Source organism: Camelus dromedarius, chromosome 9 (genome assembly GCF_036321535.1).
Source record: "Camelus dromedarius isolate mCamDro1 chromosome 9, mCamDro1.pat, whole genome shotgun sequence".
NCBI classification, from domain to species: domain Eukaryota; kingdom Metazoa; phylum Chordata; class Mammalia; order Artiodactyla; family Camelidae; genus Camelus; species Camelus dromedarius.
Window position 1 is genome coordinate 30,885,070 of NC_087444.1, and position 121,896 is coordinate 31,006,965.

At 40.6% G+C, this 121,896-nt stretch overlaps 4 protein-coding genes across 9 annotated transcripts; 3 read left to right on the forward strand and 1 right to left on the reverse strand.

The window, feature by feature from the left end:
* The first annotated feature begins 58,446 nt into the window (after window positions 1–58,446).
* On the forward strand, window positions 58,447–64,528 carry DUXB (double homeobox B). Its single transcript, XM_031459182.2, is given in 9 exon segments — window positions 58,447–58,471; window positions 59,182–59,214; window positions 59,217–59,335; window positions 62,411–62,513; window positions 62,872–62,988; window positions 62,991–63,022; window positions 63,946–64,036; window positions 64,187–64,490; window positions 64,492–64,528. Coding segments are annotated over 9 exon segments (861 nt in total).
* Window positions 64,529–75,859: 11,331 nt separating this feature from the next.
* TERF2IP (TERF2 interacting protein) lies at window positions 75,860–83,249 on the reverse strand. The gene is made up of 3 exons (XM_010974742.3): window positions 82,462–83,249; window positions 78,372–78,496; window positions 75,860–77,084 (listed from the first exon to the last, which is right to left on the reverse strand). Exons 1-3 carry the CDS (start codon window positions 83,135–83,137, stop codon window positions 76,689–76,691), a joined length of 1,197 nt encoding a protein of 398 aa, XP_010973044.1. The 5' UTR covers window positions 83,138–83,249; the 3' UTR covers window positions 75,860–76,688.
* A 21-nt stretch (window positions 83,250–83,270) lies between these two features.
* KARS1 (lysyl-tRNA synthetase 1) lies at window positions 83,271–96,930 on the forward strand. Of its 2 annotated transcripts, XM_010974611.3 has the most exons (15): window positions 83,323–83,426; window positions 85,706–85,885; window positions 87,737–87,896; window positions 88,844–89,009; window positions 90,281–90,374; window positions 90,727–90,913; window positions 90,999–91,124; window positions 92,277–92,396; window positions 93,441–93,603; window positions 93,711–93,884; window positions 94,040–94,125; window positions 94,444–94,529; window positions 95,197–95,323; window positions 95,963–96,106; window positions 96,650–96,930. In XM_010974611.3, the coding sequence occupies exons 2-15, from the start codon at window positions 85,740–85,742 to the stop codon at window positions 96,746–96,748; spliced, it is 1,878 nt and encodes a 625-aa protein (XP_010972913.1). In that variant the 5' UTR covers window positions 83,323–83,426; window positions 85,706–85,739; the 3' UTR covers window positions 96,749–96,930. The 2 variants fall into 2 exon arrangements, with proteins under 2 accessions (XP_010972979.1, XP_010972913.1); XM_010974677.3 differs by lacking the exon at window positions 85,706–85,885 and having other exon boundaries at window positions 83,271–83,426.
* Window positions 96,931–98,811: 1,881 nt separating this feature from the next.
* Window positions 98,812–120,053, forward strand: ADAT1 (adenosine deaminase tRNA specific 1). 5 transcript variants are annotated; one of them, XM_064488950.1, is made up of 10 exons: window positions 98,812–98,872; window positions 101,439–101,629; window positions 101,938–102,006; window positions 102,978–103,032; window positions 103,493–103,623; window positions 106,332–106,935; window positions 108,722–108,867; window positions 109,375–109,474; window positions 116,209–116,295; window positions 119,120–120,053. In XM_064488950.1, the coding sequence occupies exons 2-10, from the start codon at window positions 101,461–101,463 to the stop codon at window positions 119,250–119,252; spliced, it is 1,494 nt and encodes a 497-aa protein (XP_064345020.1). In that variant the 5' UTR covers window positions 98,812–98,872; window positions 101,439–101,460; the 3' UTR covers window positions 119,253–120,053. The 5 variants fall into 5 exon arrangements, with proteins under 5 accessions (XP_064345020.1, XP_031313903.1, XP_064345019.1 ...); XM_031458043.2 differs by lacking the exon at window positions 98,812–98,872 and having other exon boundaries at window positions 98,891–101,629; window positions 119,120–119,288; window positions 119,852–120,053; XM_064488949.1 differs by lacking the exon at window positions 98,812–98,872 and adding an exon at window positions 98,891–99,607 and having other exon boundaries at window positions 101,264–101,629.
* Window positions 120,054–121,896: the final 1,843 nt, after the last annotated feature.

Sequence of the window (121,896 nt, forward strand, 5' to 3'; positions counted from 1 at the left end):
CAAAGAACTTGGAAAGAGACATTTCTTATGTGGGGATTTACTTCTTTATGCTTACATCATTCTAACTGTCAGTAAAACCTGGTTTACTAATAATTGAAGAGGTCTGTCTACAATCCTGGGACTTGTCTTTTCCCAACAGTCTCATCATACATTCTCTTCAGACTAAGCAGATACATGCAGAGATCAAACACCAAATCCCTTGATCAAAATGGCTGTCATTCTGCTAGAATGACTTTCCCCTTCTCCCTACCAAAAGGCTGGTATGATTTTCCTGTCAAATATGTCAAGTAAGTCTTTAAAGGTGTCCATCAGTTGCCAACATGAGGTCTGCCAGACAAGAGTGCTGCCTTCAGGAAGGAAGCAGAAATTTTCAGAGTTACAATATAAAAGGCAGTGAGACTCTAAGCATCCAGGCAAGTAACACTCCCATCTGAAACACAAATCTGGATTTTCATAAGATGTGGAAATACAGGAAAACAGTTTCTAAAGGAGCCTTGTTACGGGAAGACAGTCCTTCACTTTCAAAACAAGACTAATGGCTCATTAAACTTAATGTTCTATATGGGATAGACAAATTTCCCTATGAATTTAAATGTTATCCCTTACAGATTTTCAGGGAACTGAGGTTTCCTACTAGAATAACCTATTGATATTCTTTCTGATAACCTACTGAAGTCAAAGCTATAAGAATCTCTATTTTTCTTGTCTCAACTGGATAGAAGACAAGGCTGTATTTAAGATGAGTCATTGAATATGGGAGTGATCTAGAGACTTCTCAACAGCTAGATGTCCCATATGACCATTTCTTAACAGGGAGCTACTTCAAGTAGTTGGCCTATACAAGTCTCATTTCAGCTCAGCGGCTGATCCATCAGATATATTTCTCACTGTGTACAAGGGCTTTCTATCTGACAGAATGAAGTTTGGCTTAGAAACCAGAGTTTAGGTTCCTGTGTTTTCTACCTTCCATAATATGCTCTCCTGAAGATCCTGTTATAAATAGACCAACTCTCCTTGCTGTCACCCTCTTACACTTCCCAGAAGAAACTAGAGGCATGTATCTGAGCTCTGTATCAACCCTACAAAAAGCTGAGAAAAAGAATGCAATGAATTTAATTTTAAAACAACATATAAATAATAAATTCAAAATGGTCTACAGTATGAGTAACAAGAATTGACAATGATAGAATATGTGGGAGAAATATTACTGGTTTCTTTTGAGATGATAATAGATCAATAGATCACTTGTACAGAAAAATGTTTAAGGATATTCGGTTGCTTAGGAATAAATTAAGATAGAATCATGCTTTATGAAAATAAAAATTCAGGTGATTACCTGAAAAGTATTACATATCTGAACAAGTAAAATGAAACTCTGTGTATTGAAGAATAATAATATAAATCACTTCATTCTGTTTATTTAATATTTACTCTTAATAGAATAAATATATTTAAAACAAACTAAATGCCTCATAACAGAGGAAGAAAGTGATTTTATATATATATATAAATGTATATATACACACACACATACACTTGTGTTTATATATACATACTAATTATATATACATACTATATATACATATATATTCCATGGATGTATATATAATCTATTCTAAATTAAACTATAATTGTAAAATACTACATTGGAAGATTTTTTCATGACATCACAAAACATGAATAAACTAAGTGAAAAAAGGGCACAAAATATTTTAAGTCATTCAATAGAATAAAAAGTATTAAAATTCAAATATATTATATATATGTATAATATTATAATATGTAGATGTATTGTGAAAACAAGATGTTTCAGCACACACTTCAAAGACTTTTTTGTAACTTGCATTCCTCATTATGGAAATAAAAAAATGCCCATTTTAACAAAAATAGAAGTTTTTAAAGTAAGTTTTATAAAGTAAATCACAGTGATTTATTGAAAAGAAAACAGTTACCACCCGAAGACCAGGAACACTGTTTGATACACAATCTTCCAATCTTGTTTTCAAAATGTATCCTAATGCGTTTTTTTTTTTTTTTCTGAAGGATTTGTTTATTCATTCTGGTTCAAATTCAGATAAATAATCATTTGCATGCTTAAAATATTCTCTCTCAATATTTCACTTTGTATTAGTTTTTTTTTAATATTTTGTATTTTGTTGTCTCCTCTTCAGCCCTCCACAAACTACTTCCTTCAAAAGAAGGAAGAAGAGGGGGAGGAGAAAGAGCAGACAGTGCTACAGAAGATCAGCTCTGAGACCGCTACGCTGGAGACCCTGTGGGTTATGAGAAATGGCTCACAGAGCCTCTGCAGTCAGAGAGGCCCGCGTGTCTATTTCCATGTTGCTCATTCAACAGGCCTGTTAGTTAGCAGTCAAGACGCATTATGTATACAATCACAAACACATCTGGGGACTATGAGGTTCTAGCAACCCCACACCTACAGTACGTAGGAAGGTTTTCCCACACTGGATTTTTTTTTTCCATGAAATGTGCATATTTATTTACATTTACGCTGCTGACTTGTTCCTGAATTCTATGTTTTGGTTCCCCCATAGAGGATATAAACATCATTTAACACATAGGAACATGAAGAAAAATGGTATAGCTAGTGTGCATGTTAGTAGCACAATGTCACACCACCACTCTGTTTAAAGTCAGCACTTGTTTTTCAATAACTGAGCATCCGTTTTTTTGTCATAGAAAAATGGAACCTCTTCTTGGATGCTTTTCAAGTCAGTCAATACCACACACACTGACTGAATAGCATCTATATATGTGCCAAGCTACTGTTGCTCGTACAGGCGCTTATGGTAAATTATTCTATCTCTGCAACATGTTATTTGGAGGAAAATTGGCACTATTTGCAAGGAACTTTGGGTTTAATTTGCATCTAAAAAATTTTAAATACCCGTAATTGTATACGGTCTGGAATATTACCCATGGTTAATTTGCATATTGTTCCTATTGTCCCTAAGATGTGAGGACATTTAACAATAACTACATTATGCCACATGACGTTGCACACCAAACTGAGAGCAAAGATCACTCATGGCTGATGAAACTTGGCACTGACGACTTTTGGGGTCATGATAAACCACCAAACAATTTAACACACTTTCATCTCATGCCCACTGATTTTCCTTTTGGAGCAGGCCCCCTGCCCAACCTTTTGCAGACTCATCCCAGGACTGTCTGGCTCAATTATCTTGGTCTTAGGTGGCTGTAAGTAGAATCATACTTCAGAGGTTCAAAGGGCCAATTCCATTTCAAATATAAAACATTTTGTGCACTCTGATCAAATTGACATTTTCTGCCTCCTTACGTGTCAGTAGCACAAAAGCTGAAGCTCCTTCCATCTTCAGATTCTGAACTTCATTCTTCTTTAATGTAATAGTCCTTTCACTAAGTCCTTTCTCAGGCTCATTGGCTGTCTCTATTGAAAATACTCTAACCTTGAATCCCTTTTTATTTTAATGAATAAAACAGTTATCCAAGCCCTAATGCTGAGAATTTTTTGTAGTTCTCCAGCACTTTCATACTGCAAGTCTGTGTCAATAGTAAAAAAGTGAACCAAGGCTCTGGAGGGAAAAATTTGTGCTTCAAAGGAAAAACTACACATTGTCTATAGCACATCTTCATGTTATCTCTATGATTCTATGGCAGCTGTTCTACATCTCTGTAAATTACAGATAACTGATAGCAATGAAAAATAATTCTTATCTCTAGAAATACAAATCTGCCCCATCCAAAGAGAATGAATTGACCTCCCTTGTCCACGCTGGTGAAACCAGGATTTTCTCTTGAACCCGTTAAACTTCTACTTGATTCCCTCATCCATTCACGAGTTAAATAAATTCTTTAATAATTATTCCTTTTACATATGCATGGAAGTCACGATTTTATCTTTTTAAATTATCATTTAACAGCAGCAAATGAGGAAAAATAAGCATAATGAGGTCATGGATCAGAGAATTTATAAAAATGAGATGGTGAAAGAGGCATACCCAGTAAGAGGGGATCAAGAGTCATATTTTCTCATGCTCTTCTCAGCATTAACACGCCATAATTCAGGAGGACTAAAAATAAAGAATTATCTAATGATTTTCCCTAAAAGCAATATCACATTTCCATTCATATTGGAGAATCTTAATGGAAATGATTAAAAGGTTGATGCTTAGTATTTGAAACCATTGTCAAAGCAAAAATTGCACCAAAGTTAAGCAGGTAAGGAAGACTTTATTCAAGGCTATTGAAATGGGGTAGAAAAGCAGTCTGAACTCAACTCCACTAGAACAATGGGCAGGAGAGTTTAAAAGCTGGGTTGGTGGATATCATAGATCACCTGTGCTTGCTAATTGGTTTTTACCCAAGGAAAAGGGAGGCAGAGAGAGACTCTACATACAGAGAGGAGAAGGCAATGTAAAGATAGAGCAGCAGGAGATTTGAAGGTCCTGGCCTCAAGGAGTAGAGTGATGCAGCCACAAGCCAAGGACTGCCCAGTATCCACTAGAAGCTGGAAGAGATAAGGAAATTATTCTCCCCTAGACCTCCAGGGTGAGAACAGCTCTGCTGACACCTTGATTTTGACCCAGTGATACTAGTTTCTGACTTCTGGCCTCCAGTACTACAGAGAATGAATTCCTGTTGTTTTAAGCCTCCAAGTTTGTGGTAACTTGTTATAGCAGCCATGGAAAACCAATACTGATTCTGGTACCAAGGAGTGAGGTACTGCTGTAACAGATACCTAAAAATGTGGAAGTGGCTCTGAAGTTGGTAATGGACAAAGGCTGGACGAATTCTGAGGCACATGATAGATAAAGCATAGATTGCTTTAAACAGACTATTGGTAGAAATAGGAACACTAAGGGCAATACTGGTGAGAGCTCAGAAAGAAGTGAGAAGCACAGCAGAGGAAGCCTGCACCATCTTGGAGAAGAATATGAATACTGTCACAAACAGAACAGTCGTAGAAATGTGAACATCGCAGATGCTGCTCAAGGGGCTCAGAAGGAAATGAGAAACATGCTATTGGAAAATGGAAGAAAGGCAATCCTTGTTATATAGTAGCAGAGAGCTTCACTGAATTGTGACCTACCTTCGTGTGGGAAACTGAATTTATAAGTGATGAATTCAGATATTTAGCTGAGGAGATTTCCACGCAAAGCATTGAAGATACAGCCTGGCTTCTTCTTGCTCCTTATACTAAAATGCTAGAGGAAAGAGACATATTAAGGAAAGAATCATGAAGCCAAAAGGAACCAGGACTTGATGATTTGGGAAATTCCCAGACTGTCCAAATTGCAAAATATGCTAAAATCAGGAGATTCACTGTTACAAAAGCATGTCCTAGAGAAAAGTCCAGAGGTATGACTGCAGAACCTTTTGTCGGTGCTGAAGAGATTAAGCATGAGTGAAGGGAGCACAGTTGGGGGACTGGACAATCTAGGTGAGAGACAACGGTGCATTGGTCCAGGAAGTAGATGTGGTGGTCCAGCACTACCGGTGATGAAAAGTGGCTGGATTCTGGATGTATGTCGAAGACAGTATTGATGATATTTTCTGACTGATTGTATATACCTTGTGAGAGAGAAAAGTTGAGGATTATTCCAAAGCATTGGGTCTGGGTAACAGAAAGGATAGAGTTGACATTTCCTGAGATACTGGAAAATAGCAGGAGCTCAGTTTTTAGCATAACAAATTGATATTTCCACTTAGAAAAGTAAGTGGAGATTCTGGAAAGGTAATTGAATACAGGAGTCCAGAGATCAGCAACTAGGTCCAGATTACAGCTATAAATTTGGGGTCATTGATATAGAGATAATATCTAAATCCCTGAGACTGGAGGAAGTCATCAGGAAGGGACTGTAGACACAAAATACAAGAGGTTCAAAACTGAGTCCAAACCAAAAGTAAAAGGTCAAGAAGAAGAGGAGGGAGCAGCAGAGGAGACAGAAGGAGGGTGGTAGGAGAAAAAAGCCAAGAAACTGGGGAGTTCTGCTAAGTCAAGGGAAGAAAGTGTTTCAAAGAAGGAATAATCAAAAGTGTCAAATACTGCTAAAAAGTTTAAAAAAAAAAAAAAGAATGAGAAGTATCCACAGGATTTACCAACCTGGAAGTCATTGGAGATGTTGACTAGAAACATTTTTTTATAATATTGGGGATAGAAGTGTGACATGATGATTTCAGTGGAGGATAAAAGAGAGAATTCAAAGACAGTATATATAGGAAATGAAATGAAATGGACTGGAAAGTCAATTAATTTTGCTTTTAAAACAAATCCACAAATGTGGCCAGAATAAGCTCGTTACTAACTTAAAAAAGTTTTGCTGAGAGGCACCAGATGGCTAGAGGTATGGAGGAAATGAGTAACCAACATGGATCATTCAATTAGAGAGTTTGCTAATTAAAGAAAGAGGTAGTAAGTGCATGGTAATTTCCAAGAGCTAAGGGGAAAGCAAATGTGATTGTTGTAATCTGTTAAATCTGTTAAATCTGTGAGGTAAAAACAAGAGAGAAAAGACTGAATGGGATTCTTAAAGAGTTGAAAGTGATGAGAACAAAAAAGGCAAAGGTAAAGGAACTGACTTTAGATTAAAAAAGTGGTGATTTCTTCCTCAGAAATATTAGGGACAGATGAGAAGATAACTGAACACCAGGCTTTCTCAGTCTCAGCACTGTTGACGTTTTTGACCTGGATAATTCTTTGTTGTGGGATGGCTGCTCTGTGTATTATTGGACATTTAGCATCTCTGATCTCTACCCAGTAGATACCAGTACTACTCTCCCGCTGTCAAGACAGCCCCCAAAGTCTCCAGACATTGCAAATGTCCCCTCAGGGCAAAATCACCTTGGTTGAGAACTGCTAATATAGAGACAAATGGAAGAGGAGAGAATTGCACTGTATGTACTCTGAGTACTATGAGAAATTGGAATGGTAATTGCAGACAAAGTATCAGAATGAGCTGGGTGGTTAAAAGAACTTCTGGAAAGAATCCTTAATAGCAATAGATACTATGGTGGCTTTGTTTTGTGTTAGCTTGGCTCACTGGAACTGTGTTTTCCAGAATGCCCTTCCCTGTATAGTCTAGATTCATGTGGGCCACCAGAGACATTTTCCATGAGACTTGGAAGGTGGAATGAAACAGCCACCATGTTTGTTTCACATTCAGAAGGCTAGTGCAGGGCACCAGGCAGGGCTGCAGCTCACACACATTGTCACTAATTTGCAGGCACATCATGGAGCGAAGAAACAACCAGGCCACAACTCCTCCAGATAGTGCTGGGTCTCCCCGTCCAGCTTCTCCCACTCCTGTACCAGGTGCCTCACTAGCTCCATGATGAAGGGTGCCACCTGCCCCAGCAAGTCATCCACCTCATTGAAGTTGGAGGCCTGGAAGCAGTGAGAGACCCATGTGGCTTCCATTTCTTTTCTGAGGGCTCCAGCCCACCCTTGCAGTTTCTAGTTTGTGCTTACTCTCCCCTACTCCTTGTCCATCTTTCTTCCTAACTGCCAGTCTTGCTGACTTCAAGCAGCAGCATCCAACACAGAAGCAATAACTGTATATAAACTCTTCAGTGCAACCTTTCAATTGTCTAAGGTCAAATCCCTACAACAAATCCCACATCCTATACCATTTATTTACTACTGCCTGTGTGTCAAGTATAACAACGCTGTAAATTATGTTTTGGTATCCTTATTTTATAGAGGAGGAAACTGAGAGTCAGGAAGACTAATTAACTCTATCAAGGTCCCACATTTAGTAAGTGACAGCCATGGAGTTTGAACAACTTCCACCTTCCTTTAAAATCCTCTCTCCTTCCACCATACCTGTCTACAATGCTGTTGGTTAGCAACTTTAAGAAATAAGGAGGGATTTTTTTTTAAATGAAGAAGAAATAAGGACAGCAGAATTCTTTAAAATCAATGACCTTGGCCTATTGGTAAATGATTCTATATTGTATTCTAATAATGGTGGGAAATGAATAAAATCCCTTTTCAAGATAGCACTTAATGATGTTTCAGAGGTAGGAGGCACAAAACTTACAGATAAAATTCACTTGCTCTTCACAGATATAAAATAAGAAGAGTTTCAGTTTTCCATTTTTTATTACTGCCTAATGCCTCTGGGACACTAACATTTGGTGGCAGCAGATGTCCTGGAAGTTTAGAAGGAACCTTAATCAATCCATCAACACTCAGTTTAATCAGGAGAAGGAGAGAGTGATCAGGGGCTTTATGACTACGACTTGTGCTGCAGCCAATGTCCTGGCTCTCCTTTCCTGCCTCTCACCTCCAAGGCAGAGCTCCTAAGCCTTCCCTGCACCAACCTACACTGACAGTAACAACAGCTGCCGTGTTCCCAATGCACGTGGACTTTGGCAATAGACCATCATAGAACAAGTCTTGCTTTTTACTTGCTGATATAGTTAAAAGCAGCAGCATAACCATGAAGGCATTGATGAAAGTGTATTAGGTTCTCTGGGTGAACAATCTTATGTGTACATATCTCTGCATCTGCTATAGCAGAAAAGTCCTGAGGTACAGGGGTCAAACCTACAAACTACTTTCCAAAAAGGCCAGAATGATAGAATATCAACATTGGAAGGGATTTTTTTTTTCAGGTCACCTGATCCATTCCCATTCCAAGCAGTTGAATCCATTCTAAAACTAACCAAGTAGTCTTCCATGCTCTTCTTTTCACTCTCCAAAATACCAGAGCATTAACCAACTCAAAAGGGAGCCTGTGTTATCCTCCTACAACTAAAAGCTAGGATGCACTTCTTGCTATGAGCTAGACTATGCCTGCCCGTGATAATGATCCGAGGGTGTTAGAAGAGTCATTTTGCTTCATTCAGAATATGTCTCCTCCACCCATCATGCGCCATATTTACTATTTAATGCATGTTCTATTGTTATAATAATGGCAATAATAATGAGATTGACATTAAAGCAGCTGCTTTCTAAACCAATCCGTTCTGTCAGTAAAGTTTTTGTTAGATTAATTATTGAAAGCACAAATGATTATTGCCTTTGTTATTTTTTTTTTTCATTTTATACCATAGTAGCACTATGGGCCCATGAACTAAAAAAAGATAATAACTATTTTAGTGGTCATTTTGAATAGCCTCTTTTCCATGATTTCCACAGAAAATTATTCACTTGAACAAAGTTTTATTCTTAAAGTTATAGTAAATGGTAGGTTATGTGTGTTTTTATCTTATAAAAATAAGCTTCATATTTAAGCCCACTTTAAGATCACAGCTCATTATCTGAAAACAGGATGAAATTTTGAAATAGACTATCTTCATCAAAACTGGGGAACAATTTCCGCAGAAATTGTCAATCGACTCTTGCGTATTATCTTCAGGTTTCTATCAGTGCAAGATGGATTTTGATACATGTTATACCCCTTTAAAGAGCTGGAGAAATCAAGTCACAAATAGCTCTTACTACATTTGAGATCTCACAGCCATCTGCCAAAAATAGAAGGGAGGGCTAGCAGTGGCCTATCTTCTGCTTTGTACCTGGAGCGCAGTCTCTCCAGGAATGCCTTATATTTCAGCTCATCAGAGTCTGTCTCCGCTAAGGAAAAAGAGATAGTGCAGATACTGACAATATAAATGACCTCAAGAGAAAAAAAAAAATTACAGACACAGCCAACATGTGTTAAAGCAAAGAGTTTATCAGGATTAAAAACTGACTCATCAGTTTAATTTCTCAGTAACGGCATTAGTATCTGTCCTCCAAATAAATCTACTTCTAGGATGACTGTGTTCCTATCAGTTGTGGGTAAAATATGTTCAGTAAGAAAACTGGGGGTGGGGGAGAAAATTGGGGAAGGATTATGTCTTTCAGATAAAAGAGTAGAAAAGTCCTAGAGGGAAAAGGCTAGAAATAATAGGAAACCAAATTTGATAATTCAACTTTATATGGCAGTACTCTGTGGGAAAAAATACAATTTAGTAGGATTCAATAAGTAGTTCTTTTAAATTAAATTATTTGTTAAAATTAAGCTGTGCTCTGGGTTTTTACATCAAAATGAATATACTGTGGTAATTGGGGATATGAGGAAAAATAAACTAACACTACTCGGAACATAGTTAATGTGCCTGAATTTATGCCAATACCTGTTTGTGAGAGAGAACAATATTCTAGTGGATGAAAGTTGCCAATTAAGTTTTAATAGGTTCATATACAATGATAGGAGAATTGTAATACTGATTTTCTTCTGAATACTCCAATTTGCACTGTTTTCCTCCAATAATTTCTGCTTCGATGACTGTATATTGATCTTCACTATGTATTATTTTTCCTTAAATTAAATACTCTATTTGTAAGTTGCAGGGGAGGGGGAGTACACACACAAAGACTAAGCCAAATTCTGGTGAAACCACCTGATCTTTCATCAGTATGTGATTTCATTTTGAAAATAATTCCTGTGACTTTTTTGCCTTGAACATTCAGGAACTGGCTCTCCGATGCATTTGTATTTATTCATCTTGCTTCCCTTCACATTTGATCTTTGTTTCTTGCCTTGAGTCATTTCACGGCTAATTAATTCCTCTACTTTCTAAGTGAGAAGAAGAAAGACAAAGTAACATACGCTATTATAGCAGTGTCAAAGGAGAACAAAACAGAAAGGGACTAAACTGTTGCTCCAAATGTCAGTGCCAGCCAACCCCAGGTCCATCTGCTTCCTTCAGCACTGCCTCTGGATATGAAAAACCCTTGACGTGCAGCTCTACCCGTGCCCAACTCAGAGATGGAGCCACTTCTGCCAAGCCTGGATATATATGTGGAAATAAACATAGGAGCACATGCCTGTGAGGTTGCCAATAGTCTTGCTTCCCCAGTACAAGAAAGCTTTGGACAGAGCCTGCTTACTGAGCATTCCCTCATTCCCTCCAAATCAAATTCTTCTAAAGAATACAGCTCTGCTTTCTTCTCCTGATTGGTAATCTGTCCTTCAAGGGTCTAGAGTCTTCCTCATCTTGCTCTCAAGAGGATAGATTTCCAACAACGCACCCAGCCAGCTCCCCCTCCCATCCCTGCCCGCTCCCTTCTCCCAAGGACTAGATTTGCACATGTAACATCAGGCACTGTTTCAGAGAAGACATACCACTGGGATATCTGTTTGCACCATCCACTTACTACAAGTATTCCCACCACCTAGAAATCCCGACAAGGCTGCCCTGAGGAATGCCATAGCTGGCTAGTATTACCAAACCAGGTTCATTTGCCTGGTATGCAGCAAGCCAAGTGCTGAGAAGCTGAGGTTTGCAGCAGAGAAAAGGTTTATTCACAAAGTGGCCAAGCAAGGAGAGGAAAACAAATCTCAAATCTGCCTCCCCAAAGGTGAAGGGCTCAGGATATTCATGGGATAAAGCTGAGGTGTAGGGAACGTGGGGAAAGGTGATTGGCGAGAAGAAAAAGATGAGTTCATCACTGTTCTGTGCAGGCAAAACTAAGCTACATGCTTCTTCATGGGGCCCAAGTTCAGAAAAATGAATGTTAGCAGGTACTAAGAGTGGAGTTTTTGGCCCTCTGACATCAAAAGGTCACAGATCAGACATCCAAGCATGCCCAATTAGAGGGTCAGTCGGCCCAACTAGTCTTAACCAGCTTGAGCTGAAACTGAACACAGCTGACTGTGTTCCTGAAAGTTCCTGGAAAAAAAAAAATTCGGACAAACATCTTATTGTTTAGGCTATGTGTCTCTTGGAGGACACACAAGTTTTTTGTAGCAACAATGAAAGTGAGCTTGATCAATGAAGCCAGGTTACAGGTTTAATGGCGTTAACCTATGATCATCCTCGGCTTCACTAAAATACTGTTCTCTTCAGCCTCTTCCTCATGGAAATGTTCTGGAGACGTGGCCACTTGCTTGATGGCAACTCAGCCTTCAGTTTATCCTACTGATCACCCCCTGCCCTTTCCCAGTTCTCTTCGCATCCCTCAGCAGCCAACATTCAAAGTCTTGGAATAGTTTATATATTTTAGGCTGATCTAATTTCATCTTTTTGTTGCTGTTTCTTATTCCAGATAATCAAAATTTGTCAGCAATTATAGCAGTAGCAGAGAATTGATGTTAGGTTCTTCAAAAGCAAGTTTCTTTGTAGCAAAGTTGATAAAATATGCAATAAAACTAGGTGCAAAATATTGATCCCACCTCTCTATGGGTCTATGAATGCTGTGATGAATATAAAGAAGGTCTGGAGGGATTCCAATTGAACAAATCAGCCATGCATTGCATGTTTTACTTGACCCTGTGATAATGAAACTGGGGATCCCCCCAAAATGCATAAGGTCACTCTGTCTTAATCATTGTTGCATTCCTGGTACCTATCACAGGACACTGCCATAATGGGTTTCTATAAACATAAGTTGAATAAAAAGTGAATGGATGAATACAGGATCTCATGCCTGAATTGAAATTATCAAAAATAACTGTATAAATATCAGTTACAGTAGAATAATGCAAAAAATAGTGAGGTACTGGCTATACAACTACTATAAAAGTTAAAAAAGAGAATAGAATGTAGTGAAGAAGTTAGAAAAGGTACATTGAGAATTTATAACTAATTCAGCCTTAAATTTGAGGCAATGTTTAGCATCAAGTAAACAGAATTTCCTGGCACGGGGAACAGAATACATGAATATTTTCGGGTGCATAAGTGCATGGACCAATGAGAAGAAATGCTCTGTTGGAGTGGAGGATGTGTGGGAAATACAGATAGATGGGTGGACTGAAGCCAGAGCATGGAGATCATTAAAACTCACTCTCAGGAGGACTTGGAAAAGCACCAGAAAAGTTTGAGTCTGGTCAAGCAAGGTGTTTTTTGTATGTCAAGACATTAACTTCCTCTCTATTTCACTGAGTCCATTTTTCCAGAAGATGCATATTTCTTTCTCATGCTCTGTGTTAGACATAAGACCCCAAAATAGGCAGGGAGATAAAGAGTTTAAGAGTTCATGGTAAACTGGGAATAGAGAGCCACAATCAAGTACAAGACACAGTAACTTGGGCAATGAGGTCAAATGCTGGTTTCCCAAACTATCACCAAAGCATCTATTGATAAAGCATGCACAGTTAATTGCTTACCATTGTAAGTGAGAACACTGGGTCAACAGAGTCTTCATAGTGTCCTAGAGAAAGGGGGACAAAGTTGAGATCTTTATTGAGATTTTGAAGTCTGGTTTAAGGCAAGTCTTTCAATGTGGAGGCTTGATTACAATTGGGTAGGAATCATGATGTAATAGTTTAGAATTAGTAATAGTTTAGGACACAGCAAAGCAAGACTTTTGAGGTGAGGGGTTCAAAATGTCTGGTGTAAGCTGTCCACAGATGCTTTCTGTTAATGAGTTGATGGAACTCTCTGGAAGTCCTTGGCATGAAAAATAAAGTTATTTACAACGTGTATATTCCTGGGAAAGAGTCTCACAAAATACTAGCTATGTCAAAGATGGTAGAATAATAAAGTCACGTTCATGTAGATGGTAAGCTGCATAGGTGGTCTCAACTCTGAATGTACACGCATGCAAAGAGCAAAGGAAGCAGAACCAAGGGAAGAGGGCTGAGATCTGCTGGGTTCATTCAAAAGAGTCTTCAAAGAAAGGTGGCCTCTGTGCTGTGAACTAAAAAATGAGCAGAGTTTGACCTATAAACAAAGGACAAAGGATTCAAGGAAAGGGCATCATGTTGTGTAAGAAAAGGAATGAAAGAATGTATCTGGCCTGAGGGACTGTCCCAAGTTTCCACAAGCAGAAGCCCTTCACTGTGGCTCTAACATGGAAATTGATGCTCTTCCACTTCGTTGATTTTAATGATTCAGAGTATATTGCTGGGAATGAATGTTTTGCATAAGTTAAGGATAATGTTTTTAATTATTCCTGAAACCACTTTTGCGTTTTAAGACAACCTTAAAAACAAATATGATTTGGGGATTCAAGCTTAAAATCATGGGGGATTTTTTAATATACTTTTTTAATGAACAAATTGTTACAACACATAGAAACTCACTCCCACCTAGAGAGAATAAAAGGGAAAAGAAGCATGGAGCTTCCCACAGGGTTCGTAGTTTCTCTGATGTAGTATAATAGCATTCAAATCCTCCAGGAAAAGAAAGGAAATATTCTGTACTACTCAAAACCAGAGTTGAGACCATTTAGCTCTCTCCTGCACATCAGGGAATTTTTGGTAAACTAACCTAGAAGTAAATCCAAAGGGATTATGATTGCTGTGCTTTATAATAAAAAGAGATGGCCTTAAGGAGATTTAATTAGAAAATAAATTTCAAAATCAAAAGCATGCTTCAATGCAAGAACACAGGGAAACCAATCATCATTTGATGCTCTTAGTAGCCTCACCTAGAAAGCTGCATCTTTATCCCTTGGTGCCTTTGTCCGGAATCTCCACCTGGCCGTTCCATGAGTTGGTCAGAACCAAGTCCCCTAGTCAGTGATGTGCACAGTTTAGAATCAACAAGCTTCAAGCCTGCTAACCCCACACCTGAGAGCCCAGACAGATTCAAAACAACCAGCTAATTAAACCTGGAGCACCAAGCTATCATCATCCGAGATTCATGGGCATCCAACAAGCAGAAGAACTAGCAACACGGCATTCGGCAACAGCTGTCACCTGCTATAATGTTCTTTAATTATCTTAAAATCTCTAAGAACTGACAAATGGGTGACAAAATGCAATTTTCTATGTCAGGAAGTGAGAGACAAGCCTGTGTTACTTTGATGAGAGGAAATACTGTAAAATCATCTCTCTCAGCTCTTCTTATTGGGGAGAGGGGTCTGTTGTCACTCAGTTCTGGCCTGTAAACACACTCATTACAGGACTCCTGGAGGGACATGCTTCCTACTTTATAACAATTGAATAGAAGAAGCAAGAATGGGCACTGGGCTATGCCAGGCTATCCCCCAACAGGCTCAGCACTTCTTTCAAATTCAGCTCCAGCCCCAGCGCTTATGGTGCTTATGCCTTGTGGAGATGCATTCCTGGGGTGGACCATTAGCAAAGTCAGCCCAGGTTCCCTGGAATCATGTCATGCCTCTTGCCACAGATTCCTCCAGGTGCCTGTCCAAATTGTGACCTAATCTCTCTAGGTTGCAGTGATGTTTATTATGAACTCCATGAGGATTTCCATTAGTCTCTAATTTCTGGTCATCACATTCTACTGAATGTGCATGACAGCATCATTTGTTCCTTTGGGTCAAGTTTGCTTCTATCATCTACACAGATTTGCCAGCCTTTATGGGTCAAAAATGTTCATGAGAACACAAAATAAATTACGGAAAGCACAGATTTGCCAGCCTTTATGGGTCAAAAATGTTCATGAAAACACAAAACAAATTGCAGAAAGAAGGTCACTGTGTAGTAAATAGCTCCTAACAACATCAACTAGAAAACCACATCATCTGTAGAGAGTGGCAGGGCACTCAAAAGCCAAGAGCATTGCACCACTCATAGTTCCAGAACATAAAATAGAGAAAAATATGGGCTAGCTCACATTGAGAGCATAAGACAGCCCTTAGAGCTTGAGGAAAACATACTAACAGTGTGCTACAACAAACTGTTATATACAATTAAAACTGACATCTGTATTGGGATTGTTTTTAGTATTTGAGAGACAAATAGCATAACTACAACATGCTAGTGTCTGTTACCAGGTGCTAACAATCTAAAAGGTCAACTAGTAATTCTCAAAACATGTATTACTTGTGACTTGTTCCTGAGATGTAAATATAAATATATTAATGCATGTAACAAGGATTGAAAGCTCTGGTTACATTTTTGAACCACCCAAACAAAATTTTTATATTACGATTTAAATTAGAGTGTCAATAGCTGATCACTGAACATTCCTGTCCACTAATTATAGTATAACCATTCAAATTTTGTATTTAATATTATTTTATGCAATTAGCATATTAATTTAAATATCTATTAATAGTTAACTTAGTCTGCTTTTATGATCTCTGAGATATAAGCTCTCTGGGGACAAAGACAAGATCTGTTAGGTGATTTTGCTCATGGTAGTTTGATAATGTTAATATCATCAACATTTGGTTACTGATAATTTTTAATAATAAAGATAAGTCAACTGTTTCCTCAAAGACCATGTTGTCAAATTCATTCATTTTTTTCTTCTCTATTTTCAAGCTTATTATCCACTCCATCAATGCATCTCACCTTATCACTTCATAGCCCAAAGGTCAAGGCACTTTAGTGCCCAGTACATGATTAGACCAATTAATTAAAAAGGCACCTGCAGTGGACATGCCACTAATCTAAAGAGGTAAGAGGAGATCATTATTGTCTCCAAGGGCATGAAGTTGATCCAGAAGGTACAGCCCCAGAATACTTCCCAAGCTACCACCAAAAAAACCTATATTCCCAATTTACCTATTTCATTTAAAGCAGAAAAAACCTCTGATGATAAACATACCCATTTTATATGTTTAATGTAATTGGACAATGTTAAAGCTAAAAATAAAATAAGAGTGAAAGTACAAGAACCCTGATTCCCAAAGAAACAAATTGCACCTTAGAAAACATGGACATTTAAATTACACATCACAGCCCCTTTGATTCCTTTCCAAATAAAATAAATAAGAGAAATGTGACAAGGGTCATACCTCCCTTCTCCCCATCTCTGCAAGGTAGGCCTTCAGTGGAACTTGGCCATAGACATGGAGCCCAGATAATCCTGATAATCTAACAAAACTGAAGAAAGATTAGATAATGTATTGTAGGTACAAAAAATGTTCTTTCACCATGTGTCAAGTAAGTCTCAATAGATTTAATTTTGTTTTCCATTGTAATTCATTCATATTTGTGGCATAACAATGTCCAAAATTGAGAAGACTTCACAATTTATCGAACACTTCCATAAACATTCTTTAGCACTGACAGCATTTGGACAGAGATCATGGGTTGACCAGCAGAGATTCATGTTCCTTGTTCATAGTGCAAAGTTGATGAGAAGAGGTGACCCAGCTAGGGACCAAGTGATGGAATGGGATTCAAAGTGATGTATCATTTTGGGGCTCAGATATTAAGTACTGGGTGCTAAATCCTCTCCTCTCTCACCCTTCACTACAGAGCCAACTAAATTCACAGGATCCAATAGAAGACACTAAGGAGGTCTTAAGAGATGGAAAGAGTCATAGCTTAGAGAAGATTCATATAGATCTGGAATGTGAGCAGGAAATTACTGAGATTTGAAGATTTTTTTATTTTGTTTTATTAGTTAGTGGAAACAGCACTGCCAAAAGAAATTACAATGCAGGTGCCAATCAGTGCCTAACTCATGTCAGGCATTCAGTAAATGCTGGATGGGTAGATGGACAGGTGGATGGAAAAATGGCAGCAGAATTATATTTTAACCTATTAAACCTGGAAATCATAAAGTCCTGGCACAAATACAACACTAGGTAATGATGTTAATTTCCAACATACGTGAATGAAGTCAACAATTATTTTCAAAGAAATATGTGTGACCTATAAAATAGTAACGTACTACTGACCAACTTTCTCATAGGAATATCAGAAAAATTGTAAATGGCACTAATTAGAGACTAAACAAATTAAATAATGTGATTGCCTCAAAATATTTGAAGACTAGTAACCACAACTTTCCCAACTAATTAAGAAAAATGGGGATCAGGGTACTTTTACATAGGTTTGAGAGCATTGGGTTTAGGAAAATATTAATTCAGATCCAGGCCATAGCACATACTAGCTGTGTGACTCCAAATGGGCTACATACCCTCACTAAGCTTCACCTCCCATACCTGTAAAATGGTAGTAAAATGTGACAATGGAAGTTGAAAGCTTTGCACAGTGCCTGGCACATAGAAGACACTCAATACACCCTAGGCTATTATTCTTGAGGGCGAATCTACACTCTATTATTGTCAATTAAAATGCATTCAAGTTACTCTGTCACAATGGCAAGTAATTTCACAGATATTAAGCCATACAGATCTTGAAAAGATTCCTCCAATTTTCAAGCATGGTTCAAAGACAGTCAATAACCATCTCTCATATTGTAGAACTGGAAGCTTTTCAAGGGTGGCTTTCAGTGGCTGCAGTATGATTTTATAATTGCTGAGCTGTGCTTTCTAAAATATAAATTTGACTTGTCAATTCAGTGGTTGCTAACCTTTGCTGGATATCAAGGTCCATACTCATGACATTCTCATTCTCACTCATTTGTTTCTTTTCTCTCCAAATTGTACTTCCCAGTGTTCTTACAACCATCTTCCAGACAAGCCATAATTTCTGCTGTTGTGCATTTTCTTGGACCCTCAGTTCTGTGAACCATCTTCCCTCCTATTCTTTAATCTCCTGGGCAAATATTAGATCCAAGATAAAGCCTCTTGCACACTTTATATCTTCAGCAAATGTCAAGGCTCTTAGCTCTCTCCACTTACTTCTACTGCAATGGATCTCTCCTCTCTTTGGATTCCTATAAGATACATAATCCATATATAATAGAGTATTTAATCATCTACTCTTGTAAATTGATACTTAATTATTTCAAGTTTTATTTTTTAATCCTTTTAAATATATAAGATTGTCCATTTCTTGGGGGCCTTAGTATCCTTATCTGTGAAATGAGGCCATTGTATTAAAGGTCTCTTGGTTTCTTCTTACTCTCAAATTCTTATTACCTTTCAAGTCATCTTGTCTGTGAACCCCAAACCACTGAGCACAAAGATGGGTACATTTCAGCTCAGTCCCTACATAACAAGTTAAGAGAAAATATAAGCCATCCTTACCACAATTCAATCAAGGTCAGGTCTAAAGTGAACCTTTTTTGTATACATAAACATATAAAATAACATTCTGAAGATTTTCTCCTTGCAGATTTAGAGCTAAGAAAAATCATGGGATTTTTTTTCCTTACTTTTGTGAAATTGAGAGGCAACAAAAGGCCAGGCAGCCTGGTGGAAACTTTCTTGTGCCTCCAGGAGGGAGGATTCTCTTTATTTTCAAAGGCTTCCTCAAATGCTCTGGGATTTCTCCTGCCCTCACTTACAAAAACTGACTCTAGGCAGAATTCCACATTTTTCTACTCTCCTCGTGCTCAAAACTGATTTACCATGAAACTAGTAAAACTTAGCTTTCAGGGTCCCTTTTTTGAGAGAACTCTAGCAATTCGTCCATGTGGTCCAGTGTTGTACAATTTGCAAAAGTAAGATATTATGAATACATAACTAAATGCCTGCTGTCTCTTTCCACTCTGATTTTTTCCCCTTTTACTTCCCTTTGCTGAAGTGGTAGTGGAGTGACCATGGGCACACGTGAAGTCCAGGTAAAAGGATGTAAGGTTGTGATAGTTGGGAACAGTAAGCCTTTGTTTAGTTAGATGTTTTCATGTGGTTTACCATGAATTTCATAAAGTTAAGCTATTGCTTGTCCAGTAAGAGACAAAGCTATTCCAACCTGTTTGTCTGATTCCAATGTTACCATATCACATTATCTACTCCCATCATATTCTTTGGGATCCATTAACAGACCTTTGATTCCTTAATTTTAGATATGTTGGGGGAGGGTTTAGCTCAGTGGTAGAGTACCTGCTTAGCATGCATAAGGCCCTGGGTTCAGTCCCCACTACCTCCATTAAAAAATAAACAAATAAACAAACTTAATTACTTCCCCCTTCAAAAAAAATAAAATAAAATATATTTTTAAAAAGATATGATGCTCCATGTTCAGCTACTTGGCAGCATCTGGCACTTCCTCCCACCTCTCAGCCAGGTGCCAACTCACTTCCCAGCCCTGACACCCACCACCCTCCTAAATGTACAAACAACTCTAACCACGGTGGGTTCTTTTTCTTTGATGGACTGTGGTTTTGTTCATGCTCTTCCCTCAGCTAAAATAGTCTTGACCAATCACATTTATGTAAATTCTTATTAATTTTTTCCTCAGTTGACATAACGTACTGACATCAATGAAGTTAATATACAACTCATGATATGCCACTATGACAAGGGCGTCAAAGAAAAGCCGGCTAATGATTGTTGTCAAGTAAATTTAAGAGTTGTCCACTGGAAAAAATCTAGAAACAAAGATTAACCTGGTAGCACTAAACACCCCAAGCACCCAGGTTTTACTCTCTAAATGTAAGTAAATGTTACTTCTTCTAATTTTAAATTAAAGCATCTTGGAAAAAATTACTAACTACAGGTAGTGATAGGAAATACATAAAACTAGATGATCTTTAGTCACACCTGCAAGCAAGAAAGATTTCTAATCCTGCAGTGATCCCCCCTTTATCCGAAGTTTCACTTTCTGTGGTTTCAGTTACCCCTATAGTCAACCACAATCCAAAACTATTGTATGGAAAATTTCAGAAATAAACAATTCACAAGTTTTAAATTTCACACTGTTCTGAGTAGCATGATGAAATCTCATGCCATCCCGCTCCATCACACCCAGAAGATGAATCATCCCCTTTGCCAGCATATACCCAACCGCCCAACACTCCCCCCAACCCCGGTTGTTCACTTAGTAGCCATCTGGGTTATCAGATTACCTGCCCAGCTTCCCAGTGCTTGTGTTCAAAGAATCCTTATTTTGCTTAATAATGGCCCCAAAGCACAACAGTAGTGGTGCTGGCAATTTGGATATGTCAAAGAGACGCTGTAAAGTGCTTCCTTTAAGTGAAGAGGTATCTCAACTAAATGAGGAAAGAAAAAAATCCTATGCTTAAGTTGCTAGGATCGTCGGCAAGAATGACTCTTACATCTGTGAAATTGTGAAGAAGGAAAAAGAAACTAGTACTAGTTTTGCTGTTGCACCTCAAACTACAAAAGTTATGGCCACAGTGCATAAGTGCTTAGTTAAGATGGGAAAGACATTAAATTTGTAGAATAAAATATTTTGAGATAGAGAAAAATCAAATTCATGTAACTTTTATTATATTACATTATTATAATTTTCTACCTTATTAGTTATTGTTAATCTCTTACTGTGCCTAATTTATCAACTAAACTTTATCTTAGGTATGTATGTATAGGAAGAAACATAGTGTGTGTGTGTGTGTGTGTGTGTGTGTGTGTGTGTGTGTGTTTGTGTGTGTATCAGTACTATCCACAGTTCAGTACTATCCACAGTTTCAGGTAACCACTGGGGGCCTTGGAATGTACTTCACATGGATAAGGAGGTACTACAGTATTGAGGTTATATCACAAGGACAGAAGAGCCTATTTGAAGAGGCTCCGTTGACCAAAGTATTGATAAGAATAAAAATACATCAAATAGGGGGGAGGGTATAGCTCAAATGGTAGAGCATATGCTTAGCATGCATGGGTCCTGGGTTCAATCCCCAGTACCTCCTCTAAAAAAACATTAATAATAAAACATAATTACCTCCCCCCTGACAAAAAAAAAAAAAAAAACCAACATCAAATATGTTAAACTGCAAAGAATAAAAACACACCAAAAATGTTAAAATCCCTGAGTTTGAGATGTTACTAAAACAGAAAAAAAAAAAGAAAAGCCTTCATTAGTCACCTATCGAAAATGCTAAAGAAACAATGCATTTTTTCTGAAAAGTGGTAAATAAAGCAACCAAATTAAATATTTAATCTGCTTTTCTTAACTGAGCTATACCACAGGTAACCAAATATTTTATTAGGAAAAATTTCTCTGTATGAAATCATTCCAAGTACTATGGGAAGAAGGAATGATTGAATAGCCACATTTGCAAACTCCTGATTAAGACAAAGAATGGTCATAAATGGCTTCCAGCAGTCACAAAGAAAGACAATCAAACATCTTGTACCTTATGATGAAAATACACAACACCATTTATGAAATACCTTTGCCAATAAAATTAAACCTACATCAGAGTAAGCTTTTGGATATAATTATCAATATTATGGAAAGAGGGTAGACAGAGGAATATACTGCACAATGTTATTAAAATGCAATTAGTAAAATCCAAACAACAATAAGGACAACAGATAAGTGTATGTTTTTATACCACTGTTTTTACATTTTTACAACCAACAAAAAATAAAGATAAATATAAAATCTAAAAAGGCAACATAACAATAAAGAAACTTGGTTTACTTCTGATACTATTACCCAACAAAGAGATTCCTCCTTGACAAGATTAGTCACCAAAAGCTATCTTTAAGAATGAACTGTAATGGTGCATTTATACTTAGTCACAGATTATAGGCTCTTTGACTTAGGGTCCTAGGAACAGAGAAATTCAAGAATGAAGTCTTACAGGCTACTGTCAATGGAAGACACATTAGTAGTAAGTGGAAAATGTCTTTAAATTTGTAACACTGAAAATATTATACATTGGGAAAAAATCCTACAAATTTGTAAAACCCTCATTTAAATTTGATATATATATATGCTTAAAATCAGGTTCAAATGTGTTTGTGCCAGCCCAGCTTCCTGCAGGTCCCTTTGGAGTGCAAGTCACTGCTGTGTCAAGGCAAATCACCTTCGTATGCAGCAAGGAAGACTCACCAAACAGCAGAGGCTACGATCTGAGTCCTAAGGAAGGAGGCCAGAAGTCACAGGCAAGATGTAGATAAGTGTTGTGCATGTTGGTTTATGTTAGGGTCTTCTAGTTTTTTATCCTATTAATTCTATTTTATTATTTAACTCTCTTTTGCATAACCAAAAAAGTCTCTGGCACCCTCTTTTGGACAATGTGATTATTTCAAAACTCAAATTTGTTTCAAGGAAAAGGTTTTCTAAGTATGTTATAGGTTGAAATCAGACACTTTTTTAAAATATTTTTTGTTTTTTTATAATTAATAGACATTACTTTTGGAGTGGTTTTAGATTTACAGAAAAACCAAGCAGATAATACAAAGTTCCCTATTACTCCCCTCCCTCACAGTTTCCCCTATTATTAACAACTTGCATTAGTACATTTGTTAAAGTTAATGAAACAGGGGAGGAGGGTATATCTCAAGTGGTAGAGTGCATGCTTAGCATGGGTTCAGTCCTCAGTACCTCCATAATTAATAAACAAATAAATAAATCTAATTACCTCCACCCAAAACAAAAACAAATAAGTAGAAACAAATCAAAAAAGTTAATGAAACAATATTAGTACATTATTATTAACAAAAATCCATAGTTTACAAGATTGTATATTTCTACGGATTTTGATAAACTTCATATATCCACCATCACAGTATCATAGAGAGTAGTTTCACTGCCTTAAAAATCCCTTGTGTTTCACCTCTTCATCCTTCCTCCCTTCCCCACTAACCCCTGTTACCACAGATCTTTTTTACTGTCTCTATAGTTTTTTATGTCTCTATAGTTTTCCAGAATGACATATAATGTATAATAAAATATGTATCATTTTCAGACTGCCTTCTGTCACTTAGCAACATGTATTTAAGAGTTTTCTGTATCTTTTTTGTGGTTTGATAGTTCATTTCTTCTTGTCACTGAATTGTATTCCATTGTATGGATGTACCAAAGTTTATCCATTCCCTATTGACGAACATCTTGATTGCTTCAAGTTTTGACAATTATGAATAAAACTGCCATAAACATTTCTGTGCAAGTTTTGTGTGTGTGCATTTGTGGAGTTTTCAACTCATTTGGGTAATGCAAGGGAGTTTGATTGCTGGATCATATGGTAAGAAAATGTTTAGCTTTGTAAGAAACTGCCAAATTGTCTTCCAAAGTGATTGTACCATTTTTTGCATTCGCATCAGCAATGAATGAGAGTTTCTGTCGTTCTGCAGTCTCACCAGCTTTTGTATTATGAGCTTTTTGGATTTCAACCATGCATATTTGGGACAAATTCTACTTAGTTGTGATGTATAATTTTTTATTCATTGTTGGATTCAATTTGCCAATATTTTGTTGAGGATTTTTGCAAGTATGTTCAGAAAAGATACTTGTTTCTGGCCTTCCTTTCTTATAATGTTTTTATGTGGTTTGAGCAGTTAGTGTAATGCTAGCTTCATCAGATATGTTAGAAAGTGTCCCTCTGCTTCCATTTTCTGGGAAAAGTTGCAGAGAATTGGCATCATTTCTTCCTTAAATGTTTGGTAAAATTCACCAGTAAAACCATCCAGAACTTTCATTTTTGGAATTTTATTTATTAGGGATTCAAAGTCTTTACTAGATATAGACCTATTCAGATTATCTATTTCTTTTTGTTTGAGTTTTGGTAGTTTCTGTCTAAATGGTTCATTTTATCTAAGTCATCAAATTTGCAGGCATGGAGTTGTATGTAATATTCCTTTATTATCTGTTTATTGTTCATCAGGTCAGTACTGATCAGTTCTATACATTTTTTACTTCATGTAGTTTGATGTTCTATTGTTAGGACCATGCAATATTAAGGATTGTATGACTTCTTGGAGAACTGACCCTGTTTTGACCCTCTCTTTACCACTGATAATTTTCCTTGTTCTGAAATCTGCTTTGCTTAAAATTAACAATTACTCAAGGTTTGATTGGTGTTAAGATGGCATAATTTTCTATATCTTTTTTTAAATTTTTTGTTTTGAGTTTTTTGTGGGGGGAGGTAATTAGGTTTGTTTTTTCTAAAACAGAGGTCCTGGAGATTGAACCCAGGGCCTCATGCATACTAAGCATGCACTCTACCACTGAGCTATACCCTCTCCCCTTATATCCCTTTACTCTTCATTTATCTGCATCTTTATATTTAAAAGGGCTTACTTAGAGATAATATGTAGATGGGTCTTGTTTCTTGACAATCACTATCTTTTAATTGATATATTTAGATCATTCACATTTAAAGTGATTATTGATATAAAATTAAAATTTACCATATTTCTATTTGTACTTTTTCTTGTTCCTTTGTTTTAATCTTCCCCTTTTTATCTGCCCCTCAGGTTTTAACTGAGAATTTTATATGATTCCATTTTCTCTGCCCTTCTAACATATCAATTACACTTCTTTTTAAAATTTTTTCTTGGTTGCTGTAAAATTTGCAACATTCATTTACAACTCATCCAAGTCCACTTTCAAATAACACTATGTGACTTCATGGATACTACAAGTATCTTGTAACAGAATATTATCAATTCCCCTCTCCCGTCTTTTATAACATTACTGTCACTCACTTCACTTATCCCCACCTATAATCACCCAATATGTTGCTATTACTTGAACAGATATTTATTGATTGTATAAATTAAGAATAACACGGAGAAAAAAATGTGACAATGAATATATATATGTTCATGTATAACTGAAAAACTGTGCTCTACACTGGAATTTGATACAACATTGTAAAATGATTATAAATCAACAAAAAATGTTAAAAAAAAATAAAGATGATAGAAGATAGCCTGATAGAGGAATGAAAAATTAAGTTGGAAACTGTATAATAAACATTTAAAAGCAAAAAAAAAAAAAGAATAACAAAAATTAAAGATCCTATTTCACCTTCATATATTCTCCAATCCTATTCTCTTCCTTACGTATATTTGAGTGTCTGACCTACATCATTTCCCTTTGCAGAACTTCTTTTTAACATTTATTTAAGGCAGGTCTACTGTCAACAATTTTTCTCAGCTTTCTTTGTCTGAGAAAGTCTTTATTTCTTTCTCACTTTTGAAGGATGATTTGTCTGGATACAGAATTCTACGTAGGTGGGTATTTTTTCTTTAAATGCTTCAAACATGTCACTACATTCTCTTCTTGTGTGCATGGTTTCTGACAAGGAGTCCAATGTAATTCTTACACAGTTTCATCTATAGATAATACAGATGAACCAACCTCCTGACTTCTTTCTCTTTGTCTTTGGTTTTCTGTAGCTTGAGTATGATATGCACAGATGTAAATTTTGGGGTGTTTATCTCACTTGATGTTATCTGAGCTTCTTAATTCTATCATTTGGTCCCTGTCATTAATTTGATATATTGTCAGCATATTATTACTTTAAATATTTCTTCTACTCCTTTCTCATTTTCTTTTCCATCTGTTACTCCAATTATGTATGTGCAACTGTCCCACAGTCCTTGGATATTCTGCTCCAATTTTTCAGTTTGGAAACAGTGAGTATGTTGTTTGCTAGTATCCTACTCATTTTTCATGAAGAAAAAAATGATTCATAGATTTCAAATTCATAGTCCTAATCCCCAGTATCTCAGAATGTGACTCTATTTGGTGATAGGGTCTTTAAAGAGGTAATTAAGTTAAAAAGAGGTCTTTATGGTGGTCCCTGATCCAATATGATAGGTGTCCTTATGATAAGAGAGAGTTAGAGAGGGAAAGCAACGTGAAGACACAGGAAGAAGATAGTCACGCACAAGCCAAGGAGAGAGGTCTCAGAAGAAACCAGTCCTGAAGACATCTTAATCTCAGAATTTTTGGTCTCCAGAATTGTTAGAAAATAAATGTCTAGTGCTTAAGCCACCCCAGTCTGTGCTACTTTGTGTGGCTGCCCTAGCAAACTAACATAAACACCAGTGTTAAGGTTTCAAGGTCTTTAAAAACAAGTGCTTTCGATGTACACGCAGATGACTATATTTCAGCCAAAACTTCTATTTTTAAAACCATTGTTTTCTCTTTGACTATGCAGAAGCCACTCAAGATTATCTGATGCAGTAATGAACAGGGAAAGTTAGACAGAAATGTATCCCCTATCATACAGGTTTCACACGGCTCAAACTGCTGGCTGCTTCTTGGCAAGTAGCAATCTTTATAATCCCCAAATAATACTAAGGTTAAAACCAAGCCCATGATAATAGCTTTGGGGCTGTGCATGGGCCTTATAGTATCTCATCATTTTCAAAGTCTCGCAGGGGCTATCCTGAATGCCCAAACAGAAAGAGAAATCATGTATAGAAGGCTGGGTAGTGAGACTCAGGAGAGTTGGAAAGAAAGATTTGACTATTTCTGTTAGAGCTCTAATTTGCAGCCTGAAGACTTCAATTCTTCTCCAGACTCAACTACCAACTAAAGGAAGAAGTCAGGCAATTCACTTCACTTTACAGGGGGTGCTCATGCGTTTTCTCATGTGTGAAACAAAAGGATCAATCCATTATCCATTCTCTAAGACTGTTAATGACTCCCAAAACTTATAAATCATAAAGAAGAAGAGGATGATATCCAGCGAGAAACTCTGTGCTGATGGACTTTAAAGAAACTTGAGTCAAACTGTCCAGGGCATCCATGTGACTGGAGAAGTCTGTATGAAAAAGCCAAAAGCAAAGCAGTCATCCCACTGTAATGTTAGTCATGCAACTGAGGTGATGTCAGTGGAAATGTAAGAATAAGAACCTGCAAAAATGTACCCCCTTGTAAAAGTAATGAAAAAAGCTGGCAAAAATTGTCAGAATCAACTTTTTCAGACCTACAGATAGTAACCAAATATCTGTAGTAACTCAAGGAGTGTTTAGTCAAGAATAATGGCTAAATAGTCACGAAAGCAGCAAACTTTGTGGTGTTTTAACTTACCCTAGTACTGTCATCCTCTGCCCATCTCACCAGTAGCCTGAGAAATCAACAATCTGCATTCCTACTGCCAGAGAAAGCAAAGGACACCATCAAGAAATACAACACACAGAATGGGAGAAACTGTCTACAAATCATATATCTAGTAAGGATATCGTATCCAGAATATATAAAGAACTCTCACAATTCATAATGAACAACAAATAACCAAAAAAAAAAAAACTGGAAAAGGTTCAAACAGACGTTTCTATAGGTAGATACCTAGGTAGGTAGATAGACAGACAGACAGCAGATAGACTGGGCAAATGAGCACCTGAGTGTTCAACATCATTCATTAGGGAAATGAAAATCAAAACCACAACGAGATACCACTTCACACCCACTAAAATGGCTATAATTGTGTTAAATGGAAAACAGAAAGTGTTGACAAGGATGTGGATAAATTGGAATTCTTATACATTGCTGATGGGGATGAAGACTTGCACAGCTGTTGCGGAAAACAGTTTGATTGTTTCTCGAAAAGTTACACGAAGTTACCATACGACCAGCAATTCCACTCCTAGGTATAGACTCAAGAGAAATGAAGACAAATGTTCACACAAAAACTTGTGCACAAATGTTCAAAGCAGCATTATTCATAATAGCCAAAAGGTGGGGAAAAAAACAAATGTTCATAAGCTTATGAATGGATAAATAAAATGTGGTATAGCTAGCTATACAGTGGAATATGATTCATTCGCAAAAAGGAATGAAGTACTGATAACTTGCTGCTGACTCTTGAAAAGTTTTTGCTAAGTGAAAGTAGTCAGACACAAAAGAGCACACATTATGTATCATTTTATGTGAAATGTCCAGAACAGGCAAATCCACAGAGACAGAAAGTACATTAGTAGCATCACCTTTTTTGGACTAATGAGACATTCTGGAATTAGTCATGATAGTTGCACAACTTTATGAATGTACTCAAAACCATTGAAATGTACACTTTAAAATGATTAATTTTATGGTATGATAATTACATATCAACAACAATGAAACAAGGCACACAATTACCCAGATATTGCTACTGATTCCAAAAGCTTGGCCTGAAGCACGGGGCAGACAAGCTACATCTATAAGAATGAACAAGCACTGAGGCTTCTCTGGTTTTGACACATATTCTCAATCTTTCAAAGTCCAAAAAGCATTTTCATTTTAAGCTTTTCATAATAAGCTGGTCCATTGTTGTCATTATTCCTTGCCTGACATGTGATTTTATTTTATTTCCACAACGTAGTAAATTTTGATAGATCACAGTAGTTTCAATCCATGAGGATCTTTCAACTGTAGGAGTGAATTAGAAAGATATTTTTATATTGCCTGTTCGAGATAACAGGTCTTAGCACCATGCTTCAGGCAAAATACATCAAAAGAATGAAGTGAAGGTTAAGTTTCCTTTTATATCACAATTTTTATAACATCACAAAAATTCTTGCTAAAAGCAGTCCAAATTATTCAACTGCAAGATATTCCATATTCACCTCATTCAGCCTGAGGGAAAGAACAAAGTCAGTAGCTGGAGACACTTCTAAGGTTGACGCACATTCATCTGTTCATTATGCCCTTCTAAGTCACCAACCCCGGAACACAACATCAACACACTCAGAGAGAAAATGCAAGTCAAAGCTTTCTGAAAAGCTTTCTATTATGTCGTATTTGCAAAGGTAATTCTCACATGGAAAGAAGCCATAAGAAATTCAAGTCATGAAATTTAAATGCCATGTCCAACAACTATTACCATTTTATCCTCCCCAAATCAGTCAATTAAATTTAACTGTCTCTCCAAATCAGTGTTAGATAGCACTTAATTCCAATTTGATAAAAAAAAATTTACTTGGTGTATATTCTTGTTTCTGTGAAAAAGTGCTCCTTGCTGTGATTATGAATCCTAGAGAGCTGAAAGATTCAAAGCTCTTTGTATCAAAAGCAGTTTATTATAGACCAAGTTTAAAGTGGCTCCATGAGGGTCTTTACCCAAAGGGATTTGTTTAGTGAACTCTCTAGAGATATCCATTATGAGATGATTTCAAATATAAAGGAATCCACTGACATTATCCTTGAGCAACTTTGTTAACAAGTTTATATTTAATCAGGTCCTTCTTGGCTTCTGTCTCTTTTGTGTAAGGCCTGATCTCTGACACACACAGAGCCGACTGGGGTTGTGCGGCCCTGTGATCATGCTTAATTAATGCTTTTAAAAAATCTTTATTGAGCTTTATTGAGATATAATTAACATACAAAAAAACTACTTACACTTAAGATATACACCTTGATAAGCTTGGACTTATGCCTGCACCTGATACCATCACAACCACTAAGGCACTAAACATATCCATCATCTCCAAAAATTTACTTGCATTCTTTTGTGAGGTTTTTTTTTTATTTGTTGGTTATTGGTTTTGAGGACTAGATGAGATCTGCCCTCTTTACATATTTTAAACTGCACAGTGAGGTATTGTTAGCCGTAGGTACTACATTGAATAAATGTTTCGTGATATTGATGATGACAATGGACATGACATCAGCTACTGTTACGCATGTTCATTCATTCACATAACCAATGATTTTGTATTGATCACTTAATTTGTGCCAGGTCCTATCTTGACACTGGTGACAGGACAATGAAGAAGAAAAACAGGGCCCCTGACCTCATGCATTTAGTGAGAGGAGAGAGAAAACACACATAGCTTGAGTGAATAAGATCATTTCAAACACTGTAAGTTCTGTGGAGAAAAGACAGTTGAATAATGAGATAGGAAGTGACGGGGCAGGACAGTTCACAAAGATTCACTGAGGTGTGCTCAGAGAGTGGTCAGCTCATCAGGCTGTCCTGCCCCTACAAAGACACTGGAGCTCCTACACAGACAACACTGTGGGAACATGAAATACTCCAGTGACAGATGTTTGAAAGTCAGGTAAGGAATCAGTGTACCAATATAAACACTCAACTCACATCAGGTATACACTGGGATCTGCCTCCAGAAGTCTCCCGTTGGACTTGGTGGGTGTACCTTTGCACACATGTAGCTCTATCCTGTTACAGCTTTCAAACGGTGTCCACCTAAAGACTGGCCACCATTGTGCTATTTCACACTGAAAAAAAGCACACTTTCGATTTTGTCTGGAAGACAGAATTCAAGAATTGTGAATCCTTAAGTATCCCACTGAACTGCTGATATCACCATCACACTCAGAAGTAAGAAATGGGATGCAATTTTCCAATCAACAAATTAACAAGGTCAAAATGCAATTTGGGAGGGGAAAAATTAGCAGCAAGTGGTCTAGGTATAAATTATTTATAACCATTACTTTAAAGACATCTATTTTAATACCCTACATGATATTAATTAAGAGATGAACCTTCTCTGAATTTATGTAATGTCTTTCATGTAGTCAATGCAGTTTATAAACAGTAACATAAATTCGTTCAAGAAAAGTTTCTGCAAAAATGAGGCAGAAGGTGTGATACTCATTGCTACACTTGGGAAACTTCGCATCTTGAGTGAAGAAGTCATATTCATTTGAAGGACTAGTGTCTGGGCGAAGAAATGGAGAGAAGGATGCCAACTCAAGTCTTCTGAGGCATCTTCTACAATCCAGTAGCAGATAACAGGTCAAATATTCCAGTTTACTTTTGTTCTTTGTCCTAGTCCATTAGAGCTGCTGTAACAAAAATACCACAGACTGAGGGGCTTATAACTAACATTTCTGTTAGTTAAATACATTTCTCACAGCCTTAGAGGCTGGGAGTTTAGGATCAGGGTCCCTAATGGTTGGGTTCTGGTGAAGGCCCTCTCCCAGATTGCAGACTGCCAACTTCTTGCTGTGTTCTTCCCAGTTAAGGTGTCTTGTCCTTTCTAAGGTTTTGGCCTCAGAATTAGTAGCAAAGTTTTCTTTCTGAGATAATTCCAATCCATCTTCACTTGTGATACCAGAACTTTTTATATTAATATTTTAATGTCTTTGCTTTGTTAATTTACAAAACGCTGAAATGAAATATTTATTTTTTGAACTGGACTGTAATTATTTATCATAGTCTTAATCTCTGCCCTAATTCTTTATCAGCAGACAAGAAGGTCATGCCTGGCGTCTGTGTGTCGGGCTCCTGCCTGCACCCTGTAGTCTCTTCATGTTGCAGTCTTAGCCATCCAACCTGGAAAGACTATGAAAGGGCACATGAATCCCAGGGTGCATAGAATGGTCCACGAGAGACATATACAATAGCATATCTCCATTAGCATTCGTTTTATATTAATAAATAAGAAAGAAATTAGACTTCTAATATTGACCTGAGAGAGTAATCTTAATTTATATATAAGATGGTCATGCTGCGTGTGCAGTATGCCAGGCGAGAGGAAACAGCGGAAGTTCACCAAGATGTTTGCATTTTTTGAAGTGAGCAAGAGAACGCCAAGACTAAAGTGTCTTTGATTCCACTTAAATTAGCTTCATTATGATGTAAAACAGTGATCTGATCAGGCATGACATAGAACCTGAAAAAAATTCTAAATTGCCAACACAATTTCGTTACTAGCACAAGTGTCACAAATTTGTGTATATTTTGTTACCTATGCAATATATTTGCATAGGACATACTACTAGTATAATTCATGAATAACTCAATGTAAATATTTTGGATGTTTACTAAACCAACATTTTATTATAAAGGCTGTTTGTTCAAGAGTTTGGAGACTCTAGTTATATCAATCACTTAATGAAAAAATGTTATTTAATCTCCACGGGCTACAAGGTATAGCCCAAATTTTTATTGTAGCAAATCTGGTTGCTTCACAAGGTGGCCCCAACCCCTTTCTTATCCTTACTTCTTGCCATTCTTCTCATGGACTCACTCAGTCTTCCCTGATCTTGTCATGATATTTTGAGTATTTATCTTCTTCTGTGTGGTATTTGCACTGTTGGGGATGGATGGACTGTTATTTGCCTCTTTCTCAAGAGATGTAAAGTTTCCACACGTCTTTTGAAACTTGGTGGATGGTCACCTACTCTGTGAAGCTCCCAGACTCCCCCCCGACAGGGTTACAAAGCACGTTGCCTTGTGCTGTCATTAGGGGTCCACATCTGTGTCCCCCAGACAAGGACAGGAGCTTCTCAGGCAGGGGATGTGTCTTATCATTCTTCTCTGTGAGGGTCTTATATACCAGACACGAATGAGTGTTAATCAAGGCCTTCATAAAGATATTTAAATCCATCTAAAGGTGGAAAATTACACTACCCAGTGAACAATTTCTACTACTGTGTCCTAGTAAGGAGAATCTATATATCGTATGCATTATTTTAATTATCTTTATAAATTTTGCACAGAAATTTAAAATCCCATAATAACAGATAAAGGAATAAGCTAGAGCTCAAAAAACAGACTGGTGTACCCAAACTAACACCAAACATATAATTTCATATATTTTTTTTAAAGAACCTAGGAATTCTTTGCACTGCAAGTTCTGAAAAGCATCTCCATTGTATAACATTGCCACCTAGTGGTAGACTTCAAATAGTAACTCAAAATAATCCTGTTTTCACTGTTTCAAAGATAAGTACGTAAATAAGACCTTAGCTCCTGGCTATGATGGAATAATAGGGAGCAAATTTTCCCTCCCACCAGGAAAAAAAAGAGAAACCAAATATATCACATATTGGTTTGCAAGACACTGAAAAACAGGCAATAGAGGACAGTGGTTCTGTGACACAGGAAACAGGAAAGTTCAGCCCTACAGTCTCCCCAGATCGCTACCTTGAAAGAGATCCCAGCCCCGGAGCAAGGAGAGGGGCCAGGGTAGCCTAGTGGACTCATTATTGATCATGTATCAATATTTGTTCATCAGTTGTAAGAAATATGCTGCTCTAATGCAAGATGTTAATTATAGAAGAAATTATATGTTATAAATTGTGTGTTTATAAGAACTCTTTGTGCTCAGTTTTCCTGTAAACATGAAACTGCTCCACAGAATGTGTGTGGGCAAAGCATGCAGAGCGCTGGGGGTGCCCTGCGCCAGCTGGGGGGTCCACGGAGGAGGTGTTCACAGTGGCTCGTGGGCAGGCTTCTTGATGGAGTCTGCAATGCAGTTAGGAGGATCTGCGTCCCTTGGTGTCCTCTCAGAGCCCTCTCCCAGTCTCTTCCCAGTCTCTTCCCACCCGCCGTCACTAGCTCACATTTAGCCCTCTGGAAGGGGGAGAGAGGAGCACCCCGCACAGCGGGGCCTGGGAAGCCCGTGCTCATCACATGCTGCCGCACTTCCTCTGGGAGATCACAGGCCCAGAAGCTCCCTGTTGGCTCTAAGCTGTGCTCCTTTGGGGGAGGAGTGATGCGGGCAAAGTCAAGCTAGTCCTCTTATCCACTCCAATGCGTCCAAACATTTTTTTTAATTCCAGCAATGTGCTGGAACTTCTCCGGAAACTCAGACTCTCACAAGGGCTCTCTTGTCAGTGTCTTCTAGAGGCTCCTAGAAGGCCAAAATAGGCTGAAGCTGGTTCACAGGCCACTGCAGAGTCACCAGCAGGACCGAGGTCTGTGTGCCTATTTACCCAATGCACAGGTGGGTGAGATTCCTCTTGGGTCCCTTGGTATATGGTGCTGGATCCCACAGATCCCACAAAGGCACTTTGTCTGTGGATGGAAGCCAAATTTTTGTTGCGGGGGTAGGGGGACAAAATGAGTGACATCTCACACTGCCATGATGCTGACATCCTGGAGATATTTTGATTGTCATGGTGGGGAAGGATGCTACTGGCACCTAGTGGATATAGATACTGCTAAACATCCTACTCTGTCTAGGACACCTCCCACAAAGAATGATGCTGTGCGAAATGCCAATAGAGCCAAGGTTGAAAAATGCTGATGAATAATATCCAGTTTTGAAAAGGAAGAACAAAGTGGAGAGCTTAAACCACCTGATTTCAAGGCTTAGTATAAAGCTACGGTGACCAAAACCATGCAGTTGTTGTACAGATAGACAAGTAGATCAATAGGACAGAATAGTGAGTGCAGAAATAGACTCATACATATAAATGATTTTCCACCAAGGCCCCAAGGCCATTTGATGGGAAAGAATAATCTTTCACCAAATGGAACTGAAACAAAATATATATGTAAACCTCTACCCTAAATCTCACACCATAAACAAAAATTAACTCAAGTTGCATCATAGACCAGTTTTAGGAGCTTAAGCTATAAAACTCCAAGAGAAAACATAATAGAAAACCTTAGTGATGCTGGAGCTTAAATATAACACAAAGAGCTCAAAGTTTTTTAGTGTAATAACTCAGACTTCGTCCACATATATTTTGCATTGCCAGAAAAAGTTGTTCAATAAAACATCGTAGGCATTGTCTGAACTCAGGATGCCCAGTAAGGGGTGAAGCCAGGGGCTGACAGGGATGTACCCACCAGCCCAGGACCCTGAAACTTCCACATACACAGATGGCACTAGGGCAACTTCACTTTGCCACCAGTGTCCCCAAGAGCAGCAGAGGGGTAGAGTCCACACTTCCACCTCCCAAGTTCATGTCCACTCTGCCAGGGCCTCTGTCTGCTTATCTTTGGAACAGGTAGGAGCCAAGCTAGTGTCCACAGCACTCGCGCTCATGGGGTGACGTTGGTGCAGCTGGGGCACTGGGTCACCCTTGGCTAGGCTATTGGGTGAAGGAGATCCAACATAACGTGGGTTTCCACCTCCCTTATCTGGAATCAGCTCAGTCCTGCCACACAACCAGATCAGGCTGCTGGTTTGAGTTCTGTGACCAGCCCTGGATCCAAACAAAGCCATGTCCCATGTAAAGACAAAGCATATTCCTGTGTGGGGATGACAAGTGTGGAGCCAGTGGGCACCAGAGGATGGCAAGAGAGCTTGACTCTGTGATCTGTGATCTTGAGACAGTTGTGCTCCCACCTCCCTTATTCCCACGTCAGCCTGAAGCCCATCCCCCAGGAGGGACAGGGTCTGCCAAAGTCAGAAACAGAAGAAGATGAAGAACGAAGTGTCAGGTTGACTGAAACACTGGACATGGGGATTCTCACTGTGGTGATTAAAAGATTCTAAAGCACACTAATGCTGGTTGCTGCACCACTTGGTAAATTTCCTTAAATCATTGACTCACACATTTGGGAGCGGCAAGTTGTTTACATGTAAAATGTACCTAAATAAAGCTGTTTGGAAAAAGAGCATTGGCCAGGATTTACTATATTTGTTCCTCTCCCTCACCTCAGCTGAAGTCTACCTGGCTGCCAGGCACTGGTGTGGTTCCAGGCACAATGCTCTCAGTGTTCTCTGAAGCCTGTTGTGACCAGAAGTGTTCTAGACACGAGGCAATGCCACAGTATTTGTGATGCTGTGTGCCCTGCTGGTCCCGGGGATGTGGAGCTAGTCAGTGGGGGGCTTCCAAGGGACCATACACCAGACCCAGCGCTTTGCTCTTTGCTGTATTTGATGGCAGTCATAATGGTCATAGTTAGAATTATCATTATCAAGGTCTGATCTCATTCAAATAAAGACAAACTGGACACTGAAGACTCTGCCCCTCTAGAGGAAAGACAACATATCTTTGAGAAGCTTTGCCTCGTTGAAAATGAATTTAGAGTTTGAGTCAACTTCAGTGAACCCCTTTAGGAGACCACGGTATCAGCAATAAGAAAATTGGAGGCTATGAATAAAGACCTAGAAACAACTAACCCTTTTCTTGGGTGTAAAGTGGACATTCCAAAAACTACCAAAAGACGACAAATCTCAAAATGTAAAACAAGTTGATCTAATGGCTGACATTACCAGAAAAATTCAGTCTTTGCAAGGTACAGCAGAGGACAAAAAATCACGTAGGTGCTTCTGTTACATCCTTCAAAATCCAACAGGAAAATGAAGAAGAAACTCAGGGATCTCTGTGGGATGCTTTGGATGAAAATTCTCATCTTCAAGGAAGCCTAACACTGTTTTAAACCAAGAAAAGCTGAATGAGTGAGCACATTTATTATACAGAAAAAAAAAAGATATACAAAAGTCTTTTTTTAAAAGCCGATCAAGTTTCTGGGTGCACATTGGGGAAGACAGGGGATCGGGCACCTACTCCTGGAGAAGACATGTGAATGGTGGGAGCCTGGAATTGGATGTAACAAGTTCACTAGAAAACAGAAACCACATGAATGATGAACCAAAGGCAGTTTTGAAGACTATGATTGATATGACTGAGTTAAATACTTATTTAAAACTTATTTTAAAACTCTTGAAGAAGAAAGAAACCAATTGCAGTCTAACTGAACGGAGGAATATGAAATAATTGATGCCCTTAAATTTCATACGAAATGTCTCCAAACTGGGAAAGTTTCACTGCAGTCAGAAAAACAGCACAATTAGAAAGGGACATGTCACAGCTCCGGTGGAAACTTAAAGTCCTCCTTGAACCACATCAGGAAAAAAATAATGTTCACCAGATTCTTGACATAGAGGGAATGTACCTGCAAAGAAAGGTACAGTAGAATCTTTCAAAAGCAGATGACAAGACCAGCCATGAATGTGAAGAGCTGGACATCTGCAAAATACAACCCAGAATTCTTTTAGGATAATTTGGAAGAATCACACGTTATTATCAAAGCCCATTTAGAGAAAAGTTCATGACAATGAGACACAAGCTCTGTTCACTGAATTCTGTACAGTGCCCCTCCATAGCTTAAGAAAAGAAAATGTATACCTGAGACAAATAAACTGAGGAAGAATGTAAGGTTTCAGAAAATATCCTTATGTCCCTGATGTTGCAAATAGGACACTGGGTAAAGGACAGAGAGGACCACCAGGCATCCTCTGGATGTCCAGGTCCTCAAGGAAGAAGAAGTCCCAGGCTGTGGCTGGTTGAGGAACCAGGGTCCCTCCAAGGACCAGGAGCCCAGGGAACAGATTCCTCCAGCAGGTCAGCTTCATCCTGACACAGCAGATCTTTCTCAAGATTGAGAGAGGTCTGCCCTGGTACAGAGAGCAGCTGGGGACTTACTTTTGATTCAATAAATCATGGGATGGGAATTCCACTGGCCCAGGCTCTGATCCTCCACCTTACACCTTGTAAAACTTAAGATATTCTAGAGAGGGTATGGGAGCAGCTCCAGAGAAAGGGACTTTCTGGTCTTCCCCCGTTCCAGAAATTCTGGAAGAAATTGCCTAGAAATCTTCATGGAGGCCCTGTACTTCCTCCCCATCTTCCATCGGCCACAAGAAATGTCTTTGCACCAAAGGCTGTTCACATAGCCTAAAAATGGAAGTCAGTCCCCTCCAAGTCCCCTCCACTTTCTACTGAGTCTGCAGCTACAGAACCAGAACCACAGCCAGATGCTCTTTTTGTCTGTATTAAAGTATTTTTTCTATTTTAGTTTTATTGCTATTAAGCAATTATATAATGTCTAAAATGAAAACCACATGGGATTATGCTTCGTGGATAATGTTCTAGACCTGTAGATTATTTCAATATGATGTTAAATTAATTGCTTCCATTTTATTCTGTTGGCAAGCAGCATAATTACAGTTTGTTGTTTTTAACAGGTCTTCTAAAATAATCCAGGAAACCAACTAATATTTTATTTTGACTTTCTTTTTAAAATAATTTGTTTTTTGTCCTCTGTTAGTTTATTGCCTTTATATAAAGTGACATACACATCTCCAAAGGAGACCTGATAGGATTACAATGATTAGGATTGTAGATTATTTTGGTCCTGATGTAAATGTGAATCAGATTTAACCCTGAAGCCACAGTTGCTTCAACCTCCACAACCTAAAGCCCTTGGGGTGGTGACTGGAGGCAACTTTAACCTTGACTCTGAAAGGTGCACCTGGGGCGGGAGGGGAGATGGGAGCCAGGGCTAATAGAGTTCACAGGTTAAACCCAGCCACTCTTCACCCAGGCCTGACCCAGACAAAATCATAAAGGTGACAAGGTTTTCTTCAGGCCCCCTGGTTCCCTCACCTGTCCCTGTCCTGGGTGCTGTACCACTCTGCCCATCACAAGCCTGGATCTGGGGTTGGAAAAGGACCTCCAAGGCCAGAATCAGCCTTCACCTCTCCCTCCCTGAACTGTCTCAACTTCACAACTGCGCAATCAATGGAACATTTTAAAATCCTAAATGAGACCATGAGGCCACACCGCTCAAAGCCCATCAATGCATCCAAATCACAATGAGACTCAAATATGTGCTCCTGTGACCCCCGAGGTGGTATGTGTCCTGGTCCAGGCCTATACATGCCCAAGCCCCTCCTATACAGCCACTGACCATCCTTCTGCTAAATCAGCATCTCACCTTCACTTGTGTTATTTCCTTTGCCAGGAATGCCTTTCCCCAGATCAGTGGAGGCCCGCTCCATTTACACCCCAACTCTGACCCTGTCTTCTTAACATGTACTTTCCTGACCACTATAGCTTCGTGATGGCACTTCCTCCAACTCTCTCTAATCCTTTGCCCTATTTATTGCCTCCTAGCATTCATCTTTTCTGAAATCATTTTATTTCCATGTTTATCCACATGTATTTTCTGCATCACACTCTGCACTATAAGGAACAAGAGGACAAAGAGATCATCTTATTCCCACTGAGCCCTCTCCTGTCTGGTACATGACACTCACTGGGGATTTGAGGAATTGAGCAAGAAATGAATAAGTGGATCCGGTGAGAAGACTCATGAAAAGACTCATGAAAACTCAGACCTGCCCAAACATCAGAGTAAGGACATTCTGGGCCTCCCAGGGTAGGACCCACACACCCATGGCCTCCTCGGAGCCTGACCTGGGACCTAGCTGCTCTCACTACCCAAATGTTCCCTGAGGAACCCAGGCTGTGTCCTGTTCAGGGCTCCTCTCTCATGCATGGGTTTCAAGCCGAAGACTGCACATTCATGAGGTTCATGTAGAGAGCAGGGGAAGCTCCAGGTTGTGTGGAAGGAGGAAGGCGGCATTAAGAAAGGCATGGGAGGGTGGCCACTGCCTCCTGTACCACAGTACTGAGCAGGAAAGAGTTCACATGCTTCTGTGGTAAAGGAGAAGTTGCTGGACCTCAGGAGCCCAGATTATGTCACTGGTTTGGAGAGCCCCTAGTGAAAAGGGACCTGCAAGCACTTATCACTCAGTGACTCCTGGGAGTCATGACTAGTATCTGCGAGGCCCAGAAGTCACTCAGCCCAGACCTGCATAGATGCTCCACGTTGTCTTCTACTTCATCACCTATAAGCCTCCCTGATGGCTCCCCTCTAGTGCAGGGGTTACATGCAGAGATGAGGAAAATGAGGTTCAAACAAGCTCCAATTTAGGAAACACTGAGAGGTGGTTGTCAACTCAGGCTCTGAAGCCAGACTGCCTGGGCACTGGGCTCACCTCGGCACCTTCTACACCGGGTGCCTGTGGGCACAATCACTTAAACCCACTCCCTCGAATCTCTCAACTGTAACATAGAGAGGTGCCGGTTAAATGAGATGAATTTATGCAAAACTCTTGGCACATGGTGAAACAAGTTCCTATTTTTATCGCCACACTCTAAGTTATTGATATAACTGGCACTGAATCTGGGACTTCCACCCCCAAATCCCATTCATTTCCCACTCTCTGAAAAGCTGTTTTGCCGGTTTAAGCTTTTACTGGCTGGCAGACAGCTTCAAAATGTTTAGGGTAAGAAGACCTCTCATGGAGGGAAACGGTCCTTTACTCAGGAGGAGGGGCCCCGGAGATCGTGAATAAGCGTGTGCTCGGGCCAGGTGTGCGCAGGTGGAAAGCAGGCCTTTCCAGAGGCGGATCCAAACATCAGTGGGCGCAGATGGAAATGGGTTCAGCCTTGACTGCGGATCACAAGAACAGTCTCTGGAGCCGAGGGAAACCAAGGGTAGAGGGGGTCATTTTGGGCTCACTGTGAGTGGGGAAGAAACAGTGGGAGTGTAATTAGCAAATGCAATCCTAATTAGAACCACAGTGGGGATTCTTTGTGGAACTTGGCAAAACATATTGGAAGAACTATGGGAATAAATGTGAGAGGGTAGTAAAGTAAGTAAAGGAAATACTGCAAATAAACTTGTGTGCTTCTCTGCAACAGGAACAGCTGAAACCCAGTGAGTGCCCCTCTGCCCTGCTCTGAGCACTCACATCCACTAATCCGTGTCACCATCTGGTGTCACTGTCATTTGGGTCTGAGCCTCTTTTCAAGTTCCGAGGGTGGCGATGTTTCTGCCTCACTCCTGGCCATTAGTGACCCACAGAGCTTTCCACAGACCACTAACTGCTCCATGCGGGAACTGGATAGAATTGTAATTCTTAGATAATGCTCCACAACTGTAGATTATTTCCACGTGACTCCTAGATGTGCTCCCATGTTGTTCTATTTGTAGGTGGTGTAATCACAGTATTTTGTGGCACCTAACAAGTCCACTAAAATAATCAGAAGCATAGAATTTTCTTTTTTCTAAAATGATTTAGATTTTTTTTTCTCTCCTGCTTTCATGGCTAGTATTTAATTAAGGGCAGTATTTTGGTTGGTTCTGTTTCACAAGGCCCCATAACGTGAACGTAAAGAGGGAATTTTACATGAGTGGATTCACAACGAGAAAGATTCAGAAGGCAAAGTTTATTCCAATGTAACAAGTGCTGAGTTGCTCTAGTTATGACATTAATATGTTTAATAAAATAGATTTTTGATTTAAGAAAAAGTAGGCAGTGAAATATTTTACATGGCCCAGCATCCCTTTCTTCAGCATTCATCTTGTACAGTTTTGTACTAGAGGCTCCAAAGAGACCTGCCCCCTGAGAGTTTTGCCACCTCCCCCCTTCATCCTCAGCATGGAACTCTGGGCCTGGACTAGCAGTTCAGAGGAGGCGTTCTCCTCCAGAGGCAGCCTGGTTTCTCACTCTTAGGAGGCAATGTTCTCCACCCACCCTCTGCCACCACCACCACCCTGATCGACATCTCCCAGAACCAGCCTTTTGAGGAACACGTTTCGGTTAAGTTTGGTGTAGAAGACATGGAGTCATCACAGTGAGGGACACTGAACTCAGATTTAACTCTATGACTCTAAGTTTTTTATCCTCCTCAAGCTAAACTCCCGGGGATGACGCTCAAGATATAACCTTAATCTTATCTCAGATAACAACAACAACAACAACAAAAACAACAAAAGACAGAACCTTAATCTTAACTCTGAAATGTGCCCCATGTGGGCCCCTACCCAGGTAGCACCTTTCAGCCAGGCCAGCCCATGGCAAGAATATGACTGTAATGAAGCTTTTTTTCAGGACCCAGATCCCCTTCTCTCTTCCTTGTCCTTCACCACCTGTCCTCATCAGAAGTGTGGACTTGGGGTTAGAAAGGATCTCAGAGGCCAAGCTGTCAACCCCTGCCCCTCCCGGGTTGCCACCTTCATCCTCTCAGCCACCCAGTGACAGAACTGACGTCCATGGACAGTTTAGAACTCTGCCTTCCATCAGGGAAGGGCTTCCTAATGTTCTGTTAATATATCAAGGTCAGTTTTTTTCTCAAAGCCTTGCACTGGCTATTTCCTCTGTCAAGAACGCCTTTCCCCAGACAGTTGGGTGGCTGCCTTCATCATTTAGAAACCAACTCTGCTCCTGTCTTCTCAAAGTGTCCTTCCCCAGCCACTGAAGGGCTAGTGACTGTGCTCACTGCCTCCCTCCCTACCCCTTCGCCCTATTTATGGCCTCATAGCACTCATCCTCTCTGAAATTACTGTATTTCCATGTTTGTTCCTTGTCTGCATTTTCCTCTGAACTGTAAAGATTATCAAGACAGATTATCTTATTCCCATTGAGCCCTCTCTCCTGTCTGGCACATGACAGACATTGATTAAGGACCTAGAGGACTGAGTAAGAAATGAACAAGTGGATTCAGTGGGAAGACCTGAGACCTCAGACCTGTCTACACATCAGAGGAAGGCCGTTCTGGGCCTCCCAGTGCAGGACACGCACACCTGTGGGTGCATCCTCAGAGCCTTCCCTGGGACCCTGTTGTTCCCCACTGCCCACGTGTTCCCTGAGGAACCCCAGCTTTGTCTTACAGACTTCCCCAACTTCATGCACGGGTGATGGGCCAGTCCCTTTGAGGACAACCCTTAACAGTGAGTCCTGTGACTGCACATTAACATAGGTCATGGAGATGGCTGGGGATCCCAAGGTTGTGGGAAAAGAGAAATGAGATGCTGAGGAAAGAAACATAGTAGAGTGACCACTGGACTCCTCAACCACAGCTGAGCAGCAAAGAGCTTGGGTGCTTTTGTGGTAAAGGAAAAACCACTGGACCCTGGGACCCAGAGGGTTTCACTGGCTTGGAAAGTCCCTAGTGAGAGGCAGGAAAGGGCCAGCGCCCACCAGGTCTTCCCCAGGTGTGGTAACTAATGTCTGTGAGCACACAGCTCACAAAGCACAGAGCGCCATATTGCCTCCACACCGTGTTGTTATTTATCCCTTTCAATCCCCTCACAGCCAGCTATCCTCGAGAAAAGGAACTGCAGACAGGGATGAAGAAACTGAGGTTCAGTCAAGCTCCAGGTCCTTCAATATTCACAGCTGGTTGACAGGTCAGGCTCTGAAGCCAGACTGTCTTGGGGGTCAGTCTCACCTCTGCACCTTCCAAGCTGGGTACTCAGGACATGTTATTTCAACTCTTAATCCCCTCAACTTCCTCAACTCTTAGCAGGGCTCAAGGTTGTTGTACAGGTTAAATGAGATGAATATATGGAAAACTCTTGGCACATAGTAAACCCTCCATGTAAGCCGCTATTTTTGTTATCAGAAAGTAAGCCAATGACATACCTGGCATTAAATCTGGGACCTCTACCCCCAAATCCTATGTATTCCCCACTCTGAAAAACAGTTTGCCTGTGTTTAAACGGCGTTTGCCTTATAGATTGCTCCAAAGTGCTGAGAGTATGAGGACCTTTCCTGGGAAGTGGTAAGCATCATTCACTGAGGAGGAGGACTGTGAATAAGCATTGGCTGGGGCCAGGTGTGTGCAGGTTGGAGGGATAGGAGAACACTTTTCAGGGCAGATTCAGCCATCAATGGGGACAGGGGAGGGGAGGGGTTCAGCAGAGAGCTTTGAGTGCAGATGGCAAGAACTGACCCTGGGGTGAGGGAAACCAGGGGTGGAGGGGGCACTTCTGTCTCAGCATGAGTGGTAGAGAAACACTGCGAAGGTCATCAACTAGGGGATACTTTTTGTACATGGACAAAAGATTCTGGAGCTTACCACTGGAATAGATGTGAGTAATACTACCTTAGGTAGTATTAGAACAAAGAAACATTTGGGGGCTTCTCTGAAATGATAGCAGGTAAACGTCAGTGAGTGATTCCCCAACCACTGCCTTGCTCTGAGCACTCACATTCACTAGTTCATGGTACCAACATCTGAATCAGCCTCTTCACAAGTTCAGAGTGTGGACATGTCTCTGCCTCACTTCCAGCCGTTAGTGACCTGCAGGGCTTTCCCAGACCACTCACTGCTCCGTGTGGGAACTTGAAAGGATTGTAATTCCCAGTGCTCTAAAACCACAGATGACTCTCAAAATTAAATATTTTCTTGTTATTATTTGTAGGTGGTATAATGACAGCATCTTTGTTCTTGATAACAAGTCTGCTAAAATAATCAGAAACTCAGCAAGAACTCTGGCTTTCTTCTGAAATAATTTTGATTTCTTTCTCTTTGCTTTCCCGCTATAATTTAAGTGATCACACAATATCTCAAATGGAAAATTAGTAGCATTTTGTAAATGTTCATTATACAAAATGAGTTATATTAGTAATATGTTTCCATATATTCTGATTTTAGGTAGTACAGAGAGAATATTTTTGTCATTACTATTTAATCTGGAAACAAATATTTTTCTCTCTTTTGATATAATTTTGTACTTTCTTGCAGTTGTTTTCACTACTGTTGCTACTGTTTTCACTACTGTTGCTAATTGTACGTGTACTGAAGTTGAAGCTTGCTAGAATTATAATTTCTAAGATGGTGCTTCGTAAATGGATTTCACTTGGGAGTAAATATGGTGAGTGCCTTGTTTCCTTTTCCTCTCTGTCTAAGCTGTGTAAGGACAGTATTTCAGTGATGAATGTTTATTAATGTCCTGTAACTAGTGAGCAGTCTTACAACTAGAGAGATTTGAAAGACAAAGTTTACTTCTGTGCACCAAGAGCTGAAGTGACTCTAGCTATAAGACTAATATAGTTAACTAAGTTATTTTTGGTTCAGAAAGAAAGTAGGCTGCGAAAACTTTTATAGGCCAAGCATTACTTCCTTCAGTATGCATTGTGTGTTTAGCATACAAACAGCACTGAGAGACCTGTCCTGTGGACTCAGCCACATTCAGCCTTCATCCTCAGAATCCAGCTCTGCACAGAGATTACCAGCACGGAATGGACTATTTCCCCCAAAGGCAACCCAGTTTCGCACACTTTTTTCCTACAGCGCCCTACTCCATGCTTCCATGCCCTGCTGACCCACTGTAACCCTGACAAATATCACTTAGAACCAGCCTTTCAGGGTGCACACATCAGTAAATGAGAAAGCAGATGAAACAGAGTCACTGTGATGCATGAGAGGGAATCTAAACTCAGATTTAACCCTGAGACCACAATGCTTCACCCTCCTCAGGCTGAAGTTCCAAACCCAGCCAGCTGAAGGCCAAACTATGATGATGAAAGTATCTCTTTAAGCCTGCAGAGACCTGTCTCTGTCCTGACGCCCTTCACCTCTCCCTCGCTACCCCAAGTCTTGCCTCAGGAGTGGAAAGGACCCCAGCCAAGCTGCCGACCCTCCCCTATCCTCAGGGGGCCACCTCAACCCTCAGCTACTGATTGGCCAACCTAGTGACAGATGGAGCTGATGTCCATGGACAGTTTAGAACTCTGCCCTCCACCAGGACAGAGCGAAGGCACGTGGTCCAGAAGGCACAAGACCCCACTGAGGACCAGCTCACCACAACTGGGCCTTGGGAACCCCGACCTCTCCTGGGATCATTTCTCACTCACCACAGCAAACTGCCATGAGACGTAAACAAGGTTGTGGTCAGGCAGCTGCCCCTTCGGTCCTCACAACATTGTCAGTGCCCAGGTCACAGCATTCACGGGCAGAGATAACCACCTACAGCAGCTGGGCTGCAGCGAGCCACCTTCCCAAGACCTGAGGGAAATAGCTAACCTGAATGAGGTGGGGACTGGAAATAAAAGCATTTTGTTGCTCAAATTAACAGAATAGCGACCACTTCCTTGTCTTTCAGGGAAAGCCGTAAAGCATGCAATAGCGCGTGTCTCTGACCTTGGCCCCAAGTGAGTGAGACTACTATCAATTCTACATTAAAAATTTTTCCAGGGTTTTGATGGAAGACATTTTCACATATTGAGATATGGGGAAGTCATCCGGCTTACACATGATTTAACTTGAACTTTATGCTAACTACAACAGCCTGTTTTGTGGCTCATCAAACACGCATTGGACCTCTGCTTTAAGCATTAAAGAAAAGAATGCATCTAAAAATCAAAATAGAGTAAGTGTGGTTCAGGCAAGCAAAATGGAGCTAGGTGGCCATTGTGAATGTGGTTTTAAAAAACTTCCTGCACTACTGAGAACATGAAAGTTCTGAACTGGACAAACTCAATGACATCATCAGCTGTTTTTGAAACAATATCTGCTAGCAGCTGCCAGCTGCAAACTGTCTCAAGGTCTCCTCTTGTGACAATGCATCTATTTCAGATCCCAACCAATCCTTACTTGACAAGCACCCTTAATTCTTTCCAGCTCCAATTCTAATTCTTCACAAACAACTTACATAGTTTTGTGGGTTTTGCCTTTATAAGCCTCCCCTACTTTGTAGTCCAGCAGAGCACAAATCAAGTGCTTCTGGAATCTGTGTCTCCCAGGCTATAGTCATCAGTCTGGCTCAAATAAAACTCTTTTCTATTTCTACTATAGATTGTTTATTAAGTATTTCCATCAACAGTTTATTAGTTTCTGAAAACAAATTACTCAGCTGTTATTTGGGGGGAAACAGTAGCCCAGAGAAAGCATCCTCCCCCCACAGCCAAAGAAGAATTGTGAGTTTTTAGTTGTATCATGACATTTCGCCTGATCGTATGACTGAAGTTTTCTTTGATCACACTGAATCACAAATGCTTTGGTGTTTGGCACATATGTCCCCAACTAACCCAAGTAATGGGGTCTCCATCATTTAATGTATTTTCACCCTAGGTGATGCTCTAGAACTGTCTCTGCCTGGGTTTCTTCCTCTTCAGCCTGCACCTAAACAGATTTCCCACGTGGGCTGGTCCTGGCCCTCTGACCCAAAAATAGACTTGACTCCTAGACACAATGCTGAGTCTTGCTTGCCAGAGTGATCTCATGGTGTCCAGGACAAGGCCAACTTGGGGCCAGGCAAATATCTCCCAGCAAAGATCTATTTCTCAGCACAGCATTCTGGGCACTGTGTCCACCAATCTTTTTTATCCTATTTTCAATTATGTCTTTCCTTACAACTTTAGTTCTTATTCTTCTTGGTGTAATAGGCATAAGTTTATGAATTTTTAATTATGATGTTAAATCCAACATAGGGATATCTTAAAATTGGATTTGGGTGGAGGAGAGAGGCATGTAGCAAATGCATATACATTCCATAGTAAACTGAAAGCTATTCAGCATGATTTCATGGTTTGTTCCAAAAAACAAAAAATCTTTTTTTTCTGTTAAATAAATAATTGTACTAAACAGAGAGCTTTAAAACAAAATATAGAATCTGAGTTTCAGCAAACAGCCTTCTCTTGAATGACAGTTTTGTATTTCTTCAGTGGAGTGGCAGATGTGTGAATAATTAAGAAAAACAAAATTAGAAAAGAGGAGAGAGTTTAGAATCGAGACCTGATTATTTGGATAGACTATTTGTTTTGTATTTCTTCCAACTGATAGGATATTTAGGACACATCAGGTTTTAGAAAGGCAAGTGGCATTCTTCTTAGACAAAATAACAGAAGAATATTATCAGGGTATATAAGTGTATAAGTGTTCTATAAATAAATGTACATGCATTCATAGTTATCCATATTCATATATATATAGTGTGTTATATTATCAGTAATGTGAAGAAAATGCCACAGTCGATTATTTCTCAGTGTGAAGTGTGTGCTGTGATAGATGCATGGTTAGAGACAAGAAGGTGTGATAGGACATAAAAGTTAGGAGTAAAGGAATCTGAAGATCTAAATACTATTATGAAGGTTTTGGCTACTTATGTCAAGTTTTCTAGATTTTAGCCTAAAGCAATATTTAACAAAGGGTCTCAAATTGTCTCCCAGGTCGTCAGCGTCCCAGCCATGGCCGCTTAACCAATTTACTCCGGGGGAGTGTTGCTGGTGCGTCACATTCATATGCATATGAAACAGTTCTGAAAAGGGCCCCAGGATCGAATTTCGTACGTAACCAGTTTCATTATTTTTAATAAAGTTTATGTTCTTGGAAATGTCACATTTTATTTGAACTTCTTAATTTGAATATAAGAAATATAATATAATTAATACATTAAAATCTACTTACATTTCTTTGTGCAGCACCCAGGCAGCAAGAGGCCTCAGATTTTAGAACAGCAGGACTCAGTGGTATGTTGGTTTTTATCAAGTCCGGGAATCAAGAGAAAAGTAGCATGAAGATCTTGGAAAAACCAGAATGATGTTAAAGCATTAGAAGAATGGAAGGGAAAATTTAAATGATGTAGCAATTTTAATTTTAATGAGTGAATAATTAACAAAAATATTAAACATGAGTTATAATTTAGTATTCTAATGGTAAACATATTGTGAAATCCAATTTTATTAACATTACATCATCTGGGCCTGTATTATTGATACTGGGTTTTAAAATAATATTAATAACAAAATAATTCAATTTTATCAGTATAATAATTAGGTAGTACTATTAAAATACTGATTAATAGAAATAATTTTGAATTTATAATATTTTATTAACATCAATATTATATTAGTGATTGATAAAATATTATATTTTCATAATCTTTTAGGGCAATATTTTTCAAGTTTATCATTAACACTTATATAGAATCATATGTAATATCTACAGGCCAATAAATAAAGTGATGTTCCTTATATTGATGTCATTTTCTGTTTGACTCAGAAAAGAAAGTGAATAACTTGGAAATGAAGGGTGCTTTTGTGTCATGTTTTAATGTCCTTTTATTTTCAACATAATCATATCAAATTACTCATTCCATACGCTTGACATTTCCAATAAGTGTTAATATCCTCATTTGAAAAATTTAAATTATTCACAAAATTAAATGCACATCTTAAAATATTTTTTCTGGTCAAAGATACTTTATATAAATATTCAAATTATAGTCAATCACACTCTTAATCTAAAATGTGTGATCAGTATGAGATGTTGACAAGTGTTAATACTAATGGGATTAAGTTTTACCACACTTAAAGTGTGACTCTCTTACACTTTCATTTTAAACACATTTGCAATGTTAATTGTCTTTGGAAAGTTTCCACTACACATTCATTTACACAGGTGATGGAATATCTCATGACCCTTTCTTTCCATTATATTATGTTTTCACAAGCTAGTCTCTTTTTCATTCCAGTTTTATTGAGGTATAATTTATTTACCATAAAATTTATCCTTTTAGGGTGTGCAATCCAGTAGTTTTTACTCATTCAAAGAGTTGTGCAACCATCAACGTTAGCTAATATTTTTTTAATTTTCATAATCTCTAAAGAGAAATCCTCTATCAATTAGCAGTCACTCCCCATTCTCATTCCTCCCAGTCCCTGCAAAATGCTAACCTACTTTCTGTCTCTACGGATTTTTCTATCCTGGAATTTCATACAAATGGAATCAAACAATGTGTGTTCTTTTGTGTCTGGCTTCTTTCACTCAGCATAGTGATTTTCACTCAGCGAGGTTCGTCCATGTATTCATTGCAGGTATTCATTTATATGTCTGAATAACATTGCACTGTATAGATATCCCACATTTTATTTATCCATTGGTTAGTTGAATTAGTCTCATATGCTAACATTCAGTAATTACAAACATCTTTCCTGGTCATTCCTTAAGTAAAGAGCTTGAGAACAAAATCTGGGCAATAAGAAGTCATGCCCCCTTAAAAAAGAAAAAAAGCCTTCTGAGCACAAAAAAGAATGAGCAAGACTTGTTTCATGAAGATGTACTGCAAAACCCATGAGGAAATTTGTCTCTAAGGGAGGCAGCTCCCTATGCACAGGTGAGAATGACTCAACAGTCAACTTGGCACCCAAAGTTTATCAAAACAATGTGTGCAAACACACACACACAGAGTCCTGCTGGACCCAGTGGGTAGAGTGACTTTTTATTCTGTTAAATCATGAATGGTTTAACATTTATTTTCAGAGTAAGAGCCAAAATCTTTCTTTTTCTGAATTGAAATGTTGTGAATATTTTATGCAAAATGCTTTTCATAATAGAAATTTCCATCTCACATCAATTTCGCTGCCTCTTCGAAATATTCTCAGATGCGCCACTGGATGAGCACTGCAACACGCAAATGTGGGGCCCCTGCTCAGCCCTCTGCTTCTCCCTTGCCCCCTCCAAGCTGGCATCTGGCAGTGAGGGAGCCTCAGCAGGTCCCAGCCCTCACCCCTGTGGGGCTGACATTTATACAGTTTCTTGGACTGAGACGGCTGATGTGAGAGTGACAGGTGGCAGCAATAGATAGAGGAGAGCTGGAGAAAAGGGAGGAAAGTGACATCTGTTCCTGATGGAGGAGGGGAGGGGTCAGACCACAGGAGAGAATGGAAGGAGGCAGTTCTTCGGGGAATGGCCCAGAACTCCCTGGCTCCTGAATACTGGCTGCTTCCCTTTGCAAAAGGTTCTGGATGCCATCAGCCCAGGCTCTCCTCCTCCTGAAGTCAGGCTCTGTAGGGCTCCATTATGTTCTGACAATGCCTCTTTTCCTTCTATCTTTACTCTGGACCCGTATTTGAGAGCAGACACCACAAGGGACCCAGCAGATGGGCTGCAATTCTCCAGCTCATCTCCTGCCCCTGCTTCTCCATGAAATGTGTGAGAACAAGTAAAGCCAGTCCTGACATCTGGGAGCTAGCCTGTGCCCTATTGCGTCCTGGCATTCCTCTGCAGAACACAGATGTTTTTGTAGACTGTCAACATCAGGTAAGCCCACTCTATGACCTCGATGGATCAATATCCAAACACGATCACTCTGTGATCCTGTCACGGGCAAACTGGAACACGGTCTAAACCACAGAATACCAACCATCTGCTCTCTTGACCAGTATGAGTGCCATTACAGCTCTAGCCTTACTCATTTCCCTCCCTACAAATAAGATTCATTAAAATACCAATATAGAATTATCCCTGATTCTTGACAGCACACAATCCAGAGAAAATGTCTGTTTCTATGAACTTACTCCAGAATCACCTGGCACAACTGGAAACCCTATAATAAAGCCCTTCAGCAGAGGCAGCAGCTGCCAAATCAAGGAAAATTTGGAGGGGGACCAACAAGAAACTCAGTAGCAGGACAGGGAACAGTGTCATTGGTGGGCCCTTGAAATGGTCAGAACAAATTCCTTCAGCCACTGTAGACTGGGTGGGGCCATCAGGGAAATTCTGTCCGGGAAGATGCCCTCCCCCTCCCCCTCTCCTCCTGTATCGACTGGGTCTTGTGAGCTACTGGTCACCCTCATTACAGGCAACCCCGCCCCCACCCACCTAAGGTTTGTTTGTCCACAGTACCCATACAGGTGAGTTGGAGCAGTGAATGGAGGTGTCCTTGCTCAGAAAGTCTGGCTACTGAACCATGTCACTGCTACCACCAGTCCCAACCCACACTACTGAGGGAAGTGCTGTTCAGCTTGGTGACACTCCCCTGTCCTGCATCATGTCCAACACAGAGGAGCTGTGGGCAGGCAGTGGATGGTGGATGGACAGAGTGCCCAGCAGGGCTACAGCCCAGCACTGTCCTTCCATGCTGTCCATGTTGTCCTTCAGCACTGGCCTACAAGACGGTTTCCCTAGGCAACTCTTCCTGGCCTGCTCAGGGCCACGGGGCTGCTGATGCTCCTGGAACACATCCCTGTCTCTGGGTGGCACAGGATGACACCAGAAGAACGTGAGCAATGGAGGATGACTGTGGCTGCCTCAAAGGCTGTGTCCTTGGCTGCCCATGTTTTCTGAGGCCCCCAAAACATGGTGCCCCTTCTGGGTCTTCTTTGAGCCACATGCATGTGTCCTGAGCCCAAGGCTGCTCCTGCTTCCATGCCAGGGTGTCACAGGCTTACCATTCAGTGTTGTGTTGTACCTCTTGGGGCAGAGGCTGAGGGCCATGGGGAAACCCTAGGGATAAAGTAAATATGCGGAGGTAGCCCCTCCTGGAAGCAGCTTAGCACAGGGATCACCAGAGTACCGCACATCCCAGCATCCGCCATCCGCCAAAGCTGCACTATGGGTGATGATGAGGTGGCCTGCGAGGCTCTGAAATCTTGTCCCAACAGGCGCTTGTCAGGTATATATGGGTGGTGGGTGGTGGTCTATTTGCCGGGTCTCAGATTTAGGCTGGGCCATCAGGGCCTCTAGCCATTTTCACTGCTGCTGAGGCCTCCCTCCAGTGAACTAGTCTATCTGAGTCTGCTGTCAACAAACATGGCCTTGATGTCCCCCCATCCACAGCTTCATTCATTCATAGTGACTTATCTCCAACTGAGGTGAAATTGGCACCTACCTTGCAGGCGGATTAGAAGTCAGAAGACAGGCTTGTTCAGCGAGAACTACACACTGTGTCAGCCGTTCCTGGTGCACCAGGCTCCAGCTGGAGACCATGGAGCTGGAACTGAGAGAACGTCTTCATCATGCACACAACAGTACTGGGCCTGCAGCTGCCCTGGCGTGTCCTACATACACAAGACGCTCCGGTAGACCTCGCTGCCGCTGTGGTTCCTGACCCAAATGCTGCAGGTCTCTGCCCAGCGCAGGCTCTCCCAGCCACCCATGAGCCCCACTCACCGTGGGCATGCCCCACATCACCGTCTTCCCCACCTGGTTGGGCCTGGGGGCGCTGGAGCCTGAGGAGGGCTGCAATCCCTGCTCACAGTCTGGGGAGGATCTTCCTTCTTACCTGGCCCCCCACTCAGGGTTGAGACACTCACATGAAACAAGAGCAGATGAGGGAGTAAAATTAGGATTAGAGAAGTTAAATGAAGTAATTAGGGTCAGACAACAAATATGTAGTCAAGTGACGACAATTGCTCACTTTACCTGTGGACATCAACGTGTGGGACGTCAGCACGTCATTAGTTCACCCTGGTGGGGAAGCTTGAGTAAAGTAACAGTTGTAGGAGCAATGTATTGTGCTGGTGGGACGGCTGGGGGCCTCTTAGGTAGTGCAGAGAGGGTGTCTCTTAGTGACCAAGGAGGAATTGCAGATTCTGAAGAGCCTTGATTTACACATAAACCACAGGGCCACTGCTTCCAGTGGAGGAGGTTGTGGTTCAGGAAAAGTGCAATGCACAACCTCCATAATCACGAGTGCAGCCCTGGGAGAGACAGCATTTATTTTTCACATGCTTCACCTGCTGTCAGAAGAAAGTTTGTCTTCACATCCCTTTTGTCCCATTCACTGCAAGGGTTGGAGTATCTCACCCCTCTCTGATGGGGCACAAATCTGCAATGTCACAGTTATTCTGAGTCAAAGTGCCATCCATTATATTGGTCCTGAGACTGTGGATTGGTCTTCACTTTTTAATAAACAAATAGATTAGAATCTGGGTAACTAAATGCAGAAAAGCCTTTGTTTTACTTTCTTCCTCAAGTACAAATAAGCATCTTCTCCAGGATGAAGGAAACACTTGGATAGATTTCCTCTTTTCTCCCACACGTAGGCAACATCCTGAGTCTCTGTCTCTCAAATCTGCAGATTCCCTCATTTTCTGTGCATCATGTGACCACCTGAGCAAACAGCACCCCGTGATATCCATCATGGTGGGCCTTACTTACGGGTACTTCCTTAGGCTTCACACATGACACAAGGACAAGTCTCTTGGAATTTTTCATTCAGAAAATAGATTTCATGCCCTTCTAAATCTCATAAAAATTTGCTGAAGTTGAAAAAAAGTGAGGGGCAGGGGGAAAAGTGGGGGCTATTTTGTTCTAACAAAATTATAGCAAATGGGTTTCTTAAAATGTTCAGATAATTGTTTTTAAACAAGACAACTCTGGTCATAGAACTTAAAGATACAAAAAGCAAATCTGTCTATGCATCATCTCAGTCTCAATTATGTCATAGTAATAAATGGCCTCCAAACACTAATGACTCACCTCAACAAAAGTCTATTCCTCTCATCCTTCTGGGATTCAGGTTAATGCGATCAGCATTATCTAGGACCGAGAAGGCTCAGGGTAGTGAGCAAAGAACTATGGCCCCAAAAGATGGACAATTCTGCTCAGAGATGGCACACACTGCCCCATTAAATCCACTCATGTTTCACTGGCTGAAAGAAATCACAAGGCAAAGACTGAAATCAACAATTTGGAAAGTATAATCCCTTTGGAAGATATGTCCTGGCTGGGCCAGTGCCATGATGACAGGCATGAAATATTTGGCCTCTATAAAATATACTGCAGTCCATCTATTTGGTCAGAATTATTAGCTTCCATCCCTAAAGTACATAACATAATCTTACCCTTCTTCATAATGCACAAAATGAAAGATTTTTATAAACACAGGACACAAAGCCCAACATCTCCATTCACCCTCAAAGCAGCTTAAAGGCCCAGATATAACACTTGTTCATTAAAATATCAAAGAACAAAAAGCCCATGCTCTGAGATGGAACAGAGACTGGATCAGTGTAACATCCTCTCATGACATGGAAGAAGAGGAGGGAGACCGCACCCATCGAAACGTGGCAGCAGCAAGGTTCCACTGGGGGATGTTTTGAGGAAGAGCTCCCTTTAACTGAGGATGTTTTCCCCCTAATTAGGTCAGATTCTGATCCTAAATGAAGTCCCTAGACCAGATCCTTGGATGGTCCTTATCTTGCTGGGCTTCCTCTGCAGGAGCATTAGAGGCTACAGCTCTTTTGAGGGTTGTATCATCTGTGTATCATCCAAGGAGGTGCGGTGCACAATATATTGTTTTTATCCAAAGTTTCTTTTAGTTAAAGCATGTGCATATTCTGGTAATCACACACATATATACCAACAAAAGAAAACACACACAATTAAAGACCAATTAACCTATGATTACATCTCTTTCCAGGTGCAATTAGCCCATACCCCAATTCATTATGCCTAATTTTTCTGTCTCTCATCTTAATTGAGATATCTTGAGCTTACCAGCTGTGGCAAAAGTATGCACCATTTCTTTTTTGATGGCAGTTTATAGGAATGCTGTCTTAAATAATAAAGGGATGATTTATTGGTAGAATTTTTTTTAATTGAAGTATAGCTGATTTACAAAGTTGTTAGTTACAGGTGTACAGCAAACTGATTCAGTTATATGTAGATATATATACATGCTCTTTTTCAAATTCTTTTCCATTATAGGTTGTTACAAGATATTGAATATAGTTCCCAGTACTATATAGTAGGTCCTTGTCGTTTATCTGTTTTATGTATAGTATTGTGTATATGTCAACCCCAAACTCCCAATTTATCCCTCCCCCACCTTTACCCTTTGATAACAATAAGTTTTTCTTTTTTTGTATATATTTTATTGAAGTATAGTCAGTTTAAAATGTTGTGTTGATTTCTGGTGTACAGCACAATGCTTCAGTCATACATGAACATACATATATTCATTTTCATATTTTTTTTACCATGAGATACTTTATCAAATAGAGTTCCCTGTGCTATACAGTATAAACTTGTTTATCTGTTTTATATATACCAGTCAGCATCTGCAAATCTCAAACTCCTAATTTATCCCTTCTCACCCCCTTCCCTACTGGTGACCATAAGTTTGTTTTCTATGTCTCTGAGTCTGTTTCTGTTTTGTAAATAAGTTCGTGTCTTCTTTTTAGATTCTACATATAAGTGATATCATATGATATTTGTCTTTCTCTGTCTAAATTACTTCACTTAATATGATAATCTCTAGGTCTACCCATGTTGCTGCAAATGGCATTATCTCATTCTTTTTTATTGCTGAGTAATATTCCATTGTACATACAACACATCTTCTTTAACCATTCCTCTGTCAATGGACTTTGTCAATAGGTTGCTTCCATGTTTTGGCTATTTTAAATAGTGCTGCTATTAACATGTATCTTTTTGAATTAGAGTTTTCTCCAGATATATACCCAAGAGTGGGACTGCTGGATCTGTGGCAACTCTATTTTTAGTTTTTTAAGGAACTGCCATACTGTTCCCCATAGTGACTACACCAATTTACATTCCCATCAACAGTGTAGGAGGATTCCTTTTTCTCCACACCCTTTCCAGTATTTATTATTTTCAGACTTTTTGATGGTGGCCATTCTGACCAGTGTGAGATGATATCTTATTGTAGTTTTGATTTGCATTTCTCTAATAATTAGGATATTGAGCATCTTTTCTTATGCCTGTTGGTCATCTGTGTGTCTTCTTTATTGGTAGAAGTTTTAATGCAATCATTCCTGTAAACCAAAGGTGTTAAGCCACAACCCAGGTTTGATTTTTGCTTTTTCTAACCACGTGTACACTTTTTGTTAGAAAGCGTGTCTCCAAGTTTGTGTTTCCTCATGTAAATGAATGAGTCTGCCTGTGTACCTTACCTTGCAGTTCATACATTCTTTCTATCCCCTTCCCTTCTTCCTGTTAAGGAACACATTCCTTTCAGAGCTCATTTCTTTCTAGAAGGCAATAGTGGCCAAGAATGCATGAGTCTTGATAGGGATATTCTGTAGTCTTTAGGTCAAAGCATAAGAGTGTCTCATTTTCTGCCTTTAGGTTTTTCACAACTGACAGATTTACCCAGAAAATTTATAGCTTCATAACATGAGTGGCCATCTTTCTAGGATTTCATACATTTTTCCATCACCCATGGACAGTCTCCATGACAAATCCACATACATACTTTTGTCTTGTTAATGTCATCACTTCAAATAAACAATTTGATAATTGTATCAGATGATTGCATTCAACCAGAGAAGCAGAATCCGTATACACGTAGAGATTTATTGCAAGGAATTGGCTTATGTAACTGCAGAGACTGGCTAAGCAAGTCCAAAATCCATAGGGCAGAGTGGAACTCTTGGGCATGAGCTGAAGCACCTGTCAACAGGCAGAACTTCTTCCTCTCAGGGAAGGACTCTGTTCTTTTGGCCTTTCATTTGATTGACTCAGGTCCACCCAGATTATATATGATTATCTCCCTTAGTCAAGTGATTATGAACTTTCATCACATCTACAAAATAACTTCACAGAAACACCTAGATAACTGAATTACTAGGGTCTGTAGCCTAGACACATTGACACAAAACTGACCATCTCTGTCCACACCTTGTCAACTTGGAAACCATACACATCTCCTGAAACATAAATAATTTCCAAAGAAGGTTAGTAACAAAGTGTTATTTCTGCCTAATGTGGTACAACCATCCTGCCTACAATAGAAATATGTTAATCCTTTCCCCTAAAGAGAATGCAACATCCTTGGGAGATGTGAATCCTTCTCTTTTGATGCCCCTTAAATACAGTGATTTAAGGTTAACTAATATTAATACATCTTATATTAGATCGTTAGAGACTAACAGCAGGAAGAAAACAAAATATTTTGTTAATATTTATACAAACATTCATAACACAATTCTTATAATTAGCATGTCCTTGTTTCTACAAATGATCACATGGTAATAGCTGGTATTTTTAACTATTTTTTTCCACTATCAGTTCTTATTTCCTTTGCCCTTAGCAACTACATCATATGGCGTTAGTTCTTTGCCTTACCAGTGACCCAAATGTATATATATATTTACGCACAAACATATATCTGTAAGAGTCTATTCTTATAGTACACCTCCTGTACCAACATCTGTATCATTTAGTGTTAAACCAGAGAAATAGAATCAGTATTGTCCTGAATTCAAGTCATATAGGGAACTAGTGAAATTATATACATACTTGCGTGTGCACACACACATACACACATAAAGACATTTATTAAATGTAACTGGCTTATACAGTTGTCTGGGCTGGCTAGGCAAGAATGAGATTTCTACGGCAGACTCTTTGGAAGGGCATGCTGAACCTCTGGCAGGAGAGGAAGCTGCTGTCCACAAGTGTGATTTCTTTTCCTTCAGGAATGCACCCAGCTTTGCTCTTAAGACTTCTCACTGATTGCATCAGACCCGCCCAGATTATTGAGGATAATCTCCTTCATTTAAATCCAACTGATTATATAATCCAATCGATCTATAGAATATCTTCACAGCAACATGTAGATTAGTGGGGTTTTTTGGAATAACTGTGGACTATAATAGACTAGCTAAGATAATACATAAACCCTACTATTAATAATGGAAAGAAATGTGTTTCAGTAAGAGCTGAGGAAAACAGGAAAAACACAAAGTATATAGGAATATCCATATAATATTAAAATAATATCATCAAGCCAAAATAAGAGACAAGAGTTCTAAAACATTACAGAGAACAAATCACGTATATACATATGTATTATGTAAACCAGAAAGCACAGATTGTAAGTCATATTTAGAAAGATATAATGATAGATGTAAAATTAGAATCTGGTAGAATCTGTACTTCCTCTTAATCTGGTTACTTTATGTTTCTTCCTAAAAATGTTAAAATATTTAATAAAGAGATTAAAATAAGAGGGTAGTTAAGAAATGGGTGGGTCACCCTGGGTGTTTATAAATCCTGTGTCTTGGGGGAACTGCTCAGTTGTCTACTCATCTCCGAAGAATCCCGGATACCTCTTCCCTAGATGGATGTGAACGGCACTGCAAGTGGTAAATTCCCATCTGCTTTTCGCTCTCTTCATTGATAATGGCACATGCTTTATTTTCCAGGGTTTATAAAAAGTAAAGTCACACAATTACTATTAGAGGAATAGAGTCTTGAAGCAGGGTCTGTTTTGCAGTGAGAAGTTGTGTCAGGGGATTAATGGGTGCTTTAAGTTGGAAACTGGAATTTCAAATTTAAGAGACAGGCATGAGTATCATACATGGGCTGTCAGAAGTTTTAAAGTTAACACTTAAAAAGAAATATATGGAATATATAATATTTTGTATTTATTTTATATATAATAATTTAATGTTTTTGTTTTTTAATTATTTTTATCACAAAATACCAGTTATTTGTATTTTATTTACTCTCTTAATGTTTTTCATATTTTACATGTTTCATTTATTTCCATTTATTTTCCTAACTCCTATTTCCTTTGCATGCAATCTTGTGGATTTTTAGTAACTTCTTCCTTTGGTAACTCAGATCACATATTGTTATTTTTTTCTATTACATATATATAAGTATATATATATATATTTGAGGTATATGTCTCCTATTTAGAATGACTTTAACTATATCCCTAAAGTAAAAATATAGAACAATCATTGGACTTCTTACAGGCTTTCAATCTGAAACATAAGATATATGTTCATACACAGTTTTTAATCCATAAATATATCCATCGTATTTCTCCCCATTTTCTCTTTATCAGACATACTACAAAAAGAAACCTGGCATGGCAGGATTGTTTCAACCAGAATCAAAAGAATATCCTCCAAGCACGGTTTGAACACGATCCTTACCCTGTTAAAGCGACCAGGAAACAACTGGCTAAGGAAATTGGCATTCCAGAATCTAAAATTCAGGTAAGTATCATGTTTTTTCCCATTATCTGTCAGGTTCAAGGTAGAGAGAAATGTTGGGCTGAGCACTGGCAAGCAATTCTTACATCAAGTATGTTTCCCAAAAGGTTTCTCCTGTTAGATAATATTAAAAACAAAATAAAAACAAAAATTACCTCTTTTACCAAAGGTAGAAACCTTTGTTACTTCTTTTACCGATTGGTTGGGTGTATGGAGGAAAGGAGAATATAATGGTTCAGGCTTTCCCAATAGGAGATGATTAAATCAACTCTGGAGATTTAGAGGATATAGGAAATTGGATCACTATGATAATGATATGGTATCATTAAGCATTGGAATATGTACTGCAGGATAATGATTAATATGTAATTATGAGGAGATTGTGGAGTAGGGACTCATGTAAATTCCCAATTCTCCAGCTAGTTTTTTCTCTTTTCTAACTAATGTCTGAAATGTGATTCATAAACAGGAGCATATAAAATAAAATCCCACATTGTATTATTTTGACTAGAACTACTGGTGCAAAAATAAGTTTAATTTCTTCAGTTAGCAAAGAGATAGCTGTAATAACACAATTATACCAACTGAAAAAGTACTGAAACCAATCAAGGTCAATAAAAATGTGCTTTTAGAGGAAAGTAGTGAGTTCAGATTTTTGCGTCAAAAATAGTTTCCTACTATAGTCACTGGCTATAAGGGCATGAGTCTGAGAGGATGCTGGGAAGAAGAAATTTCCCTTTTCTTTTAATGTGTTTGTTTAGGTGTAGGAGATGGAGTTTTCCCAAATCCCAGTAATAAAGTGCACTTTGGAGAGTATCTAGTGATTGGATGCATGAGAGGTTCTAGGCCCGTTGGAACTGACATGGAGGATAGCAAGTCCAGGAAACCATGTAGGATGAGGTTGGTTCTGCCACTGTGTTCACTAACTTACTGATTAGTTTCCAGTTTCCACTTGTGCTTAAGACTTATTACTGGAAAATATTTTGATGAACTAATTTAAAGAACAGGTATAACCTTTAGCACAATTCCTGGGATATGACTGGTTCATCAGATACTGGTTATCATTGACACCCTAAATCTTATCATGAATTATCAAATTATCAAAATAAAACACTCAAATAATTAGAAAGCTCATTGTGATGCCGACCCCAGTAGTGAGGAAAAAAGCAGAGTACAATTGGTTATATCAGTGATAATAGTTTTAAAACAAGATGGACAGGATCCCTAGGAGTCTCATTCTCTATTCCTGGCTATGGGATGAGTAAGTAAGAGAATTTAGTACAGCTCTTGATGGTGGCTAATTCTACTGCCCTACACAAAGAAATTCTTTTCTAAGATCAATTTCATATGTATTGTGTATTATGAAATGGTATTTCTTATGAAGAGATGATGCTACGTGAGGGAGAGAGAGAAAGATTGATTTCCTTTGAGAGAACTAACAGTGTTTCTTTTTTTTTTTAACATTTTTTTATTGATTTATAATCATTTTACAATGTTGTGTCAAATTCCAGTGTTCAGCACAATTTTTCAGTCATTCATGGACATATACACACTCATTGTCACATTTTTTCTCTGTGAGTTATCATAACATTTTGTGTATATTTCCCTGTGCTAACAGTGTAATCTTGTTTATCTATTCTACAATTTTGAAATCCCAGTCTATCCCTTCCCACCCTCCACCCCCCTGGTAACCACAAGTCTGTATTCTCTGTCTGTGAGTCTATTTCTGTCCTGTATTTACACTTTGTTTTTGTTTGTTTGTTTTTGTTTTTTAGATTCCACATATGAGCGATCTCATATGGTACTTTTCTTTCTTTCTGGCTTACTTCACTTATAATGACATTCTCCAGGAGCACCCATGTTGCTGCAAATGGCATTATGTTGTCGGTTTTTATGGCTGAGTAGTATTCCATTGTATAAATACACCACATCTTCTTTATCCAGTCACCTGTTGATGGACATTGAGGCTGTTTCCACGTTTTGGCTATTGAAAATAGTGCTGCTATGAACATTGGGGTGCAGGTGTCATCCTGAAGTAGATTTCCTTCTGGATACAAGCCCAGGAGTGGGATTCCTGGGTCATATGGTAAGTCTATTCCTAGTCTTTTGAGGAATCTCCACACTGTTTTCCACAGTGACTGCACCAAACTGCATTCCCACCAGCAGTGTAGGAGGGTTCCCCTTTCTCCACAGCCTCTCCAGCATTTGTCATTTGTGGATTTTTGAATGACGGCCATTCTGACTGGTGTGAGGTGATACCTCATTGTAGCTTTGATTTGCATTTCTCTGATAATTAGTGATATTGAGCATTTTTTCATGTGCTTTTTGATCATTTGTATTTCTTCCTTGGAGAATTGTTTGTTTAGGTCTTCTGCCCATTTTTGGATTGGGTTGTTTATTCTTTTCTTATTGAGTCGTATGAGCTGCTTATATATTCTGGAGATCAAGCCTTTGTCGGTTTCACTTGCAGAAATTTTCTCCCATTCCGTAGGTTTTCTTCTTGTTTTACTTCTGGTTTCCTTTGCTGTGCAGAAGCTTGTAAGTTTCATTAGGTCCCAATTGTTTATTCTTGCTTTTATTTCTTCTAGGAGAAAATTTTTGAAATGTATATCAGATAATGTTTTGCCTATGTTTTCCTCTAGGAGGTTTATTGTATCTTGTCTTATGTTTAAGTCTTTAATCCATTTTGAGTTGATTTTTGTATATGGTGTAAGGGAGTGTTCTAGCTTCATTGTTTTACATGCTGCTGTCCAGTTTTCCCAACACCATTTGCTGAAGAGACTGTCTTTATTCCATTGTATATTCTTGCCTCCTTTGTCGAAGCTAACAGTGTTTCTTAAATCAGGGAAATTTACTTTGGATACCCTGAGGATGACCATACAAGAAATGCTAATTTGAGTTGAGAGCAGATTGCGTGCTGTCCCAAATTGCATGCTAATAATAACATCATTCCTAGGATAATACATCGCCTTTCTCTTAGGGAGATTATCCCAAGAGCAGTTGATCAAGTTAGTTTTGTTTAATTGCATTGATATTTGGAATGACACAGACTTGAGTTATACATCTTCTTTTTCCCAGATTTGGTTTAAAAACCACAGAGCAAAACAGAGACAGGGGTTCAGGTGCTCCTCAGGAAAAGACCAAACCCATGGACAGAACGAGCCTCAGTCTTGTACTCAAGGTAAGAACCCACCAGTCCAAATGCAGTTCATCAGGGGGTCCCATTGAAAGGGGAATCAATTCTGCATGTAGTGCCCAAATTCTCCACAAAGAATCCTTAGCTTTGGAGCAGTTACAGCTTGTTCTGGGTAACCCAGGGCCAGCAGTATAAGCATGGTCCAACAGTTGGCTGGGACAGATAGGTTCTGAGCAAGCAAGGCTTTGGGCTTTTTGGTTCTACTGCTCTAAGCAGGGTAACATCATCCTCAGGGGGATTCAGAGAGAGTAAGAGCTCAGCATTATCTTCTCAAGTTTGAGTTTCCAGCTTGAATGCAGAAACTGTCCTAAAAACCCCCTTTTGTCCCTGCGTTCTCCTTTAGAATACTTACCAAAAGGAGCCAGACAAAACCTGAGATCTGCCCCAAGATCTCAATCAAACATCCTAGTTTAAGCCTTTGAGAAGGACCGATTTCTTGATATTGCAACCAGGAAAAAACTAGCCAAACAGGCATTCCAGAGTCAAGAATTCAAGTAAGTTTTACGTCTATGGCAGCAAATATCTTTCCCTGTTAAATGAACCCTCTAAATGGTTGCTGGAAAACCTTGACTACAGTAATCAAGGACAAAGGTATGGGATAGTAAACACCTGGCATTGCAAGTCACATTCCTGCAAACAGAAGAATTTTCTAATCAAATTGTCAGTGATCCATTCAGAAATCACCAACAGCAAAGAAATGTGAAAGTTAATGTCAACTTTGAGGACACTCTGTCAGGTTTTCTATTGCTTGGCACCATTGTCACTTTGGGCCAAATAATTCTTTCTTGGGAGGGGCAGTCCATGCCTGGTAGAATGTTTTTCAGTACTCCTGGCCTCTACCAACTAGATATCCTGCCCACCTCTCCTTCCTCAACTTGTAACACCCCCCAAAAATCTACAGGCATAGTTAAATTGGGGAACAAAATCACCCTCAGTCAGTACCTTCTTCTACCTAAGTTGTGGGACTAGTGGTCTAGTATATGTTCAATGCTCATGACTAGGAAGCATGTTCATAGATTTATCAGCGTTTATTTGTTTATTAACCTTCATTCAGATTTATAAGATACGTATTCCTGTGCACACATGGACGAAGAGGAGAAAAAGTTCAACCTGGTCAAGAGATCTTGTTCCCTGATCCACTGTTTAAATTAGAGGGTGAATCCTAGAGCATATGCCTTTTCAGTTTCAATTTATCTATAGTTGATTGCTGAAAGTGTTATGACTGAAGTACACATACACACGTATTTATGCATACACATATACATGTGTAAACACACATATACATACATGTACACAGATACTGAATATATGAACCAAGACCTATATCTTGAGATTAGGGCCTATATAGAAGGCCCTGTGCTTTACACAATATGAAAACAGAGCTTATGTCTTATGTCCACATCTCTCTTTCATACAGATGTGGTTTCAGGACCGAAGATCTCTGTACCCTAGGTAGAGCACAAGTGAGCCTGTGAATTCCTTGGTAGATGTCCCAAATGGCAGACCTGGTCTAACAGTTTAGTAGCCCAAAGTCAACCTGCCCACTCTTCCAGGCAGAGCTCATCATTTTCCTTCCTCTAGTTCTTTCAGCAGGAACCACTCATTTCTACTTGCTCTTCTCCCATCCCCTGTGTCCTCTGTCCCTTCTATGATCCAAGGACAAAGTGTCATGATGCAGCCCACGCAGGCTGTGCAGGGAGGAGAGAACGCTCCCTCCACTCTAACATTTGGGAATTACATGCCAATACTGCTGACTATGGGAGAAGACCCAGAAGCTCAGCATCCCTTTTGGCCCCAGTACCAAGAAAAATGCCAGGACCACCAAGAACAGACTGACGTGGGAGTACTGCAGTTGAAAGACTACTTTCAGCCTTATCCTGAGCACAAAAACCAACCACCGCAGGATCAGGGCCAGGTGGACATCGCTTATATTCTGCAGTGGTGGGATGAGAGCTGCGAGGCCGACTGCAGAATGGGATCCTCGAAAAGGGACACACTGAGGCAGACCGGTGGCCGCAGCACAGTCAGCTGGAGAACCATCTCATGCCCTTCACCAACCACACCAGCAATATGTAGAAACCTCAAGAAGCCTTTAGGGTCAACTCCTGCCATCCACAGATTGTCAGTAAAAGGTACAAACTTTTTTGAATTCTGACCCACAGGAAGAGGGCCCTCCAGGGCCCCAACTGTGCCTCAGTGAGGAAGATTTTTAGGCTCTTCTCCACGTGCTGTGAAGCTCACCAGGGCCTGAGCTTCCAGAGGAAAACGGCATTCTTAGAAACTGGTCCAGATTTCCTTTCTTCCAATGCAGATCAGAGCAACTTAAAGGGCAATGAACAAGGAAGTCATCATGGCAGGGACAAAACTAATGCAGGGGGAAGGAGAAACCACTTGGAAACCCAAATGGAGGTTTTTTACTCTGTCCTGTGGGCAGTGGTTATCTTCCGTACATACTTCACTAAGTAAAGGACTGTTTCCACACTCCGCACTGCCTCTGGAAGCATCAAGGACACCAGGCAGTGGACACGTCTGCCAAATTTTGTGGAAAAAAAGTATTTTACTGATAAATATGATCTCCCCTCTGTAATCACCACATCTTCCACTGCTTGGAAAATCCACAAATTGTAACCTAACTCAGCGAGAATAGGTCTCTGAGGGATAAATCAGAGCTTCTTTTCCTCCTGGCAACATGAGAAGGCAAACTTGAAATTAGTTTGTTGTGCAAAAAAATGAAGGGATGTTGTATTTCTCAAAGATGTGAGTTCATAAAAGTGAGCTTGTCACTGAAGTTCTGGAGGTTTAAATTGGGAACTGGGTACCACCTCAGTATCCATCATTAAGGGAATAATTAAATGGATTAGGACAAATCCATAATTCTGAGTAACCTTCACTTAGAAATGTATTTTTATTTTGACTATTTAAAACATACAAAAATTACAAGGAAATTATAATAGCAACACCATATAATCACTGAACATAGTCTAATGATATTTCCACTTTTTTAGGTTTTTCTTACATGTTTGCATATATGGACATATATGTCCATAAAATTCCTTTTACTATAGACAAATTATATGTTAATCTAAAACTTGGGATAACCATTCTCATTCTGTCTTCTCCCTTTTTTTGAAATGGTAATTTCTAAAAATAGATTTTGGTGTATGAAGGTGCATATGGTTTACCTTGGCAATAAAAATGTCTTAAAATATCAACTTTTTGTTCATTTTATCAATTTGCTTTGTTTTGTCATATTTGCTTTATTTACTTTCCTTGTGAAAGTGTTGGAATGCGGTCAGAACACATATATCTAGATCTACAAAGACACCAGTTTTGTACAAATACAGTCGTGAGGTGGACATCCTTACTGGTATCTGGGTGCACTGTGTGCAAGAGTTTTCTAAGTGTTTATACACTGAAGCATATGTGCCAGAATACTCCAACATCAGCATTTATGGCCAAATTACACTCAGCACAAGCTATTTTTCCTAATATGAACTGTATCTTCATTATCACTTAGGGAATTAAAACTTACATGCATATGTGCACGTATTAGCAGTACAAATCTATCCAAAACCTGATATAATTACCTGACAGTGTTGATACCATGCCTAGTTTGATTTTCAAATTGTTCCCCCAGATGATTCAAATGTGCAGGCAGAGATGAGAGCTCCTAGTATCACTAGTCACCTTCCTGTACTTCAAATGCATATTTTGAAAGAGTTCTCAAGTTATGAATATAAGTCTGATTATTTGTGAAGGGAAAACTATACATGTGTCTACAATCTACTTCTGCACTGATATGTACATCTGTACCTCCATCTTCATTTATACATATAGGTCTATGTGAATATGTATCTACTGCTCATCTACGTTACCTCTACAGCTCCCCTCCACACTCTCCTCTATTCCTATCTGTATATCTACATGTCTACCTACAACATCTGGAGGGAGACAGATAGGATGACCTTCTCTAGAGAAAAAGGTAAAATTTGCTTCTGAAGAAAGCAATGGGATTAAGTCTCTGGAGAAAAAGGTAGGGATCAGTGTCTGACCAAGGGAGCCACGTTGACCAGTTCAGAATCTCCTTTGAGTCCGATATCCCTTTCTTTAGCTGGGTGATCAGATGTCCTATTCTTAAACCAGACTGAGCTGATTATGGATGTGCACTGGGCTCGTAGCCTATGGCAGCCTTCAAGGTTGCCATGGTTGAGGCCTCCATAGCCTGAAAGCAGGGCTGAGAGCACGGATTCTGGAGAGTTTTGGTGCAGGGTGGCAAGACTAGTGGATCTTGCTTGGTGCCCAGGGCTGGAGCATCTGACTGCCCTGTCCCAGCAGTGCCTCTGCTGAAAGGCATCTGCCCTCTTCCTGGAGTCCCCTTGGGTACCAACAAGCTGGTCCCTTAGTTCTCAGACCCTCTCAGGGATAAAAACCTTGGATTTGAGAAGCCATAGATTAGGTTATGCATCTCACAGGTCAGTCCTGGTCCAGGTTGTGTACATTGTCTGGTACTGTTTGGTGACGGCCAATCAAATGGGGACACTCCACCTCTGGAGCAAAAATCACTAACCTCTCGAGGGGGAATTGGGAATTTAGTCACTAGTAGCATAGGATATTTTTTAAATTGAGATAATTCACATACCATGAAATTCACCTATTTAAAATGTAAAATTCACAGATGGCCAACAAGCAGATGAGAAGATGATCAACATCACTAATTGTTAGAGAAATGCAAATCAAAACTACAATGAGATATCACCTCACACCAGCCAGAATGGCCATCATTAAAATGTCTACAAACAGTAAATGCTGGACAGGGTGTGGAGAAAAAGGAACCCTCCTACATTGTTGGTGGGAATGTAAATTGGTGCAGCCACTATCGAGGACAGTATGGAGGTTCCTCAGAAAACTAAAAGTAGACTTACCATATGATCCAGCAATCCCACTCCTGGGCATATACTTGGAGAAAAATATAATTCAAAAAGACACATGCACCCCAATGTTCATAGCAACACTATTTACAATAGCCAAGACATGGAAACAACCCAAATATCCATCAACAGATGACTGGATAAAGAAGATGTGACATAAACATACAATGGAATTCTACTTAGCCATAAAAAAGAAAAATAATGTCATTTTCAGCAACGTGGATGGACCTAGAGATTGTCATTCTAAGTGAATCCAGAAAGAGAAAGAAAAATGCCATATGATATTGCTTATATGTGGAATCCTTAAAAAAAAAATACACAAATCAACTACTTATTATTTATAACAGATGACTGATTTCTTAAATATGTGTAAACACATTTGACTGTCCTTTATGATTGGATTACTGCATTTTGTTGATTCTTATTTTGTGGTTGGCTTTATTCCTTTGATAACTATGTAAGTTTAAAAAGCTAAAGCTCTAAACTGTTCTTAGAAACAATGAACAGTATGTATACATAAATTTTTAAAAAATACATGCAGTAAATTGTATACATGTATTTAAATGCAATATATTGTATACGTGCAGTCAGATTGTATCAATTTTACCTAATAAAACTGAAAAATGAAAAAAATAAAAAATAATAAATGAATAAAATGTAAAATTCAGTGGTTTTTTAGTATATTCTCAATCACTGCTACATAGTTCCAGAACATATTCATCACTCCAAAAACAAACCCTAGTCATTAGCAGCCATTCAAAGATGCTTCACACCCCCTCATCCGCCAGAGAGAACCTCCTTCCATAGAAATGTCCCACAAAAAACTTCTGTCAGGCATACAAGAATTTTAACATGTTCAGACATTAATATAATCATCAAATCCTCAGAACTATCATTGGTGAGGAAAAAAACTTGAAAACTATCTTGCCCAAAAGAATATTTCATGGAAATCATAATGAATTGAATTCTGCCTCACCCCTCTACCCAAACCAGGTATCATACTCTAAAGAATCTTATTATCTTTTAGTATTACTATTAAGAAGTGACCTGAGTTTAACTATGAAAATAAAATCTCAATAGCAATTGAGTCACATAAATCCATTATCTGCTGACAAACAGGACTTGGAAGATGATAGATATTATTAATATTTTCATTAATAACACTAGAAATTTATTTCATTAAAAATATTCGTAGGTTCCTTAATTATCCTAGCACAGAAATCTTGTGAAATGAAATCTATGCCAAGAAATACATACATTATCAACACATTTATCAACAGTAAATCAGTATCTTAATTAGAAAAATTTAACTTATTAAGAAATATTTCAACTAGCACATAAGAGATTCCATCAATATTACTCCCTGAACAAATGGATTTTAATTTCAAAAGCACTTTAACTTATGCGCTTCTCACTGAAATCCTTCTATGTAAAATGTTAAGTCAAAAATAAGAAATTAAGAAAGTAAGGGGTTTATTGTTCTTATATTATCCTTGATATTATTATGAAATTTTAAAGAACTATTCTATCATTATTAAAGAAACACAACTCATAGTCATGTATTTGGCTGTCCCTTACAGAAATCCCCCTACATAAAATGCCTCCTCCACATATATACATATGTAAAGAGTAACAGAGTATCTTTATATATTATCATTATCATTATTAATATCAAGGTGTTTAAGATAAATCTCCAAACATCTTAACTGGCTGTACCTTTCACCAAAACTCCTACAAAATATCTTGTTAGGGAAGGGGTGGTGGTTGCTCAGTGGTAGAGCACATGCTTAGCATGTACAAGGTCCTGGGTTCAATCCCCAATACCTCCATTAACAAAAATACATCTTGTGAGGTTGAACTTTAAGTAATTGGAGCTATTGTTTTATTTCCATTAATAAAATACATTTTTTTACAATATTAAATGTGTATAACCAGCATTCCTATTCACAGAAATCCCCCTAACAAGAACCAAAAGCATTTTAAAGTGATATGGCTTTACTACAATTACCTTTATTGTTTGTTACTAAGAGGGACAGAGACACAAATAATGTAGGCCCCTGGCCACCAGGTGGTGTGAACACCCTGCAGCCTTACCACAAGGAGAGATTGATCAGATCTGGAAAAGGCAGTACTAACGTCAGAGCATCCGGGAGGAAAAAGACCCCAAAGATGAAACTGGGACCTGCTGGCTCTCACCAGAGACCTATTGAAGGAGCAATATTCAGAAAAGGAGGGAAAGATGAACTGGGGAAAGGCACGTACTGAGCGTGACACTATGGACTAAAAATAGCATTTCCCATGAGTTCCTGGAGGGAAGGGGGAAGGTATAAAAATAAGGACAGAGAAAGGGCTGGAAAGTGGGGAAAGGATTTATCATCAACTATAAAGACTCTATAAAAACAAAGGCACCTGACAAAGGACTAAATGTTTTATATCTTTATCTACAGTATGTATATATACACATGTGTATATACATATATATATATGAACCCAAGAGATACAAGTTTATGAGTGTGTAAATGCTGTAAATGAGGGTGTAAATGTTTAAAGAATTCAGTGTATCCTACAGTTCATCTGACCCTCCCTGGTCACCCTGGCCCATACAGCCAGCCTTGTTTAATCTACCCAGTGAAGTAGAGGTGTGGTCTCAAGACCTGGACATTAAGAGTCATGAGAGAGGCATTAGGTCTTTCCCCAATCCAGGCAATTTACTCCCTTTAAAACTCAGTTTGCTATTATGTTAGCTTGCTAGGACTACTTTAACAAAATATTAGACCAGGTGGCTTAAACAATAGAAATTTATTTTCTCACAGTTCTGGAGCCTAGAAGTCCCATGATCTGAGTGTCTGCACATTTGACTTCTTCCAGTCTCTCTCTCTGCAGTGCTGATGGCCATCTTCACCCTGTGTCCTTGCTTGCATGGCCCTTCCTCTGCATGCACGCCCCAATGGTGCCTCTTTGTGTATCCAAATTTCCTCTTCTTGAGTTTCTTTTTTTCCATAATAGCAATATTATTTATAATTGCCGATATATGGAAGCAACATAAGTGCACATCAATAGACGAATGGATAAAGAAGATGTAGTATATATATGTAATGGAATACAACTTACCCATAAAAAAGGATATTTCACCATTTACAGCCCTTCATTCACTTTTTTTTCCACTTCAAAAAGCAGAATTTTATAACTGGCATAAACATTTCCATTGCATCAAAAACAACAAAATACCTAGAAAAAAACTTAACTGAGGAGGTTACCTATACTCTGAAAATTATAAATCACTGATGATGGAAATTAAAAATGATACAAAGAAATGGAAAGATATTTTGTGCTCTTGGATGGGAAGAATCAACATTATCAAAATGGCCACACTACCTAAAGCAATTGACAAGATCCAATGCAATCCCTGACAAAATACTCATGACATTCATCACAGAACAATTCCAAAATTTATATGGAACCATAAAAGACCCCAAATTGCCAAAGCAATCTTTTGTAGGTCTTTTTTTTCTCTTTATTCTTTTTATTCTCTTTTCTTGTGGTTTGATGACTAGAGAAATTCCTTTAACATTTGTTGTAAAACTGGTTTGGTGGTGCTGAAATCTTTTAGCTTTCATTTATCTGTGATGCTTTTGATTTCTTCATCAAATCTAAATGAGAGCCTTGCTCGATAAAGAATATTCTTGGTTGTTAAGTTTTTCCCTTTCATCACTTTAAATATATTGTGCCACTCCCTTCTGGCCTGTAGAGTTTCTGCTAAAAAATCAGCTGATAACCTTATGGAGTTCCCTTGTATATTATTTATTGCTTTTCTCTTGCTAATTTTAATATTTTCTCCTATCTTTAATTTTTGTCAATTTGATTATTATGTGCCTTGGTGTGTTCCTCTTTGGGTTGATCCTCTGTGAAACTCTTTGTGCTTCCTGGACTTGAGTGACTGCTTTCTTTCCCAAGTTGGGTAAGTTTTTGGTTATTATCTCCTCAAAATTTTTCTCAAGTCCTTTCTCTCTCTCTTTTCTTTCTGAGACCCCAATAATGTGCTTCATGTTGTCCCAGAGTTCTCTAAAAAATCCTCATTTCTTTTCATTCTTTTTTCTGTTCGGCAGTAGTGATTTACACTCATCTATCTTCTAGCTCATTGAGTCTGCTAGCTCATTGATCTGTTCTGCCTCATTTAGCCTGTTCTTGGTTCCTTCTAGTGTGTTATTCATTTCAGTGATTTTATTCTTCAAATGTTTGGGTAATCTTTATATTTTCCAACTCTTTGCTAAAAACTTCATTCTGTCCAACTATACTCCTCTTAAGTTCTCTGAACATCTTCGCCATCATTACTTTAAACTCTGAACATCTTCGCCATCATTACTTTAAACTCTTTCTCTAAACTGCCTATCTCCTCATCACCTATTTCCTCTTCTAGTATTTTAGCTTGTGCCTTGGCCTAGAAGATATTCCTCTGCCACCTCATATTGTCTATCTTTCCATTTGTATTTTCAGGTAGGTTAGTTAACGTTTCTCGACCTTGAAGCAGTGGCCCTCTGTGGGAGACATCCTATGTGTCCCAGCAGTACACTCCTCTCTTGTCACCCAAGGGCCAGGGTTCAGTCAGTCCCAGTGTAGAGTCTGGCCTGTGTTTGCAGATTGTTTTCTTGTTTCTGGTATCCACTGCCTGGTGTTTGAGGCTGGCCTAAAGGCTTATGCAGGTTTTCTGGCAGAAGTCAGTGCCTGCCCTCTGCTGGGTGAAGCTTGGTCCTGCACCTCTAGTGGGTAGGGCTGTGTCTAAAGGCATTTGTAGCTCAGGAAGTCAGCTAACAAGTGGGCTGTGTTCTCACCCAGTATGTTGTTTGGCCTGAGCGTCTCAGCCTTTAAGCCTATAGGCTGTTGGGTGGGTCTAGGTCTTGGTACTAATGATCCAATCAAGATATCAGCCTCCAGGAAAGCTCATGTAGATAAACACTCTGGAATGTCTGCCACCAGCTTTTATGTTTCCTGGGTGAGCTGCAGCCAACCCCTACCTCCCCAGGAGACCCTCCAAAACCAACAGGCAGGTCTGGCCCAGGTTCCTAAGAAATCACTACCCTTGGACCTGGCACATGCGAGATTCTGTGTACATTTTCCAGGAGAATGAAGTCTGTTTCTCCCAGTCCTATGGGGCTCCTGGATTTTAAGCCCCATCAGCCTTCAAAACCAGATGTCCTATGGTCTCCTCCTCCTCCCAATGCTGGAACCTGGGGCTGAGGAGCCTGAAGTGGGGCTTAGAACTCACTCCTGTGGGAGGGCCTCTGCGACTTAACTATTCTTCAACTTGTGGGTCGCCCACCCGGGGGGGTTTGGGGCCTGATTAAATTGCAAACATGCCCCTCCTACCTTCCTGTTGTAGTTCCCTCTTTATGTTTCCAGTTGAAGATCTTTTTTTGCTAGGTTACAGTCCATTTTTTTTTGATAGTTTTTCGTCAGTCATCTGTGGTTTTGCTGTAGTTGTGAGGAGAAGCAAACTTGTGGTCCTACTACTCCACCATCTTGACTGGAAACGAGTTTCATTTTCTTAGATCCAAGCACACTGACTCTGGCTTAGGTTTTGGTTTCTTTTCGAGGCAATCAAAGGCACTAGAGCCACCCCAGTCTAACAGGCTCCTTGTTTAACTATTTTAACACCTTTAAGAATCTATTTATAAAGTTTCCACTGCAAACTTTAAAAATGTTACAAAATAATTTTATTAAATCTGTGTTGTGGATAAGAGCTATCAATTAAATACACATTGCGCAAAACAGTCATCAGCAAGCTTTTCCACAGAGCCCAGATGAGCTCTTCAAATCTTTGGATACAAATTTATGACTTCAAGTCACAGGCAGCCCAAGGTGGCAAGTGATGAGCTCAGAAAACCACCTGATAGATCCCCCAGAAAGATCCCAGAGCCAGTAAAGTAGCAAAACTGAAAGCTGCAGGTAGAAATTCATAAGAAAGAACTGGGGAAGCCTTCTTTGTTTACAGGTAAAACTATACTAGAAGCTGCAGAACTTGATAGGAAGACCAGGAAGATATGCAGAGTGAATGTCAAGGTACTCATTAGTATTCATAGAAGCATAAATGGCATTTGCTGTAAGAAAACATGCTCAAGCAGCAAACCAAAAACCGTAAGGAAACTTATAGGGAAGATGAGACAAAAAAGATCTCAAAAGGTTAAGTCCAGATTGATGATGAGTAATATTCCACTCCTGGGTAGAATACTCTTACTCCTGAAGAAGGTGAGTAGGATTTGTCGGTACAATGGAAATTCTTAGCGGACTTTTATTTGGTATTTACTCTCCCCTTTCAGGCGATATTCCCAGGGAAGGATACACAATCTGCAGCCCAAGGAGAATAGATCTTGAATAATCAAAGTCCATTTCATTTATCCTGCTTAGAGATGGGGTTAGGAAGGGGCATGTGCCATAATTCTGGCCAACGAGATGTCTATGAGGGGCTTCTAAGAAAGGCTGCCCACCAGTAAAGGAGGAAACTCTCCCTCTTCTGCTGTTGGAGCTGTAGCAGCCACCTTTCAACCACAAGGGAAGTAGCTTACAGGACAAGCTAAGGATGGCAGAGCAGAAAAATAGAAACTTGAAGCCACCCTACCTCAGGACTTCTTGTTATATATACAAGATATAAATCCCTTTATTGATTAAAGTCCTTTAAAGTTAGGTTTTCCGTTACATGCAACAAAGTACACCTTACCGATACAGCCAGGGGGGCTTAAGATCCAGCAAATAACATCAGTCCAAAAGCGAAAGAGAATCAGAACAATTCAAACAGCAGCTTAAACTTTTAAAATTCAACTGTACCTGCTTAAAAGGAATAGAGCACAGAAGGAAACAGTATCAGAAACATAGCCCACTGCTGCAAAGAGAAGACAGAATGTTTCTGCCACTCATGAAGTTGTACAGGTTATTTAAGGCCTAGAAAATGTCAAAAGCTGGAATAAGGGGGAGCCAGGAGGTAATAGTGAGGAAGTTTCAGAATTCAAAAGCTAAAATGAGTAAGAAATGTCTCCCAAATCACAGGCAGAGAAGCAAAGTCAGACTCATGAAGTCAAGGAAAGAAAACCCAAAGAACAAGAATCTGGCAGCTCAAGGCAGAAGTATCTCAACTTTAGGATATGATAGTCTGGAGCAGATGCAGCCATAGCTCAATGCCATTAACCATGAAGGCCCAATTCATTTCCCCCGCTTAGATTTGTGCTGCCAAAAATACTTCTGAAAATTTGTTTTCCCACATATACCTCCCAACCCAAGAGATGAAATGACCAGAGAAATTACAAAACCAGGTATTTGAAAATTACTGGTTTATAATGAACACTGTAGGTTGTTACATGTTTTGGTTTAAACATGTCTTCTGGGAGTCTGGGTATAATAAATCAGACCCTTTTGCATATGACTGACAAAACTGGAATTTCTCACTCTGTAAAATCAATAGGCTGTGGTGACTTTACTGAGGTACAGACACGCTAGATGACATTTCTGTTTCCTACCTAAAGCAATGATCTTCAACCACCCTGGAGTCACATCACAACAGAGAACACATTTTAATTAAATACCCACCACCCAATCCCTCCCAATCCCCATTTAAATGACTCACTACTGTAGTGAGCTACAGTTATTACCAAGAGTGTGTTGTATCCTTCCAATGCGCTAAGGAGGAGGGAAAGGTTAAGTGCTTTGATTTAGGCTGGGTTCCCCCAGAAGCAGACTCTTAGGAAAGAATCTGAGTGTAACTGATGATTCCAGGATGCACTAGTATGAAAGGAGGGATGTGAAATAAGAGAAAGAGGCCTGTGCAGGTACATTCATACCATTCTGGGCATGTGCATATGAATACCACATGCTTTCTTCTAGTGGCAGCCTCTAAAAGATGGTATGGAAACCACTGTCTGACTCAAGGGGTTACTAAAATATTCAGCTGTCATTTCTCTGGTCAGCAAAGCAACTGGGTTTGCATCCTGATTCCCATTCACCATTAGCTGAAAGCCGCTCTCAGAGGCATTAACTCCAGAGCACATCGAGCAGAGACAGAACCTCAAGCAGATGCTTACCACAGGACTCCTGTTGAGGGCATGTGCTGGAACGGTGAGCACTCGGGATCTCGGAAGGGCAATGACACCTTCTGTTACACACCTGATGGTTCCTTATTGGCTTCTCTCCCCTTTGGCTCTCAGCAGGTCACCTTGTTATGCCATCTTTCAGTCCTTGGCACAGATCTCTTTGCTCCATCCAGAAGAAACAGATTCTTTCTAGTGGCCTACTAGCTCTAAAGTGGAACCCCTTATTAGTTCTAATTACTAAGAGCCAAAAATGTTAGTTCCTTTATGGTTTTTATAACTAAAAGGTTCTGTGAATACAATCAAAGAAAACACTTATTGGAGACTCAAATACAAAGTTCTATTTATTTTCAATAATGAAAGCAACACAACAAAGAAGAATTAATCCTCTAATTTTTAAATCTAATAGTCTTTAGCACAAAACTATCCTCAATAAATAAAAACACATTACTAAGTACCCACGCAGACTTTTCTCAAGACTCTCTATAGTTTTGTGTGTGTTTTAAACACAACTGGACGGTAGGTAAAGAAACACATGCTAGAGACTTAACCAACCCAGACTCGAAGAAAAGAAGAGCCAAGAACAGGGTCCCCAAATATCAAGTTGGCAAAAGGAATATGGAGTTTTCAAAGCAGTCTAGAAATCAGAGCTCACTGGAGGATACAAGGGTTTGGGACAGTCAATGTTCAGGGCACTGTAATTAAATCTTTCCACATTTCTAGATTCTTAATTTGGAATCTATCACAATCCAGAGGAGCTTCTGCCAAAGGATAGGAGGCTCTTTATTCATGCTGCCTAAAAAGACCCATCTAATTTTCCTCCTTTGATTTTGTCACTCCTGTCACCAATATAGCAAGGATTCCATTCCAAAAAAGGATTACTACTATGTAGACCAATCTCTCTCTGGTTTCAATTTTCCTTTCATAAACACACTGATAACTGCCAGGGACAGCTCTAAATATATCCACTTTCTTTTATTTTTATCCTCCTACACAACTCTGCTTAGCTACAAAATCTAGGACTCACAGAGCAACAGCAGCATTGGTCGAAAGATAAGGTCATTTCCAACGTAAGAATCTCTGAAGTTCAATGGTCACAAATTTTTTTTTGAATGCCTTACCTGCCACACATTTTTTCTTTTCTCATTATCTTGTGCCAATTATTTCTTGCGAAATTCAATCCTCCGAGCTACATTCTGAGCACCAAATTTTTTGACCAATGCATCTCGGGTACTCTCATCATCTTTTTGCAAATCTAAGTCATCCTGTCGGGACCAAATGGGATACCCATCAGCCCTTTGACCAGACTCTAAAAAGGAGGAAGTAGCCTCCAGCTCACCACTATTTTTTAGGAAGGCCTGTGTAACTGTTGACAGATCCAAGTTAAACTTTTCCATTAACTGCCGGATGATCTTAATGGCAGCTCCCACCTCTGGTGCAGAAACTTTCTCTTCTTCCTCCTCCTCATCAGGCTGTGTTTCTGAGTCTTCCTCAGGTGTAGGTGGATCGTCATCACACATTGTTATGTGTATTTCAAAATCAGGGCTCTCGTCCACCTAGAGAAAGTGATAAACACGACCAGTTCCTAATTACCAATCACGAACACTTACTCTTACAATATGTGGTCTCTCCCAACTACCACCTCCTTGCTCTTTTCACCCCAATGACTCTAGACATCCTTCAGTTCCTCTAATGTGCTATGTTTCTTCTTATATTTACTCATGTTGGATGTGTGCGCATATGTGGATTTATGTGTATATAAAGACATGTGCGTGAGGGTAAGGGGGAGTATGTGTATGGAGTTTATATGTGCCTGTGTGTGCATATGAATGTATATATGTGCATGCGTGATTAACTATGGTATTTCAACAGAATATAAGCTACACTAAATATGAAAAATATATGTATATGCATACATCTGTGTACATATCTACGCATTAGATTATTTGTTAAAAATTTGACTTCACTCTCAGATTATAAGCTCCATAAGGGCAGGAACTATATTTGTTTTGCTCATCACCACATCTTCAGTGCAGACCAATGCCTTCAAATAAGAAGTACTCAAAAAACACTGCTGTATGACTACATTAAGGCCTCCATGCTGTACTATATTTAGGCACATTACAAAGCAGGTATGTGAGAAGAGACCTATGTAAGCCATATTTGAGGGTTGTTGAGAGTACTTGAAAGTTTTTGGAAAATGAACCAACTTTCAATTAAATGAACTTTAAATTATTTTCCTATTTTAGACTGGGGCCTAACCATTTTCCTTGGTGTTAGTAAGAAAAGTTAATGGATCTTTTTTCTTAGAGAAATATGCAAGTATAATTCAGATTTACTACTCATTATTTTATGATTGCCTTTCTCTATGATTAAATGTGGGGTTCGAAAAAGTATTAGAAGCTAACTGAATATGGAAGAGCTAAAAAAGTCTAAAAAAGCTTCAAGTACACAAAAAAAGCTAAAACTGCTTTATAAAAAAAAATTAAACTCTTTAAGAAATTACGTATTTTTACCTGAAAAGCACAAAAACAATTTTAAAAACAAATTTAAAATCTGTCATCTTAACTTAAAAAAACTTACACTGAGATCAAACTATTCAAAATGAGATCCTTTATACTGTTTAAAAATAATTCTCCCCAATCTTTCTCCCTCTTCCCCTCCTTAAATTGTCCTCCAAAAACTAAAAGCTACATGCCTGAAACCTAGATCAGTCCCACTTTCCATTGTTTTCTTTCATCGTGAACTTCTCTTGTACCTTTCTGAGCCTCAAATGGGATGAGCAATTTCAAAGAGGAGAATGGATGTAGGGGAAAAATATGAGTTAAATCTAGTTAACATACCACAATCTCCTCAAACTCCCGGGTAGCTTCTACAAGCATCTTTTTGACTGCTTCTTCATTCTCCTTGATCTCTTCTTTTACAAATTCTTCTTCAGGCAAGTCTGGAGTTCGCTTATTCTGTGGTTCTATTAAAGAGAACAGCACCAGATTTGAATTAACCTCTTACAGAAACCAGAAATACAGTAAACACTTTATGAGCTCTGGGCCAGAAGTGAGCCCACTTTTTTTCTATTAGAATTAGAAGACAACTGATTCTGAGCAGAAGGGTAAGAAAAACATAAGACACACATGTTGAATAATTTCTACTCTCACTTCTGAAAAGTTGTACTATAAAAATGGTGATATTTTCCTAAGTTCTAATATGTAAAATAAAAATATTCCAAGCTAATTAATTTTTTGATTTTTACTTATAGATTTTGCAAATTAACAAAACTGTGCTATAAATTGGGTTCTCTGGAAAGCAGATCCTGAGATGGAGATCAACATGTAAGGTGCTGATTAGGAAGTCTTCCTGGAGAAACACCTGCTGAAGAGAAGAAAGCAGGAGTGGGCAGAGAAGTTGAGCTGTGAAAGAGTTCCAACAAGGTCTCAAATGAAACCATAGAGAAGCCTGAAGCTAAGAAGGCTCTTCAGAGTTGACCTAGTTGGGGCAAGGGAGTCAAGATGTTGTAATGTTGCATAGATCAGTCACTGGATGCTAGCTTAAGACGACAGGGCCTTGGGTAAGGTAGCTCTCCTAGCTGAAGACAGATGTGGGTGGGGAGGAGGTGTCTATCACAATCTACCACATACCGTGTACAGAAAGGAGGGCATTCGAAGGCTAAACATCCTCCTGCTTCCCTTTTACTCTTTGTTCTCTGAGAATTTAACTCTGCTCTTTTCCACTTAACATAAACTGACTACTAAAGGGCAACACGAGGGACTTTTTTGTGATGGAACTATTCTTAATCCTGATTTTGGTGACAGTTACACAAATCTATACACGTGTTAAAACCCGTAACTGGAAAACTGTATGGCAGCCCCTCAAATTATTAAACATATAATTACCAAATGATACAGCAATTCCACTTGAGTCTACTCCCCAAAAATGAAAGCAGGGTCTCAAACAGATATTATACACCCATACCATAGCAGCATTATTCACAACAGCCAAGATGTGGAAACAACCTAAGTGTCCATCAATGGATGAATGGATAAACAAAATGTGGTAATAAAGTAGAATATTTTCCCACCTGAAAAAGAAATGAAATTCTCACACGTGCTATAACATGGATTAGCCTTGACATTAAGTAAAGAAAGCCAGGTACAAAAGGATAAACAGTGTATGATTCCACTCACATGAGGTATCTAAAGATCAAATTCAAAAGACAGAGAGCAGAATGGTGGTTGCCAGGGGCTGGGGAAGGGAAGAATGGGGGTTGGTGTTTAATGGGTACGAGTTTCAGCTCTGGAAGATGAAAATGTTCCAGATGTGGATGGTGGTAACAACAGCATCACATGTGAATGTACTTAATGCTACTGAACTGAACACTTAAAAAAATGACTCAAGTGGTAAATTTTATGCAATGTATGTTTTATAATAAAAATTTTTTAATTTTAAATACGTAATTGTATATCAAAATAAGTCAATTTTATCTTACATAAATTTTTAAAAAGAAGCCTTATCTTTTAGTAATACAAGCTGAAATAGATAAAATGGGATGATTCCTGGCACTGGCTTCAAAATAATCCCAGAAGTCAGGATGAAAGGTACAGACGAAAAACTTGGTCATGAACTATAATCAGGTGAAGTTGGGTGATGAGTACTTGCAGTATAGTTTACTATACTATTTTTTCTACTTCTGTAAATGTTTAAAATTTTCTATAATATAAAGTAGAAACAAATTATGGCTCACAAAATAAAACACAATGCAATGAACAAGAAAAAAACGAGGCAAATAATGTACACACAAAACCTTCAAGATCTATTAAGTTAAAAAAAGAAAGCAAACTGCAGAACTAACTGATATCTAGTGTGCTAGTGTTACTATGAGCAAAAGGACATGGACTGGGGATGATACAATCAGTGGGTGTCTCTGGGGATGGAGGCAGGGGAGGGGGTGGGGAGCAGGGAGACTTACTTTTCATTATGTACTCTTTTACATCCTGAGCTTATCTGTAAGGTAAATTCTTAGGAGCAGTATTACCATGTTTAAGAAAACACACATTTTAAATGTTGTCAGATGGTATCAAAATTCCCTTCAAAAAATTTTACCAATTTCCTTCTATTAATAATGTAGGAGTGTACTCGTTTCCTATACCTCATTAACTCAGGTCGTTACCCATTCTGTCAATTTTTGCCAATCTGACGGATAAAATATGGTATTCCCTTGCTCTGATTACTTTTCTGAAAAAGTACCACCACACACATTTATTTCCATGGGTTCAGAAGTCCAGGTATGGCTTGTATTGGTCCTCTGCTCAGGATCTAATTTATTTTTACTTAATAACAGTATTTCTCTACTTGCTTATTAGTCATTTATTGACTTCCTTTTCTGGAAATTTCCTGTTCCATTTCTTTTAGTCATCTTTCTAGTAGTTTTTCTTTTACTTACTAACTTCCGCAAGCTCTTTGGACATTAAGGAAATTAACTCTGTTGCAATGTATTGGAAATATTTTCCAGTTTGTCCTCTGGCTTTATCAAGAGTAGCTTTCAATTTTAAGTAATCAAATACGTTTTCTTAGTTTTCCTGGTTTCAGGACTATCAACACACTACTATTAAAAAGGACATTTATCCACATTTTCTCCTGATCACTTTAGGATTTTAATTTTTACATTTAAATATGTGACTATCAAAACACTGATAGGGTGAATCCAGATTAATCTTGTCCCAAGTTCCAACTGGTCCACCAGCCATCTCCACACCGCTGACTTAAAATCAAGTCCCTACATGATCTCCTTCACCTGTACACATAGCCCTGTCCTCTCTCCTAGAACTCTCCCTCTTGCTTACTCCATTCCAGCCACACTGATCTGTTGCTACAAGAACACATCAGCCAAACTCCCACCTCAGGACCTTTGCACTTAGTATTCCCTCAGCCTGGAACACTCCCTCAGATAATCACCTGGCTACATCTTTCATTTCCTTTTCTCTCTACTCATGTTTTCAGCTTGTAATAGTAACTTTCGCTTCTTACCCAGCAGAAAACAACCTCCTCCTCAGTCCCAACCCTGAATTATTTTTCTGTATAGCACTTACCACTGCCTAGCTGGCGTGTTTAGCTCCATGGCCGCAGAAATTTATATTTATTGTTATATGCCAGCAGGATAGGTGTCTAGCACTCAAATATCTGTTCAATGAATCAATCTCAAATGTCACTTTACCAAAACTCCTATTAAGCATACTGAACAGGAGAAAATAGAGTTTACCTCCCCAGACTTCAACTGTTATGCAGAGCAGCCACATGCGAGAGAAGGAAAGTGGGAAAGAAATAGGCCTCATTAAACAAGAGTCTGTCCGTTTAAGCTGTCAATATCCGTTCTATCAGAAGCGAAGCACCTTAACAGCTTTGCACAGTTCTATCACACCTGAATCCCAACAGTCAACTGCTTTAAAAACTCACTTTACCTGAGCGAAAGCAGAAGTGACTTCCAATTGTTAAGAACTTTCTTATGTGAATATGCATTCATTTAACCTAAGATATTAAAACATCTTAGGCCGACATAGCTTTAAAACGGCCTATATTCAATCTACCCGAATACATGAAAAATATTTTTTAAAACGAGTCTGTGAAATATCTCTGAAAAGATACCAAAGAGGCTGGTTTCCCGTTGCCCATGGGGGGAAAATCTGCGTAGCTGGTGGGCAGGAAACGGGAGAATTTTCCATATTTTTTGTAACTTTTGAATATCGGATCACGTTAATTATTGGAAAAGTGAATTAAAGAGATTAGAAAACGGTACAATCTTACCCCGATATCAAGGGGGGGGGGGGCTGGGCGATGTTACCAAAGACGCCAACATGGACGCCGGAAGGTAGGGAGATCCCCGCCCCCGCCCCAGCACAGGCGACAGCCGGGGGCCCGCGCGCTCGCAGCCGCAGGCCTCACCCCCGCTATCAGCAGCCTCAGGGTCTTGCTCAGCTTTCCGCTTGAGTTTCTGGGAGGAGGGGCTCACTGGGGCCTCCCCCAACAGATACTTATGCTCCTGGCCCCGCAGGCGCTTGAGGTAGCGGTCCTTCAGGGACTGCCACGAGTGCTGGGTGAGCGAGCTCTTCTCCATCGCTTTCCATAAGGCGTTGCCCGTGACGGAGCTGGGCGAGCGGGCATGTTCCTTCACGTAGGTCAAGATGGCCACGTCGTCCGCGTCCGTGAAGACCATACGCCCCGTGTGCGGCTGCGGCTCGGGCTCCGCGACGGCGGCGGCCCCGGCCTGAGCCCCGGGCTTCGACGCTGGGGTCTGGTCGGCCGACGGAGCTGGGCCCAACCGATAGGCCTCCAAGTCGAGCTTCTCATTGCGCTCCACGCAGTCTAGGATGTACTGCGTGGAGATGAAGTCGCCCGAGGCCTCGGCCGCCGCCTCCCCGGGCTGGGCCAGCAGCACCGCGCCGGGCTCCTGCACCCGGCACAGGGTGCCACCGCCGTGCAGAATGAGCGTCGAGAGCCGGCGCTTCGCTGGGCTGGGTCGTACGTAGAAAGACATGGAGCTGCCATCCTCCCTCACGAACAGAGTCGACGAATGGGTGGGCCCGTTGGGGTCTTTGCCCAAATCCATCGCCTCCGCCATAGCTGACGCCGGGCACCAGAAAAGCTGCCCCCTAACGAGCGTCTGGAGCACCGAGCCCCACTGACGGAGGGAACGCTTCAGACGCGGCGGCCGCGAATCCCCACACTGCGCCTGCGCGGCAACTGCGCGCGAAAAGTGCCCGCCCCCAGGAAGAGGCGGGGCTTCAGAGCGTGACCCGGAAATAGCTTTGCGACCCTTATCCTCTTTAGGTCCAGCCCTCTGGGAAGATGGCAGCAGTGCAGGCGGCTGAAGTTAAAGTAGACGGCGGCGAGCCGAAACTGAGCAAAAAGTAAGTGTCGCTGCGGATCATTAAAACCTTTGCTGTCGGAGAGACTGGACTAGGAAGCGCTTCGAGGCTCTGGCCAAGGCGGCTGTGCCTGGGACCTTCCTGCTGGTTCTCGTGGGTACGGACACTCTGGGACGTAGCCGCTACGCCCTGAAACTACTTCCCAGGATGCCCGGGTGCACCCGCGCCGGCTGAGTCCTTCCTCCCTGTAGTACTCTTGGAGTAAGAGAATGCGGAGAACTGGGCGGTGACAGAGAAAAGGGAAATTTACTCCTTTCCTCCGAGAAATGCTTTATTATTGAGCCACGCCCAGGTAAAGAAGTTGGAGAAAAGTTAAATACCCTAGCTTTTCAGAAAGACCTTCACATTTCCCTTGGCCTCATCAAGGCCTTTCTGACCCTTTTGTACTAGAGGGGTCCGTTCTAAAACTGTGCCTTGCACTTATTCATATGGGTTAGTCAAAGGACTTGTGAGTATGGAGTCCAGTCACCATTGTCTAGCAGTAGGGACTGTCTTACTCAGCTGGGTACACCAGGCTGCACTTAGCACTGCTGGATGTATCTTTCCTTGATAACCCCAAATCCTTGGAGTATGAAGGTAAATATAAAATCAAAATTAGCCGCCCTTTCGCTAACTGTATCTTATATTCTTTAAGTATTACACTCCTTGTCATCGCAGTTCGTCATAGAATATAGGCAGTGATTTGAGCGACTGTTTCCTCAGTACTTCCAAGGATAGGACATAAATGTAATACCGTTCCAGAGGCATAGGAGAGAAGTTAGTTTATTGCATGTAATGGCTGCTTTAGTGCATTAGGGCTCACTCAGTTCTTCCGGAATCCTGATGGAATTGCACTTAGCTAATAAAAATTGATGTTTCCTTTTGTGTCTCTGAGTTTATGCTTCATATTTTAGGAAAATGGGAAAGGAAATATCTAAATTTATGGTTTGATAGCACCCTAATACATTGTTCTTCAGAGAATGTCTCATGGATCTCTATACAAGTTTGGAACCTGGCGTTGGACTTACACCTTTGGGAAGATTGAACTTTGATCTGCTACATCAGTGATTGAGTGTTAGGGTTGTAAACCACATATGCCTCCTATGCAGAGTCTCCAGTTGAGGGTATGATTTTAGGGTAAATTGAGGAAACTGACCAATTCCTTTCTGCTGATTTTTCTTAGATTAATTACAGCAACCACTTTTTAAAGCAGCTTTTTTGTGTTGGGCCCTATGCTAAAACTATACGGATTTTGTCTAATCTCGATAATAACCTCACAAGGGAAGTGTTAATGTCCGTTTTTCAATTTAATAGACTGAGACTCTGGTGATTAAATGCATTGCTGAAATGTGTATGCCTAAAGTTTGGTCCATCACTGATCCAAAGCTCGGGAGTAGATATCTAAAATCCAGTCTGTAATTCCACAATTCATACTCTATACTGACTGCACCATAGCTCCTCATGTGTATGAGAATCTGCTGTTGATGTTCATTTCTCTAGTAACTATATAGACTAAAATAATTTTTTATGGTTACTATTTCCTTCTATTTCTTAATTGTTCTTGGAACTTCCTTGGTCTGAATCTTTAGTGAGCACCATCTTATGCCAGTTATTCTCTCCAACTTTAAAAACAGATGGGCTGCCTGCCAGGCAACTCACTCGCAAAGTGAAAGGCCAAATTTATTTTAATGCAGTAAAGAACATGGTCCCTGTCATTGTTGCCTTCCAGTGTTAATGTATAATTGTAATGTAGCCTAAGACTCTTTCTGAAATTCTTTCCTCCTTGTTCCTAGAACCCCAAACAAGTCTTGTCCTTGACTCGGTTGCTTTTGTGTGGTTTGTTTTTAGCTTCATCTAGAATTTGCTGTTGATAGTGACATTTTACATGCTTCCCATTTGCCTTCTTTGGCCAGATATTTCATCTCCAAGAGAGAAACCACATATAAGAGGCTTCAGATTCGCTGCCTCATGCCCTGTCTCCCATTTTCTAGAATATTGTGATCATTTCTACCTATGAACCATAGATTGACTTGCTGTTAACTTCTGACCCTGGATATGCACCTTTTTACCATAGCCAGGACTGAGAACATTGTAAGTTACAGTTACAGCTCAGTGAGTGTTTGAGGACTGCTGTCAGTTGAGAGGGTCCTATGTAAAATGGGACGCTGAAAGGTTTTGTGACCTCCCCCTCTCCCGCACCCAAACCATAAGAGTAGGAGTGCTGGTTGGGAGTATGTGTACTATCTGTCCATCTGACACCACATCTCTGTGTTTCCTGGTAGGTGGTGGTAATCGGTAGTTCCAGGGTGTTCTGCCATGTTGACGCAAGCTGCTATAAGGCTTGTTAGGGGGTCCCTGCACCAAACCTCCTGGGCACAGTGGGGGCAGAGGGAGCTGCGCCTGCGTCAACTTGCTCCTTTCACAGCGATTCACAAGGACAAGCCACTTTCTGATAAAAGAAGGTTGGTGCTTATTACCTTCTTTATTGCTCTGGGAGCAAAAATCCTTCCCTTGCTTAGTTTCTTTTCTGTTAAGCCTCTGGCTAAGTCTTTGGACTCGTTGCTAAGGAAACAGCCCTGCTACCTACCAAAACCAATAGTCCCTTCTCATTTTCTAATTAATAAATTCAAATTCTCACCCCATAGATCCTTGAGATGACTTTTGGGTCTTATTCTAGAACAGTGCTGAAAACAAAACCCTCTATGAATAAATTATGAAATAATTAATGCAAGTTATTTTCTATTTTCCCTTCCCTGTCTTTCTGGAATTTTTTTATCCCTGAGATTAATTTGGTTTCTAGTTCTTACCCCTGGTACCTTTTTTGAATTATTCTTATGGTTGATTTGATTTAAAGAGCAATATCTAGTTGAATGGAAAACAGGTTTATTATGTTAACACTGGGAAGAACCTTAGATGCCCGCTGACTGAATTACAGCACAGTAGGCCTAGCACACTATTCTGGAAAGGTGGCTTCACAACAGCTACAAAACAGGTTATATGCAGACAGAGACCCCCTACTTTGAGGTCCTTGGAGTCAGTTTTCTTTCTTAAAAGATGATCATTTCAAATCTCCAATTAAGTTTTTTTAATTGAATTATTCTAATTTCATAGATAATTAAGAATGTGCCCTGAAGCCAGACAATATGCAAACCTGACTAAGGATCATTTGCCATGTTTCATTGGTGGTTTGTAAGAATGATCAATTCTGTTTGAAAAATGAGGCTATCTATTGTTCTCTACCCAAGTCTCTTTGGCTTCTGGGTTCAGATAGCAAGATTTCAAATTATTTAAACTTAAGTTGTACAAATTGCTTCAGTGTTTGAGTCTCAGTGACAAGACAAGAATCAAGAGTTTGCATTGTGAGAGATTTGACCAGAAATTTATCCAAATCTGTAAGGTTTCTGTCTTGGAGGCAGAGAGTGAAGGGTTCAGATAGTGAAGGATCTCTAGAATAGCTCACATTTACATGCTTATCATCTCAATCTTCACAGTAACATTTGGGGAGGGGAGTGCTTATTATTTTACCGAGAGGGAGAAATTAAGTCACTTGCCCAAGGTCACATAATGGGTAGGGAGGTGTGCTGGAATTTAGCTCCAGGCAGGCTAACTCTTAAGGTGGTATATCATCCCCTACGCTGTGCTGTTTTGTACGCTTTTCTACCCCATTTGTTGACAAAATAAGGCTCCACTGGGGAGAGTGAGGCAATGCTGAGGGCCATTGCCAATGCGTTGATCGATGCTCAGAGCTTGTCAGTGGAGTGTCTTCTCGGACTCTGAAGAGCCACATCTCCCTCACCCCACCCCACACTAACCCACAACCGAAGAGGAGGGAAGTGACAGGCAGAGCTGCTAGAGATTTTGCCTTATCACACATCAGATCTGATGTTCTAGGAACTTCGTATTCTGCAGAGGATACCAGACAACTAAGATTCAGTCCCTGACCTCAGGGGGGGTCATGAGCCTAATTAGCTTGAGAAAAGCCTATCTTGCTGATTTTCTGGAAACCCTTTTTCCTATTCTGTGTATCAACTAACATGTAAGGTTTTCTTTGTCCTGTTGTATCTTGATTTTTAGTTGGGATCTAATGCCGAGGACCTCAGACTGGAAAAAAGAGACTGAGAAAGATTATTCTAATCTTACCTTTCCCCTGTCTCTTTTACTATAGAGTTTAGTGACTAAGAGACTAACTGGGGGCATAGAACTGGGCAAGAGCATTTCCCTCAGGCTGTTCATATTTGATAAGTGGCTGTGGGGCAGAACATAGAGGACTCTTCAGGCACCTGTCACATTGAACATGTTTATCTTCCCAACAGTGAGCTAAAGAGACGCCTGAAAGCTGAGAAGAAAATAGCAGAGAAGGAGGCCAAGCAGAAGGAGCTCAGTGAGAAACAGCTAAGCCAGGCCACTGCTGCTGCCACCAGCCACACTGCTGACAATGGTGTGGGTACGGACGAGGAGAGCCTAGACCCTAATGTGAGTCCTCTGTACCACTGCCCTGACTGGGCACAGGGAAGCTTTGGATGAGGCTTATGGCAAATTCCTTGGGACCAGTCGGTAGGAGGGACAGTGACTAAGGAGATAAATAGGAGCTGGAACAGGCATCGGGCCCTGGGTCACTACAAATTGAGATGGCCCCCCACCACTCCATCGGGGTAAAGGCACAGGCCCTGTGCATTTTTCTTAATATTTGCAGACATTTGGGAGAATACAGCACTTCCGGGTGACTGATTAATCTTCCTTGGAGGTAGCTCGGCCTTGTAGCAGCCCCAGAGAAAACATCTCCCTAAAGAGGGCCTAGGGTTTACTTTATACCAGAGATTGGCAAACTATGGCCCACAGGCCAAATCCACCACCACGTCCCATCCCCCCTCTCTGGTTTTATAAATAAAATTGTATTGAAACACAGCCATGCCCGTTTGTTTACATATGTCTAAGGCTGCTTTCACATGGTAGAGTTGAGTAGTTGCATCAGAAAATGTTTGCTGACCCCCGCTATGGAATATTCCCTTTTCACACCCCCCATGCCTATGGGCCTGTCCTGGAGAAAAGTCTGGTGCATGGCCAGGGGTAGGAAAGTAGAAAGATAAGTGACTCACCATGCAGATGCGTCCAAAAAGTAGTAGCCAGAGCCACCTCTACCAATTAAACTTACTATTTTAGGAAGAAGTCTGATTTTTCTTTTTGTTGAAGCTTGCATTTTGGAATTCTGGCCTTCACTTCCAGCTATGGATCTGGCCACCCTGCATATTTTTTAAGTGCAAATCTTATTCCATATACAATCCTGTGATTTCAAGGGTGCAGAGGGCTTGGTTAAAGAAACCTTAGTGTTTGGGGGCCCCTCTAAGGCAAAACACAGTGCCCTGCTAGGTGGATCACTGGTCTGATCAAGTTCAACTTCTCAAAAACTTTTTTTCTAACAGCAATACTACAAGATCCGTAGCCAAGCAGTCCAACAAATGAAGGTTAATGGGGAAGACCCATACCCACACAAATTCCACGTAGACATCTCACTCACTCACTTCATCCAAGAATACAGTCACCTGCAGCCTGGGGACCACCTGACTGACATCACCTTAAAGGTGGCAGGTAGGAAGACTCCCTGGAAGTTTACTGAGATCCCACAGAGGCAGGTCTCTCCAGTTGCACAAAGGAAGATCTGAGGTGGTCTTGCTCTCAACTAGCCTGGGTCTGAGGCTACTTTACTAGGGATGGTGCCAGTATGTCTGTTCAGAAACTAAAGCAGCCCTGAGGCATGAGGTCATATTCCAATGGTGATGCTACAGAGAAAGGGGCTTTCTCTGTGGGAGACTCCTGGCCTGATGCTGCTACTTGCTCGTATTCTTTATGAAGACTTCCCTTCATCAGTGGGAGCCATGGCCTTGAGCTCCTAAAAATTCTAGTCTGTGTCCTGAGACTGCTTTACACTAGACTATATTTCTGGAAAGCTTATTTTGGAGTTTAATCTCTGTAGGATTTTCTCCTTAATTTTAAAAGAAAAAAATAAATCCTGTCTTTCATTTGTACCCCTACTCCCCCAAAATAATAAGACTATTAATTGTAGAAAATTTACAATGTTGAAATGTTCAAAGAGGCATAGAGAAACAATTGCCCATAATCCCACCACCTAGAGAGAACTGCCAATACTTAAATGGCCAAAAAATATATTTTTCTTTAAAGTCCAGTGATTTTACTAAAATATGTCTTGATGTTAGTTATTCTGGATTAGTATTCTTGGGTACACAGTGTGCCCATTAAATATGTATCTTGAAGTCTTTTACTTTAGGAATTTTTTCTTGAATATAATTTTTTGTATCATTTATTGCTTAGGTTTACTTTTGGGACTTTCTATATGTCGTATCTTTGCTTCTCAGTATTTGTCACTCTCAAATCCTTTTTATCTTTCTTTATACTTTGATTTTTAAATTTTATCCTCCTTTCCACTTTTTCTTAAGGTGTCATTTGTTGTGTTTATTCATTTTTATTTCCTTCTAGTTTAAGCTTCATTTCTGAGATGATTTTTTACTTTATTTCCACTTTTTTCACAGTTCACCTCATTTCTTAGTTTTTCTAATTCTGATTTGTGTTCTTTCACATTCTGTGTTATTTTCTTAATGTCTTTCAGCTCATTGTGAAATGGAATTTTGGTTCTGAGCGTGTCTTGAGTGTTTGCGTTTTCCAGGGAGATGTTATCCTCCTTATTCTCTCTTTTGTTTTATTTAGTAACTTTGGTGTTTGGTTGCCCTAGTTTTATGTTGTTACATTTTTATGTGAGATTAGTTTTTCTGAACGTTAAAAGGAGCTTGGTTCAGATAGCTTTTCCAGCTTAACTGAGCTCCCTCTTGCTTTTCTTTCTCTAGGTAGGATCCATGCCAAAAGAGCTTCTGGGGGAAAGCTCATCTTCTATGACCTTCGAGGAGAGGGGGTCAAGTTGCAAGTCATGGCCAATTCCAGGTATATCGAGATACCCAGTTACAGGCCTTCCTAGGTTGGCCCAGCACAGCACAATTGGGAACAAAGGCCCATGTGGTTTTCTTTTTCTGTTGAAATTTAAAGTTAGAGGAAATGGCATATGGTTTGGTAAGGCTGAAAAGAGACTAAAAAGGCCATCTGGTCACTTAGAGAGTAATGACTGCTCTCAGATTGTTAAAAATAAAATACTTTTTAAGAATTGACCTTGAATCTTAGATTCTTCTTGGGCTCACATTGACTAGCTATTAACAGTTTAGTGAGGGTTCCAGCATAAACCAGTGGTCACTTTTAATTTGGGATATTGTGTATTGATTTGTATTTTCTTTTCACTCAGGAATTATAAGTCAGAAGAAGAATTTATTCGTATCAATAACAAACTGCGCCGGGGAGACATAATTGGCGTTCAGGGAAATCCTGGGAAAACCAAAAAGGGCGAACTGAGCATCATTCCCTATGAGATCACACTGCTGTCTCCGTGCTTGCACATGTTACCTCATCTTCACTTTGGCCTCAAAGACAAGGTAAGTTCTCAATGCTTCCTCGCTCTGGTTTATCATCCATTGAATCAGGCACATCAGTGATTTCTGTCTGTTACTTCTGATTTAGGAAACACGATATCGTCAGAGATACTTGGACTTGATCCTGAATGACTTTGTGAGGCAGAAATTTATCATCCGCTCTAAGATCATCACATATATAAGAAGTTTCTTGGACGAGCTGGGATTTCTGGAGGTGATTCAAAGTTCTTACCAGACATAATGAGCTGCCTTGCTGTGCTCACTTCCCTTCCCTTCTCCAGGGCATATCCTGTGTCAGTATCCTTCGTGCTCAGTGAAGAGTCCCCTTTCTTGCCTTTGTCTTTGTTTCACCTTGTTTATTCAGTGCCCTGATTAGGAAGGTAGGACTGACTTCCAAGATAATGGACAAAGCATAGGGCCATCCACATGCTAACAAATGCCACATTCAATGTATTATTGACTCATCTTGTTTTGTAGCATTAAAATCTTTTTTTTTTATTTGTTTAAAATAATTGTTTAGGATAATTTTTAGAGTGAAGCTATTTAATATTTGTAATGGTATGAGAAAGGTGAGCCCATGTTACTGTAAAATAAATTCAAACAATAAAGAAATAAACAGAAGCAAAACTGAAAATCCCAGTTTTTCCAACTAACTTCCCTCCCCAAACTTGAATTTCAATATGTATCTTTCCATGCCATTTATTCTGCATATATACGTACACACCTGTGCATGTTGCAGGTGCATTTCACATGTAAATGTTCTGGAAGGTTTTTATTTTTTGCTTTAAACATAAAGGAAGTCACATCTTATTTATTGTAATGTACCTGCTTTCTCTCCCTGCTTCCCCAGATATATTCTGGAGCCCTGTGCATGCGTGCGTGTGTGTGTGTGTGTATTCATGTATATTCCTCTTTAATGCTGCGTAACTTATTTCCCCTATTAACAATTGAAGTTTCTGATTTTCTTCTATAATGTTGCAGTGAACGTCTCTGTGCACCTGTGCAGGTGTTTCTGTAGGATGGATTTCTAGAAGTGGAATAAGTCAAAGGATATAAACAGTTACGTTTTTAGTAAAATACTGCAAATTGAACTCAATAAAGGCTGCACCCATTTGAATTCCCACTTACAGCTTATGAAAGGTTACAGTACTACGTTAATGGTTTTTGGGATTAATAAAAAGAGACTATTCTAGAAAATCAAGCCATCTCTGTTTTTTGTCAAGCACCTGCACATTACTGTTGAACTCAACTTTTACTTAGGGACTACAGCAGAGTCAGAGACACTCATCACATGTGAAGCAAGAGCTGTCCCCAAGGCCTCTGATTTAAAGACCTCTGTCTGATGACTAAATTTTTCTGCTTTTAGATTGAAACTCCCATGATGAACATCATCCCTGGGGGAGCTGTGGCCAAGCCTTTTATCACCTACCACAATGAGCTGGACATGAACTTATATATGCGAATTGCCCCAGAACTCTACCATAAGGTAATCAGTAAGAAGGTGCCCTGTGTCTTTAGGGAAGCAGAAGGCTGGGAAACCATTGGCTAGACAAGTGCAGTCAGGAATAAGAGGAACAGTGAGGATTTAACAACCAGGAGAGTATTCTAATTTGTCAGGCTTTTGTGTGTTAAATTTCAAGAATTTCTCTACAAGATTAGTAGAGCAGTACAGGCCAGAGGCAAAGGGATTGTCCTTCCTAGGTGCACAGATCCTCCTGACCTACTCTGGTTCCCATAGCACTTTTAAATTTATAATCCTCCTTGGATTAAATCTGATTTTAGTCTTTTGTAGAAGAAAGAGTTGAACTCTGTCTGGAAGATGGAGATATCTTCAAATTAGCAGAAGAAATGGCAAAAACTGTCATTCAGGATTCTTAGCTGCCAGCAGAACCTGTAAAAACTAGTATTTACGCAAAAGAAAAATGTGTTCAAATACATAAGGAAGCTCACAATTTCCAGGAGGATCAGAGAATCATGCTTGGAGACCATACAGCTAGGAATGATTCTGAATCATATCACTGAGCTGTTGCCGTGGAGAACCCAGTACTTTTCCACTCAACAGTTCACAGCTCATAATCCTGGCACTAGGCACAGGTCATTGCCATTAGGACCTTGGCGGTTACTACCTCTAAAAGCTAGATATCTCTGACTCTGTTCACCAGAAGGAGTTCTCTGCACTACCCACGTCCTGTTTCCATGCTGAAGTCTCACAGATGTGTCTGGTTGATGAGGAACTTGAGTCACATGCCAACATCCTAATCCCAAAAGAGGCTTCTTTCTTAGAGAAGCTCACACTCACAAGATGGGGACACTCCAGACAAAGGAAGGGTTTTCAGTGATCCTGGGCAGCCAGACTGAATGATGACTGTCCACAAAGGCCTATAGAGAGTAGCGCATGCAGCATTTGGGTAGAGACCTGAAAGCAGGCCTTGAACTGTGAAAGCCAAGTTACAGCTTTTGTAGACAGGAACTTTCCCAAGCCAGTCAGACAAGATTAGCTGCCATGTCCATGGTCATGTGTTGTTATTAGATGCTGGTGGTTGGTGGCATTGACCGGGTTTATGAAATTGGACGCCAGTTCCGGAATGAAGGAATTGATCTGACCCACAATCCCGAATTCACCACCTGTGAATTCTACATGGCCTATGCAGACTATCATGATCTCATGGAAATCACGGAGAAGATGATTTCAGGTGACCCTTCCTGCTGCCTTTGTCTTTCACACGTGTATGAAGGGCTGGTGTGCTGCTTTAATTGGACTTCCTGTTGGTGCTCTTTAAATGGCAAATTTCTTTCCCAGGGATGGTGAAGCACATTACAGGCAGTTACAAAGTCACCTACCATCCAGATGGCCCAGAGGGCCAAGCATGTGAGATTGACTTTACCCCACCCTTCCGGAAAATCAGCATGGTAGAAGAGCTTGAGAAAGCCCTGGACATGAAGCTGCCAGAAACTAACCTCTTTGAAACTGAAGGTAAAGTGATGCACTCTTCTGCTGTTGGGCCCTCCTTCCTGTTCAGCTCTGAATTAGTTAGGTCAGGGCTAGAATTTCCCATGCTGTTCTACTTATATACTTTTTAATGGGGTAGTGTGATGTCTTTTGTCTTAACTTGTACATTTGTATTACAGAAACTCGTAAAATTCTTGATGATATCTGTGTAGCAAAAGCTGTTGAATGTCCTCCACCTCGGACTACAGCCAGGCTCCTTGATAAGGTAAAAGGCCTCCCCTCCTCCAGTGCTCATGTCCCTGCTCCCCATGCAGGCAAATGCCACTGTGAGACTGAACTTCTGCAGCTTCACAAGACAGCTCAAAACAGAGAAAGAACAAGTTTTGAATTCCTGCTGTTCTAAGCTCTGTGCCAAATAGTTGTGTAGGTTACGTCAGTTAATCCTTACCCACCATTGAGAAGCTTAGGATAAACCCCTCTGGTATCAGGTGTAGGTAGGAGCCGAGTCCTCTTTCACCAAGACTGAGACCATCAAAATGCCATTTAGAAGGGATCTCTAGCTCTACTTTGCTTTTTCCTTAAGCTTGTCGGAGAGTTCTTGGAAGTCACGTGCATCAATCCTACATTCATCTGTGATCACCCGCAGATAATGAGCCCTCTGGCCAAATGGTAAGATAAAGCCTGGTGTTTCCCTTCCCTATTGCTGCATAATAACCTCAGAACTTAGTGGCATAAAACAGCAATTACTTCTCAGTGTGTTGTGGGTTCATTGGGTAGTCTTTCTGCTCTCTGTGGTGTTGGCTAGGGTAACTCAAGTGGCTTTTTTCAACTGGGAACTCTGCCAGGGCATCTTGCTTCTCCTCCACACGGGATCTGGGCCTCCCGAGCCTCTTCATGTGGGCTCTCTGGCAGCATAGCCAGGGCTTCCTTTCAGAGTGGCTGGGTTCCATGAGGAAGCATTCCAAAAGAATAAACCCTGGTGTGCAAATACCTATCAAGCTTCTGCCACCTCTGCCAATGTCCCATTGGCCAGAGCAAGTCTTATGGGCAGCCCAGAGTCAGAGTGGCAGGGACTACAGAAGGGCCTGAATCCAGTAGGTATGGTTCAGTGTACCAGTCTACCACACAGGTCTCTTGTGAAGGTAATGAAAGCTTCCTTGTCTTTAACTCTCCTCACTATTGAACCAAATGATTGGGTGCCAAGAATGCGTGCAGGCTTCAGATCACAATCAGTAACACGTTTGAGTCAACCAGAATTCAGGAATTCTTGTGTTCATAACCAGATGTTCTTAGTGAACCTGCCTCTTCAGCCTCCCCTTTGGTCTCCTGTCCCCAGGCACCGCTCTAAAGAAGGTCTGACTGAACGCTTTGAGCTATTTGTCATGAAAAAGGAAATATGCAATGCCTACACTGAGCTGAATGACCCCATGCGACAGCGGCAGCTTTTTGAAGAACAGGCCAAGGTAAAGCAGGAGAGTGTGTGCCCACTCACCAGAAAATAGCAGCCTTAACCCTGGTCTGAGTCTTGTGCAACTCTTGGTGACCTCAGCAGAAATGAAAGATGAGAGTTACAGGCTTCACTGGAGGGAATCACATTTCAAGATGGAAAACTTGACTAGTTTTGGCCCTGGAATTTCTTCATAAACAGAGCTTAGGCGTGGGGAGTGTGGCACTTTTCTTGATGTATTAAGCAATTTTTCTTAGATGGTACATTTATTGAAGTGGCGTGGGGACAAGAAGACAGTGCCCACAGGCAGCTTGCACTAGCTCTGCCACTGATGGGAAGTCCCAGTACATGGGAAAAAGACTGTCATCAGAGTCTGGAAATCAATTTCACTGGACTCCCAGAGCCCCAGGCAGTGGAAGTGTTTTCATTTTGCAGAGAAATTTGCATGTATTCTGAGGTAGAGTTCATCAGTCCTGACCTCCAGGTCTTTGAAAGAAAAGACTCCATCCTGGAGTTACTGGGAAACCAATTCCTGGCAAGTGCTGGGTGTCCAGAGCATCCCTGGAATGGTAATCCCTCTGAACGTTTTAACTCGCTCACTCAGACACAGAGGGCACACCCTGGAACATTGTTGTGTGCTTCTCTCCTCTTCTAGGCCAAAGCTGCCGGGGATGATGAGGCCATGTTCATAGATGAAACCTTCTGCACCGCCCTAGAGTACGGGCTGCCCCCCACAGGTGGCTGGGGCATGGGCATCGACCGCGTTGCCATGTTTCTCACGGACTCCAATAACATCAAGGTACATGGCAGCCAGGGAGGAGTGCGCTGTGTTGGAGGCACAGCCTGGTGGGCCTGGAGCATAAAGAAAGGGCTTTGGGCTAGGAGGGAGGGCAGGCAGAGGAGTTACATATGTCTCCACAGGCGGAGGGTCAGAGCATCTGACCTCACAGGATTTGAGGGGTTTTTGCCTGAGGCAGAAGAAATTCTACCTGTTCAGCATTTCTTGAGGATCCAGGGAATGTGCTAGGCCCTCTACGCGCATTATCTCATTTACCTTAAGTCAGCCTGTGATGTGTGAAAGCAGTTGCTATCCCATGGTTATAGATGAAGAAGTCATATTTGAAGACTCTGTGTTTATTCCTTCTTTGATGTCGTGCCCCAGGCAGTGCTGTGCATTTGTTCTTTGCCCTCCTCTGTATCTGAGAGGGACTGAATTGAAATAAAAGAATGCAGGTCTCCAGATTTCGGTGGTAAAAATAACCACCAGAGGTGAAAGGAATGGGTGAATAGATGGGAGACAGAGAGTGATCCTTAGCTTCAGAATGCGTTGTGTTTTCTGTAGGAAGTGCTTCTGTTTCCTGCCATGAAACCTGAAGACAAGAAGGAGAATGTCCCGACTACTGATACATCGGAAAGCACAGCACCCGGCACTTCTGTCTAGAAAACAATTGCAAGTCCTGTGACTCCAGCATCTTTGTGTTTCTGCAAAAGATCAAGGACTGTGAGAGGATTCCTGTGTGTATTGCTATGTGACTATCACAGTTCAGTTCAGCCATAAGAAGAGAGAAGAGGAATTAAGAATTCCTTTTTACTTCTTGTTACTAAATAAACCATTTGTCTCTACTCCTGTCTTATCACTCTTACTTTTGGAATGTCATCTTTTTTCTCAGACAGCTGCCTAATGAATGTTTAGCATTATACCACTCTGTTCATTTAACAAATTTATATTAATTTCTGCTCTGTGCCAGCCATTATTGTAAGGGGTTAGGGCCGCAGCAGTGAACAACAGTAAAGTTCCTGCTTTCATGGAACTTAAACTCTTTAGGGGTGGGGGCAACTAAACATCCATATTATTTCTGGTAGTGATGCATACTAAGAAGAAAAATAGAGCAAGGTAAGGGGTCAAAGGTGCTATTAAAAAGAGGTGGATGGAGGTGGTGCTACTTTAAATATGTGGTCAAGGAAGATCTCTTCTAGTTGACATTTAAGTAGAGATCAGGACAGACATGGAGATCTGAGTGGAAGAGCGTGACGTGATCCAGACTAGAGGGCTACATTTTGAGGAACAGCAAAGGGATCTGGTATGGCTGGACAGGAGTTAGTAAAGGTCACTGAGGGGCCAGGTCTTGCAGGAACCTGTAAGCCAGGCAGAGGTTTTGAGATGTGAAGCCATTGGAAGGTTTCAAGTAGTGATTTTCAAAGATTGTTCTAGTTAGCAAATGGAGGGCAAGAGTGAAAGGGAGACACGTGGGCTGCGGAGAGGGGACAACTTAGCCTTGGGTGGTGTAAAACGATGGTGATGTTTACAAACCACTGGGCTTTGTCTGTGTTCCTGAAGTCAGCGGGATCTGCCAATGGGATGTGGGGTGTGAGAACAAGAATCGATTTCAAGGTTGGGGCCTGAACAACTGAAAAGTAAGAGTTGGCGTTGAGATGGAAAAAGCTGAGAAAGTGCAGGTTGGAAAAGGAAGGTTGAGTGTATGGTTTTGGACGTATTAAATTTGGCATGCCTTTTAGACATCGGGTGGGACTAGTAAGGATGTTGAATAGTGTGAGTCTAGAGTATTCTTGTTATTTTCAGCTCAATTTATCGGATAAGAAGGTGACAAGGGAATGGCTGAGGGCCTGTTACGATGGAGCCCCTGACACCAGGAGGCAGCTGGGGGAACCTTTTTTCCAGCGAGTCACACAACAAAGGACTTGGCTTTTGCACCTCAGCAAAACCTGCTAGCGTCTTGGTTTGAATGGTGCCAGTCTAGTTTCACAGAGCAGGTTTCTACTTCCACAGCTGGTAAAATGATCTAAGCACACGGAACGACCTAACTGGGAACTACTTCAGGGAGTGCTGAGCACATCACTCCTTGCTGCTATTGAAGCATCAGCCCCAAGAGCACTTGGCAGCAGTGGTGAGATGACCAGGTGGTATTTCAGAAGAGACACTTCAGAACTCATATCCTTCAGCAAGGTGGTGTCAACTAAAATGAACACAATCATCACCAAGGGAGAGGGTGTAGGGTCAGGATAAGAGACTGGACTTCAAGGCAACACTAGTGTCAGTGTGGACCCCTGGAAAAGGCAAACAAGGATTAATGAGGTTACTAAAGAGCTGTTTGGTAGGAGGCTGGAGGCAGAAGCCATCTGTCTGGCCTTGAGGCTGGGAATAGAAACTGAAGCAGAAGCAGACAACTAGTCTGTGGGGTATGGCAAGAAAAATGGCAAACAGGATGAAAGCTGGAAGGAAAATAGGATTATAAAGTCCTCATTACCTCCTTAACCAGTTCTACGCTCACAGTTTGGCTCGACACATCATTCTATTTGAATCTACCTTACCGGGTAGTCAGCTTCCCTGATCCCATTTCACCGGTACCTAAGCACAGCACGGGAAGTCGCTGGACTCTGAGCACTAGCACCAAGACTCCTGGGCCCGCCCACCGAAGGACTGCAAGGACCAGCGTGCACTGCTTGACCCTGGGGGCGGGGCCTGGGAGAGTCGTCTCTTTGTGACGTCACGTCCGCTACGCCGCGCGGGCTCTCCTCGCTCCTGTTGAGGGCGCGCGTCTTGGAGGTGGGAGGAAAGTGTTGGTGAAAGGGTGGGGTCGCGGGGCGGAGGGCGCTCGCTTGAGGGGGGCCTTGGGCCTCCTAGGTGAGGTGCCTTCGGTCTGACTCTCCCGAGCCCTTTCTGTGTGAGAAGAGGATGTGAGGGCCGTGCCTTCCCTGCCGCGCATTCCGTGGGAAAATACTGTTGCTTTCATGGAAATGCCAACATCCCCTGCGCGGAGAGCTCCTGCTGCGGGCGAGCGCGTGGCCTCGCGGCATCATCCCAGATAATTCAAAGGGACGCGCGAGCACGTTGTGTCTACTTCGCGGGGTTGGAGTCTCCCATAACCGGCCGAATAGGCCCCATCTCAGGCCCCTGGAGGGTGCTGAGAACGGGTCCAAAGGGAAGTAGGCTTCCCTTCCAACCCTGCTAAAGCCTTTTTTTCGCCTGGCAGCTGATCTGCCTTAACTTTTTTTTTTTTTTAAGGAAGTGGGTTCTTGAGCTTTTCGCAATTGTTAAAATATGCGGTCTTGTGGGCAGAGATGCTTGTTAAACTGAACTATTGTTTCATACGAAGAAGTTATTCAAGATCTAGGAGAGAGTGGATTTGAATTTTAGTGTATCCAGTGTAGCAAAATATTCAGCTGCTGGGCACGCTCATCCAGACTCAACTCGGTGAATGAAGCGATGATACAGTTTTGAACTGCTTCATCGTAGAGTCAGCGTTTCTTCTGGCAAGCTCTGTCTTCCTTGGCTATTACGGTTTGTGATATGTGCCTCTGGTTTAATTTCAGTTTGGTGCCAAAGTATCTGCCTTAAAGCATAATGCTTTGTGATTCCCACAGCCCCAAGAAATGAGAGGGAAATCCCTTCCAAACGAATTCTGGATTCTCCCATGCTTTCTTTTGCTCCAGAAGATGAAAGACTTAAGCTGGTTCTCTGACTTTAAAGTCGCAGTTTATGTCAGTTCCTGCCAGATTTCTGTTTAAATCACTATGGTCTGCTTTACCATGACCATTTATTGAAATAACAGGCCCGCACATCAGAACTGTTAAATGATAAACTGAGGCATATTCAAGTTTTTAAGAATTTGAGCAGAAATCAATTCCAGTCAGGCAGTACCAAAGCAGTAGTTAGGAACCCTCTGCAGACTGGAGCCAGGGTAAAGACTGATGTAGAGAAAGTGCAGAAGCAAGAAAGGAAATTACTTGATTGACTATAGCTTGAATCCTAGCTGGTTGTGGTTGGTTGTCCTTTTCGGTTTTGATTTTGTAACCTTGGGGCATCTACATGCTGAGATCTTGGTTTGTTTAAGTAGGCCACCACAGCATTAGAGACTCATCAATCTGATGACCTTGTTTAATTAATTTAACACAATGCAAGGGGCTCACTGTAGAAAAATCAGTTGTCTACTATATACATTGGGGCTCAATGGAACCTTTTTTTCTTTTTTTAACATGCTTGGCTTTGTGCATCACCATATGATCTCATTTTCTACTAAGAAGCTTTTCATACATTTGCATCCAAATGAGGTCATTGAGTGAGCATGGTTAGAGTCAAGAGTGGGAGAGTTTCTAGCAAAGTAGCCTACGCCTCTTTCAGGTCTGATCCGCTTAATGGTTTCTTATTCATGGTTTTTACATCTCCATTGCATTTCCACTACCTGCCAAAGAGCTCAAAGCAAATCAGTCAGGAAAATCAAATGTTCTTTTTTTGTAATATTAATCTCAGTTGACATTAATTATGCTTAACATTGTACCAGTTGCTTTTTATAAATATTGTTTAAGCCTTACGTTAACGCCAGTGGATTAAATACTACTGCCTCTGTTTTAACAGATGAAAAAACAGACACAGAGAGGTGAAGTGATCTATCCAATAATGCACGGTTAATATATAACAAAAACCAGGATTAGAATCTAGGAAGGGTAACTCCAAAACCCTCACTCTGAGGAGAACACTTGACTGGTGAGAAAACTCTAGGCTCTGTCACTTCCCCTCTGCATCATAAAATATCATAGGAAAAACTAAAATGTTGCCTTCTTGATGGGAGCATCAGTGGAGATTTACTAGAAGGAAGTAAAGAACCAATCAACTGTGAAGGAAAGAAGAGAAAAACAAAACATCTGAAAAAGAGCATAGAAAAGAAGAACCTTTTCCCCAGAAAGATAAACCTTGTATGGGGAGGGTCTGCCCCAAGCAAGCTGAGGTCTGCAGCATTTACTTGCTATTTCCAAATGAAAATTGGAGTAGCAAGGATACTTCCCTCTCATATGCTTTCATTTTGAGTAGTTAAGTTCAGATTCACTAAAATGAACCAGTATTAAATATCCAACTGTTTATTTTTTTAAGAGCAGCTTGAAGAAATAGGGTGTCTTCTGGGGTTATGAGATTTAAGACTTCTTTGATCTTTCATTAAAGGTGAAAAGAGGGCAGAGAAGTATTAGAAGATGACCCATAGAGTTCCAAGCAGAGAAACCTCAGTATAAACGTGCTTGGGCTGCGTTCGAAAGCCTCTTGAAGCACCAGTGCCGAGTTGTAGCATCTTGCATCAGTTCTCCTTTCTGCCCTTCTGATGGTTGTGGGTTTTGATCAGGGTCTCAGCCCCAGCTCGCACCATGTGGACCGCGGATGAGATTGCGCGGCTGTGTTACAAGCACTACGGGAGCAGGCTCCCCAAGCAAGGGAAGCCTGAGGCCAACCGCGAGTGGACGTTGCTCGCATCCGTGGTGAAGATACAACCTGCAGCTGGCCAGGCCTGCGACTTCCCTGATGGTGGAGTGCAAGGTGAGGCCTCTTCTCCCTGGACAGCACCGTCTCCCTGTCACGGATGGTAGAATTACACAGGGCTGTGCAGGGACTGGGGAGGCAGGCGGGGTAGGGAGATGGAGGGGTGAGCCGCAATGTTGGGCATGTTCTGCTGCTCACTGCCAAATAGCGCAGCCATACTTCTGGTGGCGGGAGACGGCCGTGCAGAAACCGCGGGCCTCAGTTTGGGTCAACCTTCTGAAGGAATGTGCAGAGTTATTAAGCCTGAGGACTAGGGACCATTCGGATTCTGAGACCTCACTTAATGGTTTGTTTTTCCCCCTCAGTGACAAAAGAAGTTGTTTCAATGGGAACAGGAACTAAATGCATAGGCCAGTCCAAAATGAGGAAGAGCGGTAAGCCTGGTGGGGTCGAAACAGGGCCTGTTAGGGAGCTTTGGAAACCGGCGTCCATGTTACCTGTTCCTTTCAGAGCAAAGGGGCCATATTCCTGAGGTGGCTGACCTTTGAGTTCCCACTGGCCGTTGCTCCAGGTGGAAGGACAGAACTCATTTAAAGAATGGAAATAAGCTCTGGAAGCAAAAGCCGTGCCAGGAACATCTTTCTGAGTGGGTTGAAAGTTGGCCAGTATTTTCATGCTCCAACCATAAGGTCCCTGGGCTTAGCTATTCCACATCAGATCTGAAGCCCCAGAAAGCAATCCTGAATTAAATGGAGATTTTGGTACCAGAAGGAATATGGAAATCCCTTAGAGCTCTGGCATCTTCACCTTCTGGATCTGCAAATGAATTCCTCCTCCAGCTTGCTTCCCTCATTCTCCTAGCCTTGCCTCCTGAATATGAGGAGACTGTTCCAGGACCACTACTGATTGAATTCAATGGAATTGCATCACCATAAGCACAGGCATGGTACCAGGATATGAAAGATCTGGAACTTTGTCCTTCAGATAAAGATTTCCCTATAAATCAGGAGTTCTCAGCTAGCAGAGATTTTTTTTTTTTTTTGCCACCCCCCCTCCCCAGGAGACAGGCAATGTCTGGAGATATTTTTGGTTTGTCAAAACTAGGGAGAGGGGAGTATGCTACTGGACTTGGTGAGTAGAGGCCAGGAATGCTACTAAACATCCTGCATCACACAGGACAGACTCCCAACAACAAAGAATTTTCCAACCTCTAATGTCAGTAGTGCTGAGTTGAGGAAATCCTGCTGTAAATGCTTGGCCATTAATTATTGTGATATTTACTAGCAGAGGTGTCCAGGGCTACATGGCCATCCTGGGTGCTGGGGAAACTGCTGTGTTCTGCTTCTAGGAACCAGGGCCTCTCCAGGTTCCCTATGTCTTCACTAGTGTCCTGTCTCTGCCACAGGAGACATCCTCAATGACAGCCATGCTGAGGTCATTGCCAGAAGGAGTTTCCAAAGGTAAAGCCACATTCTCAAAGAGTCTGATTTAGCCTGGGTGGGAGCCCCAGAATTTGCATTTCTAACAAGCTCCCAGGTAATGCTGATTATGTCAGCCTCTGAACTACACTTTGAATAGCACTGGTCTAGACAGTGGTTCTCATGCTTGAGTGTGCATCGGAATCACCTAGAGACTTTGTTAAAACCCAGATTGCTGGGCCCACCCCCAGAGGTTCTGATTCAGCAGGTCTGGGAGAAGCCTGAGAAGTTGCATTTCTAATAAATTCCAGCTGATGCTGATACTACTAGTTCAAGGACCACATTTTGAGAATCACTGGTCTAGATCATTCTCATAATTCCAAATCGCTTCCAGTCCCATTGGTCTGCAGTATCTCTTTATCTCTTAGTAATCACCTAGCCAGTCTTTCCCTTTACCACAGAGATTGGTTTGTTGTTCTGATAACATCCTGCACCCTATTAGGTACCTTCTCCATCAGCTTCGCTTGGCTGCCACCCTGAAGGAGGATAGCATATTTGTCCCAGGAACTCAGAGAGGACTGTGGAAACTCAGACCAGACCTCTTGTTTGTGTTTTTCTCCAGCCATACACCATGTAAGTAAATTCAAGCCTTTGGATTCATGTTACATTGTCTGCTTCCTTATTGTTGTCTTATCCACAGATATGTTTCTCAAAAAAAAACACTTTGGCAGAAATGTAGCTACAACCAGTGATAGTGCCTTTTTGTGAACAGCCCAGTGTGCCTAGTCGCTTCTCTACCAAGGAAACATGGGGAGAGCTTCACTCATACTATTCAGTTTTCAGTTCCCGATCAGGATTGGGAAGTTTAAAGCTGAAATCCCACAAGGCCTGAAATCAACAATAGGGCTTAGAAATCCAAAGCCCTGAGTACTATAATAATTTATCCCAGAACTCACTTCACTTGTTCATTCATTAAATAGGTATTTTCTACTACTTGTCAGGCAGGTATGACATACTAGGTATGTAGCAGTGAATAAGACTAGTCCCTTACTTACCCTTCAGTGTTTTAGGAAATGCAGACGGTCGTGATTAGTTTAGGTAAATTTTGATGGATTGTAAGGGGATGTTCAGGTGCTGTGGTTGCATTAGGCAAGAAGACCAGACCTGGCCTAGAGGCTCATTTCTGTTCTTTGTTTTTATGTCTTGAAAATGGAGAATACTTTCTACACTTTGTAGACAACAACTCAAGCGTGGTCATAAAATTTCCTCACCCTAAAAACTTTGAAATAAGGATGTAAGATTGTCCCCTGAGGATTAAACTTTAAAACTAACACACTCAATTAGAGCAGATAGGTGATCACTCTTAAGAGACAATCACTGAAGATCATAAATCAAAAATAGAATACAGCTTACAAAGAGCAGAAAAAATGACATACAGAAGGAGACAGGGCTCATTCATACTCTATTCTTAGAAGTGTTCTTGGACCAGGGTACCCAAGGACCAAAGGATGTTTCCTGACTCAGTGCTTCTCAAACTGTAATATGTATGTGAATCACCCAAGAATCTTGTTAAAAGGCAGATTCAAATTCAGTAGCTCTAAGGGTAGAGCACTTCTAACCAGTTCCCACATGTTGCCTATGGACCACACTTTGAGTAGCTGGGGCCTGGCTGACCTCAGTGGCAGGTGTAGCCTTCTTGGGGAGAGAGATATATCTGGGCATCACAGCTGGCCTGACCGCTTAGTCAAACTACATCAATCAGTGGCCCATAGGCTGGTCCATGGCCAGATGAAAAGAAGCAGGACTATCCGGTGAGTTTTTCAAAAAGCTAATTTCTTCCATTTAAAGGTTATGAAGTCTATACAGTTTTTTAAAATAATGGTAATTAGAATTTTTAAAGATGTTGCTTGATAGAATAAAAAGTTAACAATGCTATATTGATCTTAAAATCTGGAAATTTTACTGGTCTGGGAAATCAAAATCTGGGACCAATGATCTAACTCCGAGTCATGGGTGATATATACAGTGTGATGTCCACCCCTGGTTTGTCTGCAGGAAGAAAGAATGCTACCTAGAGAATGTGACTATCCTAGCTCCCTTGGCATTTATTCCCCATTACTAATTGATAAGTTGGTGCCTGGGTTAGCTACTTCAGACTCTTACTTGTGAGTTATATCTGCATGCGTCAGCCTCTTGAGTTCAGGCATCTTTCAAGATCAAGTCTCCAAATCTTTAGTGTGGGAGGTAGGCCCTGGTGAATTCTCCAAAGTCACTGTCACCTTGTGAGGTCTCTGGAAGCCTGCCAGCCAGCCTTTCTGGCAATACTTCCACTTCTGTCTTTCTTGCCTTTCCCACTCTTAGGTTATATAGACCACAGATGTATAATTTACACACTGTAGAAATCACCACACATTAGGTTAGAGTCTGAAGGAGTAGCTCCCTTTTCAAGGGGATGCTGTGATTTTTACTGACCTCTGGTTTTCTTTGATTCTCTGTAAACACAAAGTAGGTCAGAAATCTCTAAACCAGCAGGGAGAAACGTCAGTCTTTACTGTGAGGATATGCACATAAATCGCCAAGATGGGGAAATGGTGAGCATTATTTGCCAAACTTATTTAACCTTGAAATCAACCGTCCACTTTTGTTTCCCATGGCATCTTATGGGATAATATTCCACAAAATGCGCTTGGGAAACAGTGCTCATTCTAAACCAGGGGTTCTCAACTGAGGACAGTTTTGCTGCCCAGGGGACATTTGGCAACATCTGCAGACATTTTTGATGGTCAGACTCAGGGGTGCTATTGATATGTAGAGGGTAGAGATCAAGGAGGCTGCTAACCATCCTGTAATATACATGACAGCCCCCGGGCAAAGAATTATCTGGCCCAGAATGTCAGTGTGGAGGTTGAGACACCCTGGTCTAAATTAGTGTTTCCAAAACTTCTTGTGATAAGAATCACCTGGGATCTTTGTTAAACTATTCCATTTTCAAGACTCCTCCCCCTGAGAAATTCTAACTAACTGGGTCTTGGATGGGGTCTTCAGCAAGAGCCCCAGAGGAGTCTTATTAGGGAAGTTTGGTCAAGTGTTCTTACTCATTTGGGAGAATAGAATTAAGCTTTGTTTAAGGCAGTGGTTCTCAAACTTGAACTTGCATTAGAATCATCTAGACAGCTTGTTAAAACAGACTGCTGGGTACCACCTCCAGAGTTTCTGATTCACCAGGTCTACTGTGGTTTCCAAGAATTTGCATTTCTAACAAGTTCCTAAAGGGACTGTGATGTAGCTGGTCTGGGGACCTCACTGAGAACCACTGGTTTAAGGGATTTCTTCTCCTGCAGGTGGGGATGCCTCCATCATTCCAATGCTTGAGTTTGAAGATCAGCCTTGCTGTCCTGTCAGTAGAGATTGGGCTAATAACCCATCAGTAGAAGCCAGTGGTGACCTAGAAGCTCCTGAAGGTAAAAGGAAATGTGAAGATCCGGATAGTCCTGTGATCAAAAAGATAAGCCTTGAGCCCGGGACTTCTGACTGTGTGGCTCACCATCGGAGTTTTGGCAATCAGGAAGGTGACTCAAACCCACCAAAAGTCAACAGCTCTAATCTCACTGCAGAGGAACTGGCTACTGTTACTGGAATGGCCCCCGGTGGTGCCAAAGTGGTAGACGTTTATAGAACTGGAGCCAAGTGTGTGCCGGGAGAAGCTGGAGACTCAGGGAAGCCTGGTGCTGCGTATCACCAGGTGGGGCTGCTCCGAGTGAAGCCAGGCCGGGGAGACAGAACTTGCTCCATGTCCTGCAGTGACAAGTTGGCACGGTGGAACGTCCTGGGATGCCAGGGGGCACTGTTGATGCACTTCCTAGAAGAGCCCGTCTACCTGTCAGCTGTGGTCATTGGGAAGTGCCCGTACAGCCAGGAGGCCATGCAGAGAGCACTGACTGGGAGGTAGGAGGGCAGGGAGGGAGGGCTCAGCTGGAATAGTGTTTCAGAGAAGCAGTCTGAGAGTTTGTTCAAAGAGCCTTGGACATACATACATACATACATACAGATGTACAAAGAGTTAGGATTTGTCCTGAGGAAATAATGAAGAAAGTGCTCAAACATTTAACATTGTGTGTTCTCATTGAAAAACAAAACAAAACAAAAGGAAACCACTGAAATGGCCAGCAATAGATTGTGGCTTTTGTTACAACAAATACTGATGAATATTTAACATGGGAAGATGCTCATAGTGTTTAGAGAGCAATTTAGAAGATAAATAGAGTTCATTTTGGTCTTAAAGTATATACACAAGTAGAAAACAAAATTGTAGCTTCGAAGATATACACCAAGGTATTAATATGATAATGATATTATGGGTGGTGTTTTTTTCTTTCTGTTTTCTAATTTTTATGCACTGTACCTATATTGCTATCATAATGTTTAAAAACTCTCAATCATTAGTGTTAATTTTTAAAAAGATAGAAGACAAAGATGACCACTCAAGTGAGGTCTCCCTGAAGAAGGGCAGCCAAACCTGATTAATGCTGTAGTAACTGAGGGCAGGATGGAGTCGTGGCTGGGGAAAGCTGTGAGTCTTTGTCAAATGTACCACCCTGAGGCCAACTCTGGGAAGCAGCCCCAGGATATGACCCATTGATTCTACTGCCAGGTACATGCCTGGGAGAAACAAAGACATACATCCACATAAAACCTTTACAGGGATGTTCATAGCAGCATTAGTCATGATAGCCCCAGAGTGAAACAACCCAAATGTCCACCACCTGGCTAACTAATAAACAAAATGTGGCAGATCCATGCAGTGGAATATTACTCAGCCACAAGAAGGAATGGAGTGCTGATACCTGTCACAACACAGATAAACCCTGAAAAACCTATGCTCAGTGAAATAAGCTACATTTTGTGTGATTTCATGAAGTGAATTGTACAAAATAGGCAAATCCATAGAGACAGAAAGTAGATTCATGGGTGCCAGGGGCTGGAGAGGGGATGGGAAGTGACTGCCAACATGGGCAGCATTTCTTATTGGGGTGACGAAAATGTTGTAAATGTGGATTGTGGTGATCGTTGCACAATTCTCTGACTCTACTAAAAAAAATGAATTATGCACTTTAAATGGGTGAATTTTATGTTATATAAACTGTATACCAATAAAGAACTTAAGGGGGGAAAAGGCAACCCTAGGCTCTGTACCCAAGATGTTTTCTATGTTTTCTTGATTCTGAGACTTTAAGTTGCTATCTGTTCAGTTGTAGACCTACTTCATGTTGGCATCTAGTTTGGGTGAAATATTCAAGAGAGGAAAAAAAATAAAGCTTTTATATTAAAGGATCATCTTGGTTTCTGGCTTGTTTGAAGGATTCACTAGGAAGCAGATGCCAACAGGTTAATATTTCTGCTTATGGTTTTCAAATCTTTCAAAGCCAACATCTGGAATGGAGTTTGATGTTACTGAAGTCCTTGAGGAGTGGTGACTCAGTTCCTAGCTGTCACTTCAGAGTGATACAAGGGTTCTTCCTCCAAACATAAGGTTGATATGATCTAGATTCTATTTTGTCACAACCTCCAGTACCATACTCCCCATAAATAAATAAGCAAATAAATAAATCCACACACCTCCTAAGGCCTTTGCCTCCCACCAAAGACATGGGTGGTGATGTGGTCCACAGTCCTAGATACTCTCTTTCTCAAGGAGTGAGCCTAAACTGCGTGCATTTTCCCTCACATTTAGGTGTCAGAACGTCTCGGCTCTACCCAGAGGCTTTGGAGTTCAAGAAGTGAAAATACAGCAGTCAGATTTACTATTTGAACACAGCCGCTATGCAATGCAGGCAAAAAAGGCTGACAGCCCAGGCCGACTTGTTCCTTGTGGGGCAGGTAAGGGATTCAGGTTCCACTTACGCCCCAACCACAGAATGACCTCAGAGGGGCTGTACCCTCCCAGCCTGGGTAGGCAGTTTACCATCCAAGTGGTCAATAGTGTGGGCTCGAGAGACACCCACACTGGGTCAAGTTCATACTGTGTGTGACCCTGGGCAACTTGTCCCCTCTTGGCCTCAGTTTCTTCATCTTCAGAGAAGAGTAGCATTTCTTTATCAGGGTTATTACGAGGAATAAATGAGAAACTCTATTTCATGTGTTTACTGTGTGTTCAGCATATGGTAGACGCTCAGTGGTTGTTGCTATGATGAGGAGGAGGATGCATCAGGAACCGCTTTATACTGCTGTGTTCTGGAGGCCAGGCTTCAGAATGGCAGCCGCTGTCTCTGACGTGCCAGCCAGCTCTCATGGGTCTGCAGTGGTAGGGAAATATGTTTATTAAAACACCTCTGACCTTTACAGAAAACTGAACAGTTTTAACCCCAGAATCTTATCTTTTCACAGCCATCAGCTGGAGTGCAGTTCCTGAGCAGCCGTTGGATGTCACTGCCAATGGCTTTCCACAGGGAACAACAAAGAAAGGAATCGGACGCCTTCAGGCCAGGTACAGCATTTACTTTGTGTTTTCTTCTCATAGTTTTAGCTCTTATGTTTAGGTCTTTGATCCATCTTGAATTAATTTTTTATAAGGTGTGAGGTAGGGACACAACTTCATTCTTTTGCATGTGGATGTCCAGTTGTCTCTACATCATTTGTTGGAAAGACTATTCTTTTCCCTGGAAGATTTTGAAAAGAACACTTTCTTGGGCTTTGTTACTAGAGATTCTGGTTTAGTAAATAAAGGTTGGAACCCTAGAATTATTTATGAAGCTGCATAGTGATTAGACTGGCAAGAAGGGTGCCATAAAAACAAGACTTTGCATCCACAAATTGGCTTTTATTGAAATGTGGGGCCTGTGGTCTACTGGATGTGAGACTTGGGATTCCTCATTGTGTGTTTGGAGGTTCATCTGCCTTACTGATTCCTCCTTCGCTTATTGTTCGTCTTGCCCACTCTACTTTTCCCTCCCAACGAGGCGCGGGGGTCTGCAATAGCCTGAGGGTGGTCGGGTTGCAGGGGAGTGGCCTCTCCACCAAACACAATTCCTTCTCAGTCTGGATTGAGCTGCCACTGAGTGTATATCGTCTTTAAAGAAATATCTATTCAAGCTTCCACAATTTACAGTAGTTCTTTTCACTCTAAGTGGCTTTTCCATTTCTTTATTATGCTCTTACATAAAAAGTTGTATTGTAATTAAAGTTCACAGGTGGATTTGTTTCTTTTCTTTTTGACATGCTGATTTGCCTGCCTCAACAGAAACAATAACAACTTACATCTTTTTGACTTAAAAAAAAAAAGGTTTTGTTCTTCACAGACACTAACCATGGTTCAAATAGCCAGGATGGCAGACCTGACCTGTCTCTTGGTGGCCTAGGCTGTTGAATTGATTAAAATTTACAAAATTGTTGTGGGCAGAGACTTTTTGGCCAGTGTTTCCCCAAAGGCCTCCTGGGTTTGGGCCACTGTTTGCATCTCTCAGGGGACTAGCTGTTAGCCACAGGGCAGAATGTGTGAGCAGAGCAGTTCATGAGGGACAGGGGCCATGTTTCCTGCTGAGCTCTGCCTCTGCTGTCAGTGACAGGGTGGCAACAACTCATACTGGCCACACCCACCTGACTGTGGTTTTCAGTTTGCTGCTTCACTCAGGTCTAAATTTTCTTCTTTAATTGAATCCATACCCTCTTTTTTTTCTTTAAATCGAAGTATAGTTGATTCACAATGTTGTGTTAGTTTTTGGTATACAGCATAGTTGATTCAGTTGTACATATATTTATTATTTTTCATTATAGGTTATTACAAGATACTGAATATAGTTCCCTGTGCTATACAGTAGGACCTTGTTGTTTATCTATTTTGTATATAATAGTCTGTACCTGCTAATCGCAAGCTTCTAGTTTATCCCTGCCACCCTTTTTCCCTTTGGTAACCATCAGTTTGTTTTCTGTGTCTGTGAGTCTGTTTCTGTTTTATAAATAAGTTTGTTTGTATTATTTTTTAGATTCCATATATTAGTGATATCATATGATATTTGTCTTTCTCTGACTTAACTTCATTTAATAAGGTAATCTCTAGGTCCAACCATGTTGCTGCAAGTGGCATTATTTCATTCTTTTTTATGGCTGAGTAGTAGTCCATTGTATATGTATACCACATCTTCTTTATCCATTCATCTGTCAGTGGACATTTAGGTTGTTTCCTTATCTTGGCTATTATAAATACTGCTACTATGAACACTGGGGTGCATGTATCTTTTCAAATTAGAGTTTTCTCCAGATATATGCCCAGGAGTAGGATTGCTGGATCATATGGTAACTCTATTTTAAGTTTTTGGAGGAACTTTCATACTGTTTTCTACAGTGGCTGCGCCAAACTACATTCCTACCAACAGTGTAGGAGGGTTCCCTTTTCTCCACACCCTCTCCAGCATTTATTGTTTGTGGACTTTTTAATGATGGCCATTCTAACTGGTGTGAAGTGATACCTCATTATAGTTTTGTTTTGCATTTCTCTGATAATTAGCAGTGTTGAGCATCTTTTTGTGTTCCTATTGGGCCCAAAGCAATCTACAGAATTAATGTGATCTCTATCGAATTACCCATGACATTTTTCACAGTACTGGAGCAAATAATCCTAAAATTTATATGGAATCACAAAAGGCTCAGAATTGCCAAAGCAATACTGAGGGAAAAGAACAAAGCTGGAGCCATAGCCCTCCCAGTATTCAGACAATACTATAAAGCTGTAGTAATGAAAGTAGTGTGGTATTGGCATAAAAACAGACATATGGATCAATGGAACAGGACAGAGCTCAGAAATAAACCCACACATTTATGGTCAATTAATCTTTGGCAAAGGAGGCAAGAACATACAGTGGAGAAAAGACAGTCTCTCTCTGGCAAGTGATATTAGGAAAGCTGAACAGCAGCATGTAAATCAATGTAGTTAGAATACTCCCTCACACTATACACAAAAATAAACTCAAAATGACTTAAATATAAGACAGGACCCCCTAAAACGAAGAGAAGAGAACATAGGCAAAACATTCTCTGACATAAATTATAACAGTGTTTTCCTAGGTCAGTCTCCCAAAGCAATAGAAATAAAAGCAAAATTAAAACAAATGGGATCTAATCAAACTTATAAGCTTTTGCACAGCAAAGGAAACCATAAACAAAATGAAAAGACAACCTACGAACTAGGAGGAAATATTTGTAAATGATGCTACTGATGAAGGCTTAATTTCCAAAATATACAAACAGCTCATACAACTCAATAACAGAAAAACAAACAGCCAAGTCAAAAAATGGGCAGAAGATCTAAATAGACATTTCTCCAAAGAAAACATACAGATGGCCAGCCAATAGGCACATGAAAAGCTCTCTGGACCCCAATGTGTTAATAACTATAAAGTGAGGATATTGGTAGCTAATCTGAAGTCTCTGACATGTTGTGAACGTCTCTCCATTTAGAAGGCAGATTCCTTATGGGGAGGAAGTGAATGGTGGGAAGAGCAGAAGCTTTGCAGTTCTGTTACCGAACCAAACTTGGGTCTACTCACACATGCGCAGTAAAACCAATCAACTGACACGGGGTTATGGTGAAGGAAAGTACAGCATTTATTGCAGGGCACCAAGCAGGGAGAACTTGCGGCTCATGCTTAAAAGACCCAAACTCCCTGATGGCTTTCAGGGAAGGGGTTTTAAAGGCATTGTGAGGGAGGGAGCTACAGAGTATGTGAACAGCTCATGCACAGTTCTTGGATTGGTTGGCATCAAGGTGAAGTTTCAAGCATCATCAACCTTCTGTTTTCAGTTGGTCTAGGGTCTATGTGCTTATGGTGAGCAGTTTTCATCTGGTAGGTATCTACTTCTATAGAAACAATTTAGGAATGTTATCTGTATCTTTCAGCGAACTGGGAATTTGGTGATTCTGCTACATGGTTTATAGTCAAAATTATTGCCCATTTCCTGGCCCAACAGCTATCCTTTGTTTCTACATCTTCACATTTCCTTATCATTCACTCTTGAACCAGCCTTTGGAGATTCAAGGGAAGCCTGGGAGACTAAAGCAAAAGCCTTTTCCTTCAAAGGGCACAGACACAGGAGCTCGTATATGGTTTCAAACCCTCTTTTCTTTGATACTCCTCAGTCTTGTGGGGAACAGGTTCGGGGAAAGAAAGGGAGTAAAGTTTTGGATAGAGAGGTTAATCATAAACTCTGCAGACGAACTCAGTTTCAGCTCAAGAGACTGAAGTTTAATTCCCGGCTCCCTTTCCTCCCAGTTGTATGAACCTGAGCTAATTACTTTACCTCTCTAAGCCTCCCATTTCCCCAGCAATAAAGCAAGGGTAACTAAGAGTATTTATCACCCAGGAACGTTGTGAGAATTGAATGAGAGGGAGGACCTCTAACAAGGTGCAAGCCTTGCTGTAGACATCTTGTTAAGACAGATTTTTCTCCTTGGTCATCAAATGAAGCTGCATATTATATGTGAAAGGGTCAGAGTTATTTTCATTTTAAAGACCAACAACTGCTAGGGAGAGAATGGGTTTTCTCACTGCTCATTCCGGAGTGCTATCCTCGGACCACCTTTTTTAGAACTATCTGGAATATGAACTCATACTGGGATGTTACCATAGAAGGTATTATTTTATTTAAGTCCTTGCATTTATTACAAACAATGAGATAATAGCAGGAGTCAGATAAAGGACCCTCATTTTCAAGAAGCTTAATTTTACCCTTTGCCCTAAAGTGGCAAATCCTTTTAAATTCTCTTTGCTCTGAAGAAGCAAATTTTCTTTCCATCCCAGATGAGATACCAGAGCATCCTGGAGAGATCATTACATGGCTCATAGGACTACAAAAGAGAAGAGTAAGAGATTTGTGTGTCTCAGTATGTTAGAATAAAGATAGGGCTAGATTGAAATGTGAATATGAATTTTAAAATCTTTAAAAAATTATGTATGTATGTATAGCTTTCCTAGTTCTTTGTTTCACCAACCAGCAGTGTTAACCAAGTCATCAGGAAGAATCTAATATCTAAGAATGTAATCCTCACTACTAAAAGGAACCAGGGCTCATTGGAGCATAGCAGCTAGCATCCATGTTGTATTAGTTCTTGAACGTTGTATTAGTTGTCTGTTACTGTATTACAAATTCCTCTCCCCTCCTCAAAAAAAAAAAAAAAAAAAAAAAAACTCAACTCAGTGGCTTAATACAACAGTTAACATGTATTATTTCCCACAGTCCCTGTGGGTCAGGAATTTGGGAGGAGCTTAGCTGGATAATTCTGACCCAGGGGCTCATGAGGTTGCAATCCATTATGTCAGTCCTCGAAGGCTTGGCTGGAGCTGGAGGATCCAGTTTCAAAGTGGCTCACTCCTGTGGCTGCCAGGTCAGTGCTGGCTGTTGGCAAGAGGCTTCAGTTCCTCTCAACTTGAATCTCTCCATAAGGCTACAAGTATTTGTCTTCACAACATGGTGGCTCGTTCCTCCCCAAAGCAAGCAAGGCAGAGGCCACAGAGCCCTTTCGGACTAGTCTCAGAAGTCACACTCCATCTGCAATCTCCTTATGGTTTTTTGGATCAGCCCTATTCAGTGCATATCCACCCCGTATTCAGGGGATTGCATAGGGCATGAATTCCATGAGGCAAGAATCACCATCTTGAATGCTGGCTACCACAGATTCCATTTTAAGTAATTTCCTTTTATTTCATTTTCTGGTGACTGCTATTGCAATCAGTTTTTGTTATTTGTTTCTCTCTTGTAATTAATGGTTGTATCTAGCAGCTTAGCTAACTCATTTTAGTCTACTAATGTATCTGGAAATTCTTTTGAAATTTTTTAATGAAAACAATCTTTTGTAAACAGTGTTTCCTTTCCAAACCTTCATTCCTTTTTAAAGTTTTTTTTCTTAACCTACTGTGCTGATCACAACTAACAATAGCACAATCATCTGCAAAGAATGACTTTGGTTTTTGCTTTTCAATCTTTATTCCTTTCATTCCTTGTCTTACTGACCAGACGTTCTGTATAATGTTGGATAAAAGCAATGATACCAAGTATCCTGGTATTATTCCTGATTTTAAGGACATATATTGCCTGTAGATTTTCTTATAGATACTCTTTATGAATTTAAATACTATGTTTTCTAGCACTAGTTTGGTAAAAGATTTTAAATTATTCAATGGATGTTGAATTCTAACAAATACTTTCTTTGTATATATTTTCCTTATAATTTTATTACTGTTCTCCTGTCATCTGTTAATGAGTTCCATTAGTTTTTTGGTTGTAGCTTTTTTTTAAAAAAAAAATATATAGCAGCCTTATATTCCTTTGTGCCAGCAGTCACTCTAACGCAGTTAAGGCCCAGAGAGGGTGGCATGTTGGGGCTCAGGGTCCCCCTTTAAACAGTGATTCTTGCAATAGGCTAGGTCCCTGCCAGGTAAGAAAACTTTTTGGTAGACCATACAATTCCCTATTTCGTATATGTCAGTGACGGCCCCTGGGTCCGAGTACGATTTTCAAGGTTGGTTGGAGGGTATGGTATGTAAAGATGAGACTGTATGTTGTTGGCACACATAACACTTCTGCACTTCTTGATCAGCCCACGAATTGTGTATATGCGGGAAGGGAAGGAGGCACATACAGTATAGTCTGTCATGAACGGCCAAAACCAAGAAGGCCCAAGTAGCTGGTAAGGACTTCATACTGACTTTTTTCACTCTTTCAAACTGTGGCCACCGTAAAGCTTGATGTTAGAAGCAAAGGATTCACCTCCAAAGGCTCACAATGCCCAGGGGGAAAGCCTGGAGATTCTTCCTCAGGTGACTTGTCCAGATGGGCTTTATAACCACCGTTCACACAGGGAGCAGCACTCAAGTCTCTGAAACAAAGCCTTCCATTGCTTGTAAGCAGCATTACCCAAGGGGCCAGTGCTCTTGGAAGGAGGTAGCCAGACATGGCTGACAGGCATCCTGGGGATGAAAGTTAGTAATTCCCTCTGTCTTTACCCCATTTTTGCCTCTCACCTCGATAATTCACCACTGATGACATTTCTTAAAATGAAAATCATTTTTGTGCCTCAACATAATCAGACTCTCAGGTCTAGATTTTTCTTCTTGCCAAGTACAGGTGAAAATGGGGGCTCTGGGACATTCAGACCTAAAAAGATACTATGTGAATGCTTGTACATAGTAAATATTTAATAAATCCTCTTGGTCTTCTTTCTCTAAACAGATCCCGAATCAGCAAAATAGAACTCTTTAGATCATTCCAGAAGCTGCTGAGCAGTATTTCAGAGGACAAGTGGCCAGACTCCCTCAGGTGATACCATTGACCTATGTTTTTTTACGTTTAGGAAGACTTCTGGTTTAATCCTGGCTTTTGTGTGGTAGAAGGCTTTGGCAGGAGTGGTGGTTCAGTAGGCCAGTGGGTACTTCCTACTGACCACATGCTCTTCAATCCCTGCAGCCCCACCTTTAGGCACAAGTATGATCTCAGGTGTGGAAAGTGGGTAGTTTGGTGGTACAGAGTCACAGGAGCCTAAGGGTGGGATTGAGTCTGGCCCATTCCAGGCCCTCCTTTTATTCCACCTCCCAATGGAGAGCATTGTGGAAATGTGAGTGCTTGGGAAGCAATATATTCTGTTAGGAATGTCATTCTCTTCTCTTTTTCCATTGTTCACATCAGTGATTTGGAATTGCAGTTCCATGACTTAAATTACTTTCCACACAGGAATGTAGAGGGCTATAGAGCCACTTCGGGGGTGGGGGGGAGTTCAGACACTAACCCTGGGGTGTTAGTTACCCTCACAGGATAAGGACACAGTCCCCACAAACTGACCTTACTTCAGACACCAGCCACAAGCTGGGGGTGCCCCAAGCCACTCACAGTTCCAACCAACTGACTACAAACTTGGGGGTTCCTACTCCCTGCTCCAGTTCAATAATTTGCTAGAACAACTCACAGAATTCAGGAAAGCACCATCCTTATATTACCTTTTATTTTAAAGGATACAAATCAGGACCAGCTAAAAGAAGGGACACACAGGGCGTGGTCTGAGAGAGTTCCAAACCTGACATTTCGTTGTCCTCAGGATACATCACCCTCCCAGCACATCTCTGTCTGTCACCAGCCAGGAAGCTGACCAGAACTTTAGTGTCCAGAGCTTTTATTGGGGTTTCATCCATGAGCATGATTGATGGAATCGTTGGCCACATGATGTGATTGAGCTCAATCTCCACCTTCCACTTTTCCCCACCCCAAACTCTAATCTCATGGTTCGGCTTTCTGGCATGGCCAGTCTACCCTGAAACTGTCTAGGACCCACCATGAGTCACCTCATTAAGCTTAAACTTGGTGTGATCTGAGGGGTTCATCATGAATAACAAAGACGTCCTTATCACTTGGGAAATTCTAAGGATTTGAGGTTCCTGTCCAGGAACTGGCAACAAATGCCAGCCAGCTTCTTTCTTATATGACAGTGGGGAGGCGAATGAGTAGCTCAGCACTTCTGTCTGAAGAGGCTAGCCAGCTGTTATCACCAGCATGCATCTTGCAGTCAGTATTGATGCCCTCCAGTCATCCATGGTCAGTTTGCTTGTTTCTTGTCTGGAAAAATGAGTCAGACTGGAACTGGGTGGGTTTCCATATATTCTGTGTGTTTAAAACAGATCTGGACTTAGGACTTCGAAAGGATTATTGCAATATGAGAAGGGGCCTGTTACAACAGGAGGAGGAGGACTGATGCAATAGCAAGAGCACTGCAATCCTAAGATCTATAAGCCCCTCGAACAGCAGATGCAAAAGAGTTTTCTTTTATACAGAGAGGTAAGCAAGGTTAGGCAGAACTGAGAACGGGGAATGGGATGAGCAGGTGGTGTGATGAGACAGTTGAACAGGAAATGTCGGTTCTCAGGAGGGGCTGTTAAGAAGGGTTGTTACACATGCTGATGCTGGCTCAGGCCAAGAGTGGCTCAAAGTTCAAGGGTGTAGGGGAAGGAGAGAAGCATAATTAAAATTTGGTCAAATTAGCAGATAATTTGTCAAGATTTTGTCAGTGGGTACAAACAGTTCAGCTAATCGTTATGAGACAAAAACTGGGCATTTGGAAGGTCTGTGTCTGGCTTTGTCACAGGTAAACCAGGAGGCATCCGTGAGTCCGTCATGGGGAAGGGTGGTTGTCGCAGGTAAACCCAGGGGCGTTTGTAAGTCTATCTAAGTCAGAAGGAAGGGCAGCTCTTTGCAGTCAGCCATTTGCCAGAACATAGAAGGGTGGGAGGGAGATTTCATAACCATAGCTTTTTTTAGGAACTGAGGACTCAGGTAAAATTTAACATTGTCATGTGTGTAGCTCCCATCCATTAACCAACAGAAAGCTGTGGGAAATTGATCTAATAGCTAACATCAGTGTTTGCTACAATTAGCAGCTTTGCTCTGTGCTGAAGTGAGTGAAGAAACAACTTGGGTCTCCTCAGATCTTGGCAAAAAAGGGAAGAGTAGAAGCAGGATAAAACCTGAATCAATGAGACACGAGTCAGTCTCTTCAACTATAAGATGGCAAAGACAGAGCTCAGGGTCAGAGCTGGGTCAGGAAGAGGGCTCAGAGGAGCCTGACTCAAGTTTGTTCGAAAGAATCTTTGTCACAAGCAAATCTTAGAACTGGGTATGAGTATTACAGATAGTACTCAGCACACCAGCCGTTCTTCAGCAGTCAGAGACAGCCACGGGGTTTGGGAAGGAGTGCTGGCTGGCAGTACCAGGAGGAGAATATGGATAAGACGGAAAGTGCTTTGGGAAAATGCAACCAAGAAATTTCTAATGGCTAAATCCTAATGTTGAAAATTATAGATGTTTAGAAAACTTTAAACCAAAAAGAAGAAGACAGAGTTGTTCTTGTTTTATCTGATTTTACCAGGACCAAACAAAGCTAGCGTTCTGTTTATTCTTACCTGTTTTAATTCATATTGCTTTCTAGTGAATTCCCTACAAAGGAGATAAGAGTCATTCTAGGAGAGCATAACAAAACCCTCCTGTTCCTAAGTCTCTTGTAATACATCTGTCCAGCCAATTGCCTCGGTGTCTTGTTGGCCATGGTGGTAAGCTGTCCAGTAAGAACCTTGTGTGCTTGGTGGTGTGTGTGCATTAGGGTGCAGAGGCTCGAGACATACCAAGAGTACAAGGAGGCTGCATCTGCTTACCAGGAAGCCTGGAGCACACTCCGGAAGCAGGCGTTTGGATCTTGGATCAGAAATCCGGCAGATTATCATCAGTTTAAATGAGAAGAGAAAGTTCACAAAAAGCTTACTGGCAGCCCGGTATTTTCCATTCTTTCATACTCGACCACCTTCCTCTTTTATGCTGGACAAGCCTTAACTTTCCTTGTGGCTAATCAGGGGAAGAAGTCTTCCATCTACCAGAGCAATGTATCTATTCTGTGTCAGATAGATGGAATTCTGGAACATGGAACAATCTATACTTGATTGAAGTGGCTGTCTGCTAAAATAGCTTCTCACTAATGACCTTCGAATGTGTCCTGTGTTTTATGGCTTCTCTAAAATATGGAACAATAATCTGGAATGGGATGCTCTAAAAGTACCCTGCAGCAGCGCCATTCCATATGTTCCTGCATTGAGTCAGCAAGTATTGATTAGGCTGAGAAGTTTGAGTCTGCAAGTTTTGGCTCTTCGCCTGTCATACTGGACATGTGTTTTGTCCACCCAGACTTTCTCCCTTCAGAGAGCCACCCTTTCCTGCTCTATCCGTGTGAATTGGTAGAAGTGAACCTTATTCCCTGGCTCCAGGAATGTGAGCCAGACCTGAACAGTCCTGGAACTGTTGCCAGAGCTTTCAGGTAAGATTCTCTCTCCTCTTGTGTCAGGAGCTGTAAGTGCCATGCAGTCTCGGGGCTGCCAGTGGCTGCCTTTGCCTGCTGCAGAGAGACAGCCAGCTTGTGAATGAAAGCAGTGAAGAAGGAAACAGCCAAGAAAAATCAAAGCTCTCATGACCTTGTCTGGATGCCGGAAGCTAATGCCTACTCTGGACTTCAGTTATGTGAGATAAATTCCTGTTGTTCTGAGTAAGCCCATTTGACACCGTTTTCTATGATTTTCAATGGAAAGAGTTCTGTCTAAAAGGCCAAAAGTCCCTAAAGCAACTCAGCAACAAACCTAGCAACCAATCCTGTTTTCACTAACCTCTAATATTTAACTATCAACCTCTTTACTTCCTAATTTATTAACTGAAAATGGAAACTCTCTAAATTGGGATTATTCAAGATCCTTGTAGGTTCCTCAGCATTTTTTATAGCTTTAAATATTTTTTAATAACAGCTTTATTGAGATATAATTCTCATACCATAAAATTCACCCGTTTAAAGTATACAATTTAGTGGTTTTTAATATATCCACAAAGATGAGCAAACACCACCTCAATTTTAGAACATTTTTATTCTAAATTTGGTGGGGAGCGCTCTTTGACATAGTATAGTACCCATTAGCAGTCACTCCCCATTTCCCCTCAACCCCCTAACCCCAGAGCAAGCAGTCATCTACCTTATGTCTCTATGGATTTGCCTATTCTAAGTTTGTGTGTAAACATATGTTCTCAATTTTTTTTAATTACAGAAGCAATGCATAAGCTTTTCATAACAAGTTGTCCTTGAATTTTTTTCTGTAAGAAATTCTGTTAGCAGGAAAGAAAGGCAGAAATATCACTACCCGAAAGTTAGGCTCTCCCATATGCTACTTTAATCAGAGAGATCCTTTTGCCTGACTCCAAATCCTGTGATATGGTAGCATTTAGGATACCTTGATTGGCAGAAGCTTTTACCTACAGAAGATTAACAGCCACAGCTTTCTGCTGCTGTTACCTGATCTATTGCCCCCTCCTCTCCAATTTTTTTCTCTTGGAGCATTTTAAATTGAATCCTAACCATCATATTTCACTCAAAAAATTAACAATGATTCCTTAATATCTATTATGCAGTCTGCATTCAGTTTCCCCTGTTGTCTCATAAATGTCTTTTGACTGTTCATTTTTTCAAATTGGTATCCAGAGTCCACACAGTGCATTTGATTGAGGTATCTTTTACCTGGCTAAATCTGTAACAGTTCACTTTCTTTTTTATGTGTTTAACAAATGGGTCCTTTGTCCTGTAGCCTCTCCTCCACCCAGGATTTGGCTGCTTATTTCCTCCAGTGCTGATAACAAGTTCCTCTGTCCCACATATTTCCTATAAATTTGCAGTTACATGCTTGATTAGTTTCAGGTTCAGCTCATTTGCAGGTGATTCTGCACACTTCTGCTGCATCACATCTAAGGGAATATAACATCTGGTTGTCCCACTTTTAGTGATTGATCAGTGGGTTCAGTAGTATCAGCCTAATCTATCCCATTATGAAGTTCCCCATCACCCTTTCACATAATACAGCTGTGTTGAGGGTCTCCAGCACCACCCCAGTTTTGATTATTCACTAGATAGACTCTCAGAACTTAAAAAGCTGTTTTACTCATAGTTACCATTTATTACAATGAAAGGATTGAAGTCAGCAAAGGGAAAGCAGTATAGACAAAGTCCAGGAGAAAGCCAGCACCAGTTTCTGGTTGTCCTCTCTGTGCTAATCATGTGTTTCTGATGCTTTGACATCTTAGCCTTACTGACCCTGGAGAAACTACCCCTCCCAGGGCTAGCCAGTTTCTAGAGATAGTTAAAGACTCATCCATGAGTGCACTTTTTATATGAAAACCAACCAATCCAGAGCCCATACCCCAAACACTCCTTTTCTGGGGCTCTCACATTCCAGGCCACTACCCACCTGCCCTAGTCACCTAAAAAATAGGGACAGTCACTGTGCCTCAGAGTCCTCTGAAATTCGTCAAACTAGCCAGTCCCAAACCTGCTCCCCTGCCTGGCCCCTCCCTTTC

What these genes read in the sequence shown, in the direction of transcription:
- TERF2IP (XM_010974742.3), bottom strand. Translation starts at nt 83,137, where the DNA reads ATGGCGGAGGCGATGGATTTGGGCAAAGACCCCAACGGGCCCACCCAT. An exon ending in TGAGGCTGCTGATAGCGGGG is followed by an intron (nt 78,497 to 82,461) that starts GTGAGGCCTGCG and finishes TCTCTTTAATAG; the next exon opens with AACCACAGAATAAGCGAACT. An exon ending in GGGAGTTTGAGGAGATTGTG is followed by an intron (nt 77,085 to 78,371) that starts GTATGTTAACTA and finishes CACTTTCTCTAG; the next exon opens with GTGGACGAGAGCCCTGATTT.
- KARS1 (XM_010974611.3), top strand. Translation starts at nt 85,740, where the DNA reads ATGTTGACGCAAGCTGCTATAAGGCTTGTTAGGGGGTCCCTGCACCAA. An exon ending in ACTTTGGCCTCAAAGACAAG is followed by an intron (nt 90,914 to 90,998) that starts GTAAGTTCTCAA and finishes CTTCTGATTTAG; the next exon opens with GAAACACGATATCGTCAGAG. An exon ending in CAGCCAGGCTCCTTGATAAG is followed by an intron (nt 94,126 to 94,443) that starts GTAAAAGGCCTC and finishes TTTTTCCTTAAG; the next exon opens with CTTGTCGGAGAGTTCTTGGA.
- ADAT1 (XM_064488950.1), top strand. Translation starts at nt 101,461, where the DNA reads ATGTGGACCGCGGATGAGATTGCGCGGCTGTGTTACAAGCACTACGGG. An exon ending in GCCAGAAGGAGTTTCCAAAG is followed by an intron (nt 103,033 to 103,492) that starts GTAAAGCCACAT and finishes GCACCCTATTAG; the next exon opens with GTACCTTCTCCATCAGCTTC. An exon ending in ACTTGTTCCTTGTGGGGCAG is followed by an intron (nt 108,868 to 109,374) that starts GTAAGGGATTCA and finishes ATCTTTTCACAG; the next exon opens with CCATCAGCTGGAGTGCAGTT.